Consider the following 144,179-nt stretch of genomic DNA (forward strand, 5'->3'; position numbering starts at 1 on the left):
AAAAAGATACAAAGATTAGTATGCTGGAACAAAGGTTAAGGGCTGTAAAAAGGATTAGATTTTATGGTTCTGTTGATGCTGTTAGGCTGTACTTAGTCTCGGATGTAGTCATTCCACCAAAATTCAAAGTACCAGAATTTGAAAAATATGATGGTACGAAGTGCCCCAAAACTCATATCACCATGAATTACCGAAAGATGGTAGCCCATACCCATAATGAAAAACTATTGATCCATGTTTTTCAAGATAGCCTTACAGGCTCTGTTGCCAAGTGGTATGTCCAGCTAGACAGAACCTGCATTCATTCTTAGAGCAATATGGCTTATGACTTCATCAATCAATATCGACATATTATCGATTTGGCTCCTGATCATTTGTCTTTACAGAACTTGAAGAAAAAGGTAAATGAGTCTTTTAAAGAATACACCCAGAGATAGAGGGATATAGCTTCTCAGGTACAACTTCTTCTGACTGAGAAAAAAACTACAGTGCTATTTGTTAGCACTTTGAAACCTTCTTATTATGAAAAGATGATAGAGAATACAACCAAAAATTTTATTGATTTGGTAATTTCGAGAGTGCCATCAAGAATGGCAAGTTGGAAGGAAGTGAAGCATCTAGCAAAAGTGTCCTAAAGAAAAAAAAGACTGAAGCTCAGGCTGTGAACTTTGATAGATAGTAATTTGGGGATTATCAACCCTATTCACCATAAAGATACCTTTCATATTACCCTACTGTAAATAACACTTCCTCTTACCCATACCAACCATTTGTACAGTCACCTTATCCCTAAACATATCAACCTCTTTTTAGGCCTCAAAATATCACATATAGTCCTAACACTCAGCCTACCCCAAGACCCTAAACTCGTTCAGCTAACCCAATAGGTGGTTCACGGGAGCAGTGAACTACTTACGAAAAACTTGTATTTGACCCAATCTCAATGACCTATACAGAATTATATCGTGAGCTTTATAATAATCATCTGATTGCTCCTAGTAAATTAGAGCCTTTCAAGCCACCTTATATTAAATGGTATGATCTCATAGCCTATTGTGACTATCATTATGGGATTGTTGGTCACTCCATCGAAAATTGAACCGTCTTGAAACACAAAGTGCAACGATTGATCAAAGATAGAATGATTAGCTTTGATATAGAAGGGCTGATTGCACCAAATTTTAGTGGCAATCCCTTGCCTAATCATAATCTGAATGCTCTAAATGAAGAACAAGAGTGTCATTTGAAGAAAAAAATGACAGATATTAAGACACCTCTTAGTCAGCTATTTGATATTTTATGGAAAGCTGACATGATACAACTAGTGAGTCCACACAGTTATCATAGAGTATATAACCAACACTAGTTGTAAATATCATAGTGGGGCAATAGGCCACTCTATCAAAACTTATGAGTAGTTTCACTAAAAGGTATAAAAGCTCTTGGATTCATACCAGATTGAGGTCTACGAAAAAAGAAAAGACTTAGAAGGTGTTGAAGTGTCCATGACTGATAAGCCTGCAAAATTATTTCCAAAGTCGGTGACAATTCATTATGGGAACAAATCAAAGTCAATCATAGATAAACTCATTCCCAGGCCGATAACTTTTAAAGTTTTGACTCCCTTCCCATATAATGATGATAAAGTTATACCCTAAAAATATAATTACGATACAGTAGTTCAGGGGCAAGAAGAGGATGTCTGTAAAGCTGACACCTCTAATATAACTGGTGTATGAGGCATTACTCGAAGTGAAAGATGCTACACTCCAGAAATGTTAGAGAAGGTTGGAAGAGAGAAAGTTAAAGAAGGAGAAAGATGAAATAACCCTAAAATAAAACCTAAGAAAGATCACCTGAAGTCGATGTCAAAAAAAGAGGCTTGTGAATTCCTAAAATTGGTAAAACATAGTGAGTATTCAGTGGTTGAACAGTTGAACAAAATGCCAGCATGAATCTCATTGCTATCATTGCTATTAAATTCAGAGCCACACAGAAATACCCTACTGAAAGTATTGAACCAAGCATATATGACACATAATGTATCTGTTGAATATGTGAACCATCTGGCTGAAAATCTAGTCATGCCGAATTACATTTTATTCAACGATGATAAGATTTCCTCGAAAGGAAGAAGAAATGCCAAGGCTTTGCATATCACGGTCAAGTGCAAGAGCCATATCATAGCCAAAGTCCTTATTAATAATGGTTTCGCTATGCCTATGTCAACTTTGGCAAAGTTACCCATTGACTACTCTCATATGAAAGGCAGTCAGACGATCGTGAAAGCTTTTGATGGGACCAGAAGGGAAGTCTTGGGGGATATCGAGATGCCTTTACAAATTGGGTCATGCACTTTTAATGTGAAGTTTTAAGTGATGGATATCTCTCCATCCTACAGCTATCTATTGGGAAGGTCATGGATTCACATGGTAGGAGTTGTGCCCTTTACCTTGCACTAAAAGATTAAGTTTAATGTAAAAGATTAATTGGTAGTGGTAGTTAGGGAAGAAGACATGCTAGTGACCTAAACGTTGAATGCTTCGTATGTAGAGGCTATCGAAAAAGCTGTAGAATACTCCTATTGATCTTTTGAGCTAGTTAATTCTATAGGTGAAAGACTTAAAAATCAACTTTTTTCAAGGATAGTGATAAGCCAAGTCATCATAAGGGCTGGTATCCAGGATTAGGGCTAGGCAAAAACTTGCAGGGAATAAAAGAACCATCGACAGTGATAGACAATAGTGAAAGGTTAGGCCTAGGCTATGAGGTAGCAGAATGGGAGATCAAGAGAAGGCCAGCAAAAAAATGATAAGACTAATGGTTATCCTACACCTGTACGAGACTTTCAGACCTATAGGATTCATGTACCCAAATATAAGAAAAAACATGAAAAGAGGTTTTGCCTAGTTAACCATTAATGCTATTGAAGATGAAGTGGGGCTTAATCAATAGGAGTGGGTCTGCTTTTGTCCACCAGATTATGAGTTAAGCAATTGGAGTGCGATTGAAATACCTATGACTTTTGAAACTAATACAATATAATTGTAACATCCCAATAACTACTGCCCAAGGCATTGGGGTGATTTTTTCTGTTTGGGCCATTTATCTTTTATTATTTTAATAAAAATTAAGAAGGATGCATTTTTATTCATTTCTTCTTGTGTCTTCATTACTGCCATTTTTTCAAACACATCTTGCCAACATATCTCATTTCATCCAATTTTCGGTCTTTAAATGAACATGAAGATAATCATGATAACAATCAAGATGTTAGTTTTAAAAATTCAATTAACACTGATGAACTTGACAATGAAGAGAATTCTGAGGAATATTATGCCTCCGAATCTAATGAGATTGACTGAACAAGAAAATAAGCCAATTGAGCCTCATCAAAAGATAGTTGACTTAATGAATCTAAGAGATGAAGAGAATAAGAAAGATGTCAGAATTGGCACTTCACTTTCATCAGGAGATAGACAACGTTTAGTAGATTTACTTTGAGAATACATAGATGTGTTTGCTTGGTCTTACCAGGATATGCCAAGACTGAGCACAGAGATAGTAGAGCACAGATTGCCCCTAAAGCCAGAATGTAAGCCAGTTCAATAGAAATTGAGATGAATGAAGCCTGAAATGCTACAAAGATCAAAGAAGAGGTAAAAAAATAATTTGATGTAGGTTTTCTACAAGTGACTAAGTATCCAGAATAGGTAGCCAATATAGTACCAGTTCTTAAGAAAGATAGAAAGGTATGAATGTGTGTAGACTATTGTGATTTGAATAAGGCTAGTCCAAAAGATAACTTTTCTTTAGTTCATATCGACACACTGGTAGATAACACGGCTAGGCATTCAATTTTCTCCTTTATGGATGGGTTCTCAGGGTATAATCAAATAAATATGGCTGTAGATAATATGGAAAAAACCACTTTCGTGACCATGTGAAGAACCTTTTGTTACAAAGTCATGCCTTTTTGGTTGAAGAATGCTAAGGTAACATATTAAAGGGCCATGGTAACACTCTTCCATAACATGATGCATAAAGAGATTGAGGTGTATATAGATGATCTGATTGTAAAATCTTATGAGAATGAAGATCATGTCACCAGCCTCAAAAAGTTATTTGAGAGATTAAGAAGGTTTCAGCTCAAGTTAAACCCAGCCAAGTGCACTTTTGGGGTAAAGTCAGGGAAGTTACTAGGCTTTGTGGTCAGTGAAAGGGGAATTGAAGTAGATCCAGACAAGATACGAGCCATTCAGAATTTATCACCTTCGAGAACACCAAAGGGAGTTCGAGGTTTTCTAAAAAGATTGAATTACATTTCTCGATTTATCTCTCAGCTTACCTATAAATGTGATCCTATATTTAAGCTTCTCCGTAAGAATAATCTTAAAAAATGGAATGAGGAATGTCAAGTGGCTTTTGATAAAATTAAGCAATACTTGTCAAACCCTCCAGTGTTGGTGCCACCTGTTTCAGGAAAACCTTTAATTCTATACTTGACAGTGTGTGAAAATTCAATGGGATGTGTGTAGGGGCAACAAGATGAGTCTAGCTGAAAGGAGAGAGCTATTTACTATCTAAGTAAAAAGTTCACAGAATATGAATCTAAGTATTCTTCATTGGAGAAAATATGTTGTGCATTAGCATGGACTGCCAAAAGACTTAGACAATATATGCTCTATCATACCACATGGCTCATAGCAAAACTAGATCCAATTAAATACATCTTCGAGAAGCTTTCTTTATCTGAAAGAATTGCTAGATGGCAAGTAATGCTCTTGGAATATATTATATATGTGAATCGAAAGGCAATAAAAATGGGTGCTATAGCAGAGTTTTTCACAGATCGTGTTACTGAAGAATATAAACCAATGAGGTTGAAATTCCCTAATGAAGATCTAATGACCATTTCCTAACTAGAAAAAGGGGAGCATGGAAAAAAGTGTTGGAGAATGTATTTTGATGGAGCTGCCAATGCCTTGGGACATGGAATTAGGATAATTTTGATCTCTCCAAAAGAATAATATTACCCTGTAATAGCAAGGTTAAATTTTAATTACACAAATAACATTGCGAAATATGATGCATGTGTCATGGGCTTGCAAGCTGCTATAGATAGAAGAGTGAAAGCATTAAAAGTGTTTGGAGACTCAGCTCTAGTTATATATCAGTTGAAAGAGGAATGGGAGACGGGAGATTCAAAACTCGTTCTATATCATAAGTTATTCTAGAGTTGGTAAAACAATTTGAAGATATCCAGTTTGACCATTTACCTCGAGAAGAGAATCTGATTATCGATGCATTGGCTACTCTGGCTGCAATGATTCGAATTAATGACAATACTGACATTCAACCCATCAGGCTAAATGTTAAAGATATGCTAGCTCATTGCTCCAATGTAAAAAAGGAGGAAGATGAGAAGCCCTGGTATTATGATATCTTACATATATTAAAGATCAGCAATACCCAGTTCAAGCAATAAAAAATGATAAAAGGGTCATCTGAAGATTGGCTATAAGCTTTTTCTTGGATGAGGATGTTCTATACAAAAGAAGTTGAGATAAAGTATTACTAAGATGTGTAAGTAAAGCTAAAGGGAGAAAAATCATTAAAGAGGTGCATGATGGAATATGTGGGGCACATACCAGTGGATATACGATGACAGAAAGATCATAAGAGTAGGATATTACTGGTTGACAATGAAGAGTGATTGCATTGACTATGCTCATAAATGCCATAAATGCCAGATATATGATGATAAGATCCATGCTCTACCATCTTCTTTATATGTTATGGCACCACTTTGGCCATTCTCAATGTGGGGCATGGATGTCATTGGTCCTATCACCCCAAAGGCTTCTAATGGGCATAGATTTATTTTTGTGATGATAGATTACTTCACAAAATGGGTGGAGGTAGCATCATATGCAAATGTAACACATTTTGTGATTTGTAAGTTCATAAAGAGAGAGATCATCTACAGATATGGACTTCTGGAGAAAATTATTTCAGATAATGCCAAGAATTTAAATAGTAAGATGATGCAAGAAATATGTGCTCAATACAAGATCAAGCATCATAACTCGGCACCATACCGTCTGAAAATAAATGGGGCAGTTGAGGCAGTCAACAAGAACATAAAAAGAATTCTTGAGAAGATGATTGAGACTTATAAAGATTGGCATGAGAAGTTACCATTTGCACTGCATACATATCGAACGTCAATGTGCACCTCTATTGGGACAACCTTATTTTCTTTGGTTTATGGGATGAAAGTTGTACTACCAGTGGAAGTGGAGATCCCATCCTTGAGGGTTCTAAAAGAAGTTGAGTTGAAAAAAGCTGAATGGATTCGAGAATGCTATGAATAGTTAAATTTCATAGAAAAAAAAAGATTGACTACATTGTGCCATGGTCAGCTATATCAAAGAAGAATGATGAGGGGTCATGATAAAAAGATTCAACCCTGTTACTTTCGAAAAGAAGAGTTGGTCTTGAAAAGAATCCTTTCAATCCAGCACCATAATAAAAGAAAATGGATTTCGAATTGGGAAGGGCCGTATGTGGTGAAACGGGCTTTCTTAGGTGGAGCACTGATACTGACTGAGATGAATGGAAATGATTTATCCCATCCTATAAATTCTGATGCTGTGAAAAAATATTATGCTTGAAAAAAAAATGAAAAATGAAACAAAAAAAATGAAAAAAAAAAAATGAAAAAAAGTGAATGAAAAAGGAGGACTTAAGGCAAAAACCTTAAAAGGGCGATTTCAATCATAAGGGGTTTATTTAAGTTGAAAACCTGGAAAGGCAGCTTATATAAGGAGAGTACAACATCAAATTTAAAAATCCATTAGCATAGACGCTAATAAATTCGGAGGAGCTCTAAGTTGTTAAGTACATCAGATGGTTGAGTTTTTAAGAAACCTTGAGATATGTTATCATGATTATCCGATTGTTAATTTTTGGGATTTGTCCCCCATACTTATCCTTGTAATTCTTCCTTGGCCAAAGTTTGCCAACATTTTGCTAATAAAAGACATTCTATTTCACTCTTCGTGTGCCTCTTCTGGTGACTATTTCTCAACCATTCTTATCTTTTTCTTCTTAATACCCTACAATGGAAGAAATGTGCAAATGCATTCTTACTTTTTGAGTTTGAAATAATGATTGATGAATGAATAATGGCATAAAAGACTTTCACATTACATTGAATAAGTGAAGAGTGATAAAGGCAGAATTGAGATGTTCAATTCCTAATAAGAACATTGAATTTGGAAAGAGATTTCTTACAAGAAGAATATGAGTGGAATGGATGATTGGGAGCTACACTGGCTCGATCTTAGAAGAGCAGCGTAATTTGGTCTTTGAAGAATAACAGGTGATGCCCAAGAAAAGAGCTTGAGAAACTTGAGAACCACAATTGAATAGGAATTAATTAGCCAATAGTTGCATAGCATGCATTGAATTTCACATGCATTGCATAGCATATACTACATTCAAGGAAATATAGTGCATAAATTCAAGAAGCAGGGGTATTCCAACATCCCACATAGAGAAGACAAATGTGAAGACATTTTTAAATTTGAGAAAAAGCTTGTCAGGTAAGTTTCTAATCCTTGAAATAGGATGTCTCTTGGAATCAAGGCTGATTTGTAAGACCTTTGCACATAATCTCCTGAAATTCCTTCGAACACGATTTTCAACTCCTTTGGACATGTTTGTCAAAGGGCAATCTATTTTTCAAAGTTATGATGCCTCTGATTAGAGGAGCAATTTACTTCCCAAAAGTTGTGATGCCTTTATTTAGAGGAACAATTTATTTTCAAAAGTTGTTGAGCCTCTGATTAGAGGAGCTTTGTTTATTTATTTTCAAAGTCGTTGAGCCTCTGATTAGAGAAACTTTGTTTATGTTTTCCAAAGTCGTTGAGCCTCTGCTTAGAAGAGTTTTGATCAAATTTTTAACACAAAAAAATGAAAAAAGAGGTCGAGTGAAGTCTTGAATGGGTGTCTACGTCTTTGCACAATTTCTGTCTCACAGAAAATGTGCAAAGAGGGGTAGCTGTAGACACCCAATTTGGTCCAAGCCTGGATTAATTGGGCTTGGTCCAAATGGGTAGGCCCATTTTATTTTTTATTTTGTATTTTATATATATTTCTTTTTTGTATCTTATGTATTTTTATTTATTTATTTATTATTCTTATTTATTAATATATATTTATTAATTTTTTTTTATTTATTTGTTAGTATATATATGTATTTATTATTATTTATCTATTTATATATTATTATTTATCTATTATTATTATTTATCTATTAGTATTTTTATTTATCAAATTATTTTCTTTTAATTATCTATTAACACTTTTTATTTTTTGATTTGATTTTCTTTTTCTTTTTATTCGGCTGAGATTGTGATGGAATTTGGGAATTCTACCATAGATTTGGGATTCAATCAGAGTCCATATTGGATTCAAGGATTGAATCCTAATCCAAGGAAGAGTTGGGATTGATCAAAAACTCTTTTGATCAATCCCTATAAATAGATCCACGAATCAAAGGACCAGAGGATAGAAACACAGACGCACAGAGAAGAAACAAAAGCTAAAAAAGAGTTTTGGTGTGTTAGAACAGCTCTAGAAATCGGTGGGAATTTTTTTTAATTTCTGGTGATTTTTTTTTTGAAATTTTTGAAAAATTTCCAGATTTCGGTTGAATTTTTCTCGAACTTTGAATTTTTTGGTGACTTTTCCAGCCAAGTTCGAATTTTTTGATTAGCTACCAAGTTTTCGCGATCATTTCCAGAAACCGACCAACTTTTCAGTGAACTTTCAACAAAAAACCCAGATTTTGGTGACATTTTTCAGAATCCGACGAGATTCAACCAAAGTTCTTCGCTGGTTTAGAGAAAGGGAGGAGAAAAGGAAGGGGAGAGAAAGAGAAGGGAGGAGATATCTACTGAAAAAATAGAATGGATAGCCTTTTATACTCACTGAAAACGACGTCATTTTGGTGTTACTGTTTTCAGAGGATCCGCGCATTTTGAAATTGGACGACCCGATCCGAGCACTGACCCGAGTGTGACCCGAGTGTTATCCGACCCTTGGAGCTAAACCGAGCCGAGCCGCTAAGTCGAGCAGTTCCCAAGGTTTTTTTTTCATTATTTATTTATTATTTATTATTATTATTATTTATTGATTAGATTAGAATTGTTTAACACTTTTTATTTTATTTTTTTAAATAAAATTAAAAAAAAACTATTTTTAAGGAAAAGTTGAAAGTATCAATTTTCCTTGAAAATAAGTTTTTCAAAAAATATATTTTTGAGAAAAAGTTGAAAGTATCAATTTTCCTTGAAAATATGCTTTCTAAAAAATAATTTTGAGGAAAAGTTGAAAGTATCAATTTTTCAATTTTCCTTGAAAATAAGCTTTCTAAAAAAATATTTTTGAGGAAAAGTTGAAAGTATCAATTTTCCTTGAAAATAAGCTTTCTAAAAAAATATTTTTGGCAAAAAGTTAAAAGTATCAATTTTCCTTAAAAATAAGTTTTTAAAAATGAATTTTTGAGGAAAAGTTGAAAGTATCAATTTTCTCTGTACAAAAGCAATCATTTTTTTTCTTTTTATTTTCTTGAATTTTCTTTAATGTTGAATAATCTGAAGATGGAGCCTCTGCAAGTGAGACAGTAGTTTTCTTGCATACTCTTGAGGTGAGGAGATTTTCTCAATTTTCTGCTAAAAGTATTAGAGTCAATTGAGAATAATTTTCAATAGTTAATTACTTAGTAAATTTATGAGGCTTATTGGATAACACAAAATTAAGCTGGTACTATCTTTTGATGGGCGTTATGAGGGTGCTATAACCTTTCTCACACGTAACTGAACTTCCGAACCTTGTTCTGATTAGTAGACCTGAACCTATTCTTTTAGGGACCTTTAAGCTTAGGTGTTCCTTAAAATGATAGATTCCTTAGGTGGTCAATCGCACCTAGATAAAAAGGATTGGTGGCAACTCCTTAAGTCAATGTCTAGTGATAGATCCTCGGATCTAGACGTTATGACAAAGAGTATTATTATGCGTGGAAAAGGGTTATAGAGCTCCCACGGTGCCCATCCAAAGAATGGTACCGGTTTGATTTCAAATTATCTAAGCTTTAAAAATGTTTATATTTTGCCAAAATATTTAGTATTGAAATTAGTCCTAAAATTGTCCCTAATAGTTTGGTAGCAATTTAAGATAATTCTCTCACCTTAAGAGTATTCATGGAGATTAATATCCCACTTTGAAGAGGCTTCGTCGTTAGATTTATTAGTATATTTTATTCAAAAAAATTAGTAAAGTCCTCCAATAGCTTGGTAAGATTTATTTTGAAATAGATCGCCCAATACTTTAGTTAGATTTTATTTAAAAATATTTTATTCTTTTAAAAAAGTTCATTAAATCTTTTAATATTTTGTTAAGACTTAATTTAGGAAGCAATCCTTTAATAATTTAGTAGGATAAAAATTATTTTCTATTTTTTGAAATTTATTCAATAAATTTCCCAATAGTTTGATGGATTTCATAAAATTTAAATTCATTAAAATTTTCTAATAATTTGGTAGGATTCATGAATTTTTTTGAAAAGATTTTTTTATTTTTTATTTTTTTAGAAAATAATTTTTATACAATATTTAGTAAATAATAAATTGTTCAATAAAAATAACAGAAGTTTAAAGATCACAATATTCCAAGTTTCGTAAAAAAAAAAAAATCACAAAGATTCAAAATTTGCAAAGATTTTTATATTCACAATTGTCATAACATATAGATTTGTGGACCTACCGCTAGACATGGATTAAAGGAGTTATCACCAATCTTTTTTGTTTATGTGTGATTAGCCACTTAATCAAATTTATCCCATTGAAAGAGTAGTCCCAAGATTGACTTAGATATCTTTAAATAGTATATTTTGAACTATGAAACCAGATTTTAGATGGTATATTTTTTAATTAACCTCGTTCTCTTCCTTCCATCCTTCAGCTTTTCAGTCCTTCAACAATGGCTACAATAGATCATCAAAATAAGCTTTCCCCATTCGATCAAAATCCAACACCCCAAGAGCTTGGCATTAGTTTTGTTTGCAAATCATTTCAAACATACTACCCTACTGATTTTGCAAGAAGGGTAAAAATAGTTTTGCATGTATCTCAACTTCCAACCCTATCAAAACAACATCTTACATAAAACTATAGCTTTTCCTTTCGTATAAACAACATTAGTTGTCTGATAAAATTTTATGTGTACATATGTAACAGGTGTTTGCAGAGATCATAGCAACCTACTTGCTAGTGTTTGTGACTTGTGGATCAGCCGCCATTAGTGCCATTAATGAAAACAAAATCTCAAGGCTTGGAGCTTCAATTGCTGGTGGGCTTATTGTAGCTGCAATGATCTGTGCAGTTGGCCTTGTCTCTGGTGCACACATGAACCCAACTCTTACTCAAGCATTTGCAGCTGTCAGACATTTTTCCATGGAAATTGGTACATTATTTTCTTTTTAGTTCCTAAAATCACCATGTTTTTGTTAGGCTTGGTGATTTGTGTATTCGTATTATGTAAAAATATTAAAATTCATTTATTCGTATCCTATTTTATATAAAAATTATGTTTCATAATTTGTGTCAACACAAAAATATAAAATATAATTTTTTTTGTTTTGTTAAATCAATATATAGTTATTACTACAATTTTAAGTCATGTTACCTTTGTGTTCTATTTTTCTATCGTATTAGTGTTGTATTACTGTATCGTATTTTAAATAGCCGGTCTAATTTTTGCTTAGGAAACAATGAAAATAAATAATATTAGGCAAAAAAAAATAGCAAAGTCTAATCCAATGATCTTGATCTTCCATTTTTTTTCTATTATTTTCTTTGGTGATGATTTCTTATTCTTTTGACAAAGATTCACTATCAAAAATTGACTATTGCTAACAAAATTTTTTGTCAATAATAATATGTTTTCCATTGATAATAACATTACTAATAGAATTTACTGACAAAAATTTTATAAACAAAAAATTTTATAAATAATAGATAAGTCGATAATATATTTTTAAGTTTCACCTAAAACAAATTGGATTGACATGATGACATGGCAAATAAATAAGTGGGGTCAAGCCCAGGTTACATTTTTTGGATTATTGGAACCATTTTAACTTTGACATTGAAAAAAAATTTTGTGTTCAAAAATTTATTTTAATTTAAACACAATATTAAACAAAAAATAATAATTTTTTAGTTTAAAAGTTTAATTTTCCAACTCAAATAAAAAAACTCTTAAAAAAATAATTTTATAGTAAAAAAAATACATTTAAGATAAAAACATTATTTTATTACCTTTAAAATTTTAAAATTTTGTTATTTTGTATATATTTTAAATATTTTAATTACTAATATCACTTTTTTATAATATTATCAAACATTTAAAATTTCTAATCACACTTTTTTTATCATATTTTATAAATATATTTTTTAATTCAAATCTTTTCACTGCAGCAGCAATGCTTAATTATCCATTAATAGTTTTGAACTCAAATAAAAGCTTCACTTAACCACAATTATTACATATAAATGAATAATGGAATAATTCATGGCCAAATAAACTATATTCAATATTTGTTTGTTATGCACTAAAAATTAAATACTCAACTAACTACATGATTGAATATATAAATCCATATTGAAAATATATAGAATTATTTGATTTTATATTTATATGCTCATTTCAAAAATATTAAAAGACTCTGGTCGGCAGTCCATACTTATCTTTTGAATAGCATAATTATATGTTAAATTAAAAAATAATGCAAATCGTAATGGTGAGTACTTCCTTTCTCAAACAAAATGCACTAAAAACAATGAAAAATAGAATAAAATGAAAGAAAATTGGATGAATAATAATATGTTATGAATGCATGTTCTTTCATCACTTTCAACCTCTATTTTTCTTTATTAAACAGTATTGTAAAATGCAACATGCATGAAGGTCAAGATTTTTCATGAGTTAAATAATTGCGAAGACAGTAACAATTATGGTTAATTATATTCAAATTGCCATAATTTTTAAGAACAAATAAATAAAAAACCAAACATTGTGGGGTTTTAATTTCTTGCAGGTCCCATTCTATGCTGCAGCTCAACTAATAGGAGCAATCTCTGCATCATTCACACTTCGTGTATTATTGCAGCCAATAAAACATGTTGGCACCATATCACCTTCGGGATCAAATTTTCAAGCTTTATTCATGGAAATAGTTGTCACATTTTCAATGATGTTTATTGCATCAGCTGTGACAATCTCAAAGGATTATCGAGACTTTAATTCATGACTTTTTATCATCAAGACAAATGAATTAATCAATTGATTCAATCAGTTATTGATACACACATATATTTGATGTCACAACACACTTATATTTTACTTAATGGTGCATGGCATTTTCTTCTCAAAGTTTTGTCCTTTTTGAGGTATAATTGGATCTTTCCAGTTTTTATATGTTTCCATATTGACAAGTAGGAGAGCTAGCAGGCATAGCTGTTGGTTCTGCTGTTTGCATAACTTCGATCTTGGCTGGGTAAGCAACTTTAGAAATCTTCATTTATGAGTCAACTCTTCCAATTCCTTTTTCTTAGTTGCCATTATATGCCCAATTAACCTTATATTAACGGACAGATTCATTTGTCCGAATTGTTTCTTGAAGATTCTCTTGATATTCATTCTTCAAGAAAAACCAGCATCTAGGCCACAACATACGTACATAAGGACGCATGCAAAAAAAAAAAATGTAATGCTAATTACAAGTTGTCTAAGCATATATATATATATATATATATATATATTTCAGACCCATATCAGGTGGATCAATGAACCCAAGAAGGACCATAGGACCAGCACTTGCTAGTGCTCAATACAAGGGAATTTGGGTGTATGTGGTTGGACCAGTGATAGGAACCTTGACGGGGCATGGTCTTACAATCTGATCCGAATGACAGACAAACCGTTGCATAAAATCTCTACGCGTTCATTTTCATTCAAACTTCATCGAATGAGAAGCCAAGATGGAGAGGTTCCAAACGAAGAACCTGCCAATGATCTTTATTTGAATTATCGATCTATTGTTCAATATCAAGGGCAAGGCAATCCTCTCGCCCTTTTTTTTCTCTACCCTGAAAACAAGATTATGAACAAATCTTGAAAAAAATGTTCTTGTATTATAACTGTAAAACATATATAGTTGTATGTAATAGTATATAGAAGTAGGATTGAAAAATAAAATTATGCCGAAGAATGAAGTATAGCTCGCTACAGCTACTGCAACATGAAGCCAAATTCCCTGTATGCCAAAATGCACTTTGGAAAAAATAAAGAAAGTAATCCATCATTGGATATGCCAAAAGTTCAACATTTAAAAAAAAAAAAGATAGAAAGAAAGCATAAACAAAGAATCAACAAATCAAAATCTGTTTTCAGAACGACAAACAAAAAGAGAAACAGAGAAAGATTATAGCTCCCATTAATTAAAAAAGCAAGTGTGGAATGGAGAAATAAATGTGTGCTTGAGGAAAATTATAGCTGGTCGAATCATTCTTCTACCATTATAGTGGCTAGTACGAGAGATTATTTGCATTTTAGGGAGACTAGACGGTTTACTTCTATCAGGCAAGTTCGGCTTATTGCTTGGCAACCTCCTCCTGCGGAGTTTATGAAGGTGAATGCTGATGACTCAACTTTATTTAATCCTGGGGAACTTGGTATAGGAGGCATTGCTCGGGACTGTGAGGGGTATTGGAAATATGGTTTAGGTTTTAAAATTGGTTGGGCACGAGGCATTTGGAGGTTGCTATTAGAATTGAATTCTCTCTTGGCAGTGAAGAAAGTTACAGGCCCTTGATAAGGATCCATTACACCATGTTATTTACCAATGTCACCAATTCATGCACACGGACTGGGATTGCAGGATTAAACACATTTACAAGTAGGGCTGGAGCTGAACATGCACGAATAAACATATATTCGTGGTTTGTTTGTTTATTTTTAGAGGTATTCGTATTTAGTTCATGTTTGTTAAGAAAATTGTTTTGTTCGTTCATGTTTGTTCATTTAAATATTATGTTGTTCACGTTCAGTTCATGTTCATTCAATTAACTTAAATGAACATGTTTGCGAGTATTAAAGAAACATGTTCACAAACATACATAAATGAACATATTTATGAATAATAAACAAATCATAACTAAACAAATTTAAACAAATAAACCTTAAACAAACATAAATTAATCCAAACAAATATAAATGAACCTTAAAATAAGATTATGTTAAAGGAAAAAAATATAATTTTATTAGTATTATTTTATATGAACAAAAAATGAATAATAAACGAATAAATTTTAAACGAACTTTAAGTGAATGAATTTTAATTGAACTTTAAACGAGTTAATTCACGAATATAAATGAACCAAACAAACTTTTGTTCGTGTTCAATTCGTTTAATAAACGAATATAAAAATATTGTTCAAAATTGTTTATTAAACTTAATAAATAAATATAAATGAACAAAAATCGAATATATTTATAAACAGTTCCTCAAAAATTCCGTTATCCCTATTTACAGGGAATCAAATTTCAGTACTGATTTCATAGCAAGTCGGGCTTTCAGTGGAGTTGCGGAGCATACATATGGAGATGCTCATAGTTCAAACATAGTATAATATATATTTTTAGGTTAGTATAACAAAATGATTATGGCAACGAACCAAACTTCAACCAGGATGATGCATATACGAATCATGCAGCTTTCTCACACACCACAAAACTGCCAGGGTTGATAGTAATGCTCTTAGTGCAATTATCAGTTTTGTAGATCCCAACAAGTCTATCAGCTAACTCAAACATGTTATTCGTGAGGCTGCAGTTTGAACAAGACAGAAAAAATGGACCGAGAAAGGATCCAAAGAGTCCACCAGTAAAAGTTCTGCATCCCCTCCAATCGTGATCATCTGTTCAGTTAAGTCAGTTAGCTAGAACAATTACTTTATGAAAGCTGGTAACAAAAGAAAGGGAGGGAAGGGAAGTAATCTATCACCAGCAAATATAAAGAAAAGGGGGAAATCATAAATAATCTATGTACTTGCAAATTAATGAGGTTACCACAAGTCCAAAAGAGAAACTAAAATAAAAATGATATCTAAATGGAAAACCACCATTGAAGGACCGCCATAAACCTAGAAAGAGTATTCTTGCTTTCGGCCTCTCACTAGTCCAAATCCACCAACCCCCAACCTGGTTACCCCAACGAGAAATAGTACTAATAAACAACGAATTAAGGGCCTTAGTTTCGTCAAATAGCAGTTCAATGCATGGTCTCAAGACAGACATGATACATTTCCTTTAACTTCAATGATATTGCATTGAACCCTGCCATGAACTCATCCAACCTAAATAACATATTTATAACAATTCAGTTTACTGAGATTTGATGACTTAAGGTGAAAGGATAACTTTGAAGTCACGACAGGCAAAAATGACATGAGAGGATATCCATGCCTTTTCTTTCTCCACTCATCATACTACTTTATATCATCATGCTGCCGAGTAACTGTGTTAAGATCCTCAACTCGCTCATTATATAGTGATACTTTTCTTCGATATCTATAACATCAAGTACTTGAGTGGACATTCATACAGGAAAATAGATCACATTTTGGAAACATGAAAAATAACAAAAGCAAAATTCATACTCTGAGATTGAATCAAGGTTTGGATTCATCTCTTTCAGCAGTATTTCCAGCAAAGTCGCCATTTCAAAGGCCCATTTCAGGTCACAGGCCTCAGTCAGAGTCTCATCTGCCAAGGTTGCTTGAAGCTTTTCAACGATTGAGATGATCATTTTCATGGATTAAAGATTTGATTAAGACATATACGGTTAAATAAAAAGAAAAAGTTGATAATACGACACGGTTAACTAATTGTTTTGCATCGGGAAAAAAAATCTAATTGACGAGATGACAAAAAAATAAATAAGTACAATCCTTGCCCACAATTCCAGTAGTCACATCATGGATAAAATTTTTTAGATAAAATTTGTAAAATTTTTTTTTAAAGAGTGATTTAATAAAATTTTAATAAAAATTTTAAATGGATAAATTAATAAAATTCAATGTGATAATCTATAATATGTAAAGAAATTATTTAAAATATTGTTTATAATTCAAATTTGATTGATACTTATTCAATAATAAAAATTCTATCTATTTTTACTGAAAATTTTTCTCTAAAAAAAATAAGAATTTATTAAATTTATTTAAAATTTTACATATTTAATATATATAATAATATCTTTCAATATATCTATTTTTATTTTTGATTCTAATTTTTATTTAATCATTTTTAATAAAAAATTTCAAGAGCTTTATCTAAAAAACTTTATCTAAATCTTTCCCTCATTTTCAATGTTGCATATGGTCCAATCTCAGGATAATAACTTCATTAATAAAACATTCTAGATTTCCCTAAATTTTATGACAATATTTACCATAAATAATCTGAATCTGAAACTTCGTGCTAGCAATCTAATGCTAGGCCCAATATTTATTGTTAGCCCTAAATTCAATCAATAGATTGATAAGTATCAAAAGGCTTTCTCTAGAGCCTTATTGAAAACTTATATTTATATATTTTCTTTTTCTTTTCTTTCTTCTTTGTATCTTTCCTTTTGAATTTTATTTTTCATTATAATAATACAATAAAAAGTCAATAGTCCTATGATTTATTTGTAGAATGTTAGACACTTAATTTAAGTGACAATAATAATAATGATGGAATTGATCATGGTTTTGAGCATGCTCTTTCCATGACTTCTCTTAACTAAGACAAGAAATCTAATGCTTAAAGTAGGAATCAATTTGATTGCACTTTATATATATATATTGAAGGAATTAGGTAATATTTAAAACGTATTCTGTTTTCCTTTCTTTTCAACTCATTTTATATATGTAGACATCTAATTTTATCTGAATCGATTCAACTTTTGTTGATTTTTACGTTTGATTTAAATAATTTAATTTTGAATAATTTAAGTGCGGTAATTGAATTAATGTGTTTTGGGCTTACCTCATATTAATTGTTTTTAAACCATTTCATATGAATTAAAATCTAGTTCAATTTAAAGTTTAAATTCTATAGTCCAATTCAGTTTAGTCTCGAATCAAAATTTAATCACTTTGACTTGAAGGCCCAATAAGAGCCCAAATCGATTTTTCTAGACTTAAGCTCCAATTTTAGGCCAAGATTAATTTTTAAATCTCAATTTCATTTTTATTTATTTAGAATTAATTAAATTAATTAAAAAGTGATAAAATAAAAAAATGAATGAAATGCAAAAAAACAAGACCACAAAAATGCTCTAAAAGATAGGGTCTGTACTTCACCAACCCCAACATCCTGCTCCACTACCTTGCACTTTGCCACATTGTGCCACTTGGCACCACCCTGCAAGTTTTATTCAGTATGGAAATGTATAGATTAAAAAGACTAAGGGGAGGTTCCAGGACCCGAAAGAGGACCTTTAGAGCACCAATACCCAAAAACAATAGCAAAAGAAAAAGAAAAAAAGGCCTTGCCCAAGTGCAAGTCCCAATCGTTTATTGCGAGACCTAAACTCGATCACCCTCACAGCCCCAATGTCACGGTTTGTGTATTCCTCATTCTGAAACCACGCATCCATGCAACACCAAGACTACTAGTAGTCAAGGTCAGCCTTCCCTCGAGTCCATTTTTTCTTGGACAACTTAATTTCGATCCTTCAAGCCGCTTACTCAGGAGTTTTTTCTGGCTTTGACCCCGTGGGGTTGCTCATTCTGAACTTTATAGGGAGGAACCCAACTCCCATCACTCTTCAACCCACGATTCTCATAGTGGCCATGAGCACCCATCTCTCCCCGCAAGACTTAAGGTCTCGAGCACTGACCCTCGAATACTAGTAAAGGTGCACAGCCCCGGTTCTCATGATATTATTGCTTCTTGTCATGGTGAGAACCCAACACCATGCCCGTCCGTATCGGACGCAAACTCTCGTATCAAGTTTACGCAAGCGCAACACTTATACTGGTCAACAGCCAACTCGGAGCCTTTAGGCTCATCTCATCCCACGAGACTCAGTTCTTAGGGCTTAGGCCCTTAGCTTCTATGTAGACTGCCTGCACGCATGATTGACACCCAACACCATGCTAGTCCCATAAGGGGGACTTGGGTGGGCTGCCCCCAACTGCAGCACACCTTTATCGATTGGCTAACTCAGGGCCCCATAACCTTCATCTTGGTCACCATTATTCCTTGATTCTACTCGTTGCTCCACCAACTCACTCGAAGGTGCTCGCACTTGGCTTCGACCTACAGTACCTGACTGGCTAGTTGGTCCCAGGGCACCGACGCACTGCTTCACACTTACCTGCGTATCTTGAGATCCAGGGCTCTCACTGCCCGCACAACGTATTAGTAACATGTTCCAATGCTCCAAATGCATGCTCGCATTTCTTGAAACCACTTTTCTGCCAACTTGGTCTTGATGGTTGCTCAGCTCAAGGTCAATCATGACAAGATCAAGACACACCAAGACCTGACCATGACACCCAACCTTTTACTCACCCTCGTTGGCCCCAACACCAGCACCAGGACAGTCCTTCCATTCAACCAAAATCTAGCAAGTCTGCCAAGGCCAACACTAGCCCCTCTATTCATCGATTGAAACCCATAGCCCCTGACCCATCAGTCTAAGCACTAGCACAGTCCCTCCATTCAATTGGAACCCAACAACTCCAAACCATCAGCCAGCCCTTAATTCTGCCAAAGCCAACACCAACCCCTCCCATCCTCAATTAGAACCCACAGCTCTTAACCCATCAGTCTAAGCACCATACAAGTCCTAGCCCCAATGCCTGCATGTATCCAGTCCCATCCTTACTCACAGTTCATTTGGTACCACCTTCACCAACTCAAACACACTAGTGCCTATCCTAGCACTAGCACCCACTTCCACCAATCACCAACCTTTCACCGGACCACCCACTTAAATAACAAGTAGCGCCACCTATCAACCTTTAACCAAAACTTGATAGCCTTCATTTTCATCATCAACCACCTGTTCCACCAGATTCAACCAAACCCTGCCCCTTGTCAAACTCCTGAAACACCAAAAAAACAAAAACAAACCCCAGCCGGCCATAACCAAAAATTAAAAAATAAAAATAATAAAATCATAGTCCTCATTGTAAGAAGGAACCATAGCATCAGACGATCCTATTCAATATAAAAATAGTCAGATTCAAAAAAAAAAAAGATTGCTTGCTTTGGTTGTGGAAAGGAGAAAGGAAAATGAGAAAAAAAAAAAGGGAAAGAGAAAAAAATAAAAGAAGCTTAGGTTCATGACAGAGATAGCCAGAAAACCACCAACGCTAGCAACATAGACTCACGATAGTTCACGATGGCTTTTTTTTTTACGATCAGAACTAGTGATAACGAAGATTAAAAGGAAAGGAATAACAAATTAAAACTATAAGAAGATCCAACGACAAAATAATGAGATTTAAATGTTTGATGTTTTGGGCTAAATCTTCAGATCTAGGCCATTATAAGGCAATTTGCAAAAAACAGAGCCTAGATCTGAGAATAAGACAAAAAGGGGAAGCTCATGGTGAAGTTTCGGAGCCAACCGACATCAGTGAATGGTGGCCAACGATGGAGTGGGTAGCGACGTAATGGTTAAAGCTGGGAATTGGGTTTGGTTTTCCTAAAGGAGAAAAGATAATTCTTTTTTAAATGAAAGAGGAGAAATGAATTAAAAAAAAAAACTTACGATTTTGTAGTTTACCAAAAAAAAAACCTAGCAGGTCAACCCAACCCTTGAATCAAATTCATCCAACTTGTGCCCACCAACTTGGTTGCTACAAACTTGACCTTTTTCTACAAACCCAACCCAACCCACTCACTTGGAAAAAACCCAACCCGGTCTGCTTCCCTCTTAACCCATAAAAAATTTAGCCCAAGTTCCAGTCCAACTATTAGGATCATGTCATTTTGACTAAGATCATGTCCCAACTTATGGTAAATTTTACTTTAGTTTTATTTATTTATTTATTTATTTTTATATATTTTGGTATTAAATATACGAAATTGTTTGTGATAATTAAGGTTGTAATTTAAAAAAAAAAGGGTTTTTCACACATGATTTACAATAATTTAGAATAATTTTTTAAAGAAAAGAGAAAGGACTTAAAAAAAGAAAAAAGAAAAAGAAAATTTAAAATTGAAAGTAAATGTAAATTTTTTATGATGGGAGTACTGGTAATTCAAGTAGTGATTCCTAATAATTTCCTAGGTGGGAAAAGGCTTTTAAAATTATAAAGTACTGGAATATTTAGAAGCTATTTTTAATACAAAAATTTTTATTTTTTTAATTTGAATAATTTTTTTAAAAGAAATAAAAATAAAAAAATATCTATAAACTTATACATTTTTAGGAAACAAATTTATTTGTGGATAATTGAATCATGGCATAACTTTTAGGGTAAAATAATTATTAAAAAATGATAATGATGAATTTTCGATGATAAGATTATAAGATATTTTAAGTATCGATGCCTAATAAATTTTTAGGTAAGAAAAATTTTTTAAATGCTATCAGCATATTAGAGTATTTATAAAAAAAAAATTTAATACTATACATATTTTATTTTTTAAAAATAATATAAGAAAGAGATTAATAAGTAATTTTAAAAAAAGAAAAATAAAATATGTGTATTAACATTTCATTACTTGCCTTTACATGTATGTCGTTTTTTTTTTAATAATAAAAGTAACCTCCGAGAATCAAATTTTAAAGAAGTCTGAATAGTAATTCTTTATAAATCTTTAGGCAAAAAAATTTATCTAAAATGTCGCAATGTATTGGAGCATGTAGAATAATTTTCGATAATGATTTCTCATTTTTTAAATAAATAGAATAAGAAATGTTTTTTTTAAAGTAAATCATAGGTATCATATTTTATTACATCCATTATATATATAAATATTGAAGATAAGAATGAACCACCGGGGATGAGATTTTTGAGAAGTTCGAGTAGTGATTCTTAAAATATCCTTAAGTAAGAAAGTTCCTTTTAATATTACCAAAGTGTTAGAATATTTTAGAGAATTTTTCAATAAACAAGGTTCTTATTTATTTTTTCAACCAAGATAAAAAATAAAAATAAAAATATGTTTTGTACAACAATAAAGAAAATTAATTTTAAATACCAAAATTAAGACCTGTTTTGTCAAAAGTTAAAGGATAACATATAACTAATTGACAACATTTTAAATAGGGGCTATGGGGATGCTAATCTTTCCTCACGCATAACCGACTCCCAAACTCAAACTATTTTCGTAAACAAAAAAAATTATCTTTTTAATAAGTTTTAATTTATTTTAAAATTTATTAAAAAGATAAATTTTAATAGGTGGCCAAACACACCTAGCCAAAAAAGATTGGCAGTAATCATCTTTTTGTTTTCAAATTCATCAGCAGCCTTCCAAAATTGTTATGACAGCTTGGTGACTTCATTGAAGATGTCATTTTTTAGAGAGTTAGGCCAAAAATTAATTATATGTTATCCTTAATTTTAATTTAATGGTCTAAATAGTTATTTAACCTTAATTTCCTCCATCTTGATTTTATTAAAACAACAATAATAATAAAAAAAAATTTGCATCTCATTTTTAATCACATCATTTATTTATCTACTCATTTTTTTTATGTTTCGTATGTATTACTATTGTTATTATAAGCCACCTAGAATAAAGATTATAATATTTTGTTCACTCATTCACACACGACACATTCATATCATGTATGAGCTTTATACGCAGGCTCAACTCTTTGAGTAAGGAGTGAAGTGCCTAAGTTCTCGTGAGGTGATAACCTCCACAATAGCAAACGAAATACTCCCACTCAAATTGAATCATTTTCGTTTGTAGCCTATAATGGGTAAGGATTAGAATGCCTTACTAATCCCAAATGGACGCCAATGAGGAAATTTAAGAGCCTTTTAGACATACTTAAATCCAAACCAAGCATACAATAAATCATACGGGCCAACCTTAGGTAGAACTATGCTAACCATTTTGAAGAAATTACCCAGATTATGGCACAAGAGGAACATCCCAATACAATCTTTATTTAAGTGTAGAATAATGCAAATAAAACTAAAATTTTGAAAAAAAAGGAAAGAAAAAGAGAAGAAATAAAAGAAGAACATTCTTTTAATAAATTTTATTTTTGACATATAGTTAGATTTGTTTAGTCCTTGTCCAAATTTTACATTTTGGAAAAATGTTTTAAAAAAAAGACTTTTTTTTTGTATTTTTCAACAAAGAAACAAACACAAATGAAATTAAAAAAAAAAAGGTATTTTATTAACCGAATAAAAAGTAAAAGCATAAAAAAAAGGGAAAATTTTCTTGAGTATTGGTAATCTTATGTGCTTGTTTTTCCATAGAAAATGTTTTCTTGAATTATTATTTCCTTTTTTTAAAAAAAAAGTAAAAAAGCAAAAAAAAAAAAAAAAACAAACACTTAAAAAAAAAAAAAAAGAAGCAAACATATTAATTTATTTGTTAGACAAATTAAAAGCAAAAGCATGAAGAAAATAGAGATTTTATCCCTTTTGTTCAAACCAAAATTTTCTTTTGAATTTATAATTAAGTTGTTATTATTCTTTTTTTTTATGTTCTTAGATTTTTAAAAAAATAAAAAAAAAAGTTTCAAAACTAGTCAAGTTGTCTAGTGGGCCTTACAAAAAATAATATGGTAAAAAGTGCAAAAAAAAACTAAAAAAAGGCAATAAAAAAGGATGAAAGAAAAGAAGAAAAACTTTAATTTACTCTTTTGCATTGCACTTAAAAGTCTTCCTTTACTAATGTTTTAGTTTTTAGTGTTCTTGGTTTTGTTGCATGCAACATTTTTTTTTTTTACATAAAGCATTATAGACATTCATTTAAGATAATCTATCAGTGAGATTTTTATGGAACTTTGAGAATTGTGAATAGGATCTTCTGTTAGTGAGTTATTTTGAAAAGTCAAGAAATGGTTTAAAAATAAGCAATAGATAGAAGAAGGAAAGAAAATGATGAAAATAAGAAAAAAAGGAAAAAGAGACAAGTAAAAAGACACATCCAATAAATCTTCTTTCAGGCATACTGTTTGATTGGTTAGTGTTTATTCAAGATTCGCATTTGTAGAAATTGGCAAAAAAGAGAGTTGTGATTTTGAATTTTATCCTTTGTAGTTCATTTAATCCTTTTTATGGTTATTTCATCATGTTTTGCATTTGAAAATAAAAAAGTAGTATATGTGTTTCATCTCATACCCAAATGTTGGTGTTAATTTCATTAGATATGCATTCTACATGCATTGTATCCCATGCATAAAATATGTTAATGCATCTCATATATGTATGTTTCATCAATCATATACATGCCTCTTGTTATTCATGTAGTATGTCATTGTATTTCATATATGAAGATTTATGAATGATATGATTCTATAAAATATGCATTGTACAAATAGCATTTCATGCAAGCACATCATCTCTCATAAAATAACACATTGCATTCCATGCATATACATTCACATGAATTCTATTATGCATATAGTGCATTTTCTATAAATGTGTTTCGTCTCTCATATACTAGCTCATTACATTATGCGCATTTGCTCATAAAATGATACGATTCCCACTGTACTCACATTATAGATACATTTTATCTCATATAAATACGTTATATTGCTTAGTGAACATATGTGGAAAAAATATAATTATCATCAAACTTTAATGGTGGATGCATTGCATCTCAATAAGGTATGCCTCATCTTTATTATAGATACATTCAAAAGTTTATCATGGAAACATCATGACCTTCATGTATTCTCATAACATCTCTTCATTCAATGAATAAAGAGCACTCCCTATGGGTTAAAAAAAATAAAGTGTCCTAAAGTTCTTGCAAGAAAAAATCATGATGAACGAAAGTTTGATAAGGCCTAGTTTTTTTCAAATTACTCTTTTTTTCATCTAAGCTTGGCAAGAGCATCAAAAAGTTGAATATAGGAGAGGATTGAGCATATCAAAGTGAATAAGCCTAAGATGAAAGATAATATTGTGACATGAAAAACATGGTTGATGACAACAAACAATCTTTGGCCTTCCTAGCTTTGTACAAATTCTTGAAAGTAGATTGTTGTTTTTTAAAAAAGAATGGCTTTTAATTTTTTATTTTCATAAATGATAACATATTGATTAATTTGATTTGATTTATAAATATTGCTTTTTTTCTATATTTTTCTAACTCTAGTTCGATATAAATTTAAAAAAAAAATTGATTCGCAATTGTTTGAGAATAAAGTCCCATATAAGTGGTTTTCAAGATCATCAAAAAAATTTTAGAAAAAATAAGCCTTTTTAAAGGGAAATATACATTTTTTTAATGACGAAAATCTTGAAATAATTAGTGATTACTATTAAAAAAAATAAACTCATCCAAAACCATCACATTTTTCCTTGATCGCTTATATGTTTCAATCCTCTTGAATAATTTCACTTACTAGTCATAATCCTTTAAAGAACATGAATTTTAAATTGAGAACTTTATCTTCATTTGATATATTGTGGTAATAATATTTTCTTGGGTAATAATAAAAAGAAGTTAATTTTAAAAGTTCATTTTGAACTTCAAAAATTAGGTCAAATACTCTTTCAAATTTTTAATTGGTAATTTAATGTGTGTCAAAATTTTACCAATGTGATTGAACCATCCAAATTCTTTCAATGACCATAGACACGAAAAATATCTAAACCTTCTTTCTCAAGTAGCCCTTGTCACGTTTTAAGGTACATTGAATAAAAGAAGCAAAATTTCTTCTTACCTAAGATACTTTGTTTTATGCCTTAATACCTTTTCCTTTCATTTTTCCAAAAAAATGCCAAATAATTTGCAACCAAAAGGAATTTTTTTGAACTGTGTGATCAAATTTAGAACATCCCATACAACCTGATTTTCACCGTCATAGGAATCTTGAGTGGAAAACAAGATGGGGCATCAATTATGCTAAAACAATTTATTATTATAGCACAAAAATAAAAATAAAAACAAAAAAAAAGCTTTTATCTCATTTTCCTTCTTTAATAATTTACTTTTCTAACTAAGTGATCATGTTTAAAATGATGAATAATCATCTTTCTCTATCCTTCCCATAAGGAAAAAATTATCCCCTTGCTCCCTATTTAAGCCTATTAAATTTCTCATTCCAAAATGAACCCCGACCAAGATCATCTTTTACATTGAGGGGCAAAATAAGGACTCCAAGGTAAAATGTGAATAAGATTTTAGTTAGAATCCTAAGTAAAAAGGAAAAAAAAATGAAATTCAAGAAAGTAGAATGCTAAAGATGAAGTCAAATATTTCCAAAAAAAGAAACACAAAGAAAGAAAGACATGTACCTTAAAAATGAAAGTCCAGGTCAAAAAGTCAATAAAGCTTCCGTTAGAATCCTAAGTAAAAAAAAAAAAAAAAGAGATAGAATTCAAGAAAGTAGAATACTAAAGTTGAAATCAAAGAAAGAAAGACATACATCTCAGATATGAGAGTCTGGGGCAAAATGCGAATAAAGCTTTAGTTAAAATTCTAAGTGAAAAAAGAAAATGGAATTTAAGAAAAAAAAATGTTAAAGTTGAAGAAAAGAGTAAAAGAAAAATGATATACACCTCGGTTATAAGAATCTAGGGCAAAAAGTGAATGAAGCTTTAGTTAGAATCCCAAGTAAAAAAAAAGATAAAATTCAAGAAAGTAGAATGCTAAAGTTGAAATCAAAGAAAGAAAGATATACACCTTGGAGATAAGAGTCTAAAACAAAAAATGAATAAAGGTTCAATAGAATTCCAAGTAAAAATAAAATAAAATAAAATTCAAGAAAGAAGAATGTTAAAGTTGAAGTCAAATGTTTCCAAAAAAGAAAGAGTAAGGAAAGAAATACATATGACTTTTCATCCAGAGGATGCTCCGTAAGATCCTTGGCCTAATTACCCTGAATAATGTATTTTGAGCCTATTTATTTGTTCTTTCAGAACCCAGAACCTTGGCCTACATTACATGCCTTGAAAAGTCCAATTTGATCAAATGTGGACATTTGAATTAAGGAGCTATGTCTTTAAAAATTTGCATATACTTCAAAGCATTTGGCAAGATTTGCCAAGTTCCTCATTGTTAGAAACTATAGCTTTGAAGTAAAAATCCAAACAGGACAATGTAGAGCTAGAGCCACTCTAAGGCCATAAAAGAATTTTAAAAGTTGCAAGGTTCTATCTAGAGTATGAAATCTCGATGCAAAACCTTTCAAAAGATCAATACCCATTAAAGAATTTGCATTTCATCAAATAGTGAAAATAATTAACCTAGTCTTTTTCTCTTTCAATTTTTTTTTCAACAAATAATTGCTAGTTTTGATGCACATTGAAGTATATCACGTTAAGCCATACTTGATTTTCAATAAACGAAAAGTGTTTTAGAAAAATTATCTCTTTCATGAGCCTAAGAGAAATATTTTCAACCCTCGTCGAACCTTCCTTGATATATGTCCACTAGTGAAACTAATTGAATTGTTGATTATCCCCATCCATAAGCATTTCAAATAGTAATCATTGATTTTTAAAAGATTCAAAAGTCATGAATTTTTAACTTTTCTCATTGATTAAGAAGAAACTTTATATATGGTAATTTTTTTATCACTTTTGAAAAGTTCAAAGATTATTTGAACATTTTGTACAAAACACAGTGATCATTTTTAGTGAAAAGTAAATATTGAAAATTTGAACAGAGATTTAAAAAAACAATCTTAGCATTTGCATAACTTGTATTCACATTCACATTTATATTATGAGAAAGACATTTGATCTGTATGCTACAAAAATAAAAAAGACATTCACTTTTGCATCACTTGCATTCACATTAATGTGTGCATCATAAGAAAGACATTTGATTTGCATGCTACAAAAATGAAAAAGGCATTCATGTTTGCATCACTTGCATTCATACTGACATGCGTATCATGACAAAGACATTTAATCTACATGCTGCGAAAACAAAAAAAACATTTACATTTGCATCACTTGTATTCGCACTTACTTATGCATCATAGGAAAAACATATGATTTACAAGCTGCAAAAACAAAAACGACATTTGCATTAGCATCACGTGCTTTCACACTTGCATGTGCATCATGAGAAAAACATTTGCATTCACATCTATATCATGAGAAAGACATTTGCATTTACATCATCTACATCATAACCAAGGCATTTGCATCTGCATCATAACCAAGGCATTTGTATATGCTTCATTACATCTGCATCATAGAAAAAGTATTTGTAGGGGCATTTACATGAAAGGAACATTGGCATTTATATTATGAAAAAAGTCACATGTATTTGCATCAAGCATTTGCATTCGCATAAACATTCGCATTAGCATTATTTGATGAAAATAGACATTTGTATCATGATTGTGTTGGTCAACTTTGTAAATATTAGAAAAAAGGAAAAGAAAGAAAATAGAGATATTTTAAGTAGTAAAATAAAAAAAAAACAAAAACAAAAAAAAAACAAAGAGAAAAATAATAGAAAAATAGCAAAAAAATAAGGCAAAAAGAAAGAAAAAAGCATGTCATGCAAAAGATGAGAAAGAAATAAGAAAAAAAGAAAATAGTTTGATAAGAGACCAAAATATAAAAAAGGTTTGAAAAGTTGAAAGAAAAATGATCTATAAAAAGCAAAAGGAATGTTGAAAAAATGAATGAAAAAAAATGAGATATGATACAAGATAAGACCCAATCTAGCTGGCACCTAGATCAAACTAAGCCTAAATTAGTTGACTCCCAAGCCTAGATTAGCTGGTACCCATGCCAAATTAGCTTGCACTTTATCTAAGACCAGTAGCCATGCGAGCCTAGTATAGTTAGCATCCTAATCAAACTAAGCTTAGATTAGCTAGCACAGTTGAGATTTTAAACATAGTTTAGCTAGTACTTTAAGTCCAGTTTATCTGGCACTTTAAGCCCAATTTAGCTGGCACCCAAATCAAACTAAGCCCAGATTAGTTAGCACTTTAAGCCCAGATTAACTAGCATCTTAAACCCAAATTAGGCTTGCACTAACAAAATTTAAGTCTACTTTAATTGGCACTTGGATTTTAAGCCCAATGAAATTGGCACCAGTTAAGAAAAATGCTATGATCAAATTTTTTACAAAATTACTTGGTGGTGATATCCAAAGTTAGAGAAATCTTAAATTTTAAATGTTTCCTTTTTTTACAAGAAACTTTTTAAAAAATAATTTGTAATTTCTCTAGGCAAAATCTTCAATTTCTTAATGATTTCCAAATACCTTAAAGCAAAATTTTAAATTTCTGAATGATTTTAAATACCTCTAAGCAAAGCCTCAGAATTTTTTTACATGATTTTTAAGACCGCCAGGCAAAGATTTGAATGATTCATAAGACCTATGGGTAAAATGTTTAAATTTTTTTAAAGTTTCAAAGCCTTTAATTAGAGGAGCTTTCATACATGACAATATCTTTAATACCTTCAGGCATAATTTTTAAAATTTTCAGGCATAATCTCTAATACCTCTAGGCATAATTTTTAAAATCTTTGAGCATAATCTTTAAGACCTCTGGATAAAACATTTTAAAATTTTAAAGTTTTAAGGCCTTTAATAAGAGGAGCCTTCATACATGACAAGTTCTTTAAGACTCTCAGGTAAAATATTTTAAATTTTTAAAGTTTCAAGATCTCTAATAAAAGAAGCCTTCATACATGACAAGATTTCTACGACCTCCAAGCATAATCTCTAGAACCTCAAAGCAAAATATTTTAAAATTTTAAAGTTTCAAGGCTTCTAATCAAAGGAACTTTCATATATAACAAGATCTCTGAGACCTCCGGACATAATCTCTAAGACCTTCGGGCATAATTTTTAAGACTTTCGGACATAATCTCTAAGACCTCTAAGCAAAACATTTTAAGTTTGTAAAGTTTCAAGGCCTCTAATTAAAAGAGATTTAAAAAATGTCGAGATTTGTAAGACCTTCGAACATAATCTCTAAAACCTTTAAGCATAATCTCTAGTCCTCTGAACAAAATTTGTAAGTCTTCCAAGTTGATTCTATTTTAGTTTTAAGATTTGTGAAACTTCTAGACATGATCTCTTGTTTTATTTTCAAAAGTTGTTGAGTTTTTTTGTATTCAAGCGATTAAATTTATTGATTAAAAAACTCAAAATCACAAAATCAAAAAACAAAAAGAAAAATCAAGAAAAAAAAACCAAATCAAGAAAAAACAAAAAAGGAAAACGAAAAAAGAAAAAAAAATTTTGAAAAATTTGGCATCATTACTCCGAATAAAATTGTTATTTATGTCTTTACCCTATTTTTAATTCTTAATAATGTGCAAAGAGGGGTAGTTGTAGACACCTAATTTTGTTTGAATCGATTAGACTTTTGTTTGATTTTTACGTTCGATTCAAATAATTTTAATTTGGACTAATTTGAGCAGGGTAATTGAATTAATGTTTTTTAGGCTTACCTTGGATTAATTGTTTTTGAATCATTTTATATGAATTAAAATCTAGTCCCATTTAAAGCACAAATCTTAAAGTCCAATTCAATTCAGTCTTAGGTTAAAATTCAATCACTTAGACTTAAAGGCCTAATAGGAGCCTAAATCAATTTTTTGAGCCTCAAGCTCCAATTTTAGGCCCAGATTAATTTTTAAGTCTCAATTTCATTTTTATTTTTTGGAATTAATTAAATTAATTATAAACTAAAATATCAAAAACTAATAATAAAAAAAAGAATGAAATGAAAACAAACAAAACAAAAATGCTTTAGAAGATAAGGTTTGCACTTCACCAGCCCCAACATCTTGCTCCTTTACCTTGCACTCTACCACCTTTTGCAACCCTACAAATTTTGTCCGGTATGGAAATGTAAAGATTAAAAAGACTAAAGAGAAGGTTTCAAGACCCGAAAGAGGACCCTTAGAGCACTAACACCTAAAAACATCGAGCAAAAAGGAAAAAAAAAAAGCTTTGGTTGAGTGTATGTCCTAACCCCCACTATGAGACCCATACTCGATCACACCCATAGCCCTAGCTTTCCACTTGGCCCTACCCTCGCCCACACAAACACCAACACTAGTATAGTCCTCCCATTCAACTAGAACCCAGCAATTTCGCCAAGGCCAACACTAGCCCCTCTATTCCTTAATCAAAACCTATAGCCCTTAACCTATTGGCCTAAGCATCAGCATAGTCCCTTTATTCAATCAAAACTAAACAACTCAAAGCCACTGGCTAGTCCCTCCATTCCACTGAAGCTAACACCAGTCCCTTCATTCTTCAACTAGAAATCATAGCTCCTAACCCATCAGCCTAAGCACTATGCAAGTCATGGCCTCAGTGCCTATACATATCTAGTCCCATCCTCACTCATGGTTCCCTAGTACCACCATTACCAACTTAATGCAAACACACCAGTACTTATCCCAGCACTGACACCCACTTTCACTAATCACTAACCTCTTATTTGGGCCACCTACTTGAACATCCAGCAGTGCCACTGGTCTATCCTCAACCAAAACTTGATAGCGCTTATTTTCATCATTGGCCACATGCTTTACCAGATTCAACTGAAACCTTTTATCTTATCAAACTCCCTAAAGACCAGAAAAAAAAAAAAACTATCCATAACCAAAAATACAAAAAAATCATTGTCCACCTTATAAGAAGGAATCACAAAGCCTAGCAATCCTATTCAATAATAAAAAAGAGAGCTAGATTTAAAAAAAATAAAGAAAAGAGATTGCTTGTTTTGGTTAGGGAATGAAGAAAGAAAAAAGAGAGGAAAAGAAAAGATAGACTAGAAAAGTGATGAGGAGGCTTGGGTTCGCGAAAGAGATAGTCAAAAACCACCAACACCAGTGACATGGACTCGTGGTAGCTCATGATGGCATTTTTTTTATTAGAACTGGAGACAACGAAGATTGAATAGAGAGAAATAACATATTAAAACTATAGGGGATCTAACGGTGGAAGAAAAAGATTTGAAGTTTGGGGCTAAATCTTCAGATCTAGGCCATTGTGAGGTGATTTACCAAAAACAAAAGCCTGGATCTAAAAGGAGGATGAGGAGGGGACGTTGATAAGCGATGATCAAAGGCAAAATGGGTAGTGGCACTATGGTTGAAGTTGGGAATTTGGTTTGGTTTTCTTGAAGGAGAGAAGAAAATTTTTTTTAATGAAAAAGGAGAAATGAATTAAAAAAATTATGATTTTATAGTTTAAAAAATAAAAACTTGGTAGGTCACCTGACCCATGAATCGGATTCATCCAACTTGTGCCCATTGACCCAGTTACTACAAGCCAGACCTTTCTTTACAGACCCAATTGAACCTACTCACTTAGAAACAGCTCGACCTAGTTTGCTTCTACCTCAGAAATTTGGCCTAAGTTATAGTCCAACTGAATCATGTCATTTTGACTTGGATCCTCGCCCAACTTATGGTAAATTTTACTTTATTTTTATTTTTAGTTGGTTTACTTTATATATATATTATGGTATTAAATATATGAAATTGTTTGTGAATGATTGATGTTGCAATTAAAAAAAAATTGTTTTTCACAAATGATTTACAATAATTTAGAATTTTTTTAAAGAAAAGAGAAATGATTTAAAAAAAAAAGAAAAAAAAAAAGAAAAGTTGAAATTGAGAGTAAAAGCAAATTGTGATGATTGGATTCTGGGTAGTCCAAGTAGTGATTCTAAAAAATTTTCTAAGTGAGAAAAAGCTTTCAAAAATTACCAAAGTATTGGACTATTTAGAAGCACTTTTCAATACAAAGATTCTTATTTTTTTAATTTGAATAATTTTTTAAAAGAAATAAACATACAAAATATCTATAAAAATATACATTTTTAGGAAACAAATTTATTTAAGGATAATTGAATCATATGGCATAACTTTAGGGTAAAATAATAATTACAAAAATGATAATGATGAATTTCTTATGATCAGATTCTAAAGGATTACGAGTAGCAATAGAAATCTTTAGGTGAAAAAATTCTTTTTAAATGTTATCAACATATTGGAGTATTTTTAAAAAAAAATTTTTTCTTATAAATAATATAAAAAAGAGATTAATAAGTAATTTAAAAAAAAAGGAAAAATAAAATGTGTGTATTTAACATTTTATTATTTGCCTTTGCATGTATGTTGTTTTTTTTAAATAATAAAAATAGCCTTTAAAAATGAGATCCTAAAAAAGTTTGAATAGTGATTCTTTAAGAATCTCTTGATGAGAACATATATCTAAAATGACGTCAATGTATTAGAGTATTTAGTATAGTTTTTTATAAATATTTTTCATTTTTTAAATAAATAGAATAAAAAATGTTTTTTTTTTAAAGTAAATAATGGGTATCATATTTTATTACATACATTACAAATATAAATATTAAAGATAAGTATGAACCACCAAAGATGGGACTTATGAGAAGTCTAAATAGTGATTCTTAAAAGATTCTTTTGTGAGAAAATTCCTTTTAATATTACCAAAGTATTGGAATAATTTCGAACATTTTTCAAGAAACAAGGAGATCATAGTACAAACTTTGATAAAAATGAAAGAGATTCATTTGATTAAACAAAAATTAAATATATTTTGTTCTTTAAAATTATATTAAAATTCTTTCTATGATTATCACTTTAAACAACCCTTATAACTACTTGTTAATATTACTTAGGAAACATATATAGTTTATCATCATAGTACAAACTTTGATAAAAATGAAAGAGATTCATTTGATTAATCAAAAATTAAATATATTTTGTTCTTTAAAATTATATTAAAATTCTTTCTATGATTAAACAACACTTATAACTACTTGTTAATATTGCTTAGGAAACATATATAGTTTATCATTTACAAATTTGGAAACATATAGTTTATCATTTACAAATTTATAGCTTATTGATTCGTTTTTTAGAATGGAAAAGATGTTATCATTTAGCACCCAATTTTTCTTACAAACATTTCTTTATTACTCTTGATAAATATCTTCACAATGAACCTGTCTACAGGAAGGCAAGAAAGATGAAAGAGAGATCCTTGCAGCCTTCTGATCAAACCTGTTAATAACTTAACATCATAGTACCATATAAATAAAAAAAAGTTAAAAGTGAAATCTGTGCGGTGGAAAGTGAAAAGTAGGCATTGTCCAGTTTGGCTATCTTACTTGTTTTAATGTAAATCTGGCTATAGTATGTTAATATGGACCCTTAACCATTAATAGAGCCATGGACAATAGGTATTTTTTTAATAAAGAAAGTCATAATCGAAAAGAATGAAAATAATTGTAGATATTAAAATTTGAATTTCAAATTTGTTGGATATTCATTCATAAAATTAATTGTATAAATCAATTGAATTAAGATCTGAATTTTATCTAGTGTTTTTAACCCAACAGGCATATTAGATATCATTGGCCACAAAAACTATAAAAGACCGCGATTTGATCAGTGAGATTGAGTTGGTATTTCTATTGAATTAACCTCACTCTCCCCCTTCCATTCTTCAATTTCTCAGTCCTTCAATAATGGCTACAATAGATCATCAAAATAAGCTTGCCCCGCTCGATCAAAATCCAACAGCCCAAGAGCCTGGCATTAGTTTTGTTTGCAAATTATTTCAAAAGTACTACCCTCCTGATTTTCCAAGAAAGGTAAAAACAGTTTTGCATGTATCTCAACTTCCAACCCTGTCAAAACAACATCTTACATAAAACTATAGCTTTTCCTTTTGTATAAACAACATTAATTGTCTAATAAAATTTTATATGTACATATGTAACAGGTGTTTGCAGAGATCATAGCAACCTACTAGCTAGTGTTTGTGACATGTGGATCAGCTGCCATTAGTTCCATTGATGAAAACAAAATCTCAAGGCTTGGAGCTTCAATTGCTGGTGGGCTTATTGTAGCTGAAATGATCTATGCGGTTGGCCATGTCTCTGGTGCACACATGAACGCAGCTGTTACTCTAGTATTTGCAGCTGTCAGACATTTTCCATGGAAACAGGTACATGTTTTTCTTTTTAGTTCCTGAAATCACCAAGTTTTTGCTTAGGAAACTATGAAAATAAATAATATTAGACAAAAAAAATTGCAGAGTCTGATCCAATGATCTTGTTCTTCGAATTTTTTCTGTTATTTTCTTTGTTGATGATTTTTTATTTTTTTGGCAAAAGTTCATTATCAGAAAATTGACTTTGTCAATGAATTTTTTGTCAATAATAACACTTTTTCCATTGAAAATAACATTATTAATAGAATTTACCGACAAATTTTTTTATAAGTGATAGATAAGTCGATAATATGTTGCTAGGTTTATTTATAGGAAATTGGATTGACATGATGACATGGGAAATAGAGAAGTGGGGTCAAGTTCAGGTTTCAGTTTTTCAATCATTGGAACCGTTTTAACTTTGATGTTGAAATAAATTTTTGCCTTCAAAATTTTATTTTAATTTAAACGCAATACTAAACCAAAAAATAGTTTTTCAATTTAAAGGTTTAGTTTTCCGACTCAAATAAAAAATCTCTTCAAAAAAAATGTTTTTATAGTAAAAAAGATACATTTAAGATAAAAAATTATTTTATTATCTTTAAAATTTTAAAATTTTATTATTTAATATATATTTTTAAATATTTCAATTTCTAATAGCACTTTTATGTAATATTATCAAACATATAAAATTTCTAATCACACTTTTTCGATCATATTTTTTAAATGTATCTTTTTAATTCAAATCTTTTTCACTGCAGCAGCAATGCTTAACAAACCATTAATAGTTTTGAACTCAAATAAAAGTTTCACTTAACCACAATTAGCAAATATACATGAATAATGGAATAATTCATGGGCGGTCCGTACTTATCTTTTGAGCAGCATAATTATATGCTAAATTAAAAAATAATGCAAATCGTAATTGTGAGTACTCCCTTCCCCCCCCCCCCCCCCCCCCCAAAAAAAAAAAAAGAGCACTACAAACGACGAAAAATAGAATATAATGAAAGAAATATGAATGAATAATAATATGTTATGAATGGATGTTCTTCCATCACTTTCAACGTTTATTTTTCTTTATTAAACAGTGCTGGAAAATGCAACATGCATTGAGATCAAAATATTGTATGAGTTAAATAATTGTGAAGACAGTAACAATTATGGTTAATTATATTCAAATTGCAATAACTTTTAAGAACAAATAAATCAAACCTTGTGGGGTTTTAATTTCTTGCAGGTCCCATTCTATGCTGCAGCTCAACTAATAGGAGCAATCTCTGCATCATTCACACTTCGTGTATTATTGCATCCAATAAAACATATTGGCACCACATCACCTTCGGGGTCATATTTTCAAGCTTTAGTCATGGAAATAGTTGTCACATTTTCAATGATGTTTATCGCGTCAGCTGTGACAATTTATACTAAAGTTGTAAGAATTATCTCAAAGGATTATCGATGCTCTAACTCATGACATTTTATCATCGAGACAAATGAATTAATCAATTGAATCAATCAGTTATTGATACACACATATGTTTAATGTCACAACACACTTATATTGTACATTCTACTCAAAGTTTTGTCCTTTTTGACGTATAATTAGATCTTTCCAGTTTTTATATGTTTCCATATTGACAGGTAGGTGAGCTAGCAGGCATAGCTGTTGGTTCTGCTGTTTGCATAACTTCTATCTTGGCTGGGTAAGCAACTTTAGAAATCTTCATTTATGAGTCAACTCTTCCAATTCCTTTTTCTTAGTTGACTTTATATGCCCATAACCTTACATTAATGGACAGATTCATTTGTCCAAATTGTTTCTTGAAGATTCTCTTGATAATGATTCTTCAATAGATGACAAAAAAAATAAAAACCAGCTTCTAGGCCACAACATATGTACATAAGCACACATACAACAAAAAAAAAAATGTAATGCTAATCACAAGTTGTCTAAGCATATATATATATATATATATGTATATTTCAGTCAAATATCAGGTGGATCAATGAACCCAGAAAGGACCATAGGACCAGCACTTGCTAGTGCTCAGTACAAGGGAATTTGGGTGTATGTGGTTGGACCAGTGATAGGAACCTTGACGGGGGCATGGTCTTACAATCTGATCCGAATGACAGACAAGCCGGTGCATGCAGTCACTCCTCGTTCATTTTCATTCAAACTTTGTCGAATGAGAAGCCAAGATGGAGAGGTTCCAAACGAAGAACCTGTCAATAATCTTTGAATTATCGATCCATTGTTCAATATCAAGGGCAAGGCAATCCTCAGACCCTCTTTATGTCTACCCTGAAAACTAGATTATGGACATATCTTGAAAAAATGTTCATGTATTATAACTGTAATACATATATAGTTGTATGTAATAGTATATAGAAGTAGGGTTGGAAAATAAAATTATGATGAAGAAAGAAGAATAGCCTGCTACAGCTACTGCAACATGAAACCAAATTCCCTGTATGCCAAAATGCACTTTGGAAAAAATAAGGAAAGTAATCCATCATTGGATATGCCAAAAGTTCAACATTAAGAAAAAAAAAAAAAAGAAAGAAAGCATAAACAAACAATCAGCAAATCAAAATCTGTTTTCAGAACGATAAATAAAAAGAGAAACAGAGAAAGATTATAGCTCCCATTAATTAAAGCAAGTGTGGAATGGAGAAATAAATGTGTGTTTGAGGAAAATTATAGCTGGTCGAATCATTCTTCTAACGTTATAGTGGCCAGTACTAGAGATTATTTGCATTTTAGGGAGACTAGACGGCTTACTTCTATCAGGCAAGTTCGGCTTATTACTTGGCAACCTCCTCCTGCGGAGTTTATGAAGGTGAATGCTGATGGCTCAACTTTATTTAATCCTGGGGAACTTGCTGTAGGAGACATTGCTCGGGACTGTGAGGGGTATTGGAACTATGGTTTGGGTTTGAAAATTGCTTGGGCACGAGGCATTCGGAGATTGCTATTAGAATTGAATTCTCTCTTGGCAGTGAAGAAAGTTACAGGCCCTTACGTGATTAGGATCCGTTATACCATGTTATTTACAGGGACTGGGATTGCATTAAACACATTTACAGGTAGGACTGGAACTGAGCATGAATGAATAAATGTATGTTTGTGGTTTGTTTATTTATTTTTAGAGGTATTCGAGTTCAATTCATGTTCATTAAAAAAATTATTTTATTCATTTATGTTTGTTCATTTAAATAATACGTTGTTCACATTCGGTTTGTATTTATTCAATTAAATTAAATGAACTCATTTGTGAACATTAAACAAACATATTCACAAATATAAATAAATGAATATATTTATAAATAATAAATAAATTATAATTAAACAAATTTAAACAAATAAACCCTACACGAACATAAATTAACCTAAACAAACATAAACGAACTTTAAAATAAGATTAAGCTAAAAGATAAAAATATAATTTTATTAGTATTATTATAAACGAACAATAAATTAACAATAAACGAATGAGCTTTAAACAAACTTTAAATTAATTTATTCATGAACATAAATGAACCAAACAAACTTTGGTTTGTGTTCAGTTTGTTTAATAAACGAACATAAAAATATTGCTCAAAATTGTTTGTTAAACTTAATAAATGAATATAAATGAACAGAAATTGAACATATTTATGAATAGTTCGATGAAAATTCTATTCGTTTATATCTCTATTTACAGGGAATCAAATTTCAGTATTGATTTCATGGCAAGTCGGGCTTTCAATGGAGTTGTGGGACAATACACATGGAGAGGCTCATAGTTCATACATAGTATAATATATATTTTTAGGTTAATATAACAAAATGATTATAGAAACAAACCAAACTTCAACCAGGATGATGCATATACGAATCATGCAGCTTTCTCACACACCATAAAACTGCCAGGGTTGATAGTAATGTTCTTAGTGCAATTATCAGTTTTGTAGATCCCAACGAGTCGATCAGCCAACTCAAACGTGTTATTCTTGAGGCTGCAGTTTTAAAAAGACAAAAAAATGGACTGAGTACATATAAAATTGATAAATTGTTTCATAGCAGAAGAACTTGGGGAAAGAAACATACCTTATGATAATGAACTGTGCATCCTTTATCCGATCCTTGACGTAATGTCTAACAATGGAAACATTCTAGAAGTCTGGAACACCATAAAAACCGTCAAAGTTAGGAGCCTCAAGAAGTGGAACCTCAGAAAAGAAAAGGAAAAAGGTTCAAGAATATGGTAAATATGTACCTAGAGCTGCATCAATTCATCCATTACATAAAGTGGCGTAGGCTTGTAATGATGAAGATCCAAAACGAGAGCTAATGAGCTGAGAGTCTGAAAGCAGTTATGAGAGAGATGTTAGAAAACCTAAATACTTACAGAGGAATGGGGTAAAAACGATCGTTTGCATGCATGTTAAGCATTCATAAATGGGTAGTCAACATGAAGATGCAACCTTTTCTCCTCCAGATAAATTTGCAATATTCTTCCCGCTCATTTTGGGTGGTCTAACACTGAAAACAACACCTTCAGAGAAAGGATCCAAAGAGTCCATCAGTTCAAGTTCTGCATCTCCTCCAAGCGTGATAATCTGTTCAGTTAAGTCAGTTAGCTAGAACTATTACTTTATGAAAGCAGGTAACAAAAGAAAGGGTGGGAAGGGAAGGAATCTATAACCTGCAAATATAGAGAAAAAGGGAAAATCATAAATAACCTGAGTACTTGCAAATTAATGAGGTTACCCCCATGTCCAAAAGAGATAAATATCTAAATGGAAAACCACCATTGAAGGCCAACCATAAACCTAGAAAATGTATTCTGGCTTTTGGCCTCTCACTAGTCCAAATCCACCAGCTCCCTACCCGGCTACCCCAACAAGAAATAGTACTAATAAACAATGAAATAAGGGCCTTAGTTTTGGCAAATAGCAGTTCAATGCATGGTCTCAAGACAAACCTGATATATTTCCTTTAACTTCAACGATATTGCATTGAATCCTGACATGAACTCATCCAACCTAAATATCATGATTATAACAATTCAGTTTACTGAGATTAGATAACTTAAGGTGAAAGGATAACTTTGATGTCACAATAGGGGAAAATAACATGAGAGGATATCCATGCCTTTTCTTTCTCCTTCCATCAAACTGCTTCTTTATATCATCAAGCTACTGGGTAACTGTGTTAAGATCCTCAAATCGCTCATTAAACAGTGATACTTTTCTTCGATATCTATAACATCAAGTACTTGAGTGAACATTCATACAGGAAAATAGATCACTTTTTGGAAACATGAAAAATAACAAAAGCAGAATTCATACTCTGAGATTGAATCAAGGTTTGGATTTATCTCTTTCAGCTATATTTCCAGCAAAGTCGCCATTTCAAGGGCCCTTTTCAGGTCACAGGCCTCAGTCAGAGTCTCATTAGCCAAGGTTTTTCTAAGCTTTTCAACTTCTAGATCTTTCTGTATCCTGCAATCAACAAGATAAAATGTTGTTTTAAAATCAAAGAGTGACATACTGTTCCATATGCTTTTGTAGAGCAATTTCCAAGTCATCAAGCCTTTTCTTGTAGCCCTTCCCCTTTATTTCTAACTCCTTATGCATCTTTTTCATGCCTTGGAATGTGAACTTAGCATCCACCTAGGAATTACCAAATTGATACAGTTAAATCAACGAGCATAAGCCCAACCTAGAGAAAAAAAAGAAGCATTAAATTGCATGGTACCTCTAATGCACGTAACACATCAACATTTTTTTGTCTTTCATACTCCGATTTTGATTAACCCAGCACTGCTCCATGTTCATCAATTAAATATTGTCATAATGTCTTGGGATAACTTACCTATTAGACACTAAAATCATAGAGTGACCATCAATTTTTTTTAACTAGATGTGATTGACAACTTATGTGAATCTTTTTTTTTTAAGGTTATTCTAAGCTTAAGTTGAAGGTCCCTAAAAAGAATAGGTTCTGCTTTACATTAATAGAACTAAGGTTAGAGAGTCGGTTATAAGCAAAGAAAGTATTAGCACCCTTTTACACCCCAAATTGATAGCAAGTTAATTATGTGTTATCTTACCTAAGTCTTATCAAAGATAGTTTTATCATGCAAATCAATCAATGGTAATCCTTTTATTTACAAAACATGATGATAAAAAAAAATTTATCAAAATATCAAGCAATCATATAATACATATTAAATCATACCATGCAAAAATTGTTATGTAAATATATTATAAATCATACCAAATATTATGTAATAATATCATGCCTAGATCATGCTAGAATATTCATGCAATAATGTCATACAAATATATTAATTATCATGCAATAATATAAAATACCATGCAAATATATTAATAACCATGCATGCAAATATGTAATCATGAAATCAAATATAATCGTACAAATATATTAGTAATTATGTATAATCATACAATAAATATAGAAACATGTAATTAAATATCATTCAAATATAATATTAATCATTCAATAATAATAAATAAATAAATAACTATGCAAATAAATATGTAATTAAATATATAAATCATGCAAATAAACATGCAATTAAATGTATAATCATTTAAATAATAATACATAAATCATGCAATCATGTGAATAACAATATATAAACCAAGCAAAATATGCAATTAAATATATAATCATGCAAAATAATAATACATAAATCATGCAATCATGTGAATAATAATATATAAACCATGCAAAACATGCAATTAAATATATAATCATACAAATAATAATACATAAATCATGCAATCATGTAAATAATAATATATAAATCATGCAAAATATGCAATTAAATATATAATCGTACAAATAAACATGCAATTAAATATATAATCATGCAAAAAAATATATTAATAATCAAGCAATTAAATATATTAATAATCATGCAATCAAATTAAATATAATCATAAAATAAATATATTAATAATCATGCAAATATGTTAATAACTATATTAATCATGCAAACAAATATATTAGGCAAATAAATTATTAAGCAAATATAATATTAGTTATTCAAATTCATGAAAAAATAAATACCATGCAATAAATATAAGAATTAGAGTAAGCAATTAATATTATAAAAGTTACGCAAAAATCACAAAAAAAAAAATGAAAGCAAACATTATCTTAATGGATCACGGGTTCTAACAAATTTCACCTTTTCAAAATTGATTCTTCTTACTATAAATCTTAGCCTTCTTTCCAAAAATTCCAATTGGATCTTCGTAGAAATTTTTTTTTCTTGATTGCTTCTTCCTTATTGATTCAAAAATTTGCCCAAAAATTTGATCTTTTCTATGACCTTTTGATCTTAAAGTCAACTGCTGTCAGGCCCTCCTTTTTGATCTTAGATTCAAGGTCTTTATATAGGGATTGAATCTCTTTCGATTTGAAAGAAATTGATTCAACCGAATCAAGATTTCTCTCCAAATTTTATTCTCTCTATAATCTTTCATTTTTCAATAGATTGAGCTCCAAGTCTTTCCAAAATTATTCAACCATTAAACTTAAAATCTGAGATAGAATCCTTGAGTCGGATTTAATCCAAAATTTTTCATGTAAAATCTTACATTTTTTTCTTTTTTCTTTTTATCCTTTTTTTACTAGTTGACTTTGACTCTTTTGACTATAAAAAATTAAACAAAAAATTAAACTAAAAAATTTAAAATAAAAATAAAATTTAGGGCTTAATCTTTGGGCCCAAAATTCACTTTACCCTTTAAAACCCAATTGCACAATCAAAATCAAAATTTCAAGCCCAATGAATTTCAAAAAATCTCTGGACAAAATGGAGTTTTTATAGTTGTGCCTTTTTTATGCATTTTCTATAAAATAGAAATTGTACAAAGACAAAAAACATTAGTTTTATTCAGGTTAAGAAAAGCCGAAAAAGAAAATTACACCTCAGAGGTTTGAAACTTTTTTTTTTTGAAAAATACTCTCTACAACTGAGGCTTCGAAACTTTTGAAAAATAAAATGCTCCCCCATAACAGAGGTTTTGAAACTTTTGAAAATAAAATTCTCCTTCATAATTGAGGCTTTTGAACTTTGGAAAATAAAATGCTCTCTTACAATTAAGGCTTTGACACTTGGAAAAATAAAATGCTCCCTCACAACTGAAGCTTTGGAAGTTTGAAAAGTAAAATGCTCCTCTATAATTGAAGCTTTGAAACTTGAAAAAATAAAATGCTCCCTTACAACTGAAGCTTTGAAACTTTGAAAAATAAAATACTCCTCCACCGAGTTGTTAGCTTTTTAGGTGAGTAGGTGATATAAGAGAGGGTGAATTGGATCTCTCTAAATTCTTTCCAAACAATGATTTTAATATAATTGAATAGAAAATTAAAATCAATATCAAAATATGATACAAATAACAATAAATTGATAATCTTAAAGCAAAAGCAAAGTAAAGAGATAGGGATAGAGAAACCAAACATAAGGATTTATAGAGATTCGGTCCTTCTCCACAGGGCACCTACATCCTCTCTTCATGGTTATCCACACTAATGTTTCAATCCACTAATCTTGAATTGAAAATACAACCCTATCATTTTTTCTCTAAGGCTTAAGATAGAAACCTTTACCTTTCATAATATTTTATCCAATCTCACTACAAAGCTCTCAAAAGGATACCTCACCTCTTGCTCTTTTTCTTTTTTGTAAATTAAAGGTAATTTTGCAAACAATAGAATAACCTCTCTAAGGCTAGGTATTTGCTAAGTTTAAGTATAAGAAAATGATGAATGAACAACAAATATGATTTGGATATAGTAAATACAAAGATATAGACTTAAAAGCTCTAAAACTATTGATTTCTTTGAGAGATATGAATATATAGCTTGTTGGTGCTTGCTTTCTTGATTCTTAGGCTTCTTGGTATATTGGAATGCCTAAATTATAAAGGAAAAAAGGGAAATAGCCATTGGGAATTCTTGGGAAATGAAAAACCATGATTGTTTCCTTTGAAACTAGCTGTTAGAGCTTGTTCGGGGCAAAAAGATTGATTGGTATTGATGGGGATTGATTGGTTCTTGAATTTCACTCAATATTTTACTGTTATAGCAAAGAGGATCGATTGATTTTGGTACCTAATCGATTGGGTTAGCCAGATTTTGGATATTGAATGATTCTAGATGAATAGTGCCACTAGTTGCTTCTTATTTTGCACTATACTCACTAATTTGATCATATATTGAGTTATACAACTCCAAATCAAAAACCGTTTGAAGATTTAAAAAGCTTTCTATCCATATAAAATTCACCATCTAATTCATCGCATTTAAATTATAGTGAATTTTCAAATTTACCCTTTGTGCAGTTTTTAGACAACTATATAGTGTCTAGTAAAAATTCCAAATCTTTTCTTAGAAAGTTTAGATTTTGATTTTGTTTTATCCATTAGAATTTAGACTAAAAAACATTTTCAGCCATATAAAATTCAAATATTAAAACTTTGTGAATTAATAAAGAAAAATAAAATAATTTTAATTTTGGAAGACTTTGTTATTGTAAAACAACTTTCTTAAGTTAAGCTAGTTTTCAAAACCAATATTATCAAAATTGTATTGAGTCCAAGATGAATAAGTTCACTTTAAAAATAACAATTGGACTTTCATTTAAGCTCAAATAAATAATGTTTAAAGATAGTTTTGATTTGAAAAATAAGAAAACATAAAGAAAATTTATCTAAATTTTGAAAATCATATTATTTATTTAGTACCAAAATAATAAAACTTAAGAACATGTTCTAAATAAATCTTTTTCAAAATCTTGATCAAGCTTATTTAGCTTAATGTTTTATCATTTCAAAATAAGGATCAATTCAAGGCTAACATGCGTCTTCAACTTTGAACAATAAATTTTCCTTCAAGGCTTCAACTTTTGGAAAAATAAAGAACTCCTCCACCGAAGCTTCAACTTTGAAAAAATAAAATCATGTCCAAGAAAGCTCCTCTTCAATAAAGGCTTGTAACTTTAAAATTCTCATTCAAAAAAGCTCATTCTCAACAAAAGCTTGAAACATAAAAACAAACATCAGAAATTTTCAAGATTATGTTTTAAGATCTTATAGATCATTCTTACCTTAAAAAAAGCTCCTCCTTAACAAAAGCATTGAAACTTAATGTCATAATGTATAGATCCATGGACCTACCGCTAGACATGGATAAAAGGAGTCACCACCAATTTTTTTGTTTAGGTGTGATTGGCCACCTGAGCAGATTTTGATCTATAAAATTAGAGTTTAGGTTTGAGAGTACGGTTACACATGAGAAAGGTTATAGCACCCCTATAGTGCCTATCCAAAGGATGGTACCAGTTTGATTTCAGATTATCTAAGGCTTAATCATATTTATAATTTACCAAATTGTTTAATATTGAAAATTAACCCTAAAATTGTTGCAATAGTTTGATACCAATTTAGGATAATTCTCTTACCTCAAGAGTATTCATGGAGACTAGTATCCCACTCTGAAAAGGCTCTGTCGTCGGATTTATTAATGTATTTTTATTTTAAAAAATTAGCAAAGTCTCCCAATTGTTTGGTAGGACTTACTTCAAGGTATATCTCCTAATAGTTTGGTGAGATTTTATTATAAAAATATTTGTAAAAATTTTGAGAATCTCATTAAGTCTCCCAATAGTTTGGTAAGACTTAATTTAAAAAGCAATCTTTCAATTGTTTGGAGGATGATAACATTGTTTGTTTTTGTTTTTTTTTTTTTAAATTAATTTTATGAAATTTTCCAATAGTTTGGTGGATTCCATAAAATTTAAATCTAATAAAATTTTCCAATAGTTTGGTAGGATTCATGAATTTATTTGAAAAGATTTTTTTTTATTTTTATATTGTTTTTTGAAAATGAAATAATAGAAGAAACTTTTACAAAATATTTAATAAGTAATAAATTATTCGATAAAACAACACAATGAGTAATAAAAAAATAAAAATAAACACAAAATAAAATATAAAAATTAAAATATAAAATGAAAAAAAAATAGAGTTATAAAACAAAAATTTACCAAGTGAACATCGGGTCAAACAGGTCAAGTATGGCTTTCATGCGGATCCTCCTTTCTTCACAGTAGAGGCAATTTTCAGCAGCCTTTGTTCATAAATTTACCGCCAACTCTATTTGATGCCTGGTCCATGTCATCGCAAGTCAAAACATCAAATATGCAAGGAACATGAACTTAAGCTAGCTGAAAGGACCCTAGACGCTGCAGAATTAGCCACGACATCATAGTGAGAAGTATCACCTCTTATCACTGCCTCACTACATAATTGCATGATACTTTTGAGATTTTCCCAGCCTTTCTACATAATACCAATTTCAAAAGAACCCGAGACCCTAAACAACATCAATGTCTTCTTCATTAACTGAATATTTGCTGAAAGTGTCCAGAACTCCCTCCAATAGCTACTTTGTCACAATCTCAATGAAACGGGCAACAACCACGGCAAGAATGAATGGTTTTGAACTGGGCAACATTGAGGTTCTTATTGATGAATCCCACTTGGAAATAAATGGAATCGGACGGTGGCAAATTCACATTGACCTCATCAAACCAAAAGAAGAAGCGTTACACCTGAATGCCTACCATTATTATGGAAGCTGTAGTTGGACAATGTGGTAGGTAGCAGACCAACTGGGAGGCCGCATTTGGGAAAGATATCCCAGACCGTGGGTGGGGCAGGCTTAAGCTCAGACTCCGACTCAAGATTAGAGAGTGATTTTGGGATTCAAAGGAGCCAGGATCAAATGGGAATTTAAGTATTTGGATACCATAGTTTTGGGAAAAGAGTGGACTTGGCGTCCTTTTTTTTGTGTTGGAGTTCTTTTCTGTCCCCCTCTTATGTGTTTTTTTTCATTTTTTCTTTAAAGGATTCAATCTATTTTTATTATGAATCAATTTCAGTAACATAATTGCATAAATCACGTGCCAAAACTTCCTGCAAAATCTTCAATGTAATTGCATGAATCAAGCACCAAAATTTATTGCAAAATCTTCAACGTTTTTTTTTTTTAAGAAAACTTCTTCCTTTTTTTGTTTTCAGACAAGTAGAATTAAACAAAATAAAATCAAATAAATAAAATCAAATTAAAATTAAAACTTTTCTTATTAGGCTCAATTGAGCTCAGATCAGAACTGAAAGCCTATTTCCAATCTTAAAAATTCCTAGACAAAATAGAGTGTCTACACTTTAAAAAAAATCTTGTCTTAAATCATTCTTTGTATCTCATTTGAATCATTATTGATGTCTTCTAATGTCTCTTTGCAAAAGTATTTCCTTATCTAGTTTTTCCTTCATGCATTCCAAACATATACAATTAATGCATGCAATGAATGAAATGATTCTCTATAATTCTCAAATTCAATTTCAAGGTTCAAACTTTAATTTTTCTTCCTTTCAAACATGCATGATGAATGGGATGAATATGATGAACATAATGTATGCATACAATGATTGCATGAGCCAAATATTTTTCAAAATTCCATCCTAATTTCACAACTTAAACTTTGATCTTTTTTTTTTTCAAACATGTAGTGCATGAGTGCAATAAATACGATGCTATATGCAACATGTAATGAATGCAATGAATACAATGCATGAATGCAATGAATGCAAAATTCCAACCCAATTTCAAACTTTAAATTTTTTCTTTTCCAAATATGCATGATGAATGCCATGAATGAGTGCAATATTCTCAGCATGATGCATGCATGTAATGCATGTGGTGAATGCAATGTATGTTATGCAATTCATTTATCTTTTCCATTGTGGTAACTTAGAGGGTTTTCAAAACTCTTGATTTATCTTCTCACTCCTTTTAACTTATCAATACTTGTGGTTTTCAACATGAGCTATCATGCATCATCAAGTAGTCTCAACCATTATATATAATCTAAATCCAAAGTTTGTTTCTTTCAATGGGATCTCAACACTCTTTTTCATGTCTTCTTTTTAGCTTCTCATCATGTTTTTCTTCAACTTCTTGGGAACTAGCCAGCAAATGTATCAACTGATTTATGATCCAAAATTCCTCTTCATTAGCTTCATCATTGGATCTAGACATTTTAAGTGTTTCTTGTCATTTGTAAGCTACGAGGATCAACATCATTTTAAACTTCTTTCTTCTTTCACATTTCATTTTTAATGTGCCCAGTCACTTTCAGCTTGTTCAAAATAATACAAGGATCATTCATAATAGTCATTTATTCATTCATCATCATTTCAATGCCAAATGTAATCCATGACATTTCTTTAATTCATCATGAGGAAAAATAAATGGTGAAGAACAAGAAAAATCAAAGAAAGGGTATTCATTATAAGAACAAGTTTGGTAAAGAACAAATAGGTAAAGAAATCATTTCAGGATGAATCAAGATAAATGCTAGGAAAGGTATGCAACATCTAAGATAAAGAATATTCAGACAATTCTAGACAAATTAATTTTGAATTCTTTTTCAAAAGCTTATTCCATTGATATTCTTGATCTTTCATCAATTCAAGCACTATCCCTATTTCTTCAGGATCCTTATCAAGGTTGTTTTTGTAAGTTTTCTTTTTGTTTACTTAAACCACTTTTTGGGGTTTTCAATTCAAGTCTTCATTTTTTTCTCTATTTTCTCTTTTTTTAACTTTTTTTATTTTTATTTTACTTTTATTTTGCTTTTTTGCATTTTTTTTTTTGCACATCTCTTTCACATCATTTCTTTCTCATTTTTTTTCCTTTAATTCACCAGTAACATTTTGATCAAAATTCTCAACATTCTCATTACAAGTTTGTCTTAGTTCAATTTATGATTCTCACTTCAAGCATTCATATTTAATCAAAATAAATTTTTAAAGGAAGTAACGTATGCTAGGGTGAGAGGTTATGAAAGAAATAAATAAAGTAGGCCCAAAATTAATTGAAAAGGTTATAAACCAAAAGATAATTTATTATTAAATGGAGCAGTTTGTTTTTTTGCCCTATTCTTCATCAATTCTATTTTTTTCTTTTTTCTTTCTTTTTTTTTTTACTTTTTATTTATTTACAATTTTCATCATTTTTTAGGAAAGATCTGAGCTCCAAAGAGTTTTTTTTTTTTTTTGCCCCTAAAGTCATTAAGAACCTTCACTTTTCCTTTTTTTTTTTTTATTTTTCTCTTTGTGATCAAGCCTTTTTCAAACTTTGCTCTCAATGTAAAGGTTGACCTTTGGTTAGGGTTTTTTCCAAAGAAAATTTAGTAGGCTCAAATGGGATAGCAAATGAATAATTTTACTCTTTGTATGAAGGGTAAAAGAAAGATGGTAATTTCTCATTTCAAATATGAATACTCTCAATGAAGAACATTTATTGACTAAAAGCAAACTTGTAAGTGATCATCATAAAAAACCAAACACTATATTACTTCTGTCTATGAATAAGCAAAATCCTATGCTAGTTTCATTTCATGAAACCTATCCTTTTTTACTTCAATGATCCCAACAGATTAAGAGTCTCAACTTATCAATTCCATCAATATGAATGATGCTTTCAAAATTGAACCTAAATTATTTTCATGATTGTTTGAACATTCATTATTTCGAACATGGGAATGGGTGAAATATGGAAGGCATGTATACAAAAGCAATGGAACAAATGAAAAAATGTAATGAAAATGCATTTGTCACTTTATTAAAATGATGAAAAATAAATAAAAGGCTGATATAAAAGACTCGAATGTTCCAAACTTGCATTATTTTTCAAAGTTCCTAAAATGACAGATATTTATAAAACCTCTTTTAAAATTATGACCTAGTGTGGTTAAGCAAAGGGTTCTTGATAACACATCTCTTGTTTCTTGATCAAAATTAATCAATCTATTTTTTACCAAACTTTGCACTGTATATTTCAATACTGTGCAATTTTATATAGAATAGCCAGTAATCTTAGGATGATAGTCATAAGTAGCATTAGCATTATACCACTTGAGGTAGGGAGACTTTATAAGTTTTGAATAAATTGATGCAACCAAATAGTTCTTAATGAGTTGAAGGAGTAGCATAGTGATATCATAAGAATTGGATCTATAAGACCTTTTTTTTTTTCACCCAATTCTTAGGTTGAGCAATTGGTTGAGAGTTAGCTAACTGTATAACTAGTTGATAAGCATAAAAACTTGAAAAGACATTGTTGATGGTTAGGTAGTAAGGTTGGTACATCAAGTAAGAATAATATGGGGTGAAACCTTTAACTTGTTGCTTCTAATGAATTACTGCTTGAGCATCTCTTTCTTTTTTTTTTAACACAGCTCCTTTATTTGCATCACCACTTCAAGCTTTCCATTTTTTATGGCATATTCAATGATTTCTTTAGAAATTACCATATTAGTAAAATTTTTAGTGGCATTGCCAATCATTTTCTATAGTAAGGAGTTTTGAAAGTATTGACAAACAAGATTGTGGTCTCCTTTTTAGTGAGTGGTGGTTGAACTTAGGTAACAATATGCCTCTATCTTTGGGCATATTCTTTGAAACTTTTAGTATCTTTCTTTCGCATGCTTTGTAGAAACATGCGATCTCATGCAAGAACTATAATGTGTTTGTATTGTGCAATGAAAGCCTTTGCAAGTTCCTCCATCCACAAATGCAAGATCCATTTAGTTACACATACCACCTCACTGCTAAACCAATAAGACTACCTTGAAAAACATAGATGAGCAACTTCTCATTATGAGCATATGTTGTCATTTTATGACAATACATTGTAACATGTGTAATAGGACATTTGGTCTTATCATATTTTTTAAACTCAAGCATTTTAAAATTTGGTAGAATCATGACATCAGGAACCAAGCATAATCCAGTATCAATCTATTGACCCATAAAAGTTTGTTCCTTAAATGGCTTTAAACGTCTTTTCTATGAGATCTATCCTTTGAGAACTAGAACTTTCTTCAGTTTTAATAAAGCCTATCTAAGCTTTTCTTATTCCTTGAAATCATTAAGATTTAAAACTTGTGTAGGATTTGATGTCTTGATGTCAAGGTAATAGGAGTAGGAGCGACAGTTGTCGACATGTCAGTCTGCACATAAGGATAGTTTACAGTGAATGGCATTTGGTGTTGGGTTTCTTAAGATATATGTGTTGAATATGGGCTAAAACTAAGGGGATACAATGGATCAATCTCATTTTGTATCACCACCTCCTTCACCACTTTCTTTCCCTTGTTCATGTTCTTTAGCAACTCAATAATAGTTTCTAACTGCCATTTCAATTATTTTTATGCTTTTTTTAGCTTTTGAAGGTAAATAGTATTTTCTTCTTCCATGATCCTTACTTGATATCTAGTATTGTAGCCCCTTAGATTGTTTAAAGATTAAGTTATCCTTAAACCTAGGTTTTTCATAATTTTTAAGAATTATGATGACTTATTATCATGCACTTTAGAAAGATATTTATGTATGAATGCATGAATGCATGAATGCATTAAAGAGGATTTACCACATAAGAATTGTTAACAAAAAAAATCTTTATTAAATTGAAAGCTATTTCTAACCAAATCCATATTATGTCCATGAAAAGTCTAAAACTTATTGTGAAAAGAAATATCTAATTTGTCGATATTGGCTTTGCATTTCATTAAGGAAAGCTAGCAGTTCTTAGCCATGTTTTCCCATTGATGGTACTTTTGTCTTCCATTCTTCAACTTTTTCTACCATGTCCTTAGCTTTATAAGTAGCCATAGTGATTTGGTCAAGTAGGCATTCTAATTGGTTATGCTTTCTCATATATGCTTTCTTGGTTTGTTCACATTCTTCATTCACAACACCTATTTGTGTTCTAATTTTGACCACTGCCCCATTAAACATTTTGATATGCTTTTGTGCTTCGATGAGTGCTTCATCTTTTTTTTTTGCATCTTTGCTTGCATCTATCCATTTTCTTTTAAATGGTTAGGATAAACTATTTATAGCCATATTGTCTTTGCACCATGATGGAAGAATAACTTACTACACCCTAAAGGCCTGAGAAAAGAACCCAAAGCTTATCTTCACAATTGTACAACATAGGTTCATAAGGCATCCAAAAAGCTTTCCATATCATATATTGGATAGTGAGCTTGCATAGAAATAAGATCCATGCTTCATTGGATTTTTGTGTAGTCCATTCATTTTCACAGAATTCTTTAATAGAAGTGCTTGTAGTGAAATATAGCTTGTGAAATTTACAACCATTATTTTCGATATGACTTTTCATCCAAATGGTTAACAATTGAGCACATCTAATAAAATGGTTCTCTTCATTTCTACAACAATGATTTAAAGATCTAATAGTCTCATCCAAAATTGTAGGAATAAGGTTGATTTGGCAACCAAGTTGATCAAAGAAATCCACGACTACAACATCAATATAACCCATTACTTTTAGAAATACCATCATCCCATATAAAGCCAATGCCATCAAATCCATTCCTCTTTTAGTGCCAAAACATTTATATATAAAGTCATGAACAATAGATCAAGGAATACCAACACTTTTATCTTTTTTGCTTACCCAATTATCAATAGTTTGGACATCTATGGGCATCATTTGAGTAAGCTTTTTTCAATAACCAATCTTTTTATTTTTTCAATATAACTTACTAGGATTAGAGTGATCCAAGCAAAAGAGAATTAAATATTCTTCAATAGTTGGCACCATATCAACCTCATTGAACATAAAGCAATGATATGAAGGGTCCCAAAACTAAACCATGGCCTTAATAAGCTGATCATCAATAGGGATTGAAAAAAATAATGCAAGGTCTCCAAACTTCTTTTAGAAAGTCTCATTGGTAGTGACACTTCATTGGCTCCAAATACTAACTAAATTGTTAAGATCATTTCATTTGAGATTGAGATGGATTTTTGCAGGCAAAGCAGTTATATAATTAGCTAGCAAACAATCACCTCTTTTAAGCTAACCTTCCTCAAATTTCATTCTCAAGCACATAGAAAACTTTGATAGGCTCTCCATTGATAAGATTTTTTTTGTTAAGATTATTTGTGGCAATCACTCCTTATGTAAATCTTAATAATGCATGCATGCATAATAAAGTAAAGAGAAAAAAAAGGTTAGTTAACATAATATAATATATAGAAGGAATAACAAAATATAAAAGGTTAGTATGCAAAAATATATACAAGGAATAACATAAATTTACAAGAATAATAACTGTCCCATCATATGTCCTATTTAGTTTTTCTTTCCTTTTTTCTAATTAAAGGAAGGGTAGGGCTCTAGCCTGGGTTTGGATCCTTAGGGTTTATGTATGCTGGGTTCAAAAGCTTGACAATCTAAAGGCTCTCAAATTGTTCCTTACATTGTCATCCATTATAGACTAGTAAGGCACTCCAATCTTCACCCACCATTATAGGCTCAAATGAAAAGGGTTCAATTTGAGTGGAAGTTTTTGTTAGCTTACACCAAGGTTATCACTTCACGAAAGTGTAGGTACTTGCTCTTTCTTAATAAAGGATAAAGCCTGGGTATAAAGCTTATGCATGAATGCAAGTGTGATGTGTGTAAAGGGACATGCCGAGTAATCGAATGTAAAACAAACAAATAAGTTAGTCTACATGAAAATAATAAATAATTACATAATAAAAACTATCAAAGCAAGGTTTATGATAACACATAAATAACTAATGGCTTGACTCTCTATAGTTCTTAGTGAAGTCACCAAACTGTCATAACGTCTAGGTTGGGAGAACTTATCCATTAGACACAAACATCATGAAGTTGCCATTAATCATTTTTAGCTAGGTGTGATTGGCCTCCTAAGTGAATCTATCCTTTTTAAAGTTATCTTAAGGCTAAGCTGATGGTCTCTAAAAAAAATAGGTTTGGTCTACATCAACAGAATTAAGGTTCGAGAATTTGTTAAGTGCAAAGAAGGCATTAGCACCCCTTTACGCTCAAAATTGGTAACAAGTTAATTATGCATTATCATACCTAAGCCTTATCAAAGATAGTTTTATCATGCAAATAAATCAATTCCAATATTTTTATTTATTTACAAAACATGGTGATACAAAAAAATTGTGTCAAAATATCAAGCAATCATGCAATAAATATTAAATCATACCATTCAAAAAATATCATGTAAATATATTATAAATCATATCAAATATGATGTAAAAATATCATGCCTAGATTATGCCAGAATATACATGTAAGAATGTAATGCAAATATATTAATTATCATGTAGTAATATAAAATATCGTGGAAATATATTAATAACCATTCATGCAAATATATAACCATGAAATCAAATATAATCATACAAATATATTAGTAATTATGTATAATCATACAACAAAAATAAAAACATGTAATTAAATATCACTCAAATAAAATATTAATCATGCAATAACATATAATATCATATCATGCAATCCATATAAAATAATGCAATAATAATAATAAATAAATAAATAAATAACTATGCAAATAAATATATTAATAATCATACAATCACACAAATAAATAAATGAATAATCATGCAATTAACAATGTCAATCATGCAAATAAACATGCTTTAAATATATAATCATGCAAATAAATATATGCGATTAAATATATAATCATACAAATAGTAATATATAAACTATGCAAACAAATATACCATTAAATATATAATCATAAAAATAATAATATATAAATTGTGCAAATAAATATGCAATTAAATATATAATCATGTAAATAATAATACATAAATCATGCAATTATGTGAATAATAATATATAAATCATACAAAATATGCAATTAAATATATAATCATGCAAATAATAATACATAAATCATGCAATCATGTAAATAATAATATATAAACCAAGCAAAATATGCAATTAAATATATAATCATACAAATAAACATGCAATTTAAATATATAATCATGCAAATAAATATATTAATAATCAAGCAATTAAATATATTAATAATCATGCAATAAAAGTAAATATAATCATACAAATAAATATATTAATAATCATGCAAATATATTAATAAATCACAAAAATAAATATATTAATCATGCAAATAAATATATTAGGCAAATAAATTATCATGCAAATATAATATTAGTCATGCAAATTCATGCTAAAATATACCATCCAAAAAATACAAAAATTAGAATAAGCAATTAAATATTATAAAAGTTATGCAAAAATCACAAAAAAAAAATGAAAGCAAACATTATCTTAATGGATCACGGATTCCAATAATTTTTTACTTTTTAAAAATTGATACTTTTTACTATAAATCTTAGTCTTCTTTCAAAAAACTCAAACTGAATCTTCTTGCAAAAAGTTTTTTGCTTGATTGCTTCTTCCTTGTTGATTCAAAATTTTATCTAAATTTTCTCTATTTTCAATGAACTCTGTTTGATTTTAAAGTCAATTGCTTTCAAGCCCCTCTTTTGATCTTAGATTGGAGGTCCTTATATAGGGATTAAATCTCTTTCTTTTTTAAAGAAATTAATTCAACCGAATCTAAGTTTTTTTTTTTTCAAATTTTATTCTCTGTGTAATTTTTTTTTTCAATACATTAAGCTCTAAGCCTTTCCAAAATTATTCAACCATTAAAGTTAAAATATAAAATAAAATCTAAGAATTGAATTGAATCTAAGATTTTTCATACAAAATCCCACATTTTTTCTTTTTTCTTTTAACCATTTTTTTACCAATTGATTAACTCTTTTGACTAAAAAAATAAAAATTAAACCAAAAATTAAATTAAAAAATTAAAATGCAAATAGAATTTGAGGTTTAATCTTTTGACCCAAAATTAACATTTTCAATTAAGACTCAATTGCACAATCAAATTAAAATTCGAATCTTAAAAACCTTTCATCTTTCTATAAAATTTGTACAGGAAGAATCTTAAAAACCTTCTGTATCTTCATAAAATTCTCTTAGAACTATAAACGCCTTCTGCTCTATTTCTTTAAAGATGCCATCCAACTTTTCCTTTCCCTCAGTGATTCGTTATTTCTCCTTCTTTGAATCCTCAATCCCCTTCGTTAATTTCTTCACCATTTTCTCACCTGTCTCTATTTGAAACTTGTGACGGTTGATCTCTGTGCTATTCTTGTCAATATCCTAACAAAGTAAGCAGCATGAATTACTAGTTTACCACGGATACTCCAGAATAGGAATTTGTAAATTTCATGTTATGCAGAACTTACAGACTGTATCTTTTCAACCTTATACTTCCGTGTTTTCAACCTTTCACCACCAGCATTTTCCATTTTATTCTGCAGATCTAAAGCCTAAAAATAAAGGAAAAGGTTAAGCAAATAATATGGCATCAATAGATAGAGCACTTTATGTCCTAAATTCTGTCAGTATTGCAAAAATATAGAGAATGTTCTAGTGGGGAGATGATAGATCAAGACAAAAACCACAAATGAGGGTTATAAAAGATTGTACTTTTGCACGTGGGTATCCAAACTGACCTCAAAGGTTTCTAATTTCAAAGAAATTAGCCAACGTTCAGACCCACCTTTTCCTTCAGCTTTTTAGACCCTTGGATGAGTCTATCAATCTCTTTTTCTTCTGTACAAATGATCTTCTTTAGCTCCTCCAGCCTATCAATTTCATCTTGCTTTGGCTGTGATGCAGCCTGTAGGGAATCAAGTTGTTTTTCAAGATATTTATATTCCGAATTCAAACTGTCAATCTGTTTTTGAATGGGAGGAAATGTTGTATGAAACTCCAATTAACAAATGATATCAGCTTCGGAAAATAGATTACTAAGAAAACCTCTTTTAGGCATTTAGCTATCTCCATCTCCAACCGTGCAACTACCTATTCTGAGGCTTGGTAAAGCCTCACTGCTTCAGCAATTCTTTGCCTGATGCTATTTAATGAATCAATTATGGTATCTAGCTCCTTCTCGGCAATAATAACAGCTTCTCTAGACACACTGGCTGCTCGAATAGATGTCCCCATCTTACCACTACGTGACTTGCTTCCTCCACCACTCATGGTACCAGATTTTTCAAAAAGAGCACAATCAAGTGTTACCACACGTCGAAATTCTTTGTGTCCACCATATACAATAAGTGTCGCCGAGAATACTTCACCTTCTAGTCATGTTGAAATGAGATTTGACGAAAGTAGGATGTCATGTTTCATTATATAATAACCAAATCAAAAGGATTGCGCTTTCTTATGAATTTAAATTTATCTTTTCAATTTAATTTAATATTATGATGATTATTTTAATTTTTATTAAACAATCACATACACATAAAACGCGTGTCAAGAAAATTAGTATAACTAAACGTTGATGCTTTTTTTACTAAGACAAAGCGATTAGTGCAGAAAGTTTACTTATATGATTTGATTAAGATATATACGGTGAAATAATAACAAAAATAATTTCGTTTAAAGATCAATGATTTGATTAAGACATATACGGCGAAATAATAACAAAAAGTTGATAATATGACGCAGTTAACTAATTGATTTGTATTGGAAAAAAAAATTAATTGGTTTGTGTCTCGTGTTGAAACAAGTGAATTAACATACTTAGATTTCAGACAAAATAAACTACTTCTGCTTTACCTTACGTTTTAACTACGGTGTCAAGTTAAAATTGACAAGATGACAAAAAAAAAAAAAAAAGAAAAAAAACAGGGTAAAACCCTTGCCCAAAATTCCGGTAGTCACATCCTCATAATTCAGGACAAAGGTTTTAGATAACTTTTGTGAAATTTTCTTAAAAAAATAATTTTAAAAAAAATTTTTAATAAAAAATTTAAATTGATAGATTAATAAAATTCAATGTGAAAATCTATAACATGTAAAGAAATTATTTAAAATATTGTTTGTAATTCAAATTTGATCGATAATTATTAAATGATAAAAATTTTATTTATTTTTACTCAAAATCTTTATCTAAAAATATATATAAGAATTTATTAAATTTTTTTTAAAAAATTTTAAACACTTGATCTATATAATAAAATCTTTCAATTTATTGATTTTAATTTTTATTTAATCGTTTATAATAGAAAAACTTCATCCACTTTACCTAAAAATCTTTATCTAAATCTTTCCTCATTTTCGGTGTTGCATATGGTTCAATCTCAGGATAATAACTTCGTTAATAAAACATTTGGATTTCCCTAAATTTCATGGCAATATTTACCATAAATAATCTTAATCCTAAACTTCGTGCTAACAACCCGGTGCCAAGCCCAATATTTATTGTTAGGCCCAAATTCAATCAATGGATCAATACGCATTAAAAGGCTTTCTCGAGCCCTATTCAAAACTTATATTTATGTATTTTCTTTTTCTTTTCTTTCTTCTTTGTATTTTTCTTTTTGAATTTAATTTTTTATTATAACAATATAATAAAAAGTCAACAGTCTTATGATCTATTTGTAAAATGTTAAACACTTAATTTAAGTGATCATAATAATAATAGTAGTGATGGAATTTATTGTGGTTTAGAACATGTTCTTTTTATGACTTCTCTTAACTGAGATAGGAAATTCAATGCTTGAAGTAGGAATTGATTTGATTATACTATATTTATTGAAGGAATCAAGTAATATTTAACAAGTTTTTTTTTTTCTTTTTTTTCAACTCATTTTATATCTAAAATATTTTTTTCTGACTCGACCATACCACTCAACCGAGCTATTACCTTTTATTAATATTAAGATTCTTAATTAAGAAGTCAAGAAAGAGCAATAAAAAAAAATCTATTGATCGAGCAAAAGGAGAGAGAAGGATTCGAACCCTCGATAGTTCTTTATTTCAAACTTAACTGGTTTTCAATACCAAAGCTATCTACCACTCAGTCATCTCTCCAAAAGCTAATTTCTATTTTATTCTTATTCCACCGAATTGAACAAGGCCATATGAGTTGATACCATCACGATGTATAAAAAAATATTGTATGTGAACTTATAGGTTGATCTATTTATCTGTATATATAGGTATATAAAATGCATGATCTAACATGTTTATTGTGAACGTGAAATAAAAAAATCACCCTTGACCCCATGTTCGAATAAAAGCTGTAAAGGATTGGAATAAGTCATATAGAATCAATCAATTCATGATAAAATCTCTCTACTCTATCTCACATTTTATTAATTTTTTTTTTTTGTTGATGTAATAGAGGGATCAAATGGTATAATTCTTTTGTTGGTCGCTTGGAGTATTAGAAACATGACTATTCCTTTCCAATTGGCTATTTTTGTATTAATTGCTAATTCATCAATCCTACTTATTAGTGTACATGTTGTATTTGCTTCTCTTGATGGTTAGTTGAGCAACAAAAATAATGTATTTTCCAGTACATCTTTATGGATTAGATTAGTTTTTCTAATGGGTATCCTTAATTTTCTTACTTTTTCAATCTATCCATTCTGGATCAAAAAATGACATTTTTCACGAATTCTTCAAATTTTGAGATACATTCAAATTCAATAAAATAATATAGAAGTACAAGTTGTCAAAATGAAAATAAAAAAAAAATAGAGGGGTTTAGCCAAACTTCTGTAATCTATAACTTGAATGAAATAAATAGAATTTCAATGACAAATGAAAAGAAAATGATAAAATAGAAATTATAATAAAAAATGAAATTATAAAAAATTATAAATTAATAAATTATTATACTTAAATTAAATTAAATTAAATTAAATATAATTTATTATACTTTTTTATTAAATATAAATAATAATAATAATAATAATAATGATATTTATAAACTTTGATATCCTCAAATATAAAAAAAAAAAATTAAGAACAAAATAAAAATTTTCACCTTAAAAATGAAAAAGATTCATTTGATTAATCAAAAGTTAAATTTATTTTGTTCTTTAAAATTATTTTAAAATTCCTTCTATGATTATCACTTTAAACAACGCTTATAACTAGTTAATATTACTTAGGAAACACATATAGTTTATCATTTACAAATTTATAGCTTATTGATTTTTTTTTTTTTTAGTATGGAAAAGATGTTATCATTTAGCCCCCAACTTTTCTTGCAAACATTTCTTTATTACTCTTGATAAATATCTTCACAATGAACCTTTCTGCAGGAAGGCAAGAAAGATGAAAGAGAGATCCTAGTAGCCTTCTGATCATACCTGTCAATAACTTAACATCATATTGCCATATAAATAAAAAATAGTTAAAAGTGAAATCTGTATAGTGGAAAGTAGGCATTGTCCAACTTGGCTATCTATGCTTATTTTAATGTAAATCTGGCTATATTATGCTAATATGGACCCTTAACCATTAATAGAACCACGGACAATAGGAAACTTTTTTTTTAAAAAAAGTTTGTAGCCGGGAAGAATGAAAGTAATTGTAGGTATTAAAATTAAAATTTTAATCTTATTAGATGTTTGCTTTTAAAAATAACTGCATAATTCGATTGAATTAATATCTGAATTTTATCTAATAATTTTAACCCAACAGAAAGATTAGATATCATTTGGCCACAAAAAATATAAAAGAATGTAATTTGAGCATTGAGTTTGAGTTGGTATTTCTCTTTAATTAACCTCACTCTCTCCGTTCCATCCTTCAACTTCTCAGTTCTTCAACAATGGCTACAAGAGATCATCAAATTAAGCTTGCCCCATTCGATCAAAATCCAACACCCCAAGAGCCTGGCATTAGTTTTGTTTGCAAATCATTTCAAAAATACTACCCTCCTGATATTCCAAGAAAGGTAAAAACAGTTTTGCATGTATCTCAACTTCCAACCCTGTCAAAACAACATCTTACATAAAACTATAGCTTTTCCTTTTTGTATAAACAACATTAGTTGTCCGATAAAATTTTATATGTACATATGTAACAGGTGTTTGCAGAGATCATAGCAACCTACTTGCTAGTGTTTGTGACATGTGGATCAGCAGCCATTAGTTCCATTGATGAAAACAAAATCTCAAGGCTTGGAGCTTCAATTGCTGGTGGGCTTATTGTAGCTGCAATGATCTATGCAGTTGGCCATGTCTCTGGTGCACACATGAACCCAGCTGTTACTCCAGCATTTGCAGCTGTCAGACATTTTCCACGGAAACAGGTACATTATTTTCTTTTTAGTTCCTGAAATCACCTTGTTTTTGCTAGGCTTGGCTATTCGTATCATATAAAATATTAAAATTTATTTATTTATTCGTATCGTGTTTTATATAAAAATTATATTTTGTAATTTGTATGGATACGAAAATATAAAATATAATTTTTTTGTTTTGCTAAATTCATATATAATTATTACTATAATTTTAAACCGTACTATTTTTGTGTTTTATTTTTGTATCATATTAATGTTATATTATTGTATCGTATTTTAAATTACCAACTCTAATTTTTGCTTTGGAAACAATGAAAATAAATAATATTAGACAAAAAAAAATCACAGTCTGATCCAATGATCTTGATCTTCAATTTTTTTCTGTTATTTTCTTTGGTGATGATTTCTTATTCTTTTGGCAAAGATTCACTACAGAAAATTGACTATTGCTAACAAAAATTTTTGTCAATAATAATATGTTTTCCATTGATAACAACATTACTAATAAAATTTACCGACAAAAAAATTTATAAGTAATAGATAAGTTGATAATATAATTTTAGGTTTCACCTAAAACAAATTGGATTGACATGATGACATGGCAAATAAATAAGTGGGGTCGGGCCCAAGTTATAGTTTTTGGATTATTGAAACCATTTTAACTTTGACATTAAAATAAATTTTGGTGTTCAAAAATTTATTTTAATTTAAACACAAAATTAAACAAAAAAAATAATTTTTTAGTTTAAAATTTTAATTTTTCAACTCAAAAAAAAAAAATGAACTCTTCAAAAAAATGATTTTATACTAAAAAAAATACATTTAGGATAAAAACATTATTTTATTATCTTTAAAATTTAAAAATTTTATTATTTTGTATATATTTTAAATATTTTAATTATTAATATCACTTTTTTATAATGTTATCAAACATTTAAAATCTCTAATCACACTTTTTTATCATATTTTCAAATGTATTTTTTTTAATTCAGATCTTTTTCACTGCAGCAGCAACGCTTAACTATCCATTAATAGTTTTGAACTCAAATAAAAGCTTCACTTAACCACAATTAATACATCTAAATGAATAATGGAATAATTCATGGGCAAATAAACTATATTCAACATTTATTTTTAATCCACTAAAAATTAAATACTCAACTAACCACATGATTGGAATATATGTATCCATATTGAAAACAAATAGAATTATTTGAATTTATTTTTATATGCTCATTTCAAAAATATTAAAATACTCTGGTCGGCAGTCCATACTTATCTTTTGAGTAGCATAATTATATGTTAAATTAAAAAATAATGCAAACCATAAATAGAATAAACAAAATGCACTAAAAACAATGAAAAATAGAATAAACTGAAAGAAAAATGGATGAATAATAATATGTTATGAATGGAAGTTCTTTCATCACTTTCATCACTTTCATCACTTTCAACCTTTATTTTTCTTTATTAAACAGTATTGGAAAATGCAACATGCATGAAGGTCAAAATATTGTATGAGTTAAATAATTGTGAAGACAGTAACAATTATGGTTAATTATATTCCAATTGCAATCATTTTTAAGAACAAATAAATCAAACCTTCTGGGGTTTTAATTTCTTGTAGGTCCCATTCTATGCTGCAGCTCAACTAATAGGAGCAATCTTTGCATCATTCGCACTTCGCGTATCATTGCAACCAATAAAACATATTGGCACCATATAACCTTCGGGGTCAAATTTTCAAGCTCTAGTCATGGAAATAGTTGTCACATTTTCAATGATGTTTATCGCATCAGCTGTGACGATTGATACTGAAGCGGTAAGAATCATCTCAAAGGATTATCAATGCTCTAACTCATGACTTCTTATCATCAAGACAAATGAATTAATCAATTGAATCAATCAGTTATTGATACACACAAATATTTAATGTCATAACATACTTATATTGTACTTATATAGTAGAATGGTACATGACATTTTCTTCTCAAAGTTTTGTCCTTTCTGAGGTATAATTGGATCTTTCCAGTTTTTATATGTTTCCATATTGACGGATAGGAGAGCTAGCAGGCATAGCTGTTGGTTCTGCTGTTTGCATAACTTCAATCTTGGCTGGGTAAGCAACTTTAGAAATCTTCATTTATGAGTCAACTCTTCCAATTCCTTTTTCTTAGCTGGCATTATATGCCCAATTAACCTTATTATATGGCCAATGAACCTTCATTAATGGACAGATTCATTTGTCCAAATTGTTTCTTGAAGATTCTCTTGAAATTGATTCTTCAAAAGATGACAAAAATAGAAAACCAGCATCTAGGCCACAACATATGTACATAAGCACACATAAAAAAAATGTAGTGCTAATTACAAGTTGTCTAAGCATTTATTTATACATATATATATATATATATTTTTCAGACCAATATCAGGTGGATCAATGAACCCAGCAAGGACCATAGGACCAGCACTTGCTAGTGCTCAGTACAAGGGAATTTGGGTGTATGTGGTTGGACCAGTGATAGGAACCTTGACGGGGGCATGGTCTTACAATCTGATCCGAATGACAGATAAGCCGGTGCATGCAATCTCTCCGCGTTCATTTTCTTTCAAACTTCTTCGAATGAGAAGCCAAGATGGAGAGGTTCCAAACGAAGAACCTGTCAATGATCTTTGAATTATCGATTCATGTTCAATATCAAGGGCAAGGCAATCCTCACACCCGTCTTATCGCTATCCTGAAATCTAGATTATGGACATATCTTGAAAAAATGTTCTTGTATTATAACTGTAATACATATATAGTTGTATGTAATAGTATATAGAAGTAGAATTGGAAAATAAAATTATGCTGAAGAAAGAAGAATAGCCTGCTACAGCTACAGCAACTTGAAACCAAATTCCCTGTATGCCAAAATGCACTTTGGAAAAAATAAAGAAAGTAATCCATCGTTGGATATGCCAAAAGTTCAACATTCAAAAAAAAAAAAAAGAGAAAGCATAAACAAAGAATCAGCAAATCAAAATCTGTTTTCAGAACGACAAACAAAAAGAGAAACAAAGAAAGATTATAGCTCCCTTTAATTAAAAAAGCAAGTGTGGAATGGAGAAATAAATGTGTTTGAGGAAAATTATAGCTGGTCGAATCGTTCTTCTAACATTATAGTGGCTAGTACTAGAGATTATTTGCATTTTAGGGACACTAGACGGCTTACTTCTATAATGCAAGTTCGGTTTATTGCTTGGCAACCTCCTCCTGCGGAGTTTATGAAGGTGAATGCTGATGACTCAACTTTATCTAATCCTGGGGAACTTGCTATAGGAGGCATTGCTCGGGACTGAGAGGGGTATTGGAACTATGGTTTGGGTTTGAAAATTGCTTGGGCACGAGGCATTCGGAGGTTGCTTTTAGAATTGAATTCTCTATTGGCAGTGAAGAAAGTTACAGGCCCTTACTTGATAAGGATCGATTATACCATGCTATTTACCAATGTCACTAACTCATGCACGGGGACTGCGATTGCAGGATTAAACACATTTAAAGGTAGGGTCGGAACCGAACATGAACGAATAAATGTTTGTGTGTGGTTTATTTGTTTATTTTTAAAGGTATTCATGTTCAGTTCATGTTAGCTAAGAAAATTGTTTTGTTCATCCATATTTGTTCGTTTAAATAATAAATTGTTCACGTTCGATTCATTTTCTTTCAATTATATTAAATAAACTTATTTGTGAACATTATGTCACAACGTATAAATCCGTTGACCTACTATTAAATATGAATTAAACGAATCATCACCAATCTTTTTCGTTTAGGTGTGATTGGTCACCTGATAGAATCTATTCTATTTAAAGAAGAGTCTAAGATTGACTTAAGTATCTTTAAATAGCAAATTTCAGTTCACAAAATCAGATTTTAGATCCGGGAATGCGGTTACACGTGAAGAAGGTTACAGTACCCTCACAGCGCCCATCCAAAGAATGGTATTATTTGATTTTAAATTATTCAAGCCTTAAAATATTCTTATAATTTTACCAAATTGTTTAATTATTGGAAACTAATTCTAAATTTTCTCTAATAGTTTGGTAGCAATTTAAGATAATTTCTTCACCCCAAGAATATTTAAGGAGACTAGTATCTCACTCTAAAGAGGCTCCGTCGTCAGGTTCATTAATATATTTTTATTCAAAAAAATAATTAGTAAAATCTTTTACTAGTTTGGTAAGATTTACTTTGATGTAGATCTCCCAATAGTTTCATGAGATTTCTATGTAAATTTATTTTTAGAAAATATATTAAATCTTTTAATAGTTTGGTAAGACTTAATTTAAAATGCAAATCCTCCAATAATTTGGTATGATCAAAAAAATATTTTATTAGTAATATTTTTTATAAAATTGATTTATGAGATTCTTCAATAGTTTAGTAGAATTCATAAAAAAATTTAAATTCATGAAAAATCCTCCAATAGTTTGGTAAGATTCATGAATTTATTTTAGAAATATTTTTTTATTATTATTTTTAAATAAATAAATTACTTAAATTTAATAAAATTCATAAAGGTATTTTAATAAAATAAATAATAAAAATTTCAATTTAAAGTAATGAGTAAAATAATAATTAAAGAAGAAAATAATAATAAGTAAAAATAAAAAATCTAAAAATAAAATGAAAATAAAATAGAAAAAGTAAAATAAAATAATAATTAAAGATGAAAATAATAATAATAAGTAAAAATAAAAAAATGAAAATAAAATAAAGAAGTAAAATAAAATAATAATTAAAGATGAAAATAATAATAATAATAATAATAAGTAAAAATAAAATAAATCTAAAAATAAAATAAAAATGGAAAAAGTAAAATAAAATCAAAATAGAAAATAGGATGAAAGAAAAAAAAAAAAAAAGAAAACTTGCGATCGAGTCAAGCTTAAAGCGTGGATCTTCATGTGGGTCATTGAGTTCAAGCAAAAATTTCACACTTCAATCGAAAAGTTCATCCTAAACCCAAAAAAGCTTTCAGATTCTTGAAAACCTAATAGAAAATCTCAAAATCAAACAGCAACAAAAAAACTTTAGCAAAAATCTCATAAACTCAATAAAATATGGTATCAAACTCAGAAATTAAAACCTAAATTCAAGAAATCCAAAAATCAAATCAAATTCAAAATGAAATAAAATCACAAAACAAAAAAAATCTTAAAATATGCTTAAATGATTCCTCCCAAAAACGAAAAACTAAGATCCCTAGAATTTTTCTTTTTTTTCCCCAAAAAAACTCTCAAAAGCCTAGAAAAACTTTTTTAACAATTTTGATTCATTAGCCCCCTTTATGTATGTGTGCTTGAATACTGTTTTATAAGGATTCAATCCTTATTTATTCTAGCAAGTAAATCGAATCTAGGATTGGGATTGCATGTGATTTGATTTGATTATAATTTTATTGTGATTTTGTAATCTACGACTTGATTTTAAGTTTCTCTTTTTATAGGATTTGCATGAATCAGGCTAAAATTACTCATTTTCTGATTTCTCTCTTTCTCTTTTGACTTTTTTTTTTTAAACAAGTAAAATCAAATCAAATCAGATTAAATTTAAAATTTTCATATTGGGCCCGAAGCTTAGTTTTTTGTCTTAAAAAAATCTCAAATAAAATGGGATGTCTACTGTTGCCCCTCTTTGCATAGTTTCTGTGAAATTGAAATTGTGCAAAAACAAAAGATATCTATTTTGTTCGAGTTTTAAAGTTGAAGTCAAAATAAAAATGTGAAAATGACTAAATTGAGTCGAAGTCGAAACTCATCGAAGAATAACAAAATAGGAAAATGATTGAGATTGAATTGCGAAACAAGAAATTAAAATGATTTAGATTGAGCTAAGATTAGAATGGATGACTGAAACTAAACTGCAAGTCAGAATAATAAAATGATTTGGATCGAGCTGAGATCAAAATTGAGCGACTGGAAATAAACTCTAGGTCTAAAAAATAAAATGATCTAGAATGAATCAAGATTAAAAAGGGTGATTGGAATTGAATCGTAGGTCCAAAAAATAAAATGATCTAGATTGAGTTAAGATCAAAACGAGTGACTAAGATTGAATCGTAGGTTAAAAAAATAAAATTATCTAGACTAACCCGAGATTGAAACCGAGCGATTGGGATTGAACCGTGGGTTTGAAAAATAAAATGATCTGGACTTAGCCAATATTGAAAATGATTGACCAAGATTGAATCATGAGTTAGAAAAATAAAATTCAAAATTTCATCTTGAAATCCAAAGATTTACAATTTGGAAATTCAAATATTTATAAGGTTCCATAACAAAAGTTTAAAGATCCCAATATTCCAAGTTTCACAAAAAAAAAAAAAAAATCACAAAGATTCAAGATTTGCAAAGGTTTTTATATTCACAAGTGTCATAACATATAGATTTGTGGACCTACTACTAGACATCGATTAAAAGAGTTACCACCAATCTTTTTTGTTTAGGTATGATTGACCACTTGATCGAATCTATCACATTTAAAGAGTAATCCTAAGATTGACTTAAGTATTTTTAAATAGTATATTCTGATCTATAAAACCAAAATTTAAATAGTATATTCTTGAATTAACCTCTCTCTCTTTTCCATCCTTCAATTTCTCAATCCTTCAACAATGGCTACAATAGATCATCAAAATAAGTTTGCCCCATTCGATCAAAACCCAACACCCTAAGAGCCAGGCATTAGTTTTGTTTGCAAATCATTTTAAACATGCTACCTGCCTGATTTTCCAAGAAAGGTAAAAAAGTTTTGCATGTATCTCAACTTCCAACCCTATTAAAACAACATCTTACATCAAACTATAGCTTATCCTTTGTATAAACAACATTAGTTGTCTGATAAAATTTTATATGTACATATGTAACAGGTGTTTGCAGAGATCATAGCAACCTACTTGCTAGTGTTTGTGACTTGTGGATCAGCTGCCATTAGTGCCATTGATGAAAACAAAATCTCAAGGCTTAGAGCTTCAATTGCCAGTGGGCTTATTGTAGCTGCAATGATCTATGCAATTGGCCATGTCTCTAGTGCACACATGAACCCCGCTGTTACTCTAGCATTTGCAGCTATCAAACATTTTCCATGGAAATAGGTAAATTTTTCTTTTTAGTTCCTAAAATCACCATGTTTTTGCTAGGCTCGACGATTCGTATATTTCTATCATGTAAAAATATTAAAATTCATTTATTCATATCGTATTTTATATGAAAATTATGTTTTGTAATTTATGTCAACACGAAAATATAAAATATAAATTTTTTTGTTTTATTAAATCAATATATAGTTATTACTACAATTTTAAGCCATGTTACCTCCATGTTCTATTTTTGTATCGTATTAGTGTTGTATTACTGTACCGTTTTTTAAATTGTCAGGTCTAATTTTTGCTTAGGAAACAATGAAAATAAATAATATTAGACAAAAAAATAGCAAAGTCTGATCCAATGATCTTGATCTTCCATTTTTTTTCTATTATTTTCTTTGGTGATGATTTCTTATTCTTTTGGCAAAAATTCACTATCGAAAATTGACTATTGCTAACAAAAGTTTTTGTTAATAGTAATATGTTTTCCATTGATAATAACATTACTAATAGAATTTACCGACAAAAAATTTTATAAGTAATAGATAAGTCAATAATATATTTTTAGGTTTCACCTAAAACAAATTGGATTGACATAATGAGATGGCAAATAAATAAGTGGGGTTGAGCCCAGGATACAGTTTTTGGATTATTGGAACTATTTTAATTTTGACATTAAAATAAATTTTTGTATTCAAAAATTTATTTTAATTTAAACACAATATTAAACAAAATAATAATAATTTTTTTAGTTTAAAAGTTTAATTTTCGAACTCAAATAAAAAACTCTTCAAAAAAATGATTTTATAGTAAAAAAAATACATTTAAGATAAAAATATTATTTTATTATCTTTAAAATTTTAAAATTTTGTTATTTTGTATATATTTTAAATATTTTAATTACTAATATCATTTTTTATAATATTATCAAACATTTAAAATTTCTAATCACACTTTTTTTATCATATTTTTTAAATGTATTGTTTAATTCAAATCTTTTTCACTGCAGCAACAACGCTTAACTATCCATTAATAGTTTTGAACTCAAATAAAAGCTTCACTTAACCACAATTAGTACATATAAATGAATAATGGAATAATTCATGGGCAAATAAACTACATTCAACATTTGTTTTTAATGCACTAAAAATTAATTACTCAAGTAACCACATGAGTGAAAATATATAGAATTATTTGAATTTATTTTTATATGCTCATTTCAAAAATATTAAAAGACTCTGGTCGGCAGTCCATACTTATCTTTTGAATAGCATAATTATATGTTAAATTAAAAAATAATGCAAATCGTAATGGTGAGTACTCCCTTTCTCAAACAAAATGCACTAAATACAATGAAAAATATAATAAAATGAAAGAAAATTGGATGAATAATAATGTGTTATGAATGCATGTTCTTTCATCACTTTCAACCTTTATTTTTCTTTATTAAACAGTATTGGAAAATGCAACATGCATGAAGGTCAAAATATTGTATGAGTTAAATAATTGTGAAGACAGTAACAATTATGGTTAATTGTATTCCAATTGCAATAATTTTTAAGAACAAATAAATCAAACCTTGTGGGGTTTTAATTTCTTGCAGGTCCCATTCTATGCTGCAGCTCAACTAATAGGAGCAATCTTTGCATCATTTGCACTTCGCGTATTATTGCATCCAATAAAACACGTTGGCACCACATCAGCTTCGGGGTCAAATTTTCAAGCTCTAGTCATGGAAATAGTTGTCACATTTTCAATGATGTTTATCGCATCAGCTGTGACAATTGATACTAAAGCTGTAAGAATAATCTCAAAGGATTATCGAGACTTTAATTCATGACTTTTTATCATCAAAACAATTAAATTAATTAATTGATTCAATCACTTATTGATACACACATATATTTGATGTCACAACACACTTATATTGTACTTATATGGTAGAATGGTGCATGGCATTTTCTTCTCAAAGTTTTGTCCTTTTTGAGGTATAATTGGATCTTTCCAGTTTTTATATGTTTCCATATTGACAGGTAGGAAAGCTAGCAGGCATAGCTGCTGGTTCTGTTGTTTGCATAACTTCGATCTTGGCTGGGTAAGCAACTTTTGAAATCTTCATGAGTCAACTCTTCCAATTCCTTTGTCTTAGTTGCCATTATATGCCCAATTAATCTTACATTAACGGACAGATTCATTTGTCCGAATTGTTTCTTGAAGATTCTCTTGATATTCATTCTTCAAGAAAAACCAGCATCTAGGCCACAACATATGTACATAAGCACACATACAAAAAAAAAAAATGTAATGCTAATTACAAGTTGTCTAAGCATATAAATAAATATATATATATATATATATATATATATATATATATACTTCAGACCCATATCAGGTGGATCAATGAACCCAGGAAGGACCATAAGACCAGCGCTTGCTAGTGCTCAAAACAAGGAAATTTGGGTGTATGTGGTTGGACCAGTGATTGGAACCTTGACGGGGGCATGGTCTTACAATCCGATCCGATGACAGACAAACCATTGCATAAAATCTCTCCATGTTCATTTTCATTCAAACTTTGTCGAATGAGAAGCCAAGATGGAGAGGTTCCAAACGAAGAACCTGTCAATGATATTTGAATTATCGATCTATTGTTCGATATCAAGGGCATGGCAATCCTCACACTATTTTTTTCTCTACCCTGAAAACTAAATTGTGGACAAATCTTGAAAAAAATGTTGTTGTATTATAACTGTAATACATATATAATTGTATGTAATAGTATAAAGAAGTAGGATTGGAAAATAAAAATTATACTGAAGTTGTATTATCACTTGCATTCACACTTGCATGTAATAGTTGTATTATCACTTGCATTCGCACTTCCATGTGCATCATGAGAAAAACATTTGCATTCACATTTGTATCATGAGAAAGACATTTGCATTTACATTATCTACATCATAACCAAGACATTCGTATATGCTTCATTGCATCATAGAAAAAGTATTTGTAAGGGCATTTACATGAAAGGAACATTGGCATCTGTATTATGAAAAAAGTCACATGTATTTGCATCAAGCATTTGCATTCTTGCATTTGCATAAACATTCACATTAGCATTATTTGATGAAAATAGACATTTGTATCATGATTGTGTTTGTCAACTTTCTAAATATTAGAAAAAAGGAAAAGAAAGGAAACAGAGACATTTTAAGTAGTAAAAAAAAAGTGAAAAACAAAAAAGAAAGAGAAAAATAATGGAAAATTAGCAAAAAAACAAGGCAAAAAGAAAAAAGAAAGTCTATCATGTAAGAGATGAGAAAGAAATAAGAAAAAAAGAAAATAGTTTGATAAAAGACCAAAAAGTAAAAAAGGTTTGAAAAGTTGAAAGAAAAATTATCTATAAAAAGCAAAGGGGTTGTTGAAAAAATGAATGAAAAAAGATGAGATATGACACAAAATAAGACTTAAGCCTAGTCTAGCTGCCACTCAGATCAAATTAAGCCCAAATTAGTTGGCACCCAAGCCTAGATTAGCTTGTACCCAAGCCAAATTAGCTTGCACTTTAGCTAAGAGCTAAGACCAATAGGCACACAAGCCTAGTTTAGTTAGCATCCTAATCAAACTAAACTCAGATTAGTTGGCACAGTTGACATTTTAAACATAGTTTAGCTGGCACTTTAAGCCCAGTTTAGCTGATACTCAAATCAAACTAAGCCTAGATTAGTTAGCAATTTAAGCCCAAATTGACTTGCACCTTAAACCCAGATTAGGTTGACATTGACAAAATTTAAGTCTACTTTAATTGGCACTCGAATTTTAATGAAATGGGCACCAGTTAAGAAAAATGTTGTGATCAAATTTTCTACAAAATTACTTGGTGGTGATATCCAAAGTTAGAGAAATCATAAATTTTGAATGTCTTCTTTTTTTACAAACAAATTTTTAGAAAATAATTTGTAAGTTTTCCAAGCAAAATCTATGATTTCTTAATGATTTCCAAATACCTTTAAGCAAAATTTTAAATTTTTGAATGATTTCAAAGACCTCTAAACAAAGCCTCAAAATTTTTTTCATAATTTCTAAGACCTCAAAGCAAACATTTAAATGATTCATAAGACCTTTGGGCAAAATGTTTAAATTTTTTTAAACTTTCAAAGCCTCTAATCAAAGGAGTTTTCATACATAACAAGATTTTTAAGACCTCCAAGCATAATCTCTAAGACTTTCGGGCATAATCTTTAAGATTTTTGAACATAATCTCTAATACTTATGGGCATAATCTTTAAGATCCTTAAGCATAATCTTTAAGACCTCTAGATAAAACATTTTAAATTTTTAAAGTTTCGAGGCCTTAAATTAGAGGAGCTTTCATACATGACAAGTTCTTTAAGACCTCCGAGCAAAACATTTTAAATCTTTAAAGTTTCAAGATCTCTAATAAAAGAAGCCTTCATACATGACAAGATCTCTAAGACCTCCAAGCAAAATATTTTAAAATTTTAAAGTTTCAAGGCTTCTAATCAAATGAGCTTTCATACACAACAAGATCTCTAAGACCTTTAGACATAATCTTTAAGACCTTCGGGCATAATCTTTAAGATCTTCGGACATAATCTCTAAGACCTTCAAGCAAAACATTTTAAATTTGTAAAGTTTCAAGGCCTCTGATCAAAAGAGATTTCAAAAATGTTAAGATTTGTAAGACCTCTAGGCATAATATCTAAAACCTTTGATCATAGTCTCTAAGTCCTCCAAATAGAATTCGTAAGTCTTCTGAGTTAAATCTATTTTAGTTTTGAGATTCGTGAAACCTCCAAACATGATCTCTTGTTTTATTTTCAAAAGTTGTTGAGTTTTTTTGTTTTCAAGTGATTAAATTAATTGATTAAAAAACTCAAAATCACAAAATCAAAAAATAAAAAATAAAAAAAACAAATCAAGAAAAACCAAAAAAGAAAAAAAAAACTTTTGAAAACTTTGGCATCATTACTCTGAATAAAATTGTTATCTATGTCTTTATCCTATTTTTAATTTTCAATAATGTGCAAAGAGAGGCAGCTATAGACACCTAATTTTATCTAGATTGATTCGACTTTCGTTTGATTTTTACGTTTGATTCAAATAATTTAATTTGGACTAATGTAAGCGCGATAATTGAATTAATGTGTTTCAGGCTTGCCTCTGATTAATTGTTTTTGAATTATTTTATATGAATTAAAATCTAGTCCCATTTAAAGCGCAAATCCTAAAGTCCATTTTGATTCAATCTTGGGTCAAAATTCAATCACTTAGACTTAAAGGCCCAACTGGAGCACAAATCAATTTTTTGAGCCTCAAGCTCCAATTTTAGGCCTAGATTAATTTTTAATTCTCAATTTCATTTTTATTTTTTGGAATTAATTAAATTAATTAAAAACTAAAAGATCAAAAAATAAAAAAAGACAAGATAACAAAAATGCTCCAAAAGACAGGGCTTGCACTTCACTAGCCCCAACAACCTGCTCCTTTACCTTTCACTTTACCACCCTCTGCCACCCTACACCACCTTACAAATTTTGCCAAGTATGGAAATGTAAAGATTAAAAAGACTAAGGAGAAGGTTCCAAGACCCATAAGATTTGTTTCTTAGAATGGAAAATATGTTATCATTTAGCCCCCAACTTTTCTTACAAACATTTCTTTATTACTCATGGTAAATATCTTCACAATGAACCTGTCTACAGGAAGGCAAGAAAGATTAAAGAGAGATCCTTGCAGCCTTCTGATCAAACCTGTTAATAACTTAACATCATAGTGCCATATAAATAAAAAAATAAAAGTTAAAAGTGAAATCTGTGCAGTGGAAAGTGGAAAGTAGGCATTGTCCAGTTTGGCTATCTTACTTGTTTTAATGTAAATCAGGCTATAGTATGTTAATATGGACCCTTAACCATTAATAGAGCCACGGACAATGGGTACTTTTTTAATAAAGAAAGTCACAATCTGAAAAGAATGAAAATAATTGTTGATATTAAAATTTGAATTTCAAACTTATTGGATGTTCACTCTTAAAGATAACTGCATGAATCAACTAAATTAAGATCTGAATTTTATCTAATTTTTTTAATCCAACAGGCATATTAGATATCATTGGCCACAACAACTATAAAAGAATGCAATTTGAACATTGAGATTGAGTTGGTATTTCTAGTGAATTAACCTCACTCTTCCGCTTCCATTCTTCAATTTCTCAGTCCTTCAATAATGGCTACAATAGATCTTCAAAATAAGCTTGCCCCACTCGATCAAAATCCAACACCCCAAGAGCCAGGCATTAGTTTTGTTTGCAAATCATTTCAAAAGTACTACCCTCCTGATTTTCCAAGAAAGGTAAAAACGGTTTTGCATGTATCTCAACTTCCAACCCTGTTAAAACAACATCTTACATCAAACTATAGCTTTTCCTTTTGTATAAACAACATTAATTGTCTGATAAAATTTTATATGTATATATGTAACAGGTGTTTGCAGAGATTATAGCAACCTACTTGCTAGTGTTTGTGACATGTGGATCAGCTGCCATTAGTTCCATTGATGAAAACAAAATCTCAAGGCTTGGAGCTTCAATTGCTGGTGGGCTTATTGTAGCTCAAATGATCTATGCAGTTGGCCATGTCTCTGGTGCACACATGAACCCAGCTGTTTCTCTTGCATTTGCAGCTGTCAGATATATTCCATGGAAACAGGTACATGTTTTTCTTTTTAGCTCCTGAAATCACCATGTTTTTGCTTAGGAAACTATGAAAATAAATAATATTAGACAAAAAAAAAATTGCAGAGTCTGATCCAATGATTTTGTTCTTCAATTTTTTTCTGTTATTTTCTTTGTTGATGAATTTTTATTTTTTTGGCAAAGGTTTATTATTAGAAAATTAACTTTTATTGATGAAATTTTTTTGTCAACAATAACAATTTTTCCATTGATAATAACATTACTAATAGAATTTACCGACAAAATTTTTTATAAGTGATAGACAAGTCCATAATATGTTGCTAGGTTTATTTATAGGAAATTGGATTAACATGATGACATGGCAAATAGAAAAGTGGGGTCAAGCTCAGGTTTCAGTTTTTGAATCATTGGAACCGTTTTAACTTTGATGTTGAAATAAATTTTTGCCCACAAAATTTTATTGTAATTTAAACGCAATATTAAACCAAAAAATAGTTTTTCAATTTAAAGGTTTAGTTTTCCGACTCAAATAAAAAATCTCTTAAAAAAATGTTTTTATAGTAAAAAAAATACATTTAAGATAAAAAAAATTATTATCTTTAAATTTTTAATATTTTATTATTTAGTATATATTTTTAAATATTTCAAATTCTAGTAACACTTTTTCGTAATATTATCAAACATATAAAATTTTTAATCACATTTTTCCAATCATATTTTTTAAATATATCTTTTTAATTCAAATCTTTTTCACTGCAGCAGCAATGCTTAACTAACCATTAATAGTTTTGAACTCAAATAAAAGCTTCACTTTACCACAATTAGTAAATATACATGAATAATGAAATAATTCATGGGCAAATAAACTATATTCAACATTTATTTTTAACGCACTAAAAATTAGATACTCAACTAACCACATGATTGGAATATATATATATATATATATATCCATATTGAAAATATATAGAATTATTTGAATTTATTTTTATATGCTCATTTCAAAAATAATAAAAGACTTTGGTCGGCAGTCCAAACTTATCTTTTGAGTAGCATAATTATATATTAAATTAAAAAATAATGCAAATCGTAATGGTGAGTACTCCCTTTCTAAAAAAAAAAATGAGCACTAAAAACAATGAAAAATGGAATATAATGAAAGAAATATGGATGAATAATAATATGTTATGAATGGATGTTCTTTCATCACTTTCAACCTTTATTAAACAGTGTTGGAAAATGCAACATGCATGAAGGTCAAAATATTGTATGAGTTAAATAATTGCGAAGACAGTAACAATTATGGTTAATTATAGTCAAATTGCAATAACTTTTAAGAACAAATAAATCAAACCTTGTGGGGTTTTAATTTCTTGCAGGTCCCATTCTATGCTGCAGCTCAACTAACAGGAGCAATCTCTGCATCATTCACACTTCGTGTATTATTGCATCCAATAAAACATATTGGCACCACAACACCTTCGGGGTCAAATTTTCAAGCTCTAGTCATGGAAATAGTTGTCACATTTTCAATGATGTTTATCGCTACAGCTGTAACAATTGATACTAAAGCTGTAAGAATCATCTCAAAGGATTATCGATACTTTAATTTATGACTTTTTATCATCAAAACAAATGAATTAATCAATTGATTTAATCAGTTATTGATAAACACATATATTTGATGTCACAACACATTTATATTTTACTTATATAGTAGAATGGTGCATGGCATTTTCTTCTCAAAGTTTGTCCTTTTTGAGGTTAATTGGATCTTTCCAATTTTTATATGTTTCCATATTGACAGGTAGGAGCGCTAGCAGGCGTAGCTGTTGGTTCTGCTGTTTGCATAACCTCAATCTTGGCTGGGTAAGCAACTTTAGATATCTTCATTTATGAGTCAACTCTTCCAATTCCTTTTTCTTAGCTGGCATTATATGCCCAATTAACCTTACATTAACGGACAGATTCATTTGTCCAAATTGTTTCTTGAAGATTCTCTTGATATTGATTCTTCAAGAAAAACCAGCATATAGGCCATAACATATGTACATAAGCGCACATACAAAAAAATAAATGTAATGCTAATTACAAGTTGGCTAAGCATATATATATATATATATATATACATGTATATTTCAGACCAATATCAGGTGGATCAATGAACCCAGCAAGGACAATAGGACCAGCACTTGCTAGTGCTCAGTACAAGGGAATTTGGGTGTATGTGGTTGGCCCAGTGATAGGAACCTTGACGGGGGCATGGTCTTACAATCTGATCCGAATGGCAGGCAAGCCGGTGCTCGCAATCTCTCCGCGTTCAGTTTCATCCCAACTTCGTCGAATGAGGAGCCAAGATGGAGAGGTTCCAAACAAAGAACCTGTCAATGATCTTTGAATTATCGATCCATTGTTCAATATCAAGTGAAAGGCAATCCTCACGCCCTTTTTATCTCTACCCTGAAAACTAGATTATGGACATATCTTGAAAAAATGTTCTTGTATTATAACTGTAATACATATATAGTTGTATGAAATGTTCTTGTATTATAACTATAATACGAGTGACCGAGATTGAATCGTAGGTCAAAAAAAATGATTTGAACTTACCCGAGATCGAAATTGAGTGATTCAGATTGAACCGTGGGCTCGAAAAATAAAATAATTTAGATTGAACCGATTTTAAAAACAAATTACCATTATTGAATCGCGAGTTAAAAAAATAAAATTCAAAATTTCAGCTTGAAATCCAAAGATTTACAATTTGAAAATTTAAACATTTGTAAAGTTATGTAACAGAAGTTTTAAAATCCCAATATTCCAAATTTTGCAAAAAAAAAAAAAAATCACAAAGATTCAATAGTTGCAAAGGTTTTTATATTCGCAAGTATTATAATATATAAATTTGTGGACTTACCACTAGACATGGATTAAAAGAGTTATCGTCAATTTTTTTTGTTTAGGTGTGATTGATCACTTGATCGAATCTGTCTCATTTACACAGTAGTTTCAAAATTGACTTAAATATCTTTAAATAGTATATTCTAATTCATGAAACCAGATTTTAAACAGCATATTCTTGAATTAACCTCAACCTCTCCCCTCCATCCTTCAACTTCTCAGTCCTTCAACAATGGCTACAACAGATCATCAAAATAAGCTTGCCCCATTCGATCAAAATCCAACACCCCAAGAGCCTGGCATTAGTTTTGTTTGCAAATCATTTCAAACATACTACCCTCCTGATTTTCCAAGAAAGGTAAAAACATTTTCGCATGTATCTCAACTTCCAACACTGTCAAAACAACATCTTACATAAAACTATAGCTTTTCCTTTTGTATAAACAACATTAGTTGTCTGATAAAATTTTATACGCACATATGTAACAGGTGTTTGCAGAGATCATAGCAAGCTACTTGCTAGTGTTTGTGACTTGTGGATCAGCTGCCATTAGTGCCTTTGATGAAAACAAAATCTCAAGGCTTGGAGCTTCAATTGCCGGTGGGCTTATTGTAGCTGCAATGATCTATGCAGTTGGCCATGTCTCTGGTGCACACATGAACCCAGGTCTTACTCTAGCATTTGCAGCTGTCAGACATATTCCATGGAAGCAGGTACATTATTTTCTTTTTAGTTCCTCAAATCACCATGTTTTTGCTAGGCTTGGCGATTTGTGTCTTCATATTGTGAAAAAATATTAAAATTCATTTATTCGTATCATATTTTATAAAAAAATTATGTTTTATAATTTATATCGAAATGAAAATATAAAATATCTTTTTTTTTTGTTTTGTTAAATCAATATATAGTTATTACTACAATTTTAAGTCATATTACCTTTGAATTCTATTTTTGTATCATTTTAGTATTGTATTATCGTGTCGTGTTTTAAATTACTAAGTCTAGTTTTTGCTTAGGAAACAATGAAAATAAATAATATTAGACAAACAAATAGCAACGTCTAATCCAATGGTCTTGATGATTTCTTTGGTGATGATTTCTTATTCTTTTGGCAAAGATTCACTATCGAAAATTGACTATTGCTAACAAAATTTTTTGTCAATAATAATATGTTTTTCATTGATAATAACATTACTAATAGAATTTACCGACGAAAAATTTTTTAAGTTATAGATAAGTCGATAATATATTTTTAGGTTTCACCTAAAACAAAATGAATTGACATGACGACATGGCAAATAAATAAGTGGGGTCGAGCCCAGGTTACAATTTTTGGATTATTGGAACCATTTTAACTTTGACATTAAAATAAATTTTTGTGTTCAAAATTTTATTTTAATTTAAAAACAATATTAAACAAAAAATAATAATTTTTTAATTTAAAAGTTTAATTTTCCAACTCAAATAAAAAACTCTTCAAAAAAATGATTTTATAGTTAAAAAAATACATTTATGATAAAAACATTATTTCATTATCTTCAAAATTTTTAAATTCTGCTATTTTGTATATATTTTAAATATTTTAATAACTAATATCACTTTTTTTATAATATAATCAAACAGTTAAGATTTCTAATCACACTTTTTTTACCATATTTTTTAAATGTATTTTTTAATTCAAATCTTTTTCACTGCAGCAGCAACGCTTAACTATCCATTAATAGTTTTGAACTCAAATAAAAGCTTCACTTAACCACAATTAGTACATATAAATGAATAATGGTATAAATCATGGGCAAATAAACTATATTCAGCATTTATTTTTAACGCACTAAAAATTAAATACTCAACTAACCACATGATTGGAATATATATATCCATATTGAAAATATATAGAATTATTTGAATTTATTTTTATATGCTTATTTCAAAAATATTAAAAGACTTTGGTCGGCAGTCCAAACTTATCTTTTGAGTAGCATAATTTTATATTAAATTACAAAATAATGCAAATCGTAATGGTGAGTACTCCCTTTCTAAAAAAAAAATGAGCACTAAAAACAATGAAAAATGGAATATAATGAAAGAAATATGGATGAATAATAATATGTTATGAATGCATGTTCTTTCATCACTTTCAACCTTTATTTTTCTTTATTAAACAGTGTTGGAAAATGCAACATGCATGAAGGTCAAAATATTGTATGAGTTAAATAATTGCGAAGACAGTAACAATTATGGTTAATTATATTCAAATTGCAATAACTTTTAAGAACAAATAATTCAAACCTTGTGGGGTTTTAATTTCTTGCAGGTCCCATTCTATGCTGCAGCTCAACTAATAGGAGCAATCTCTGCATCATTCACACTTCGTGTATTATTGCATGCAATAAAACATATTGGCACCACATCACCTTCGTGGTCAAATTTTCAATCTCTAGTCATGGAAATAGTTGTCACATTTTCAATGATGTTTATCGCGTCAGCTGTAACAATTGATACTAAAGCTGTAAGAATCATCTCAAAGGATTATCGATACTTTAATTTATGACTTTTTATCATCAAAACAAATGAATTAATCAATTGATTTAATCAGTTATTGATAAACACATATATTTGATGTCACAACACATTTATGTTTTACTTATATAGTAGAATGGTGCATGGCATTTTCTTCTCAAAGTTTGTCCTTTTTAAGGTTAATTGTGTTGGGAAATCACCGCAGCCTAATACCACTCGATAGGCCAAAAGGTCCCAATCCAATTATGTCAGCAGAAGTGAAATCAAATAATCAATTAAATACACAAGAGATAATAATTTAACATGGTTCGATCTAACTAACCTACGTCTACGGATGAGAATCAAGATCTACTAGTTGTAGAGAATTACAAACATACAAATCAAATCATCAATCTCACTCAACAATCAATACTCATAAAACACTCTCAATCTCCTATAGTCCTATGGAGTATTATCAACCTAAACAAACATATACCCATGTGCACAATTTCAACACAAACAAACACACACCCATATGTACCCATTTATCATAACTATATGGACCCTCTCAATCTTCTCTAGTCCACTCCCAAACATTCAAACATATACACCCATAAGACGTAAATCCCTAATACTCCTATGGGGTGTCTATCCCATAAAATTTTACAACTCTCTTATATTTTTTTCTTATGCCTAGCCCTGTGAAGACTTCACCTATTTATAACCACTTAAACTTGCCTGTTAAAAATCCATTTTCTTTTAGAATTCTTCTCCTGCAAGTCAAACTTGCTTATTAAGAATCCCTTTCTTCTTAAAATTCTTCTCTTGCAAGTCAAACTTTCCTATTAAGAATCCTCTTTCTCTTAGAATTCTTCTTTTGCAAGTCTTCTTATCCATCAAGCAATACCTAGCCAATCCCAAATAAATCTTTTGTGGGATTTGAGTCATTATTCCTAACAATCTCCACCTTAACTCAAATTCCATCAATTATCTGTCTTCATGCTAGACATGCTTAGCTCCACCTACGATGAAAGTCTCACAATCATTTTTTCTTATGTGCCTTTACGTTTCATGCAAATCAATTTTCAAAACACGAACTCAAATTTCTTTCTTGAATCAAGTTCTTCTAAGCATACCTCTTCTCATGTCTCGAACCATGCTCTTCCCATGTCTTAAACTTTCAGCCCTTCTCACATCTCGAACCTTCAGCCCTGATACCACTTGTTAGGAAATCACCATAGCCTGATACCACTTGTTAGGCCAAAAGATCCTAATCTAATCATGCTAGCAAAAGTGAAATCAAATAATCAATCAAACACACAAAAGATAATAATTTAACATGGTTCAATCTAATTGACCTACGTTTACGGATGAGAATTAAGATCCACTAGTTGTAGAGAATTACAAACATACAAACCAAATCATTAACCTCACTTAACAATCAATATTCATAAGACACTCTTAATCTCCTCTAGTTTTATGGAGTATTCTTAATTCAAACAAACATATACCTATGTGCACATTTTCAACACAAACAAACACATACTCATATGTACCTATTTATCATACCTATGTGGATCCTCTCAATCTTCTCTAGTCCACTCCCAAACATTCAAACATATACACTCATAAGATATAAATCCTTAATACTCCTATAGGGTGTCTATCTCATAAAATTCTACAATTCTCTTACATCTTTTTATTATGCCTAAGCTTGTAGAGACTTCACCTATTTATAACCATATAAACTTGTCTATCAAAAATCTCTTTCCTTTTAGAATTTTTCTCCTGCAAGTCAAATTGCCTATTAAGAATCCACTTTCTCTTAAAATTCTTCTTTTGCAAGTCTTCTTATCCATCAAGCAATATTTGGCCAATCCCAAATAAATCTCTTATGAGATTTGAGTCATCATTCATAACAAATTGGATCTTTCCAATTTTTATATGTTTCCATATTGACAGGTAGGAGAGCTAGCAGGCATAGCTGTTGGTTTTATTGTTTGTATAACCTCAATCTTGGTTGGGTAAGCAACTTTAAAAATCTTCATTTATGAGTCAACTCTTCCAATTCCTTTTTCTTACTTGGCATTATATGCCCAATTAACCTTATATTAACGGACAGATTCATTTGTCCGAATTGTTTCTTGAAAATTCTCTTGATATTGATTCTTCAAGAAAAACCAACATCTAGGCCATAACATATGTACATAAGCGCACATACAAAAAAATAAATGTAATGCTAATTATAAGTTGCCTAAGCATATATATATATATATATCATCTATATATAAAAGTGTAAACTCTAAAAGTATTAAAAGTGAATGACATAAATACCCTTATGAATTTTAAGAAATAACAAAGTTATCTTTAAATTTCTAGCATTTTTTATTTATTTAATAAAGATTATTTGTCATTAAATATATAACTTCTATTAGTTAGTTATTTAAATTTAAATCTAAAAATGTTAAAAATAAATAACATAAATACCCTTATAAATTTTAAAAAATAGCAAATTTATATTTCAATTTTTAGCATTATTTATTTATTTAATAATGATTATTTGACATTAACTTTATAACTTTTTATTCATTAGTTATTTAAATTTAAATCAATTAAAAATTTACAAATAAAATTTATATCAAATTAAACTACACTAAAAATTTATTTGTGGGATATAGTGGATCTGTTGTCCAAAATTAACTAAAATTAACTCTCATATTTATTTTTAGAATTTTTTTTCATTAATTTCTATAAGTAATAATTCAATCAAATTCATATAAAATACATTTCTCATCCTATGGCCTATGGCATACTATGAGTTCGTGATTTTGAACGAAATATAAACAAAATATTTTCTCTATTTCTCAATTACTAATTGTTTTAGTCTAAATTATTAGACCATAATGTGTATGCCATCAAAGCATTTAAACTTTATCTTAAGTAAAGCATATAATTTTTCATTTTTAAGATACAATCTAATTTACTCTTTGTTTTTTAATGGTATATATGATGAGTCCTTAAATATATTTATATTTTTTATTTATTTAATTTAGATTAACTAAAATTAAAGTTCATATAAAATTATAAATTAAATTATCAAAAATTATTGGAAAAGAGTAATACACTTATTACGGTAGGTTTACATGTTTTTTTATTTTTATGATAAATATACATTTATATGTGTCGGAACGGTTTTGAGACCGTCAGACGTAAAAGAGTTTTAAAATCGAAGTAAATGAGGGAGTCGCCACCAATCTTTGTTAGGGTGTGATTGGCCACCCAAAAGTTTATCTTTTTAATAAAACTATAAAAACGAATTTAAAGTTTATCAAAAAGATAAATTTTAATCTACGAAAAACCAGATTAGGCTCAGGAGTCGGTTACGTGTGGGGAAGGACTAGCACCCCCACAATGCCCATAAATTGGTACCATTTAATTATGCGTTATTTTCGGTGTTGGATAAAAATATTTTTGACTTGAAATTTAATAGTAATTCCCTTCATTTGAAAAAATAAAATTTTGCTAAAGCTCTTTCTTTAGGAATATCAAGAAAATTGTGAAGTTAAAGAATTATTTTAAAATTCTTCAACATCTGGCAGAATTTAAAATAACTCTTTTCACTTAAGATTTAATACGATAATCCTTAAAATGAAATAACAATCTTTATAGAAGATAAATGTTAGTGACTCTCCAACATCTAGGCAGAGTACCAAGAATTATTTCCTTCGGAATGTTATTTTTATTTTATCTTATAATATCATAATTTTTTTAAAAGTATTATTCTTTTTTTATTATAAAATATTTTATTTTCAAATAGTAAATGAAAATTAAAGACAGAATAATGCAAATAATTACCAATGATAACATGCTGATGGATGTATGCCAATGAATATTATGTAAAATGAAATGCAATTTAAAAGTTAGATTCTTAAGTATAATTAAACCACCCTGACTATCCAACATCTAGGCAGAGCTTAGGTGTGACTATTTATATTTAAGATCCAAATTTACTATTATACTTTTTATTTATTAATATTATTATTAATGCGAATTAAGAATTTGTGTAAAAAACTTAACGAAGTAAAGTTTCCTAAATACCCCATCATCTAGGTGGCATTCGGGAATAGATTACTTCAAATGAGATTTTCACATGTGCCCTTAAGATTTTCGGAATGTTTTGAATAAGGGCTCGAGTAGAGGTTTTAAGGTTAGGGTTTCAAGATTTTGAAGATTCGGATTTTAAGGTTTTGCTTTGAGTTTTGAGGGTTTTAGGGTTTGGTTTTAAGGTTTAGAGAGTCTTAAAGCTTTGATTTTAGGGTATGGAAGGTTTAGGGTTTTGATTTTAAAGGTTTGGATTGAAGGGATTTGGATTTAAGAGTTTAAAGGTTTGGGATTTCGAATTTTAAGGGGTTTCGGATTTTAGGGGTTTGGATTTAAGGGATTTTGGATTTTAGGATTTTGGATTTTAAGGGATTTTGAATTTTAGGGGTTTTAGAAACCTAGGATTTTGAAAATTAAGAATTAGTGTTTAAGGTTTCGTTTTTAAGAAAATACGAACAGCTCTAAAAATCTCCAACATCTATGCCAATTTTCGAAAGAAGTTCAATTTTAATGATTTTTGAAAATTAATGAAAAATTTCTTATATATTTCTTTTTATGAAAATTTATTAATAATAATTCTCCAACATCTAAGCGGAATTATTTCTTTAAGAAAATATTTTTTATTCTCTCCAACATCTAGGTAGGGAAAATAATAATAATTATTCTATTATTATTATTATTATCTTAAGCATTTTTAATATATATTTTTAATTATTATCTTACTTACTTTCATTTTTATTATTATTAATTTTAACATGCATGAATAATAAAAAAAAATACTCAAAATAACAAAAATGATAATATAAAAAAATTAGGAAATTCAAAAAAAAAAAAACTGAACCGGTCCGGTCAACGATCGGTTCGGCTGGACCTAAAAGGGGTTGGTTCGACTCGCGGTTCAGTCAAACCGGCTGAGGAATGGTTCAGTCCGGTTTGATCAAACCGACTCAGAGCTGTTGGAGGAACCGAGTCAACGGGTTGTTGCGCGGATCCCGGGTCAAGTCACTTGGTCCAGATGACGTCGTTTTGGCTCTTTGTTCCCCTATAAAAGACCCCCATTTTTTTCAGCTCATTCCTTCCCCCTTTCAAAAAAAAATTTTCGGCTTCTAGGAGAGTTCTTAAGTTTTGCTAGCATCTGGTGTCTAACCGTCGCTCCGACTGCCATCTAGGTCACCACCGGCGGTCATCGTCGGGGGTTGAAAACACCAAAAAACTTTTAAAAGCTCATTTCAATAAGATCTTTCCAGATCCGACGTCTGTTTTACTAGAAACAACCTCAATCGATGTAGATCGAGGGTTGAAGCTTTTGGTTTCCTTTCTTTCTTTTTTTTTTTTGAGAAACTGACTTTTTGTTTTTGGTTTATTTTGTGGTGCTTGCTCGGTGCTGATGGTTCTTCGCCGTGGCGAGGACTGTGTTGTTTTTTTTTTCTTATGTTTTGTTTTTGTTTTTTTATTTTTTTTTGTTCTAGGTATGGATTTGGGCTTTTTGAGAGAGCTAGGGTTTCTGGGTGTGTGGATTCTCGTAGTGGCCAAATGGGTGCTCAGTCCAAGAGCTTCCAAAGAGACTGAAAAGAAGGTGATCTAGTGCTTTATAGGGCTGAGATGGTGGTAGCAGGTTGAACGTGCGCCTGACAGGGTATGGGTGGTGGTTCTAGGCAATCAGAGTATGGTAGGGATAAAGGTATGGTGCTGGTAGTGCGGTGGGTGGCCAGTGGTGCCGTGCAAGGCACCATTGCCAACCCAAACCCTTTTTTTTGTTTTTTTTGTACTTTATATTTTATATTATTATTTTTTTAATAATTAAAAATTAATAAATTTTTAATTTTAATTAAACCAATATTATTATTATTAATAAACAAGAACTGAAAATAGTAGACCCGGATAAAATCGGTTTCTATAGCTGCCCCTCTTTGCACATTACTAAAAATCAAGAATAGGACAAAGATAAAGACAACGATTTTATCCGAAAGCAAATCATGGATTTTTCAAAAGTTTTTCTTCTCATTTTTTTAACCACAAGTCAAATGATAAAGAAAACGATCGGGACAACACCACAAGTTGAGACATAAACAAAAACGACCGGGACAACACCGCAAGTCGAGAAGTAAAGAATCGATCAAGATAACACTGCGAATCAAGAAATAAAGAATCAATTGAGACAACACCACGAATCAAAATCATGCCCGAAGGTCTTACAAAAATCATGGCTAGAGGTCTTATAGAATTGACTGGGACAACACTGTAAGTTAAGAATAATGAATCGATATGGATAACACTGTGAATCAAAATTATGCCTAGAGGTCTTACAGAATCGACTAGGACAACACCACAAGTTGAGAATAATGAATCAATCGGGATAACACCGCGAATCAAAATTATGTCCGGAGGTCTTAGAAATCATGCTCGAAAGTCTTACAGAATCGACTGGAATAACACCGCAAGTCAAAATTAAAGAATCGATCGGGATAACACCGCGAATCGAAATCATGCCCGGAGGTCTTATAGAATCGACTAGGACAACACCGCAAGTCGAGAATAATGAATCAATCGGGATAACACCGTGAATCGAAATTATGTTCGAAGGTCTTACAGAATCGACTGGGACAACACCGTAAGTCAAGAAGAATGAATCGATCGGGATAACATCGCGAATCGAAATTATACCTGAAGGTCTTGGAAATGAAGATCTTTAAATGCTCTTCTCAATCAGAGGCAATAGAACTTTGAAAATTTAAAATTTTTTGAAAATGGCTTTTCCCCAATCAGAGTTAATAAATGCAATCAATGATACAAATGTCTATCTTGATCAAATGATGCTAATGCAAATGTTGGTAAAAATACAAATCTCAATGCAAATGCAAAAATACGAATGCTTGATGCAACTATATTTGACAATGACAATGTTCTTTTTATGTAAATGCTTCTACAAATACCTTTTCTTAGGATGCAGATGCCATGGTAGTGAAAATGCAAATTTTCTTATGGTGCGAATGCAAATATCTTGTGCAAGTGCAAATGCAAGTGATGCAAATGCGAATGTCTTTCTTGTGGTACAGATGTAAGTGATGCAAATGCAAATATCCTTTTCATGATGCATAGATGAGTGATGCAAATTTGAGTATCTTTTTTTTGGTAGGTTAAATGTCTTTCTCATGATACAAGTAATGCAAATGCAAGATCTTTTAAAAGGTTTTGCATCGAGAATTTTTTTATTCTGGATAGAACCTTAAAACTCTAAAACTTCATTTAGAGCCAAATAAACTGGGCTTAAATTTTATTGAAGGCCAGCTAAACTGGGCTTAAAACCTCATTTGAGGTCGGATAAACTGGGCTTAAAACTTCATTGATGGCCAGATAAACTAGGCTTAAATGTCATTGATGGCCAGATAAACTTGGTTTAAAGTTTCATTGATGGCTAGATAAACTAGGCTTAAAACTTCATTTGAGGCCGGATAAACTAGGCTTAAATCTTCATTAATGGCCAGATAAACTGGGCTTAAATTTTATTGAAGGTCAGTTAAACTGGGCTTAAATTTTATTGAAGGTCAGCTAAACTGGGCTTAAAACTTCATTTCAGGCCAAATAAAACTGGGCTTAAAGCTTCATTTAAAGCTTCATTAATGGCCAGATAAATTGGGTTTAAAGTTTCATTAATGGCCAGATAAACTGGGCTTAAAACTTCATTTAAGGCTCGATAAACTAGGCTTAAAGCTTTATTGATGGACAGATAAACTAGGCTTAAAGCTTCATTAATGGCCAGATAAACTAGGCTTAAATTTTATTGAAGGCCAGCTAAACTGGGCTTAAAGTTTCATTGATGGCTAGATAAACTAGGCTTAAAGCTTTATTGATGGATAGATAAACTGAGCTTAAAACTTCATTTGAGGCCAGATAAACTGGGCTTAAAGTTTCATTGATGGCCAGATTAACTGGGCTTAAAGCTTCATTGATGGCCAGATTAACTGGGCTGAAAGCTTCATTAATGGCCAGATAAACTGGGCTTAAATTTTATTGAATGCCAGTTAAACTGGATTTAAAACCTCATTTGAGGCCAGATAAACTGGGCTTAAAGCTTCATTTAAAGCTTCATTAATGGTCAAATAAACTGGGCTTAAAGTTTCATTGATGGCCAAATAAACTGGGCTTAAAACTTCATGTGAGGCCAGATAAACTGGGTTTAAAAATTTTTTTTTTTTTAAAATTTGACGATCCTTATCAAAAATGAAAAATGTGAGGATTTTCTTTCCAAATGGATGTAATAGTTTTATAGATAGCGATATTTATTCAAAAGGTTCCAACCCTTGAAGGGAGTGAAAGAGGCATGCAACCTCATAAAAGAAACATAAGCTTTTCTAAAAGCATGAATTCCTTGAAAATCAAACATATTCAACATTTTTCTTAGTCTCCAAATATGACATTTTGATGTATGTCAAGATCAGTTGTAAGGGCTTGAGATTTTAAAGGGTTATTTGGGAATAATCAACCCATTTCAGACTTCTATGGCTTTGATATTTTAGATCTTTCAAAAAGGTTTAGCTTTACTTGTTTAGCATCCACCATACTTAGCACCAGGAGTGACCTTTCAAAGTTGGCTCTAGACTGCCCTTTTGAGGGTTTTCACCCTAAAGTCATTTTTATTTCTAATTTTTTTTATTTGATTTTTTTTACACACTATGCACTTGAGAATTCAAATCTAATCCAAAAGAGGAAAAAAAATTTTTCAAAAAGGTTTAACGGTTCAAACAAAAAATTAGGTAATAAAAGGGAAACTCAAAAGATTCATGTTCATTTTTTCAAGAGAAACTCTTCAAGTTTAAGCTTTCATACTTGATCCAATATGGACTTTTCAAAGGTTATAATGTAGGTTAAGGTTCATGGTTGCCAAAAAAAATGATAGAAAGGCCCAAAACAAGTATTTAAGTGTATTTGAAACTAAAGATCATTTTTCATTAGAAGGATACACTCTAAGGTATATTCTATTTTATGCTTTCCACCCATTCATTTCTTTCTTTTTTCTTTCTTTTATTCTTCATTTCCTTTCATTTTTTTTTTCATCCTTTCACTAAGTGGATTCAAAACTTTTATGAACTTTAATATTGGGTTTTTGCCCCTATCACATAAGATTCCATTAGACATTCTCATTCTTAACCTTCAAACGCATTTTTTTTTGCCCTCAACGTGGAAGGTGATCCTTAGTTAGGGTTTATTTTGAAAGAATTAGATCAGGCTCAAAGGGGTAATAGGAGATAAAATTTTTATTTTTGTGAAGAGATAATGAAAGATGGCCATTTGTCATTTCAAGCATAAACACTTAAATTGAAGACTACTCTTTAGGAAAATGAACATGCAAAAAGGTTTTTTATCTCAAAAATTTTTTGGTTTTTTTTTGTCTCTTTTTTTTTTTTAACTTTGACTTTGTCAAAACCTTCTTTGGATTTGCTCAAAATTTTTTTTTAGGTGCATGATGTCATAACAATTTTTTTTTTTGCCTTTTTTTTTCTTTTTCTCTTTTTGTTGTTGTTGTTGTTTTTTTTTTTTTTTGTCCCCATAGCTCACGCCTAGATTCATTTTGCCAGTAACACGTTTCATAGAAGATGCCTCATTTTAGCAAACGATCCATAATGAAAGTAATTATAAGATAAGGGTCATATGAAATGGATAAGAAAAGGATTATGTGGGGTAAACATGTTTAAGGTATCAAATGATCTAAGTTACTCTACAAAAAGAGAACAAAAGGGTTAATCATAGCTCAAGTTGCCTTAGAGGTAATGAGATATTTCTTTTTTGACAAATATACCTCAAGACAAAGGATTGGGCCAATTTTGGGATAAAAAGCTGAAAGGGTAGTATGCTTAAGTGCATTTTACAAAACATGGATTTGAAAAATTTGGAACTACAGCATAATCTTGTCATATCAAATTATCACATTTGAATTCTAAAAAAAGAAAGTCATATAGACTTGATTTTCTAGGAACCACACATTTTGTAATGGCTGTTTCATTTGTTCATTGCCTTAGAAAAGAATATTGCCAATAATATCAGGTGAAACTAAGGTTCACAAATTCGAATTCAAAGCTATCAAGGGGTCATGACTGATGAAATGGGGTCAACTAAATGAGCAAATTGGCATTTAGGTATTTGAAAAATTCCTAATAGTGATTGCCAATTCATCATAGACTTAAAACTTTTTTTTTTTACTTTTTTTTTGTTACCTTTTTTTCCAAGACATTTCTCTAGCATCTGTACTTAACCACATAGGGCTTTATTCACATCTAACATCTTTTCTCTTTTTTTTTTTTTTAAAAAAACAAACTATGCATAAAAATTTATACAAAGTAAAAGACCTCAAATGATAATATAATCATAAAATACTATGATGTACAACATTTACTCATGCAATGCAAACCTTAGGACTTGACCAAAAAATTACCATCTTAATCGTACTCTTGAGATGATATCCAAAGTTACACAAATAAAAATTTCCCCCTTGATGTTTCAACTTTAGCATCACTAACTTGTAACTCTATTACTATCAATCATCAAGACCACCAACTAGCTTTTTAAACTTTACAGCATTTACATCGATCAAAGCTTGAACTTTATCCTTGAAGGCAGTACAATCTTCTATGGAATGCCCCTTAACTCCATCATGAAATTCACATTTAGCATTAGGATCATACCACTTTGGGTACGGAGGCTTTCTAGGTCTTGTAGGAACAACAGAGATCATATGATTCTTGATCAGTAAAGTAAAGAGCTCAATATAAGGTATTAAAAGTGAATGATACACTTTGGCTCTTTTTCTCTTATGACTCTATGAATGGCTTAACTTGATCCTTGGTTCTGTTTGTGATGAAATAATTTGAGCACACAGATGAAGTGGTCGAGGAAAATCATCGATCAAAAATATTGGTTGGGGACAATATGATAGCCATTGTGAATAATCATCCGTTGGATCTTCTTGCATCATGGTGAGATTTCTCCAATTTTGCCCTTTAACAATTATTTCTTGGGCTTGTTTTGCAAAAATATCTCCTCTTTTTTTATCACCAGTATCTATAATTCTTCCTCTTCTTATCCCATCCTTAATTCTACCCACAACAAATAATAAAATAGCAAATTTTGATGAAGTATTACTGATCAACTTATCATAATAGGGAGAATGAGGGGTATCCACAAACAGGGAATTCAACTCTCTATTGGAAAAAAATGGTTGTACTTGTGATGCCATATTCTTTCATCTAACAGCATATTCTTTGTAGCTCTCATTGGGGTTTTTTCTCATATTTTCAAGGGTTAATCGATCTTGAGCCAACTCCAACATATATTGGTATTGCTTTAAGAATACCTGTGATAAATCTTTTCAAGTACGAATTTGACTGCTTTTCAGACTATAATACCAAATTAGCTGCTACCCTAGTTAAACTTTCTTGAAAGACATTAATAAGAAGCTTTTCATCACCGGCATACCCAACCATTTTGTGACAGTATTGAGCCAAATGTATTTTAGGACATCCAGTTTCATTATACTTTTCAAAATTTGGGGCTTTGAATCTTGATGGAATAGCAAGATCAGACACTAGACTGAGTTCATTGGCATCAACATTCCCGTACACATCATGGCCTTTATTTACCTTCAATCTCTCTTTCAACAGATCAAATTTATCTTTCATTATTGTATCTCTTGATGGATCTGGCACACTATTTAATTTTTTTTATTTTTTAGGATCATCCCTATTAGGCATAGCAGTGGAGTTGTTAATAGTGCACTTGAGATCAATATTTTTTTGAATTGATGGCATCTTGGCAGAAATGTCAGTATAAGATTGATAATTTGCTGAAAGTGCCTGCAGGATATGAAAATCTTGAATAAATGTGAACCCAGATGGATACAATGGTGTCTCAACAGTTGTTTCCTCCCTTGCCCTATGTGTTTCAACAATTTTTTTCCTTTTGTCAACTCTGTTAACATCTATTTTAATTCTGCCAACTGTCTGTTCATGTTTTGTTGCATTCTCGTAACTGTTTCATTGATCACTCTTTGGGCCTTTTCTACTCTGTCTATTAGACTAGCATCTTCATTTTTCATGATTCTGGTACTGACTCGAGTATAAATGTGCAAACTCAATTGACCTCATTTCCTAGAATAGCTATCCTTGAACCTTTTATTAATTACCAGAAGTCAAAAATGCATGGCATGAATTCTATTATATAAAAAAATGCTTTAAAGGTTTGACGAAAGTATATTTACAATTATCATTCCTTGTCCTTAGCTGGCATGAAAAGCAATGAATTCAAGTAAATGATGCATGATATGCAAGTCAAATTTTGTTACTTTGGTGAGGGGAAACTTGAATTCCATCCTATATTCAAAATGGGTCATTTAGATATATCCTTTCTATCTTAAAAGTTTGGTGAAAACATACTTGCAACCATCATTCTTTCTTACACTCTTTTAGGCACGCCAATAAAATAAACAGATGCATCAATTCATAGAAAATCTAGGTTAAAAGAAGTTTCCATTCATTTCCAAAAGCATCAAGCTTACACATCATGAACCATTCTAGGGCTAGGACTAAAAAGTGCTAAACCTACTCTCATTCCCCTTCATCTCACCTAAAAAATCTAAAAATAGTTGACTACGATTACTAGGGAGGACAACTTTTTGCTTAAAAAGCTTTTTATTCATCATCCTAACCAACTTTACTATTGCCTACAGCACTACCTACCATCTTGGCATGGATCAAAGAAGGGTTTTCATGAATAACTGGCTTCATCTTGGCATCAAAACTCAGATATCCAGCTTTCATCAATCCTTGCAACCTATGTTTCAAAGTGGTGCAGTTTTCCAAAGAATGGCCTGTGATGCCAAAATGGTATTCACATCGAGCATTGGGGTCATACCATTCGGGGAAAAGTGGTTTGCTAGGTTCAGCAGGGATAGGGGCAATGAGATAGTTTTTTAGAAGTAATGGGTACAACTTTGTGTAGGACATAGGTATTGGATCAACAAAGATTTTTCCTTTGGTGTTGCCGGAGTTTTTTTTATCCTATGGTTGATTTGCTTTGCTGAAAAAATGATAGCTTAGTTAGTCTTGAGGTGAATTGAAAAACTTTGGGTTGAAGATTGGATTCAAAAGGTAATGACGGGATAGCATGCTGAACAGACGATTGTGAAATATGAGATGGTGGATATGGATTTAGGTGTGAAATTGGTGGTTGCATGAAATTTGGGGGCCTAATCCTAGGTGCTTGGAAAAGAGGTTGAAAATGGTCATAACAAGGATTTGGGTGTGAGTTTGGACTAAGGATAGTTTGTGAAGGTTGTTTGAAGCCAGCTAGATTATTCTTGGAAATAAAACTTTTGAGCTCAGTCATTTGCATGGCTAGAACACCTATTCCTCTCTTGAGTTCACCTAAACCTTGGTCATTGTTCAAATCACCCAATGCTTTAGCATGCTCTGGTAGAGTGCTGGAGCTAACGAAAGCTGATTGACCTTGACTTGATGGAATAAAAAATGACAACGATCCTTGAAGAGGAACAAACTCAATTCCGTCACTACCTCTAACCATTTCTATCAATTGAGCCATCTGTTGTTTCATCTCTCGTAGCTCAAGCCATAATTCCTCTTGATTCAACTCTAAAGTACTAATCATTCCTTCCAATTGATCTCTCATTTTCGTCACTCTGATTCCCACCAAGACAGACATTTTATTCCAGGACTTAGATAAAAAATTCTATTTTACTACCCTTATTGAATGGATGTCACAAAAACAATGACACATGAAGTATGTTTATGAATACATGAATACGATGGCTAAAAAATGTTATGAAATGCATATATGCCTATGGCAATGGATTTTTGTATGTACAAGGACCCAAATAAAAATTTTCATCAACCATGAATGTGTATGCAAGGAATATAATGTTATATTGCAAGGATAATGGGATATGAAATGCAATGTATGTTCCATACGACCCTATTATTCATGAATCTATATACACGAAATGCAATGACGTATTTACATGAATGATGAGATGTATTCCTATGACTAATGGAATGCATGAACCTATAAAGTGTAAGTTATATTTTTACATAGAATGCAATGCTTGTATTATACCAACCTAGTGAAACTGACACTACCTTTTATAATGCATATGGGACGGAATACATGTATTAATTTTTATGATGTATGAAATGCAAAAGATGAAACAAAATATAAAAAAAAAATTTTAGAGGGAAAAACAAAATAACTAGGACATGAAAATTGATTTTTTGTTTGGGCCAATAAACAAAAAATTTAAGAAAAATCTTTAATTTTTCTAAAAACCTTTTTGTTTTTTTTTTTTTTTTTGGCTTGTTGGATAATGCTTAAAAAAAATCACTTTATTCTAAAATATTTTATGAAATTGTAAAATTTGAACAATTACCAAATGAATGAACTACATGTAAAGAGAAAACAAATTTTTTTTTTAGAAAATGCTTTTCTTTTATCATCCATTTTGGTTATTTCTATAAAAAGATTGGCAAGGCTCTACCTTAGGCTAGCTTCATATGGCTCATGATATGTTAGGTTACGATTTATGCGTCTAACGATTCCCAGACTATTCCTTACATAATCATCCATTATAGGCTAGTAAGGTTCCTCGATCCTCACCCATTATAGGCTACTAATGAAAATGGTTCAATCTGAGTGGAAGTGTTTCACCAGCAAATGAGGAGGTTATCACCTCACGAGAGCGTAGCTATTTCACTTCCTCCTAAAAGGGAAATAGCTCGGGTCTAGAGCTCATGCATGCAAGTAAATATGCAAAGTGTGTGCAAAGTAATGTATTAATCAAAATAACATGAATAAATCATAAATAAAAAATCAAAATAAAGTAATAGCTAACAAGCAATTTATTTTATTTATTAACTTGTATGTATATATTTTGAAAAATTAAAATAAAGAGAATTAAATTAAATATCAGATAAAACCAATTAAATCCAATAGCTATTAATAGTGCATAACTAAAATTTGGCCTGACTTTCAAAAATCTCCAGTGGAATCGCCAAGCTATCAAATGATTTTGGGACCGCCAGACATAAAAGAGTTTTAAAATCGAAGTAAATGGAGGAGTTACCACCAATCTTTGTTAGGGTGTGATTGGCCACCCAAAAGTTTATCTTTTTTATAAAATTATAAAAACGAGTTTAAAGTTTATTAAAAAGATAAATTTTGATCTACGAAAAATCAGGTTAGGCTCAGGAGTCGATTACGTGTGGGGAAGGATTAACACCCCCACAACGCCCATAAATTGGTACCATTTAATTATGTGTTATTTTCAGTATTGGATAAAAATGGTTTTGACTTGAAATTTAATAGTAATTCCCTTCATTTGGAAAAATAAAATTTTGCTAAAGCTCTTTATTTAGGAATATCGAGAAAATCTTGAAGTTAAAGAATTATTTTAAAATTCTCCAACATCTACGCAGAATTTAAAATAACTATTTTCGCTTAAGATTTAACACAATAATCCTTAAAATGAAATAACAATCTTTTATAAAAGATAAATGTTAGTGACTCTCCAACATCTAGGTAGAGTACCAAGAATTATTTCCTTCGGAATGTTATTTTTATTTTATTTTATAATATCATAATTTTTTTTAAAAGTATTATTCTTTTTTATTATAAAATATTTTATTATCAAATATTAAATGAAAATTAAAGACAGAATAATGCAAATAATTACCAATGATAACATGCTGACGGATGTATGCTAATAAATGTTACGTAAAATGAAATACAATTTAAAAGTTGGATTCTTAAGTATAATTAGACCACCCTGACTCTCCAACATCTAGGCAGAGCTTAGGTGTAACTGTTTATATTTAAGATCCAAATTTACTATTATACTTTTTATTTATTAATCTTATTATTAATGCGAATTAAGAATTCGTGTAAAAAACTTAACGAAGTAAAGTTTTCTAAATACCCCATCATCTAGGCGGCTTTCGGGAATAGATTACTGCAAATGAGATTTTCACATGTGCCCTTAAGATTTTCAGAATATTTTGAATAAGGGCTCGAGTAGAGGTTTTAAGGTTAGGGTTTCAAGATTTTGAAGATTCAGATTTTAGGGTTTTGGTTTGAGTTTTGAGGGTTTTAGGGTTTGGTTTTAAGGTTTAAAAAGTCTTAAGGCTTTGATTTTAGGGTATGGAAGGTTTAGGGTTTTGATTTTAGAGGTTTGGATTTCAGGAATTTTGGATTTAAGAGTTTAAAGGTTTCGGATTTCGGATTTTAAGGGGTTTTGGATTTTAGGGGTTTCGAATTTTAAAGGTTTGAATTTAAGGGATTTTGGATTTTAGGATTTTGTATTTTAGGGGATTTTGGATTTTAGGGATTTTAGAAACCTAGGATTTTAAAAATTAAGAATTAGTGTTCAAGGTTTCATTTTTAAGAAAATACGAACATCTCTAAAAATCTCCAATATCTAGGTGGATTTTCGAAACAAGTTCGATTTTAATGATTTTTGAAAATTAATTAAAATTTTTTTATATATTTCTTTTTATGAAAATTTATTAATAATAATTCTCCAACATCTTGACGGAATTATTTCTTTAAGAAAATATTTTTTATTCCCTCTAACATCTAGGCAGGAAAAATAATAATAATTATTCTATTATTATTATTATTATCTTAAGCATTTTTAATATATATTTTTAATTATTATCTTACTTACTTTCATTTTTAGTATTATTAATTTTAACATGCATGAATAATAAAAAAAATACTCAAAATAACAAAAATGATAATATAAAAAAATTCAAAAATTCAAAAAAAAAAATACCTGAACTAGACCGGTCAACGGTTCGGTCAATGATCGATTCGACTGGACTGAAAAGGGGTTGGTTCGGATCGCGATTCAGTCGAACTGACTAAGGAGCGGTTCAGTCCGGTTTGATCGAACCGACTCAGAGCTGTTGGAGGAACCGGGTCAGCGGGTCGTTGCACGGATCTCGGGTCGGGTCACGGACGCTCGCGCGGATTCTCTTTGGTCTAGACGACGTCTTTTTGGCTTTTTGTTCCCCTACAAAAGACCCCCATTTTTTTTCAACTCATTCCTTCCCCCTTTTAGAAAAATATTTTTTTGAGCTTTTGAGAGAGTTCTTTGGTTTCATCAGTGTTTGGCATCGGACCGTGGCTTCAACCGCCGTTTGGGTCGCCATCAACGGTTGAAAACACCAAAAAACTTTCAGAAGCTCCTTTCAATGAAATCTTTCCAGATCCGTCGTTCGTTTTACTAGAAACAGCCCCGATCGACATAGATCGAGGCTTGATGCTTTCAGTTTCCTTTCTTTCTTTTTTTTTTTTAGAAACTGACTTTTTTTTTAGTTTATTTTATAGGGCTTGCTCGGCGCTGGTGGTTCCTCGTCATAGGCGAAGACTGTGTTTGTTTTTTTTTCTCTTGTGTTTTATTTTTTTTTTGTTTTTTTTTTATTCTGGATATGGATTTAGGGTTTTTGAAAGAGCTGGGGTTTTTGGGTGTGTGGATTTTGGTAGTGGCCAAATGGGTGCTTGGTCCGAGAACTTCCAGAGAGACTAAAAGGAAGGTGATTTGGTGCTTTATAGGGCTAGGATGGTGGTAGCAAGTTGGGCATATGCCTGGCAGGGTATGGGTGGTGGTTCTGGGCAGTCAGAGTATGATAGGGATAAAGGTATGGTGCTGGTAGTGGGGTGGGTGGCCAGTGGTGCCGTGTAAGGCACCATTGCCAACCCATACCCTTTTTTTTGTTTTTTTGTATTTTATATTTTATATTATTTTTTTTAATAATTAAAAATTAATAAATTTTTAATTTTAATTAAACCAAATTATTATTATTAATAAACAAGAACTAAAAATAGTAGACCCGGACAAAATCGGTGTCTACAATATGTTAATGATTGTAATGGCTAATTATAATATTTCTAATCACTCTATGCAATCACACCTTAACATTACAATGCTTAAATGAATCTTTACCTTATGAACATAATCTCAAGTACTCTTGAATTATTACTAAACTTAGTTTTTATTTTATCTTTTATAGATTGATTCTATACTACACCCAAGTTAATTTCAGTCTATCCTTATTTTTTTATATGTAATTTCAAATATTTAGTACTTAAGATTTTTTATGAAACCAAATACAATATTGTTAAGAAACATTAATGTTGAAGAAAAAAATTATTTAATATACTGTTAGTTGAGTTTTTTTATTTCCATAAGTGCGTTAAGAAATTAACCCATCACTCAATTTTTTTTCAATTAATTTTTTTTAATATACTTTAAAGCCTAAAAAGTATATATCACACTGCTAACTTCATTTGTGAAATTTAAAAATAATATTATAAATATATTTTATGATTTTTTCTTGAAAAATATAAATTTATTTTTTTCAATTAATTATACTCTAACATATTTTTGTGCTTTGATAGTAAAAAATATTGATTAATTGTGTGTGTTTTGTTGGATGATCAAAGCATTGTTAGTTCTCTAACTAATTCTTATATTCTTTGAAACATTAATGTTATAGTTCACTTCATTTTATTTGTTTATATACTTAGGTCATATTTGATATAAAAAATTATGAGAACATAGGATAAGATAATATTATAAATAGGATTAGATTAAATAATATCATCAAATTTTGTGTTTGATGTATGCAAAGATTATGATAGGATAATTTATTTATTTGTCAAAATTATCTTCCGTCAAAATTTATATAATTTTTAAAGGTACAATTGGACATGTAAGTTTAATCCCATAGATTAAAAATAATCCTCTTCATTTTGGGAGGATTGAATAATCCCATGCCAATAGGATATTAATTCTCCTCGCAATCCCTATCCCTCTTTTTAGATACAAATCAAATATGATATAGGATGATTATCATCTTATCTTATTAATAATTCTATGCATCAAACATGGCCTTAAAGTATATAATTATTGATTTGAATTCTTATCATGAAAGTATCCATTTAATAATTATTTGTACTTTGATGAATGTGTTTATTATACATAAATACATATATCATCTATGATTTATACATAAAAAAAGTGAACTACAAACAATATTAAAATTGATTTTTTAATTTGGTAGACTCCTATTAATAATACACTACATGCCAATCATGCATATTTAACTAATTCTTCAATTCATAATGAATGAAAGACTTATAATTGAACTCATTAGTCACATTATAAAAAATTTCAAGTATGAGTTTGTGGAAAAAAACATATCTATTTATATAGTCTTACAATTAAGATAAAAAATTAACTCAATTGATAAAATAACATTATATATCTATATATACAAAAACAAGATAAATGAATCAATTAATATTTCATATAGATCCTCAAATTACTAAATTAGTTTTTTTATTACTCAATTGGCCAATATATTATAATATGTATGAAAATGATTAAAAAATGTATTAGATTATAGATGATATCATGACCTTAAATTTTTTTTAATTAATGTGCAAAAAGTGTCAGAATTGAGCCAACTTTACTATAAATAGTTATTTAAGTTTTAGCTAAAAATTTAGAAAATTGACAAACATGTGCATACTTTAGATTTTATAGCCTACTTTGAATGGGAGATTTTATAATTAAGAAGATGTTTGATATATATCCATATTATATATAATATGTGATAATTTACTAAATTATCTCTACTTATTTCTATTTAATTTTTTTAGCAAATTAAAATATTGTCTACTTTTTATTTATTTTCTTATTAAAATAGTTTTTCTTGGTTAAGTCATTCGTGCCCCACTTAAAGTAAGCAAAACGGCTAGAAGATTTAAAATAATTTTTCTACAGATGATTATTTAGTGTTTGTAATACATTATGTCTATTAATATGTTTTACACAATTAAATTAACTATAGAGGATTTAGTGTTAAACAAATTATAACATAATAGTAAATGTATAATATTCCCTCTATCCTATTTTCTTTGTCCATCTTTTTTTTTTTTTGAGATGTCCCAAAATTATGTCTTATTTTCTGTTTTAAATATCTAAACTTACATTTTATATTTTAAATTATTTTTTATGATTGTTTTCTTTTACTTTTTAACATTAAAAATCATAAAACTTTAATTTTATAAAAAAATTAATTTAATATTAAATATATTGAAGTTAAAAATTTTTTCTTAAACTATATAAAAATCACCACAAAACAAACAAATAAAGACAGAGAGAGTAATATAATATCAAATTAGTAATAATTTTGTTATAAATTAGTGATAATTTAGACAAAAATAGTAATAACTTTATATTAATCAATGATAACTATATATTAAATTATGGATAACTTATTAGTAAATTATTAATAACATAATAGTAAATAAATAATAATTTAATAGTAAATAATTGATAAGATAGATGTATGTCACTGAAACATAATAATAAATACACAATAATATAATAGTAAATAACAAATAACTTAATAGTAAATCATTTATGCATAATTGTAAATACATAAAAATATAGTAGTAAATTAAGGATAGTTTAATAAAAATAAGTGATAACTTAATAGTAAATCAATAATAACTTAGTAATAAATTAACAATAAGTTAAAAGTAAATGAGATTCAATTTAATACTTCATCCCAGTAAAATTATCATATTTTTTTTTTGTTGGTCAATTTTTTTAACTTTTAATCACTTATTTTTTTATTTTTATTATTGATAAAAATATGAAAAAATATATTTTTTAAAAACTTTAAATGAAGTGGTTTCTAAATATATGTTTTATAAAATTTAATTTATTAAAATATTTAAAATAATAGATGCCAAAATTAGAAAATTTTAACAAAAGAAAGTCAATTGGGACAAATAAAAGGAGTAATAGTTAACTGACAAATTTAACGGTAAATCATAAATAACTTAATAATAAGTTAATGATAATTTAGTAGTAAATAATTTAGAACTTAGTAGTCATTAATAATTGAAAATTAAAAATAAATCAATATAACTTAATAGTAATCATTGATAAATTAATAGTTAATCAGTGATAATTTAGTATAGTAAATTAGTGATAACTTAATAGTATATCAATAATAATTTAATACTAAATAATAATTGATAACTTGTTAGTAAATTAATAATAATATAATAATAAATGCATAATAATTTAATAGTTAATCAGTAATAATTTAATATAGTAAATTAGTGATAACTTAATAGTATATCAATAATAATTTAATACTAAATAATTGATAACTTGTTAGTAAATTAATAATAATATAATAATAAATGCATAATAATTTAATAGTAAATCAATTTAATAGTAAATGCATAATAATTTAATAGTTAATTATTGATAATTTAATAGTAAATCAATGAAAACTTAGTAATAAGTTACTGATAACTTAATAGTAAATCTATTTTAATTTAATAGTAATTAAATTATAAATTTAGCAGTAAATCATAAATAACTTAGTAATAAATCAATGATAATTTAGTAGTTAATCACTAAAATTCAATAGCAAATCAATGATAACATAGTAGCAAATGCATAATAGTATATAGTAAATTGTTGATAATTTAATAGTAAATTATTGATAATTTAGTAGTAAATGACTAATAACATCATAGTAAATCATTGATAACTTAGCTATAAATTAGTGATAATTTAGTTATAAATTAATGATAATTTAATTGTAAATTAGTTAATTATTAATAACTTCATAGTAAATCATCAAAAACTTCATAGTAAATTAGTAATAACTTTATAATAAATTATCTACAACTTAATAGTAAATTATCATTAATTTAGTAGTAAATTGTTTATAATTTAATAGTAAATTATCTATAACTTAGTAATAAATTAATGATAATTTAGTTGTAAATCAGTGATAAGATAGTAATATGTAATTGATAACTTATTTTTTAATTAGTGATAGCAATTTTTTATACATGAAGTTACCAGTGATTAAACCCTAGTTACTTGAAAGAGCAAAGCTAGAACTTTCATCATTAAGAACTATAATAAACCTACCATGAACTTATTTATTAAAAATATTTAGTAAAAAAATTCTAAATTTGAATGAAACAATGATGTTATTATATAAAATGAAAATTATCTCATATATTGTAATTTATTGATAAATTAATAGTAAATCATAAATAACTTAGTATTAATTCAATTGATAACTTAGTAGTAAATAATTAATAACTTAATAGCTAATTATTAAATTGTTAGTAATAGATCAATGGTAATTAGTAAATGCATAATAATATAATAGTAAATCATTGAATTTAATAGTAAATTACTAATAACATACTAATAAATTACTTATAATTTAGTTTTATATCAATTGTAGACACCCAATTGGGTCCGGGCCCAGATCAATTGGGCTTGGCCCAAACGGGTAAGGCCCAATTCAATCCTGTATTTTTCTTTTCTTCTTTCTTCTTTTTCTTCTTTTGTATTTTATGTATTTTATTATTATTATTATTATGTATATATTTATTTATTTTTTTATTAGATTAGATTTATATGTATATAGTTATATATTTATTATTATTATTATTATTATTTTTTTTTTTGTAATATATACTTGGGTTTATCTTATTTTATTATTATTTTTTTTAAAATTATCTGTTCTGATTTTTTCCTGATTATCAGATATTTTTTTTACTATAATATCTTTTTATTTATCTGTTCTAATTATCTATTATTTTTTATATTTATTTGATTTTTTTTGGAAGGTTGAGATTGAAGCTGAAGAATCCTACTGGGAGTGGGGATTCAATCTAAAGAGTCCAATTGGATTCAAAGACTGAATCCCCGTCCAAGGAGGAGTTGGGATTGATCAGAAACTCCTGATCAATCCCTATATAAAGCACCTCCTGGAACAGTTCAAACAGACAGAAAACAGTAAGCTAGAGCTACTGATTTGAGAAGCAAAGGCGTAGGAAAGAGTATAGAAGGCTAGGAAAAGGTTTAGGAGAGTTCCAGAAATTATCAGAAATTTTTTGGGGATTTTTCGAAATTTTTTTTCTTTCTGGGAATTTCTGGAAAATTCCAGTTTCCGGTTGAATTTTCCGGCCAATCTTGAAGTTTCCGGCCAAAATTCCGGCCAACATTGAAGTTTTCGGCGACCTGCCCAGTTTCCGGCGAAGAATCCCAGAAACCGGCGAAGAATCCCAGAAACCGTCAAATTTCCGGCCAACTTCCGGCGAAAAAACCCAGATTCCGGCGAAAATTTCCAGAATCCGGTGAATCTTCCACCGGAGTTCTTCGGTTTTTTAGAGAGAAGGGAGAGGAAAAAAGAAGAAGAGAGAGAGAGGGGGAGAGCGATCTGCCGAAAAACAGAGGTTAGTGCCTTTTATACCCTCCCAAAACGACGTCGTTTTGGCTTTAAGTTAATAAGAGGATCCGCGCGTTTTGCCGAACCCGACCCGACCCGAGCGTCGACCCGATTCTGACCCGCGCGTGCCCAGCCCCCCTCCGAGCCGAGCCGAGCCGAGCCGGTCTTCCCAAGCCGCTCCTCCGAGCCGTTTTTTCTTCCTTGAGCCGAGCCGAGCCGAGCCGCTCCAGGTTTTTTTTTTTTTTTTTTTTTGAATTTTTTTAGAATTTTTTTTGAATTTTTTTTGAATTTTTTTTTTGAATTTTTTTTATTTGACTTTGATTTTGATCTTGATTTTTCTTTAAATAATCCGACGACGGAGCCTCTGCAAGTGAAACAGTAGTTTTTCTTGCATACTCTTGAGGTGAGGGAATTTTCTCAATTTTCTGCTAAAAGTATTAGAGTCAATTGAGAATAATTTTCAACAACTAACTACTTGGTAAAATTTTAAGGCTTTTGGATAACACAAATTCAAGCTGGTACCATCTTTTGATGGGCGTTGTGAGGGTGCTATAACCTTCCTCACACGTAACCGAACTCCCGAACTCTGTTCTGGTTAAGCAGACCCGAACCTATTCTTTTAGGGACCCTTAAGCTTAGGTGTTCCCTAAAAGGGCAGATTCCATAGGTGGCCAATCGCACCTGGATAAAAAAAGATTGGTGGCGACTCCCTAAAGTCAATGTCTGGCGATAGATCCCCGGATCTAGACGTTATGACAGCTTGGCGACTCCGCTGGGGAATTTGAGAGTCAGGCCAGCAAATAATTTGTGTTATCCAAAAGCCTAATAAAATTGAACCATTTTTGTATATATGTGTATTATTCATTCATGTTTTATTTACCTTGTTAATTATGTCATTCATGTGCATGTGCATAACATGAGCTCTACACCCGAGCTCCGTCCCTCTAGGAGGGAGTAAAGTACCTATTGCTTTCGTGAGGTCTAATGCCTCCGCAGTGGCTAGCGAAATACTCCCACTCAAATTGAACCTTTTCCGCTTGTAGCCTGTAATGGGTGAGGATTAGGGTGCCTTACTAGTCTGTGATGGACAAGGATGTAAGGAACAATTTGAGGACCTTTAGACTCTGACTTTAAAACCACATGTAGTGAACCTTAAGAGTGCCTAACCCTAGGATAGAGCCCTTTCTACCCAATGATAGATATACCCTGAAATTAGGACACAAAAAAGGTGTTTATCTAATCATTTTGATTGCTTAACTTTGTGTATTATTTTTTGTAATGTTATGCATCAGCATCACTTTCATTTCATTCATGAAACTAACTATGTTGTTTGTCTGATTGTATGCATCCGCATTACTTTCATGATCATGTTGTAACACAATCATTTGCATCCATACCATATTAGATTTCATTTAGAAAAATGTACATTTCATTCATGCATCAAAGTATCATACATAAACCATAGCATGACATTTCTAATCATAAGTATGGTACTCAAGGATCAAGGATAGCTCCATCTAGTGAGAACCCTGCTCATCCATACAACACAAGATCCAGAGCAAGGCAAATGGAGGAAGAAAGTTCTCATAGATTTGAAAAGCTAGAAAAAGCACAAGAGAAGATTGAAAGTGAGCTAAGCAAGATTCTGGAGGCTCTAAATAGCATGAATAAGGGGAAAGGAGTTGAAGGAAATACAAGCCAGCAAATTCCCCCATTACAAGAAATGGCTGACCCTTTATACCCCTCAGGTTTTGGCCCACCTCAAGCCCAGTCTGCTCAAGAGGTCCCGCCACAACACTTTGCATATCCCGGAATGCCATCATCCTTCAACCCAGGGCAGTATAACAGCTATATAAATCCTGTCTTCACTGAAAAGGCAGCAGAACCAATTCCTGACCTAGATGCCTTAAAGGAGAAGGAAAAAGAAAAGATGAAAGTGGAAGCTGAGGAGAGTTCCAAGATTAGCATGCTAGAGCAGAGGCTACGGGCTATGGAAGGATTTAGCTTTTATGGGTCAGTAGATGCTGCTGGGCTCTGCCTAGTCCCTGATGTGGTTATCCCCTATAAGTTCAAAGTACCGAAATTTGAAAAATATGACGGTACAAAGTGCCCCAAAACCCACATCACCATGTATTGCAGAAAGATGGCAGCTCATGCACATGATGAAAAACTCTTGATGCATGTTTTTCAGGACAGTCTTACTGGCTCTGCTGCCAGATGGTATGTTCAGTTGGATAGGACTCGTATTCGCTCTTGGAGTGATATGGCACATGACTTCATCAGTCAATATCGACACATCATCGATTTGGCTCCTGATCGTTTGTCTTTGCAGAATCTGGAGAAAAAGTCAAACGAGTCTTTTAAAGAGTACGCCCAGAGATGGAGAGATATAGCTTCACAGGTACAACCTCCTCTGACAGAAAAAGAGACCACAGTGCTGTTTGTCAGCACTTTGAAACCTCCCTATTATGAAAAGATGATAGGGAATGCAACAAAGAATTTTGCTGACATGGTGATCTCTGGAGAAATTATTGAAAGTGCCATAAAAAATGGCAAATTGAAAGGAGGAGAAACCAAGAAGGTATCAGAAAAGAAAGAAGCTGAAGCTCAAGCTGTGAGCTTTGATAGACAACAATTCAGGGGTTATCAACCCTATCCATCCCAAGGCTACTCTCCATACTATCCTGCTGTGAACAATGCCTCATCCTACCCATACCAGCTAGCTCCTCAACCATCTTATTCATCCACTTATCGCCTTAACATTCAAGCTCCTGTAAGAACCCAAATCCGCCCTACTAACCTAACCAGTGGCTCGCGAGAACAACGGACTGCTCAAGAAAAACCTGTATTTGATCCAATCCCTATGACTTATACAGAGTTATATCGAGAGATTTATAATAGCCACTTGATTGCCCCCAGCCATGTGGAACCTCTTAAACCACCCTACCCAAAGTGGTATGATCCTACAGCCCACTGCGACTATCACTATGGAATTACTGGCCATTCTACTGAAAATTGCACTGCTTTAAAGTATAAGGTGCAACGGTTGATCAATGATGGAATGGTAAGTTTTGATCAAGAAAAAGCAACAACATCCAATGTCAGTGCCCGGAGTGAAAGTCAAGAACAGAAAGGGTCCGGAGAGTCACAATGAATTGAGGGGCAAGATGTCAATGGGGATTTCTTCACCTGATCATATAGGGGGCTAATTTTTAATGGAGATAAGGCGGGTTGAAGGTTTTTTTTGTCACTTTAAGATTTCTTTTCAAGTAATGTTGGATTTCTTTTTGCAATATGACTTTACTTGTTATCATTTTAATAAAGGCAAGTCAATGCATTTCATTACATTTTTTTCTTTCATTTGACCATTACTCCATGCCCTGTTACCTTTCATAACTTTACATTCCCATTCTTAAATTTCAGATGATGAATATTTAGACAATTATAACAATAATTCTGGGATTTAATTTTGAGAACTCATCCACATTTAATATGAGAAGATGATTTGAGCAAAAGTAAGCTATCACCAGAAGAGAAAGAGATATGTCCTGAAGGTGTGCAATCTTTTATACAAGTTCATGAGTTTTGTTCAATAGATGATGTTCAAGAAAGGTATTCACAATTGAGATGAAAAATGGCCATCTTTCTTTTACCATTTGAAAAACCATTTATTGTTACCCCTTTGAGCTTATCATTTTTTTTTTTTGGAAGAACCCTAACCAAGGATCACCCTCTACACTGGAGGGTAAATTTTGAAAAAAAAAAAAAAAAAAAAAAAAAAAAAAAAAAAAAACACCACAAAAGGTCTCAAAAATGAAAAGAGAAAGAAAAGCAAAAAAATGCCACACATGACTTGGGGCAAAGTAATGAGAATCCTTTGTGTGAGGAAAGAGAAAAGTAGTGAAACGATGTGGGGGCAAAATGCCAAGTTGTATCAAATGATCCTTTGGTTTTGAACCTTTTTAATACATATTTTGAGCCTATTCTATCCATTTTTTTTATGACCCTTCACCTTGGCCTACATTACAACCTTGAAAAGTCCATTTAGATCAAGTGTGAATACTCAACTTGAATGATCATATGTTGAATGAAGGTATGCTCACGAGAAAGCAATGAAATCATGCTCTAAAGTTGGACGTATGAAAGATATCAACAATGGATGAAAAAAAAGATGATGAAAAAAAAAATGAAAAAAAAAATAAAAAAATGAAAAAAAAAAAAGAAGGAAAAAATGAGAAAATGAAAAAAAGAGATCCAAATTGAAAACCTGAAAGGGTGATTTTGGTACCCAAAAAAAAAAAAAAAAAAAAAAAAAAAAAAAAGATTCAGGTCAAATGGCTCACATGAATGAAAGATCAAAGACATCTGAAGATCCCTTAAAGACTGGGGCAGAGTTCGCCAAGCCCAAGATGACTTCAACAGTAAATGAATGAGTTTTTGAAAAAGAATCCGAGATTAATGTTGAAAATTGTCTAAATATTCATCATTTGGACATACCATTTACCTCAATGACATCCAATTTATTTCCTTTCCCATTTATTTTCTACCAAAATAGATCTCCATTGATTATCTTTACCATAATTCACTTTCTGTCCTCTTATTGTTACACCCTTAGAATGAATTGAGAAAATGCTTGATTGCATTGTATTTGTCAAAATTTGAAATGATAATGAATGAATGAATATGTGCTTAAAAGAATCTTACATTCATTTGAAAAGAAATCTAAGATGATGAAGAAATGGTAGAAACCTAAAAGAGATGATGGGGCAAATCTTGAAAAGTGATGAATTGATCGATATGACTTGCAAGATATGATTGAATGATGAAGACAATCAGTAGACAAAGTCTGTTTTGGAATTATTGATGCTGAGACAAGGACCCAGTAATGGTGGATGAAATTTGTTTTGAAATTTGCTAGTGCTGAGAAATTCATTGAGTGATGGTCAAGGGATGATCGATTGATGAAGTTTATTCCAGAGTATTGAAAAACAGAACAAGGAAAGAATGTGAGTGGAAAGGACAATTAAGAGCTACACTGGTTCGATCTTAGAAGAGCAGTGCAATTGGATCCTTGATGAATCAAAGGGCTTGACACCCAAGAAATAAAAAAAGAGCTTGAGAAACTTGAGTACCATACATTGAACAGGAATTAATTGACCAACATTTGCACAGCATGCATTGAAATTCATATGCATTTGCATAGCATACACTACTTTCAGGAAAGTATAGTGTACAAATTCAAGAAGCAAGGGTGTTCCAACATCCCACATGAAAAAGACAGATATAAAAAGACTTTGCAAGTTTGAGAAGAAACTTGTCAGGTAAGTTCCTAATCCTCGAAATAAGATGTCTCTTGGTATCAGGGTTGATTTATAAGACCTTTGGGCATAATCTCCTGAAATCCCTTCAAACACAACTTTCAACTCCTTCGGACATGATTGTCTAGGAGTATTTACTTTTCAAAGTTCGTTGCCTCTGTTTAGAGGAGCAATTTACTTTTCAAAGTTCCGTTGCCTCTGTTTAGAGGAGCAATTTACTTTTCAAAGTTCGTTGCCTCTGTTTAGAGGAGCAATTTACTTTCCAAAGTCGTGGTGCCTCTGTTTAGAGGAGCAATTTACTTTTCAAAGTTCCGTTGCCTCTGTTTAGAGGAGCAATTTACTTTTCAAAAGTCGTGGTGCCTCTGTTTAGAGGAGCAATTTATTTTTCCAAAGTCGTGGTGCCTCTGTTTAGAGGAGCAATTTATTTTTCCAAAGTTCGTTGCCTCTGTTTAGAGGAGCAATTTACTTTTCAAAGTTCGTTGCCTCTGTTTAGAGGAGCAATTTATTTTTCCAAAGTCGTGGTGCCTCTGTTTAGAGGAGCAATTTATTTTTCCAAAGTCGTGGTGCCTCTGTTTAGAGGAGCAATTTACTTTTCAAAGTTCGTTGCCTCTGTTTAGAGGAGCAATTTACTTTTCAAAGTTCGTTGCCTCTGTTTAGAGGAGCAATTTACTTTTCAAAGTTCGTTGCCTCTGTTTAGAGGAGCAATTTACTTTTCCAAGTTCGTTGCCTCTGTTTAGAGGAGCAGTTTATTTTTCCAAAGTCGTGGTGCCTCTGTTGAGAGGAGCAATTTACTTTCCAAAGTCCGTTGCCTCTGTTTAGAGGAGCAATTTACTTTCAAAAGTCGTTGAGTCTCTGTTTAGAGGAGCTTCGGCCCAAAAAAAATAAAAAATAAAAAAACAAAAAAACAAAAATAAAAAAAACAAAAAAATCAAAACAAAAATAAAAAAAAAATCAAAAAAATAAAAAAAAATCAAAAAATGTTGAGTTGAGTCTTGATTGGGTGTCTACGTCTTTGCGCAATTTCTGTTTCACAGAAAATGTGCAAAGAGGGGCAGCTGTAGACACCCAATTGGGTCCGGGCCCAGATCAATTGGGCTTGGCCCAAACGGGTAAGGCCCAATTCAATCCTGTATTTTTTTTTCTTCTTTCTTCTTTTTCTTCTTTTGTATTTTATGTATTTTATTATTATTATTATTATGTATATATTTATTTATTTTTTTATTAGATTAGATTTATATGTATATAGTTATATATTTATTATTATTATTATTATTTTTTTTTTTTTTTGTAATATATACTTGGGTTTATCTTATTTTATTATTATTTTTTTTAAAATTATCTGTTCTGATTTTTTCCTGATTATCAGATATTTTTTTTACTATAATATCTTTTTATTTATCTGTTCTAATTATCTATTATTTTTTTATATTTATTTGATTTTTTTTGGAAGGTTGAGATTGAAGCTGAAGAATCCTACTGGGAGTGGGGATTCAATCTAAAGAGTCCAATTGGATTCAAAGACTGAATCTCCGTCCAAGGAGGAGTTGGGATTGATCAGAAACTCCTGATCAATCCCTATATAAAGCACCTCCTGGAACAGTTCAAACAGACAGAAAACAGTAAGCTAGAGCTACTGATTTGAGAAGCAAAGGCGTAGGAAAGAGTATAGAAGGCTAGGAAAAGGTTTAGGAGAGTTCCAGAAATTATCAGAAATTTTTTGGGGATTTTTCGAAATTTTTTTTCTTTCTGGGAATTTCTGGAAAATTCCAGTTTCCGGTTGAATTTTCCGGCCAATCTTGAAGTTTCCGGCCAAAATTCCGGCCAACATTGAAGTTTTCGGCGACCTGCCCAGTTTCCGGCGAAGAATCCCAGAAACCGGCGAAGAATCCCAGAAACCGTCAAATTTCCGGCCAACTTCCGGCGAAAAAACCCAGATTCCGGCGAAAATTTCCAGAATCCGGTGAATCTTCCACCGGAGTTCTTCGGTTTTTTAGAGAGAAGGGAGAGGAAAAAAGAAGAAGAGAGAGAGAGGGGGAGAGCGATCTGCCGAAAAACAGAGGTTAGTGCCTTTTATACCCTCCCAAAACGACGTCGTTTTGGCTTTAAGTTAATAAGAGGATCCGCGCGTTTTGCCGAACCCGACCCGACCCGAGCGTCGACCCGATTCTGACCCGCGCGTGCCCAGCCCCCCTCCGAGCCGAGCCGAGCCGAGCCGGTCTTCCCAAGCCGCTCCTCCGAGCCGTTTTTTCTTCCTTGAGCCGAGCCGAGCCGAGCCGAGCCGAGCCGCTCCAGGTTTTTTTTTTTTTTTTTTTTTTGAATTTTTTTAGAATTTTTTTTGAATTTTTTTTGAATTTTTTTTTTGAATTTTTTTTATTTGACTTTGATTTTGATCTTGATTTTTCTTTAAATAATCCGACGACGGAGCCTCTGCAAGTGAAACAGTAGTTTTTCTTGCATACTCTTGAGGTGAGGGAATTTTCTCAATTTTCTGCTAAAAGTATTAGAGTCAATTGAGAATAATTTTCAACAACTAACTACTTGGTAAAATTTTAAGGCTTTTGGATAACACAAATTCAAGCTGGTACCATCTTTTGATGGGCGTTGTGAGGGTGCTATAACCTTCCTCACACGTAACCGAACTCCCGAACTCTGTTCTGGTTAAGCAGACCCGAACCTATTCTTTTAGGGACCCTTAAGCTTAGGTGTTCCCTAAAAGGGCAGATTCCATAGGTGGCCAATCGCACCTGGATAAAAAAAGATTGGTGGCGACTCCCTAAAGTCAATGTCTGGCGATAGATCCCCGGATCTAGACGTTATGACATCAATGATAATTTAGTAGTAAATTAATTAATCATTGATAATTTTGTAGTAAATCTTTCATAACTTAATAGTAAATCTTTGATAATTTAATAATAAATTACTGATAACATACTAATAAATTTGTGATAACTTAGTTATCAATTGGTGATAAGTTTTTTTATACTCGAAGTTTTTAAGGATTAAACTCTAATTACTAGCAAGAGTGAAATCAAAACTTAGTAATAAATTAGTTATAATAAACTTAGTCGAATTTATTGATAACTTAATGATAAATCAGTTATAATTTAGTTATAAATTAGTGATAACAATAAATTAATGATAACTTATAATAAATCAATTTCAACTTAGTAGTAAAATATGAATCACTTAATACTAAATTATTCATATTTTAATAGTAAATTAGTGATATAACTTAGCAGTAAATCATTACTAACTTAGTAATTTTTTTGTTTTTGTTTTTGTTTTGGTTGAATATTGATATAGATCTATATATATTTTTTTAATTTGTGTAACATATTTGATTTATTTAAAAAATTATATTTATTGCCATTTAATACTAAGGCATTGAATTACAAACTTTGTGGATATTGTACACATATATAAATAATTAAAACAATATTCATGTACTAATTACTATAACAACATAATTTTATTGAATTGAAGTAAAAATTTGGAACGACTTTATCTAAATTTGTATGTGATTGATTGTCTACTTGATAATAAATTAATAGTAACCAGATTAATGCTATATTTTTCCTAAAAATAAATTGTTGTGTTATGTGGTAGGTTTTATAACACTAGCAGCAACTATAAAAAAAATTTTGGCTTTAAAGATATTTTTAAAATGAAAGAAAGAAATAATGAGTTTAAACTTATTAGACAATACTATAGAAAAAAAATCTATAAGTTATTTTATCAAGTACATAATATTTTAAATCAAAATATATGATTTAATAATACTAATAATAATATGAATTCTATAAATTATATTTTTATAACAATATTAGTTAAATGATGAATTTTTTGTATGACTTATATTAGATATATAATTAAACGTTTGTTGAATAAAGAAATTACTCCATTTTAGTTAAAAAAGAGTTCAAATATTAAAACTATATTCATTATCAATTTTAAAGTCTAAGATTTAAAACGTAATTTACCTTTAAAATATAATAATATCTTTTGATATTTATCTAAAATAGGTCATATCTTAGTAATTTTAGATTTATTATATATTTCATTATTTAACAAACAATAATAATATTGAACCAAAGTTAATTGAGAAAAATATTTCAATATTTAAAAAATAATATAAAAAAACTATTTGATTATGATAAAATATACCATTAAGTAAAATGTGTTATTTAAACTCTTATTATAACATATTTTAGTATGCATATTTAGTGGCTTTTTAAGAAATCAATAGTCGATATTAAAAGTAGTTTTAGTTAATATCTCTTGTAAATATATAAATAAGCATCATTGATTATTATATCGAGATATTAATAATTCTTTATTGCTTCAAATCCTTTCTTTTAGAATATGTTTATAAATTAATATTTTTTAATTAGTAAAATTCATGTAAGTATGCATTTTTTACTATAAAATGAAACTACAAAATGATTTATATTCCATAAATAAGTACATATAAAAAATAGAAGTAAGTGATCATGAAAAAAAAAAATTATATATTTACTTTATTTTAAGCAACAAAAACTTTATAACAATATGGTTTCAAATTAAAATAAATAATTTAAATTTTCAATAGCAAATAGAAGAAAAGTAAGAGTTTAAATGAGCTCATCAATGATCAATTACCTTAAAAATTTTTAAAATTGAAAATAAAATTCCACTACAACAAAAGTTAAAAGAAAAAGCTCGAGAAAAAGCATAAAATAAAGAAGAAAGAAAAGTAAAAAATCCAATTTGATAGTGATAGAAGACAATTCTCTAAAAAAATTTTAAAAAATAAAAGAAAAAAATACAAAAAATGAATGAAAATGATGACCTAAAACCAAAAGACTTAAAAGAAAAGTTCTAAAAAAAAGTCAAAATAGAGAAATATTAAATATTTATTCTTTATTAGAATTTTAATTTAAAATTTTTGCTATATTTATTTTTTTCAAACTTAATTTATATTTTCAATTTAATTTAGTATGATGACGGTTATTTCAATTTTATTACTATAAAAGTATTAAAACTATTTTAAAATATTAGATTATAATTTGGTTAATAATTATGTGTATAGCACGTGAAAGAAAACTAATATATATATATATATATATATATATATATTTCAGACCAATATCAGGTGGATCAATGAACCCAGCAAGGACCATAGGACCAGCACTTGCAAGTGCTCAGTACAAGGGAATTTGGGTGTATGTGGTTGGACCAGCGATAGGTACCTTGACGGGGACATGGTCTTACAATCTGATCCGCATGACAGACAAGCCAGTGGACGCAATCTCTCCGCGTTCAGTTTCATTCCAACTTCGTCGAATGAGGAGCCAAGATGGAGAGGTTCCAAACAAAGAACCTGTCAATGATCTTTGAATTATCGATCCATTGTTCAATATCAAGGGCAAGGCAATCCTCACGCCCTTTTTATCTCTACCCTGAAAACTAGATTATGGACATATCTTGAAAAAATGTTCTTTTAATATAACTGTAATACATATATAGTTGTATGTAATAGTATATAGAAGTAGGATTGGAATATAAAATTATGCTGAAGAAAGAAGAAAAGCCTGCTGCTGCTACTGCAACATGAAACCAAATTCCCTGTATGCCAAACAAAAAGAGAAACAAAGAAAGATTATAGCTCCCATTAATTAAAAAAGCGTGGAATGGAGAAATAAATGTGTTCTTGGAAATCGTTCTTCTAACATTATAATGGCTAGTGCTAGAGATTATTTGTATTTCAGTTAGAATAAACGGCTTACTTCTATTAGGCAAGTCGGGCTAATTGCTTGGCAACCTCCTCCTGCGGTGTTTATCAAGGTGAATGCTGATGCTCAATTGTGGAGATCCACCCAATCTAGAGAATATTATTCGTTTTAATCCAAAGATTTTATAATTTTGTCTCACCAAAGACGTTTCACAAGTTTGGTTTTAAACATCTACTTATACATTATAATAGATTCTTACAACATCCTCATTTGGGATTAGAGTATCACAAACTATCCAATTAAAGTTTGACATCCTCGCAAACCTAACACAGCACGCATAAAATCACATAATTCGGAATAAACCAGACATTAGGATTATAAAAGTAACTCTCACCATGTAATACTTAACTTCTACAAGATTCTAAAGGTAGCTCCTAAGATGTAACACTTAATTTCTATCCGACTAATGATCACTTTGATATTATTTGTAGAGACTCACATCCAACTTATTAAGTATTATCTACTTTTATCTGAAAATCTCATAGTTTTATTTCATATAATGCGCTTCACAAGTTTAAATTTAAACTTCTATTTATATATTATAATATATTCTTTGAATATCTCAATGTAAGATTAAAATGTCATATCAATTTTATCTAATCCTGGGGAACTTGCTATAGGAGGCATTGCTCTGGACAATGAGGGGTATTGGAACTTTGTTTTGGGTTTGAAAATTGCTTGGGCACGAGGCATTCGGGGGTTGCTATTAGAATTGAATTCTCTCTTGGCAGTGAAGAAAGTCACATGCCCTTTACTTGATAAGGATCCACTATACAATGTTATTTAGCAATGTCACCAATTCTTACACAGGGACTGGGATTGCAAGATTAAACACATTTACAGGGAATCAAATTTCAGAACTGATTTCATGGAAAGGTGGGCTTTCAGTGGAGTTGTGGAACAATACATATGGAGATGCTCATATTTCGTACATAGTATAATATATATTTTTAGGTTAGTATAACAAAATGAATATAGCAACAAACCAAACTTCACCCAGGATGATGCATATACGAATCATGCAGTTCTCTCAAACACCACAAAACTGCCAGGGTTGATAGTAATGCTCTTAGTGCAATTATCAGTTTTGTAGATCCCAACAAGTCGATCAGCTAACTCAAACATGTTATTCCTGATGCTGCAGTTTAAACTTAAGACAGAAAAAATGGACCGAGTACATATAAAATTGATAAATTGTTTCATAGCAGAAGAACTTGGGGAAAGAAACAAACCTTATGATAATGAGCTGTGCATCCTTTGTCCTATCCTTAACGTAATGTCCAACAATGGAAACATTCTTGAAGTCTGGAACACCATAAAAACCATCAAAGTTAGGAGTCTCAAGAAGTGGAACCTCAGAAAAGAAAAGGAAAAAGGTTCATGAATCTGGTAAATATGTACCTAGAGCTGCATCAATTTCATCCATTACATAAAGTGGCGTAGACTTTTAATGATGAAGAGCAAAAGCGAGAGCTAACGAGCTGAGGGTCTGAAAGCAGTTATGAGAGAAATGTTGGAAAACCTAAATATTAACAGAGGAATGGGGTAAAAACGATCGTTGGCATGCATGTTAAGCATTCATAAATGGGTAGTGAACATGCAGATGCAACTTTTCTCCACCAGATAAGTTTGCAATATTCTTCCACCTCTTCTTGGGCGGTCTAACACTGAAAACAACACCTTCAGAGAAAGGATCCAAAGAGTCCACCAGTAAAAGTTTTGCATCTCCTCCAAGCGTGATCATCTGTTCAGTTAAGTCAGTTAACTAGCACAATTATTTTATCGAAGCAGGTAACAAAAGACAGGGAGGGAAGGGACGTAATCTATCACCTGCAAATATAGAGAAAAGGGGGAAATCATAAATAACCTATGTACTTGCAAATTAATGAGGTTACCCCAAGTCCAAAAGAGACAAACTAAAATAAAAATGATATCTAAATGGAAAACCACCATTGACGGACAGCCATAGACCTAGAAAAAGTATTCTTGCTTTTGGCATCTCACTAGTCCAAATCCACCAACCCCCTACCTGGCTACCCCAACGAGAAATAGTACTAATAAACAATGAATTAAGGGCCTTAGTTTTGGCAAATAGCAGTTCAATGCATGGTCTCAAGACAACCTGATACATTTCCTTTAACTTCAAAGATATTGCATCGAACCCTGCCATGAACTCATCCTACCTAAATATCAAAATTATAACAATTCAGTGTACTGAGATTTGATGACTTAAGTTGAAAGGATAACTTTGAAGTCACAACAGGGAAAAATGACATGAGAGGATATCCATGCCTTTTCTTTCTCCACTCATCATACTGCTTCTTTATTCATCATGCTGCCGGGTAACTGTGTTAAGATCCTCAACTCGCTCATTATACAGTGATACTTTTGTTCGATATCTATAACATCAAGTACTTGAGTGGACATTCATACAGGAAAATAGATCACATTTTGGAAGTATGAAAAATAACAAAGGCAAAATTCATATGAAAAATAACAAAAGCAAAATTCATACTCTGAGATTGAATCAAGGTTTGGATTCATCTCTTTCAGCTGTATTTCCAGCAAAGTCACCATTTCAAGGGCCCTTTTCAGGTCACAGGCCTCAGCCAAGGTTGGTTGAAACTTTTCAACAATTGAGACGACCATTTTCAAGGATTAATGATTTGATTAAGACATATACGGTGAAATAATAACAAAAAGTTGATAATATGACACACTTAACTAATTGATTTGTACTGGGAAAAAAAAAAAAAAAAACCTAATTGGTTTGTGCCTCATGTTGAAAAAAGTGAACTAACATACTTAGTTTTCAGACAAAATAAAACGACAACTGCTGTACCTTACGTTTTAACTAAGGTGTCAAAGTTAAAATTGATGAGATGACAAAAAAAATAGTAAAGTCCTTGCCCACAATTCCAGTAGTCACATCCTCGGCACAAAGTTTTTTTGGATAAAATTTGGGAAATTTTTTTAAAAAAATGATTTAATAAAAATTTTATTAAAAAATTTAAATAGATTAATTGATAAAATTCAATGTGAAAATCTATAATATGTAAAAAAATTATTTAAAATATTATTTATAATTTAAATTTGATCGATACTTATTCAATAATAAAAGTTTTTTCTATCTTTAATAAAAATCTTTAACTAAAAAAATATATAAGAATTTATTAAATTTTTTTAAAATTTTACATATTTGAATTGTATAAAGATATCTTTCAATTTATCGATTTTGATTTTCGATTTTAATTTTTATTTAATCATTTTTAATAAAAAATTTTACGAACTTTACTTAAAAAACCTTATTTAAATCTTTTCCTTATTTTCAATATTTCATACGATCCAATCTCAGGATAATAACTTCATTAATAAATCATTCTGGATTTCCCTAAATTTCATGACAATATTTACCATAAATAATCTGAATCCTAAACTTCATGCTAACAATTCAATGCTAGGCCCAATATTTATTGTTAGGCCCAAATTCAATCAATGGATCAAATAAGTATCAAAGGGCTTTCCCTTAAGCCCTATTCAAAACTTATATTTATAAATTTTCTTTTTCTTTTCTTTCTTTTTTTTTTTAATTTTTTTATTATAATACTACAATAAAAAGTCAATGGTCTTATTATCAATTTGTAGAAGATTAAACACTTAATTTAAGTAAAAATAATAATAATAATGGAATTGATCATGGTTTTGAGCTTGTTCTTTCTATGACTTCCTTTTAACTAAGACAAGAAATCTAATGGTTAAAGTAGGAATCGCTTTGATTACACTATATATATATATATATATTGAAGGAATCAAGTGATATTTAAAAAGTATTTTGTTTTCCTTTCTTTTCAACTCATTTTATATCTGTAGACACATAATTTTATCTACATCGATCGATTTTTATTGATTTTTTACGTTCAAATCAAATAATTTAATTTGGACTAATTAGTGCGCGGTAATTGAATTAATGTATTTTAGGCTTACTTCGGATTAATTATTTTTAAATTATTTTACATAAATTAAAATCTAGTCTGATTTAAAGTTCAAATCCTAAAGTCCAATCTAGTTTAGTTTCGAATCAAAATTCAATCACTTGGGCTTGAAGGCTCAGTAGAAGCCCAAATCCATCTTTTAGGCCTCAAGCTCTAATTTTAGGCCCAGATTAATTTTTAGATCTCACTTTCATTTTTGTTTATGTGGAATTAATTAAATTAATTAAAAAGTGATAAAACAAACTACCTTCCTCTCTGCCACCTTGCATCACCCTACAAATTTTGTCTAGTATACACATTAAAAAGACTAAGGAAGAGGTTCCAAGACTTGAAATATAACCTTTAGAGCACCAATACCCAAAAACACCTAGCAAGAAGGAAAAAAAAAAGGCCTTGCCAAAGCACAAGTCCCAACCCTTCACTGTAAGACCCAAACTCGATCACCCTCATAGCCACAACCTCTTACTCACCCTCACCCGTACCAACACCAACACCAGCACAGTCCCTACATTTATTAGGAACCAACAATTACACCAAGGCCAGCACTAACCCCTCCATTCTTCAATCAGAACCCACAACCCTTGACCCATCAACCTAAGCACCAGCACAGTACACCCATTCAACTGAAACCTAATAACTCCAATCTATCAACTGGTCCCTCCATTCTATCAAGGCTAGCACAAGCTTCTCCCATCCTTAATTAAAACCCATAGCACTTGACCCATCAGTCTAAGTACCAAGCAAGTCCTAACCCTAGTGCTCACACATATCCAACCTCATCTTCACTCACGGTTCACCTTGTACCACCATCACCAACTCAACACAAACATACCAATACCCATCCTAGCACCAGCACCCACTTCCACCAATCACCAACCCTTATCAGACCACCTACTTGAATAACAAGCAGTGCTGCCTGTCCACCTTTAACCAAAACTTGATAGCCTTCATTTTCATCATTAGCCACCTGTTCCACCAAATTCAATCGAACCTTGCCTCTTGTCAAATTCTTGAAAGACCAATAAAAACAAATACACAAGCTGACTACAACCAAAAATCAAAACATAAAAATAAAAAAATCACAGTTTTCTTCGTAAAGAGGAAGCACAGCACCTGGCAATCCTGTTCAACAAAAAAAAAAAAGAAAAAGTTAGATTCAAAAAATATGTAAAAAAAGATTGCTTACTTCAGTTGAGGAAGAGCAAAAGGAAAATGAGAGAAAAAGAAAAGAAAGAGAAAAAAAAAGAAGAGGAGGCTCGGGTTCACAAAAGAGATAGCTAAAAACCACCAATGCTAATGGCATGGACTCACAGCAACTCATGATGGCTTTTGTTTATGATTAGAACCTATGGTAACGAAGATTGAAGGGAGAGGAATAACATATTAAAACTGTAAGAGGATCCAATAACGAAAAAATGAGATTTGACTATTTGAAAATTTTGGCTAAATCTTCGTATCTAGGCCATTGTGAGGCAATTTGCAAAAAATAGAGCATGGATCTGAGAATAGGACAAGAAGGGGAAGCTTATGGTGAAGTTTAGGAGCCAGTTGATGCAGGTAAATGATAGCCAATGGTGGAATGGGTGGTGCCACAGTAGCTAAAGTTGGGAACTAGGTTTGGTTTTCCTGAATGAGAAAAGAGAATTTTTTTATGAAAAAAGAGAAATAAATTAAAAGATCTTTTGGTTTTATAGTTTTTTTTTTTAAAAAAGAACCTTACAGGTCAACTCGACCCGTGAAACAAATTCATCTTACTCGTGCCCACCGACTCGGTTGTTATAAACCTTACCTTTTTTGTAGACCCAACTAGACCAATTCACTTGCAAATAGCCTAATCCAGTCCGTTTTCCCCTTAACCCATCAGAAATTTATCCCAAATTCCAGTCTAACCATTTGGATCATATCATTTTGACTAGGATCCTAACCTAACTTACGGTAAATTTTATTTTAGTTTTATTTGCTCATTTGTTTATTTATTTATTTATATATTTTTTGGTATTAAATATATGAAATTGTTTGTGAATGATTAAGATTAATAAGTAATTTTTAAAAAATAGGAAAAATAAGTTATGTATATTAACATTTCATTACTTGCCTCTGCATGTATATTTTTTTTAATACTAAAAATAGCCTCTAATGATGAGATCCTACAAAAGTTCAAGTAGTAATTCTTTAAAAATTTTTAGGTAAAAAAATTTGTCTAAAATACTACCAATATATTGGAGCATTTAGAATAATTTTCAATAAAAATTTCTCATTTTTTAAATAAATAGAATAAGAAATTATTTTTAAGTAAACCATAGGTATCATATTTTATTACATGCATTATAAATATAACTATTAAAAATAAGTATAAACCCTTGGAGACAAAATTTTTGAAAAGTCCGAGTAGTGATTCTTAAGAGATCCTTATGTAAGAAAGTTTATTTTAATATCACCACAATATTGAAATATTTTCGAGAATTTTTTAATAAACAAAGTTCTTATTTATTTTTTCAACCAAGATAAAAAAATAAAATTAAAAAATATATTTTTTACTACAATAAAGAAAATTAATTTTAAACACCAAAATTAAGACCCTTGTTGTCAAAATTAAAGGATAACATATAATTAATTGGTACTACTTTAAATAGAGGCTATAGGAGTGCTAATCATTCCCTATGCATAACCAACTTCCAAACTTAAACTATTTTCATAGACCAAAAAGAAAATTATCTTTTTAATAAGTTTTAATTTATTTTAAAATTTATTAAAGTGATAAGTTTTAATAGGTGGTCAATTACACCTAGCCAAAAAAGATAGGTGGCAACTTTTTTTTTTTATTTCCAAATTCATCAGTAACCCTCCAAAATTATTATGATAGCTTGACGACTCCACTTGAGACATCATTTTTTGGAAAGACAAGCCAAAAATTAATTATGTATTATCTTTAATTTTAATTTAATGGTCTAAATAGGTATTTAACCTTAATTTCCTCAATCCTTATTTTATTTAAACAATAAGAATAATAAATAAAAAAAGAAGAGAAAATTTACATCTCATTTTTAATCACATCATTTATTTATTATCTACTAATTTATTTTATGTTTCGTATGTATTACTATTATTATTATAAGACACCTAGAATAAATATTATAATATTATATTCACTCATTCACACATAACACATTCATATCATGTATGAGCTCTATACTCAGGCTACAACCATTTAAAAGGGAGTGAAGTACCTATCTTCTCATGAGGTGATAACCTTCAAAATAACAAGCGAAATACTCCCACTCAAATTAAATTATTTTCATTTAGAACCTATAATCAATGAGGATCGAAATGCCTTACTAGTCCTGAGTGGATGCTAATGGAGAACAATTTGGGAGCCTTTTAGACACAATTAAATCTAAACCAAGGATATAGTAAATCATAAGGGCCAACCCTAAGTAAAAACTATTCTGACCATTTCATAGAAATTACCTGGATTAGGGCATGAGAGGAACATCCCAATACAATATTTATATAAGTGTAGAATAGTGCAAATAAAACTAAAATTTTGAAAAAAAAAAAAAAGAGAGAAAAATAAGAGAAATAAAAGAAGAACATTCTTTTAATAAATTTTATTTTTGACATATAGTTCAATTCGCTTAGTACTTGTCCAAAATTTGCATTTTTGAAAAAATATTTTCTTAAAAAAAGCTTTTTTTTAGTATTTTACAATAAACAAACAATCATAAATTAAATTAAAAAAAAGTATTTTATTGACCGAATAAAAAGCAAAAGCATAAAAAAAGGAGAAATTTTTCTTAAGTATTGGTAATCTAATGTGCTTGTTTTTCCATAGAAAATGTTTTCTTGAATTATTATTTCTTTCTACCAAAAAAAAGCAAAAAAGAAAGAATACAAAAAAAAATTTAGAAAAAAAGGCTAAATGATCAATTTGGGATTAAACATTTGTATGGTTGCTTAATTCAGGACTAAACGTTAAAATTTATACAAATAAAGATTAAACATTATCGACTTATAATAATTTAGGACTTTTTAATGGGATTCACTTGCACGCACCATTAACTCTTTTAGTAAAAATAGATGGCAAAAAGGTGAAAATTTTGGTAAAAGAACAATGTTGACTCGTAAAAGATAAAAAATTTTTAAATTAAAAAATTAATATTAGTTTCATTCTTTCTTCATCTTCTCTATACCATCTTTCTATCTCTCTCCACTCTCTTCTAGTCTTCTATTTTTTCAAATACCCATAGCGTTTCATCATTTTTTATCAATTTTTCATCATTTATTTTAATTCTTAAAATGCCCATAGCCTTTCACCATTTTTTTATCAAATTTTCTTCATTTGTTCTTGTTCTTTAAATACCCATAGCTTTTCAATCTTTTAGTTTTTCAAATACCCATAGCTTTTTGCCAAAAACTCTTCACTATTTCACCATATTTTCAATCAATTTGAAACCCATTTTACCTTATGCGGGTTAGTGTAGCAAAAAAATGAAGATTTGTAAAAAGGTTGAAAATTTCAATTAACAAGAGTACTTGTGAAGGAATGCAAAAGGCTGAGCTCACCAAAGCTAAAAGGAAATAATGTTAGTTGATGCAACAAGATTTGAAGATGGAGTAAACCAAATAAGAAAATTGCCATGGAGTCTTGCGTTTATGAAAGGCATGAAAAAGGATTGATTTGAACTAAACTAATAGCATTTTTATATTCATATGTTTTGTTCACACAATGATTTCATAACAAATTTTGTTTTTACTTTATGTCTTTGTTATTCTCTATTTTTTATTATTTTGTAGTAGAGTTGTTATGTTGTTGAGAAAAAAATTTTAATTGAAACTGCCTTTAGATACTAATTCATTCATTTACAAGAAGAGTATAAACTTCACTTTCATATATGTTTGGGATTCATATCTAATACTTTTTAAAGGAATGTGATTTGAAAAATAAGGGAGAGTGGATGTGAGAGAAAGAGAATGAAATGATAGAGAGAAGACTGGGAAAAAAATGAAAATGAAAAACTATTTGTGCCAATTAGATAGCCAAATCAGCAAAAAAAAAGTCAAGTCAACTTGATATTTAGCCTTTGACACTATATTACAGTGCATGCATTTCCTACAAATTTTTTTGTCTTAAAAAATCTTAAATTGTTATAGGTCATTAATGTTTTATCATTATTTGTATAAATTAAAATGTTTAATCCTTAGTTGAACAACCATGCAAATGTTTAATCCTAAATTGATCATTTAGCCAAAAAAAAAGTGAACAAAAAGAGGTTTTTTAATTTCTTTGTTAAACAAATAAAAAGCACGAGCATAAAGAAAATAGAGATTTTATCTCTTTTCTTCCAACCCAAATTTTCTTTTGAATTTAGAATCAAGTTGTTATTATTCATTTTATTTTTGTGTTTTCATATTTTTTAAAAAATAAAAAAACAAGTTTTAAAATTGGTCAAGTTGTCTGGTGGGTCTTGCAAAAAATAATCTGATAAGAAATGTGAAAAAAATTAAAAAAAAAAAGAAAAAAGGCAATAAAAATGATGAAAGAAAAGAAGAAAAACATTAATTTACTTTTTCACATTGCATTTAAAAGTCTTCCTTTACTAATTTTTTAGTTTTCTTGGTTTTCTTGGTTTTGTTGCATTCATCATTTTTTTTTTACATAAAGCATTAGAGACACTCATCTTAGATAATATCTCAACGAGATTTTTACGAAACTTTAAGAATATTGAATAAGACCTTTTGTTAGCGAGTTATCTTGAGAAGTCAAGAAATAGTTTAAAAATAAGCAGCAAATAGAAGAAAAATGGAAAAAAATGATGAAAATAAGAAAATAAGGAAAAAGAGAGAAATAAAAAGACATATCCAATAAATTTTCTTTAGGGCATATTGTTCAATTGGTTTGGTGTTTATTCAAGATTTGCGTTTGTAGGAATTGGCAAAAAAGAGAGTTGTGATTTTGAATCTTATCCTTTGTAGTTCATTGAATCCTTTTTGTGGTTATTTCATCATATTTTGCATTTGAAAATAAAAAAATAGTACGTGCATTTCATCTCATACCCAAATGTTGGTGTCAATATCATTGGATTTGCATTCTACATGCATTGTATCCCATGCATAAAATATGTTAGTGCATCTCATATAAGTATCTTTCATCAATCATATACATGCCTTTCATTACTCATGGAGTATGTCATTGTATTTCATACATGAAGATTCATGAATGATATGATTCTATAAAATATGCATTATACAAATATAATTCCATGTAAGCACACCATCTCTCATAAAATAAGACATTGTAATGCATGCATATATATTCACATGATTTCTATTATGCATATAGTGCATTTCATATAAATGTGTATCGTCACTCACATAGTGGGTCATTACATTATGCACATATACTCATAAAATAATATGATTCCCATTGTTCTCACATTATAGATACACTTTGTTTCATGTGAATATGTTATGTTACATGGTGAACATATGTGAAAAAAAATGATTCTCATCAAACTTTAATGGTGTATGCATTGCATTTCAGTGAGGTATGCCTTATCTTTATTGTAGATACAATCACAAATTCATCATGGAAATGTGATGCCATTCATGTATTCTCATAACATCCCATCATTCAATGAATAAAAAACACTCCTTAAGGGTTAAAAAAATAAAAGGTCCTAAAGTTTTTGCAAGAAAAAATCATGACGAAGGAAAGTTTGATAGAGCTTTGTTTTTTTCATCTAAGTTTGGCAAGAGCATCCAAAAGTTGAATATAGGAAATAATTGAGCATATCGAAGTGAATAAACTCTAGTTTGATATAAATTTAAAAAAATTGATTCACAGTTATTTGAGAATAAAGCCTCATAAAAGTGGTATTCAAGATTCATCAAAAAAAATTTTGGAAAAAATAAGCCTTTTCAAAGGGAAATATACATTTTTTAAATTACAAGAATCTCGAAATAATTGATGATTATTGTTAAAAAAATAAACCCATCCAAAACCATCACACATTTTCTTAACTGCTTCTATGCTTCAATTATCTTGAATAATTTCACTCTCTAGTTATAATCCTTTGAGAGAGATGTACTTCAACTTATGAACCTTGTCATCATTTAATATATTGAGATAATAATATATTCTTGGGCAATAAACAAAAGAGGTCAATTTTGAAAATTCATTTTGAATTTCAAAAATTAGGTAATATACTATTTTAAATTTTTAATTAGTAATTCAATGTGTTAAAATTTTGCCAATATGATTGAACCATCCAAATTCTTTCAATGACCATAGACACAAAAAATGCCTACACCTTCTCTCTCAAGCAGCCCTTGTATCACATCTTAAGATACATTGAACAAAAGAAGCAAAATTCCTTTTTACCTAAGATAATTTGTTTTATGTCTTAATACCTTTTCACCTCATTTTACCAAAAAAACGCCAAACAATTTAGAACCAAAATGAGTTTTTTTGAACTGTGTGATCAAATTTAGAATATCTTATACAACCTGATTTTCACCTTCATAGGAATCTTATGAGGAAAACAAGATAGGGCATCAATTATGGAAAAACAATTGATTTTTATAACATAAAAATAAAAACAAAAACAAAGAAAAAGCCCTTTATCTTTTTTTCCTTCTTTAATAATTTGCTTTTCTAACTAAGTGATCATGTTTGAAATGATAAATGGTCATCTTTCTTCATCTTTCACATATAAAAACAATTATCCACTTGCTTCCCATTTGAGCCTATTAAATTTCTCATTCTAAAATGAACTTTGGCCAAGGATCATCTTTTACACTGGAAAGGCAAAATAAGGACTTCGGGGCAAAATGTGAAGGAAGCTTCCATTAGAATCCCAAGTAAAAAAAATAGAATTCAAAAAAGTAAAATGCTGAAGATGAAGTCAAATGCTTCCAAAAAAGAAAACATAAAGAAAAAAAGACATGTACATCAGAGATGAAAGTCCATATTAAAATATGAATGAAGCTTCAGCTAGAATCACAAGTAAAAAAAAAAAAAAGATAAACTTCAATAAAGTAGAATGCTAAAGTTGAAATCAAAGAAAGAAAAACATGCATCTCATTGATTAGAGTTTGGAATAAAAAGTGAATAAAGCTTTAGTTAGAATTTCAAGTAAAAGAAGAAGATAGAATTCAAGAAATAATAATGCCAAAGTTGAAGAAAAGAGCATAGAAAGAAAGATGTACACCTCGAATATGAGAATATGGGGCAAAAAGTGAATGAAGCTTTGATTAGAATCCCAAGTAAAAAAACAATATAGAATTCAAGAAAGTAGAATGCTAAAGTTGGAATCAAAGAAAGAAAAACATACACCTTGGATATGAGAGTCTGGAACAAAAAGCGAATAAAGCTTCAGTAAGAATTCGAAGTAACAAAAGAAAATAGAATTCAAGAAAAAAGAATGCCAAAGTAGAAGTCAAATATTTCCAAAAACAAAAAAGCAAGGAAAAATACACATGGCTTTTCATCTAGAGAATGCTCCATAAAATCCTTGGCCTAATTACCCTGAATAATGTGTTTTAAGCCTATTAACCCATTCTTTCAGAACTCGGAATCTTGGCCTACATTACATACCTTGAAAAATCCATTTTGATCAAATAGGAACACTTGAATTAAAGAGCTATGTCTTTAAAAATTTGCATATACATGTTAGTATTTGGCAAGATTTGCCAAGTTCTTCATTGGTAGAAAATAAAGCTTTAAGGTGAAAACCCAAAAAAAACAACAATTTAGAGCTAAAGCCACTCTTGAGGCTTTAAAAGAATTTTAGAAGTTCCAAGGTTCTATCCAAAATATAAAATCTTGATGCAAAACCCTTCAAAAAATCAATACCCCTTAAAGACATTACATTTCATCAAATAGTGAAAATAAAAAACCCAGCCTTTTTCTCTTTCCAATTTTTTTTTAAAAAAATAATGGCTAGTTTTGATGCACATTAAAGTATCATGTTAAGCCATGCTTGATTTTCAATAAAACAAAAGTGTTTTAAAAAAATTATCTCTTTCATAAGCTCAAGAGAAATCCTTACAACCCTCATCGAGCCTTCCTTAATATATGTCCACCAGTGAAAAAAATTGAATTCTGAAATCCCTATCCATAAGCATTCTGAAAAGTAATCATCGATTTTTAAAAGATTCAAAAGTCAAGAATTTTTAACTTTTCTCATTGATTACGAAGATATTTTATATGAGGTAAATTTTTTATCACTTTTGAAAAGTTCAAAGATTATTTTAGCATTTTGTACAGAATACTGTGATCATTTTTGGTGAAAAGTAAATATTGAAAATTTGGATAGAGTTCTTTAAAAAAACAAAAGGAATCTTCGCATTTGCATAACTTGCATTCACATTCACATTCACATTTACATCATGAAAAAGACATTTGATTTACATTCTGCAAAAATAAAAAAGATATTCATATTTGCATCACTTACATTCACATTAACATGTGCATCATGAGAAAGACGTTTAATTTGCATGCTATAAAAACAAAAAAAAAAATTGCATTTGCACCACATGCATTAGCACTTACATGTGCATCATAAGAAAAAAATCTAATCTACAAGCTACAAAAACAAAAATGACATTCGCATTTGCATCACTTGCATTCACACTTGCATGTGCATAATGAGCAAAACATTTGCATTCACATATGTATCATGAGAAAAGTATTCGCATTTACATTATCTACATCATAACTAAGGCATTTGCATTTGCATCATATGAAAGACATTTGCATTTGCATCATTGCATCTATATCATAGAAAAAGTATTTGTAGGGGCATTTACATGAAAAGAACATTGGCATTTGCATTATGAAAAAAGTCACATGTATTTGCATCAAGCATTCACATTCTTGCATTTACATACATATTCGCATTTGCATTATTTTTGAAAAGAAACATTTATATCATGATTGTGTTTGTCAACTTTGTAAATATTAGAAAAAAGGAAAAGAAAGAAAATAAAAACATTTTAAGCAGTGAAATAAAAAAGAAAAGAGAAAAAATAAAAAATAAACAAAGAAAGATAAATAGAAAGGAAAGACAACAAAAAATGGCAAAAAGAAAAAAAAAGTTTATCATGAAAAAGATGAGACAGAAATAAGAAAAAAAAAAGAAAATAGTTGACAAAAGGCTAAAATGTCAAAAAGATTTAAAGAGTTGAAAGAAAAATTATCTACAAAAAATGAAGGTGTTGTTGAAAAAATGAATGAAAAAAGATAAGATACGATACAAGATAATACTTAAGCCCAGTCTAGTTGGCACCTAGATCAAACTAAGTCCAAATTATTTGGCACCTAAGCCTAGATTAGCTGGCACCTAGGTCAAGATTAGCTTGCACCTAAACCAGCAGGCACCCAAGCTTAGTTTAGATAACACCGTAATCAAACTAAGCTTAGATTAGCAGACATAGTTGAGATTTAAGCCTAGTTTAACTAGTACTTTAAGCTTAGTTTATCTGATATTTTAAGCCCTTTTAGCTAGCATCCAGATCAAACTAAGCCCAGATTAGCTAATACTTTAAACCTAGATTAATTAACACCTTAAGCCTAGATTAGTTAGCATCGACAGAATTTAAGTCTACTTTAACTCACACCCAGATTTCAAGCCCAATGAAATTGGCATCAATTGAGAAAAATGTTGTGATCAAATTTGCTATAAAATTACTTAGTGGTGATATCCGAAGTTTAAGAATCTTAAATTTTGAATGTTTCCTTTTTCACAAGCAAGTTTTCATAAAATAATTTGTAAGTCCTCCGGACAAAATTTTAGATTTCTTAATGATTGCAAAAGACCTCTGAGCAAAATTTTAAATTTATGAATGATTTCCAAAGACCTCAAGGTAAAACCTTAGATTTTTTTTTACATGATTTCCAAGACCTCTAAGCAAAGATTTAAATGATTCATAAGACCTTTGGGCAGAATGTTTAAATTTTTTAAAGTTTCAAAACTTTTAATCAGAAAGCTTTCATACATGACAAGATCTTTAAGACTTCCAAGCATAATCTTTAAAACCTCCAAGCATAATCTTTAAGATCTCTAGGCATAATCTCTAATACCTCCAAACATAATCTTTAAGATTTTTGAGTATAATCTATAGATACTAAATTTTGTATGGATCTACTAGATGAAATCATTTTTTAAAAAATTTTGTTAAAATTAAAAATTAAATGTAATATTAAAAAAATTAAAAAATTAAAAATTAAAATTAAAAAAAAAAGTTAAAAAAAAAAAAGAGTTGGGACAAGGATAGGCATGGTGCTGTGCATAGCACCAACTTGTTAACTACCTCTACCACCACCATTCCTAGCCTTATCAGACCCTAATCTTACCCATCTACCCTTTCACCACTCCCCTACCCTGTAGCCACTAGAACCCATACCTAGAGCCCCTACATCTCACCTGCCCAAACTACCCAGAGGCACTGACCTTACCCTACCAGCACCTATACTGAGCCAGGTACCTACTCCACCCACCTCTTAGACAACCAGCCCCTTAAAGCACTTAGCTTTATCCCAGAAACCCCAAGCCTCCCATGCCTAGAAACCCCAAGTTTCTCATGCCCAGAGACCCCAAGTTTCCCACTCATACACTGATACCTAAGCTCCCACGTCCAAACGACCTAGCTTTTCACACACCCCAACCCTCAAAGTCTCAGCCTCCATATACCCCACGAGACCCCTCACCAAGCACCCTTGACCCTAGCCAAGCCTTAGACAACACAAACCCTATACACAAAGACCTTCAACACCCACCAAAGAAAAACATAGTCCTCCCCGTATAGAGGAACCATCAGCATTGAACTACTTGCAAAAACAAAAAAAAATAGTTTTGGCTTTCTAAAAAAGAAAAAGGGAACATAGAAACTTTAAACCCCAATCTATGCCATTCGAGGCTATTTTTCACAAAAATAAGGGTGATTTCGACTTAAAGGATTGAAAGTTTTTTTTTTTTAAAGTTTGACATTTTTTTATCACCAGCAACCACCAGGGGTGACTACCGACGAACAATGATCAGTGACACATAGCCATTTTTTAGGTTTTTGGCCAACAAGAGTTGAGAGAAAAAAAAAAATTTGAAGAAAAAAAATGGGTTAAAAAAAGATTTTTTATATAGAAGACTAAAGCCCAAAACGATGTCGTTTTAAGCTAAAGAAGGATCCACGCGTTCTCGTGACCCGAGCCGAGATCCCTACAAATCGACCCTCTGACCCGCCTTATTCAATAGCCCTAAACCAACTCAACTAGACCAAACTGAATAGCCAAACCATTGAACTAATTAAATCAACATTGACCGAACCCTTGACTAGTCTTATTCAAGTAAAAAAAAATTATTTTATTTTTTTATATATATCATTTATATCATTTTTAGCTTCATTATTGTTATTTATACATTTTTAAAAACTTTTACAATTTATGAGAATAAATATTTATTTTTTTATAATAATTAATAATAATAGTAATAATTAAATGATAATAATAACAATAACAAAAAATTATTTCAAAACTTTGAGGTATATATTTTTTTTAAGAATAATAACCTAAGTGTTAAATAAAATAATAAAATATATATAAAATGATTATAAAAATAATAAGAAAATTTTTTCTGCCTAGATGTTGAAGAGAATATAATCATGTTTTAAATAATGATAATTCTGCCTAGATGTTAGAGAATTATTGAAAAATCAGTAAATAAATTAACAATATTATTAATAATAAATTGTTGTAAAATAAAAATACTTGAAAAATTTTAAATTAATTTTCAAGAATTATAAGAACCGAACTTGCTTTGAAAATCCACCTAGAAGTTGAAGATTTTTAAAGATATTCGCATTTTCTTTAAAACCTTAAACCCTCCAAATCCAAAAATCAAAACTCTAAAACCTTCAAAACTTTAAAATAAAACCATAAACCCTAAAATTAAAACCTTAAACCCTAAAATTAAAACTCTAAAGCCTCCAAACCTCAAAATTGAAACCCTAAACCCTCTAAACCCTAAAATTAAAATCTTAAACCCTCCAAACTCTAAAATTGAAACCTTAAACCCTCTAAACCCTGAAACTAAGGTCCTAAACCCCAATCCTTAAAATCACACTAAACTCTTCAAACCCTAAAATCGAAACCCTAAACTCTCTAAACCTTAGAATCAAAATCTTTAAACCTTCAAAACCATAAAATTTCAAAACCATAAAATCCAAAACCTAAAACTCTAAATCTTAAAATTCAAAACCTAAAACCCTGAATTTGATATGCAATTTTGAATCATCAACCAAAAGTCACCAAACTTTAAACCCTCAACCCATACCTATGTTTAAAACTATTCCAAAACTCTAAAGATATGTGCAAAAATCTCAAATAGAGTAATTTGTTCTCGAATGCTACCTAGATGATAGGGTATTTTGAAAACTTTATTCCATTAAGTTTTTCATGTGAGTCCTTAATTTGTTTCAACAATGAGATGATAACTATTAAATAAAACATATAACAATAAAATAGGATCTTCAATATAGATAGTCTCACCTAAGCTCTGCCTAAATGTTAGAGAGTCAATGTAGTCTCATTATATTTAAGAATCAAATTTTAAATTGCATTTCATCACCTTGCATAACATCTATTAGCATACATATGTCATCATGTTATTGTTGGCATTAGTTTTGCATTTCTCTATCTTTAATTTTTATTTGCTACTTAATAATATCATCATTTACTTTCTCATATAAAATATTTTTTTACAGAAAAAGGGAAATACATATTTTAAAATTATTATAAAAAAATAAAAATAATAGTTCAAAAAAAATAATTCTTGATACTCTACTTAGATGTTTGAGAGTCACCAACAATTAGCTTTCACAAATAGTATTATTTTCATTTTAAGCAATATTGTATTAAATCTTAAACGAAAAAAGTTATTTTAAATTCTACCTAGTTGTTGAAGAATTTTAAGATAATTCTTTAACTTAAAGATTTCCTCGATATTTTTAAATAAAGAGTTTTAGCAAAAATTTCTTTTTTAAAAAAATGAAAATTATTATCAAATTTCAAATCAAATTCATTTCATCTAATATCGAAAATAATGTATGATTAATTAGTACCAATTTATAAGGCTATTGGGGTATTAATCATTTCCCACATGTAATCGACAGTTGAACCTAACCTAGTTCTTTGTAAACCAAAATCTATCTTTTTAATAAACTTTAAACCCCTTTTTTATAGTTTTATTAAAAAGATAAACTTTTTGGTGGCCAATCACACCTTAAAAAAGATTGGTGGTGACTTCTTCCATTTTTCATGATTTTAAAATTCTTTAAGTTTAGTAGTCCCAAAACCATTACAACATAATCTTTAAAATCTTTTAGTATAATCTTTAAGACCTCTGGGCAAAACATTTAAAATTTTTAAAGTTTCAAGGCCTTTAATCAAAAGAGCCTTCATACATGACGAGATCTTTAAGACCTCTAAGCATAATCTCTAAAACCTCTGGGCAAAACATTTTAAATTTTTAAAGTTTCAAGGCCTCTAATAAAAAGAGTTTCCATACCTAACAATATCTCTAAGACCTCTGAGCATAATCTTTAAGACCTTTAGGTAAAATATTTTAAAATTTAAAGTTTCATAGCCTCTATCAAAAGAGTTTTCATACATAACAAAATCTTTGAGAACTCCAGGCATAATCTTTAAGACCTCCGAGTATAATCTCTAAAATTTCTAATAAAATCTTTTAAATTTTTAAAATTTCAAGGCCTATTATCAGAGGAGCTTTCAAAGATGTCACGATTTGTAAGACCTCTGAGCATAATCTCTAAAACCTTCGAGCATAATCTCTAAGTCATCTGGACAAAATTTGTAAGTCTTCTGAATTGAATCTATTTTAGTTTTGAGATTTGTGAGATCTCCAAGCTAGATCTCGTATTTTCTTTTCAAAAGTTGTTAAGTTTTTTTGTTCTCAAGTGATTAAATTTATTGATTAAAAAACTCAAAATCACAAAATCAAAAAAATCATAAATAAAAACAAAACAAAAATCATGAAAAAAAAAACTAAAAAAAATCAAATCAAGAAAAAACCAAAAAAAAAAAAAACTTTTGAAAAATTTGGTATCATTGCTTCGAATAAAATCATTATCTATATCTTCGCCTTATTTTTTATTCTCAATAATATATAAAGAGTAGACACCTAATTTTATCCAAATCGATTTGACTTTTGTTTGATTTTTACGTTCAATTCAAATAATTTAATTTAGTCTAATTTGAGTGCGATATTTGAATTAATGTGTTTTGGGCTTACCTCAGATTAATTATTTTTAAATCATTTTACATGAATTAAAATTTAGTCCCATTTAAAGCTCAAATCCTCAAGTTTAATTCGACTTAGTCTTGATTCAAAAGTCAATCGCTTGGACTTAAAAGGCCCAATAGGAGCCTAAATCAATTTTTTGGGCCTTAAGCTTCAACTTTAGGCCCAGATTAATTTTTAATTCTAAATTTCATTTTATTTATTTGGAATTAATTAAATTAATTAAAACTAAAAAATCAAAAAATGAATGAAATAAAAAAAATAAGACAACAAAAATGCTCCAAAAAATCGAGCCTGCACCTCACCAACCTAAACATTCTACTCATTTACCTTACACTTTGCCACCCTCTGCCACCATGCACCACCCTACAAACTTTGTCCAGTATGGAATTGTAAAGATTAAAAAAACTAAGAAAGAGGTTCCAAGACCCAGAAGAGGACCCCTAGGCACCAACACCTAAAAATACCTAGCAAAAAGAAAAAAAAAAGGCCTTGCCAGAGCATACGTCCCAACTTTTACTACGAAACCTAGACTCAATCACCTTTACAACCCTAACCCCTTACTCCCCATCACCAGCACCAACACTAGTATAGTCCGTCCATTCAATTAGAACCTAACAATTTCATTAAGGCCAGCACCAGCCCCTCCATTCTTTGATCCCATAGCCCCTGACCCTTCCGCCTAAGCACCAGTACAATCCCTCTATTTAACCGAAACCTAGCAATTCCAAGCCACCAACTAGCCGTTCCATTCCACCAAGGCTAGCACCAGCCCCTCTATTCTTTGAACAAAACCTACAACTCCTAACCTATTAGCCTAAGCACTATGCAAGTCCTGAGCCCAGTGCTCGTACATATCCAGTCCTATCCTCACTCACAGTTCACCTGGTACTACCATTACCAACTCAACGCAAACACACCAGTATCCATCCCAACACCGACACCCACTTCCACCAATCATCAACCCATCAGTCGACCACCCACTTGAACAACAAGCAACACCACTTATCCACCTTTAAGCAAAACTTGACAACTCTCATTTTCATCATCAACCACTTGCTCCACTAGATTTAACTGAACCCCTTCCTTTGTCAAACTCCCCAAAGACTAATGAAAAAAATGAAACCCAAGCCAGCCATAACCAAAAATTTTAAAAAAAAATCATAGTCCTCCCCATGGGGAGGAACCACAAAGTCTTATGATCCTATTCAACAAAAAAAAAAGAGAAAGTTAGATTCAAAAAAATAAAATAAAAAAAACAAAGAGATTGCTTGCTTTGGTTAAGGAAAGGAGAAAGCAAAAGAAGGGAAAGAGAAGAAAAGGGAAGATGAGGCTTGGGTTCACAAAAAAGATAGCTAAAAACCACCAATGCCAGCGGCATAGACTCGTGGTATCTCACAATGGTTTTTTTTTCATGATTAGAACAGGTGACAACTAAGATTGAAGAGAAAAGAATAACATATTAAAACTATAGAAGGATCTAATGATGAAAGAAAAAGATTTGAAGGTTTGAAGTTTGGGGCCAAATCTTCAGATCTAGGCCATTGTGAGGCAATTTAAGAAAAACATAGCATAGATCTAAAAAAAGGATTAAGAGGGAAAGCTCACAATGAAGTTTAAGAGCCAGTTGACGTCAATGAATGATAGCTAACAGCGAAATAGGTAGCGACACGATGGCTAAAGTTAGGAATTGAGTTCGATTTTCTTAAAGGAGAAAAGAGATTTTTTTTTTAAAGAGGAGAAATGAATTTTTAAAAAAAACTTATGGTTTTATAGTTTGAAAAAAAACACCCTGCATGTCAACTTGACCCATAAACCGAAGTCATCTAACTCTTGCCTACCAACTCGATTACTACAAACTTGACCTTTTTCTGCAAACCCAATCAGACCCACTCACTTGGAAATAGCTCAACCCGGTCCACTTCTACCTTAACCCAATAGAAATTTAGCCCAAGTTACAGTCCAACTATTTTAATCATGTCATTTTGACTTGCATCCTGGCCCAACTTATAGAAAATTTTACTTTAGTTTTATTTGTTTATTTGTTTTCTTTATATTTATATATATATTGGTATTCAATATATGAAATTGTTTGTGAATGATTGACATTGCAATTAAAAAAATGAATTTTTCAATAATGATTTACATTAATTTAGAATTTTTTTTTTTAAAGAAAAGAGAAAGGATTTTAAAAGAAAAAAGAAAAGTTGAAATTAAGAGTGAATGCAAATTTCGATGATTGGACTCCAGGTAATCCAAATAGTGATTCTTGATAATTCTCTTGGTAAGAAAAAACTTCTAAAAATTACCAAAGTATTGAAATATTTAAAAGCACTTTTCAATATGAAGATTCTCATTTTCTTAATTTGAATAATTTTTTAAAAGAAATAAAAATACAAAATATCTATAAAAATATACATTTTTAGGAAACAAATTTATTTATGGATAATTGAATTATATGGCATAACTTTTAAGGTAAAATAATAATTAAAAATGATAATAATGAATTTTTTATGATGAGATTCAAAGGAATTTTGAGTAGCGATGCCTAAAAAATCTTTAAGTGAGAATATTTTTTAATGCTATTAGCATATTGGAGTATATAAAAAAATTTCAATACCATAAAAATTTTTCTTTTCTTCTAAATAATATAAAAAAGAGATTAATAAGTAATTTTAGAAAAAGGAAAAATAGAATGTGTGTATTTAACATTTCATTATTTGCTTTTGCACGTATGTTTTCTTTTAAAAAAAATAATAAAAATCCCTCCAAAAATGAGATCCTAAAAAGCTTGAGTAGTGATTCTTTAGGAATCTTTAAGTGAAAAATTTTATCTAAAATGTCATCAATGTATTGGAACTTTGAGAATAATTTTTTATAAAAATTTCTCATTTTTTAAATAAATAGAATAAGAAATATTTTTTTAAAGTAAATCATAGGTATCATATTTTGTTACATACATTATAAATATAAATATTGAAGATCAATATGAACCACCAAGGATGGGACTCTTGAGAAGTACGAGTAGTAGTTCTTAAAAGATTCTTATGTGAGAATGTTCCTTTTAATAATACCAAAGTATTGGAATATTTTCAAGATTTTTTCAATAAAGAAGGTTCTTATTTATTTTTCCAACCAAGATAAGAAAATTAAAAATAAAAAATAAAAAAATATATGTTTTTTTACTACAATAAAGAAAATTAATTTCAAATATCAAAATTAAGACCTTTTTTTCTCAAAATTAAAGGATAACACATAATTAATTGATACTATTTTAAATATGCATTGTAGGGGTGCTAATCATTTCCCACATATAATCGACTCTCGAACCCGAACTATTTTCATATACTAAAAAAAAATTATCTTTTCGATAAAATTTAATTTATTTTAAAATTTTATTAAAAAGATAATTTTAATAGGTGGTTAATCACACCTAATCAAAAAAAAAAAACTAGTGTTGACACCTCCTTTTATTTTCAAATTCATCTAGCAACCCTTCAAAACTATTACAACAATATCTAAAATATTTTTTTCTGACTTGACTATTCCACTTAGCCAAGCCATTACCTTTTTTTAATATTAAGATTCTTAATTAGGAAGCCAGAAAAAAGTAATAAAGAAATAAATCTATTCATCGAGCAAAAGGAGAAAGAGTGATTCGAACCTTTGATAGTTCTTTGTTTCGAACTATACTGATTTTCAAGACCAAAGCTATCAACCACTCAACCTTCACTCCAAAAACTAATTTCTATTTTATTTTTATTCCATCGAATCGAACATGAACATATGAGTTGATACCATCATTATGTATAGAAAGATATTGTCTGTGAAACTATAGGTCGATCTATTTATCTGTATATATAGATATATGAAATGCATGACCTAACATGTCTATTTAAGAACATGAAATAAAAAAAATAAAAAAAAAAACCCTCAACCCCATGTCTAAATAAAAATAGTAAAGGGTTGGAAATAAGTCATATAGAATCAATTGATTTATTGTAAAATCCCTCTACTCTACCCGACTTCTTTTTTTTTTTTTTTTTTGTCAATATGATAGAAGGATCAAATGGTATAGTTTTTTTGTTGGTAGGTTAGAGGATTACAGACATGAATATTGCTTTCCAATTGGCTGTTTTTGCATTAATTGCTACTTCATCAATCTTACTTATTCGTGTACCTATTGTATTTGCTTCTCCACATGGTTGGTTGAGTAACAAATTAATATTGTATTTTTTGATACATCTTTACGGTTTGCATTAGTTTTTCTAGTGGATATCCTTAATTCTCTTGTTTCTTGAATCTATCCATTCTGGATCCAAAAATGACCCCTCCCATGAATTTTTAAATTTTCAAACACATTCAAATTCAATAAACTAACATAGAAGTATAACTTGCCAAAATGAAAATTAAAAAAAAAAAATTAGAGGGGGGTCAAGTAAATTTTTGTAATCTGTAACTTGAATGAAATAAATAAAATTTGAATGATAACTGAAAAGAAAATAATAAAATAGAAATCATAACAAAAAATACAATTATAAAAAATTATAAATTATAAAATTGATAAATTATTGTTATTTTCTCTCTACAAAAAAAGTCGCAATCTAAAATTAATGAAAGTAATTGCAAGTATTAAAATTTGAATTTCAAACTCATTATATGTCAATTTGTAAAGATAATTGTATAAATTAACTGAATTAAGTTCTAAAGTTATATAATGCTTTTAACCCAACAAGGAGGTTTGATATCATTGGCCACAAAAATTATAAAAGAATGCAATCTGAGCATTGAGATTGAATTCGTATTTCTCTTGAATTAACCTCACTCTCTCCCTTCCATCCGTCAATTTCTCAGTCCTTGAACAATGGCTATAATACATCATCAAAATAATTCGATCAAAATCCAACACCCCAAAAGCCTGGCATTAGTTTTATTTGCAAATCATTTCAACAACATTACCCTCCTGATTTTCCAAGAAAGGTAAAAACAGTCTTTCATTTATCTCAACTTCCAACCCTGTCAAAACAACATCTTACATAAAACTATAGCTTTTCCTTTTGTATAAACAACTTTTATTGTCTGATAAAATTTTATATGTACATATGTAACAGGTGTTTGCAGAGATCATAGCAACCTACTTGCTAGTGTTTGTGACATGTGGATCAGCTGCCATTAGTTCCATTGATGAAAACAAAATCTCAAGGCTTGGAGCTTCAATTGCTGGTGGGCTTATTGTAACGGGAATGATCTATGCAGTTGGCCATGTCTCTGGTGCACACATGAACCCAGCTGTTACTCTAGCGTTTGCAGCGGCCAGACATTTTCCATGGAAACAGGTACATGTTTTTCTTTTTAGTTCCTGAAATCACCTTGTTTTTCCTTAGGAAACTATGAAAATAAATAATATTAAGCAAAAAAAATAGTAGAGTCTGATCCAATGATCTTGATCTTTCAATTTTTTTTTCAGTTATTTACTTTGTTGATGATTTCTTATTCTTTTGGCAAAGGTTCATTACTAGAAAATTGACTTTTATCAATGGAATTTTTTATCAATAATGTCATGTTTTCCATTGATAATAACATTACTAATAAAATTTATAGACGAAATTTTTATAAATGATAGACAAATCAATAATATGTTATTAGGTTTCACCTATACGTCAAGTTGACATAGCAAATAGAGAAGTGGGGTCGAGCCCAGATTTCAGTTTTTGGACCATTGAAACCATTTTAGCTTTGACATTGAAATCAATTTTTGCGTTCAAAATTTTATTTTAATTTAAGCACAATATTAAACAAAAAAAAATATAGCTTTTCATTTTAAATGTCTAGTTTTCTAACTCAAATAAAAAAATTCTTCAAAAAATATTTTTATAATAAAAAATTATGTTTGAGATAAAAAATTATTTTATAATCTTTAAATTTCTAATATTTTATTATTATATACTTTAAATATTTCAATTACTAATAGCATTTTTTTTACCATCATATCAAACATTTAAAATTTTTAATCTCACTTTTTTAATCATATTTCTAAATACACTTTTTTAATTCAAAATTTTTTTAACTGTAGCAACAATGCTTAACTAACACTTTCATAGTTTTGAACTCAAATAAAAGCTTCACTTAACCACAATTAATACATATGCATGAATAATGGAATAATTCATGGCCAAATAAACTATATTCAACATTTATTTTTAATGCACTAAAATTAAATACTCAACTAACCACATGATTGAATATATATATATATATATATATATCCATATCGAAATATATATAGAATTATTTGAATTTATTTTTATATGCTCATTACAGAAATATTAAAAGACTCTGGTTGGTGGTCCATACTTATCTTTTGAGTAGCATACGTATATGTTAAATTAAAAAAAATAATGCAATTTGTAATGGTGAGTACTCCCTTTCTCAAACAAAATGCACTAAAAACAATGAAAAATAGAATAAACTGAAAGAAAAATGGATGAACAATAATATGTTATGAATGGATGTTCTTTCATCACTTTCAACCTTTATTTTTCTTTATTAAACAGTATTGGAAAATGCAACATGCATGAAGGTCAAAATATTGTATGAGTTAAATAATTGTGAAGACAGTAACAATTATGGTTAATTATATTCCAATTGCAATAATTTTTAAGAACAAATAAATCAAACCTTGTGGGGTTTTAATTTCTTCCAGGTCCCATTCTATGCTGCAACTCAACTAATAGGAGCAATCTCTGCATCATTCACACTTCGTGTATCATTGCAACCAATAAAACATATTGGCACCACATCACCTTCGGGGTCAAATTTTCAAGCTCTAGTCATGGAAATAGTTGTCACATTTTCAATGATGTTTATCGCATCAGCTGTGACGATTGATACTGAAGCGGTAAGAATCATCTCAAAGGATTATCAATGCTCTAACTCATGACTTCTTATCATCAAGACAAATGAATTAATCAATTGAATCAATCAGCTATTGATAAACTCAAATATTTAATGTCATAACATACTTATATTGTACTTATATAGTAGAATGGTACATGACATTTTCTTCTCAAAGTTTTGTCCTTTCTGAGTTATAATTGGATCTTTCCAGTTTTTATATGTTTCCATATTGACGGGTAGGAGAGCTAGCAGGCATAGCTGTTGGTTCTGCTGTTTGCATATCTTCAATCTTGGTTGGGTAAGCAACTTTATAAATCTTCATTTATGAGTCAACTCTTCCAATTCCTTTTTCTTAGCTGGCATTATATGCCCAATTAACCTTATTATATGGCCAATGAACCTTACATTAATGGACAGATTCATTTGTCCAAATTGTTTCTTGAAGATTCTCTTGAAATTGATTCTTCAAAAGATGACAAAAATAGAAAACCAGCATCTAGGCCACAACATATGTACATAAGCACACATAAAAAAAATGTAGTGCTAATTACAAGTTGTCTAAGCATTTATTTATACATATATATATATATATATTTTTCAGACCAATATCAGGTGGATCAATGAACCCAGCAAGGACCATAGGACCAGCACTTGCTAGTGCTCAGTACAAGGGAATTTGGGTGTATGTGGTTGGACCAGTGATAGGAACCTTGACGGGGGCATGGTCTTACAATCTGATCCGAATGACAGACAAGCCGGTGCATGCAATCTCTCCGCGTTCATTTTCTTTCAAACTTCGTCGAATGAGAAGCCAAGATCGAGAGGTTCCAAATGAAGAACCTGTCAATGATCTTTGAATTATCGATTCATGTTCAATATCAAGGGCAAGGCAATCCTCACACGCCTTCTTATCGCTATCCTGAAATCTAGATTATGGACATATCTTGAAAAAATGTTCTTGTATTATAACTGTAATACTTATATAGTTGTATGCAATAGTATATAGAAGTAGGATTGGAAAATAAAATTATGCTGAAGAAAGAAGAATAGCCTGCTAAAGCTACAGCAACATGAAACCAAATTCCCTGTATGCCAAAATGCACTTTGGAAAAAATAAAGAAAGTAATCCATCATTGGATATGCCAAAAGTTCAACATTAAAAAAAAAAAAAAAAGAGAAAGCATAAACAAAGAATCAGCAAATCAAAATCTGTTTTCAGAACGACAAACAAAAAGAGAAACAAAGAAAGATTATAGCTCCCTTTAATTAAAAAAGCAAGTGTGGAATGGAGAAATAAATGTGTTTGAGGAAAATTATAGCTGGTCGAATCGTTCTTCTAAAATTATAGTGGCTAGTACTAGAGATTATTTGCATTTTAGGGACACTAGACGGCTTACTTCTATCATGCAAGTTCGGTTTATTGCTTGGCAACCTCCTCCTGCGGAGTTTATGAAGGTGAATGCTGATGACTCAACTTTATCTAATCCTGGGGAACTTGCTATAGGAGGCATTGCTCGGGACTGAGAAGGGTATTGAAACTATGGTTTGGGTTTGAAAATAGCTTGGGCATGAGGCATTCGGAGGTTGCTTTTAGAATTGAATTCTCTATTGGCAGTGAAGAAAGTTACAGGCCCTTACTTGATAAGGATCGATTATACCATGCTATTTACCAATGTCACTAACTCATGCACGGGGACTGCGATTGCAGGATTAAACACATTTAAAGGTAGGGTTGGAACCGAACATGAACGAATAAATGTGTGTGTGGTTTATTTGTTTATTTTTAAAGGAATTCATGTTTAGTTCATGTTAGCTAAGAAAATTGTTTTGTTCATTCATATTCGTTCGTTTAAATAATAAATTGTTCACATTCGATTCATGTTCTTTCAATTAAATTAAATAAACTCATTTGTGAACATTATGTCACAACATATAAATCTGTGGACCTACTATTAGATATGAATTAAAAGAATCACCACCAATCTTTTTCGTTTGGGTGTGATTGGCCACCTGATAGAATCTGTTATATTTAAAGAAGAGTCTAAGATTGACTTAAGTATCTTTAAATAACAAATTTCAGTTCACGAAATCAGATTTTAGATCCAGGAATGCGGTTACACGTGAAGAAGGTTACAGTACCCTCACAGTACCCATCTAAAGAATGGTATTAGTTTGATTTCAAATTATTCAAGCCTTAAAATATTCTTATAATTCTACCAAATTGTTTAATTATTGGAAACTAATTCTAAATTTGCTCCAATAGTTTGGTAGCAATTTAAGATAATTTCTTCACCCCAAGAATATTAAGAGAGATTAGTATCTCACTCTGAAGAGGCTCCGTCGTCAGGTTCATTAATATATTTTTATTCAAAAAAATAATTAGTAAAATCTTTTACTAGTTTGGTAAGATTTACTTTGATGCAGATCTCCCAATAGTTTGATGAGATTTCTATGTAAATTTATTTTTAGAAAATATATTAAATCTTCTAATAGTTTGTAAGACTTAATTTAAAATGCAAATCCTCCAATAATTTGGTATGATCAAAAAAATATTTTATTAGTAATATTTTTTTATAAAATTGATTTATGAGATTCTTCAATAGTTTAGTAGAATTCATAAAAAAATTTAAATTCTTGAAAAATCCTCCAATAGTTTGGTAAGATTTATGAATTTATTTTAGAAACCTTTTTTTGTTATTTTTTTTAAATAAATTAATTACTTAAGTTTAATAAAATACATAAAGGTATTTTAATAAAATAAATAATAAAAATTTCAATTTAAAGTAATGAGTAAAATAATAATTAAAGATGA

General features: G+C 30.1%; 4 protein-coding genes and 4 pseudogenes across 4 annotated transcripts; 7 read left to right on the top strand and 1 right to left on the bottom strand.

Moving 5' to 3' along the window:
- The first annotated feature begins 11,049 nt into the window (after nt 1-11,049).
- Nucleotides 11,050-14,725, top strand: LOC111293383 (aquaporin NIP2-2-like; annotated as a pseudogene).
- Nucleotides 14,726-36,610: 21,885 nt separating this feature from the next.
- Nucleotides 36,611-38,083, top strand: LOC111292818 (aquaporin NIP2-1-like). Its single transcript, XM_089767304.1, has 3 exons — nt 36,611-36,691; nt 36,901-36,962; nt 37,247-38,083. The coding sequence occupies exons 1-3, from the start codon at nt 36,626-36,628 to the stop codon at nt 37,500-37,502; spliced, it is 384 nt and encodes a 127-aa protein (XP_089623430.1). The 5' UTR covers nt 36,611-36,625; the 3' UTR covers nt 37,503-38,083.
- A 1,057-nt stretch (nt 38,084-39,140) lies between these two features.
- Nucleotides 39,141-58,578, bottom strand: LOC149516555 (structural maintenance of chromosomes protein 4-like; annotated as a pseudogene).
- Nucleotides 58,579-60,836: 2,258 nt separating this feature from the next.
- On the top strand, nt 60,837-64,059 carry LOC111292846 (aquaporin NIP2-1-like; annotated as a pseudogene).
- A 4,084-nt stretch (nt 64,060-68,143) lies between these two features.
- LOC111292981 (aquaporin NIP2-1-like) lies at nt 68,144-71,148 on the top strand (annotated as a pseudogene).
- Nucleotides 71,149-74,540: 3,392 nt separating this feature from the next.
- On the top strand, nt 74,541-77,866 carry LOC111292699 (aquaporin NIP2-1-like). Its single transcript, XM_022885208.2, has 5 exons — nt 74,541-74,884; nt 75,016-75,240; nt 76,607-76,801; nt 77,035-77,096; nt 77,370-77,866. Exons 1-5 carry the CDS (start codon nt 74,759-74,761, stop codon nt 77,623-77,625), a joined length of 864 nt encoding a protein of 287 aa, XP_022740943.1. The 5' UTR covers nt 74,541-74,758; the 3' UTR covers nt 77,626-77,866.
- A 324-nt stretch (nt 77,867-78,190) lies between these two features.
- LOC111292603 (aquaporin NIP2-1-like) lies at nt 78,191-114,919 on the top strand. Its single transcript, XM_022885046.2, has 5 exons — nt 78,191-78,486; nt 78,618-78,842; nt 80,444-80,638; nt 82,591-82,652; nt 114,514-114,919. The coding sequence occupies exons 1-5, from the start codon at nt 78,361-78,363 to the stop codon at nt 114,767-114,769; spliced, it is 864 nt and encodes a 287-aa protein (XP_022740781.1). The 5' UTR covers nt 78,191-78,360; the 3' UTR covers nt 114,770-114,919.
- Nucleotides 114,920-138,580: 23,661 nt separating this feature from the next.
- On the top strand, nt 138,581-143,322 carry LOC111292896 (aquaporin NIP2-1-like). Its single transcript, XM_022885523.2, has 6 exons — nt 138,581-138,655; nt 139,388-139,450; nt 139,582-139,806; nt 141,174-141,367; nt 141,603-141,665; nt 141,969-143,322. The coding sequence occupies exons 1-6, from the start codon at nt 138,581-138,583 to the stop codon at nt 142,222-142,224; spliced, it is 876 nt and encodes a 291-aa protein (XP_022741258.2). The 3' UTR covers nt 142,225-143,322.
- The last annotated feature ends 857 nt before the right edge of the window (nt 143,323-144,179 follow it).

Source organism: Durio zibethinus, chromosome 10 (assembly GCF_047325235.1).
Source record: "Durio zibethinus cultivar Kanyao isolate XHJ-2024 chromosome 10, ASM4732523v1, whole genome shotgun sequence".
Lineage (NCBI taxonomy): Eukaryota > Viridiplantae > Streptophyta > Magnoliopsida > Malvales > Malvaceae > Durio > Durio zibethinus.

Excerpts from the sequence above, each read along its gene's own strand:
- LOC111292603 (XM_022885046.2), top strand. The coding sequence starts at position 78,361 with ATGGCTACAACAGATCATCAAAATAAGCTTGCCCCATTCGATCAAAAT. Across the intron at positions 80,639-82,590 it reads TAACAATTGATACTAAAGCT|GTAGGAGAGCTAGCAGGCAT; the intron begins GTAAGAATCATC and ends CCATATTGACAG. Across the intron at positions 82,653-114,513 it reads ATAACCTCAATCTTGGTTGG|ACCAATATCAGGTGGATCAA; the intron begins GTAAGCAACTTT and ends TATATATTTCAG.
- LOC111292818 (XM_089767304.1), top strand. The coding sequence starts at position 36,626 with ATGGAAATAGTTGTCACATTTTCAATGATGTTTATCGCGTCAGCTGTG. Across the intron at positions 36,692-36,900 it reads TGACAATTTATACTAAAGTT|GTAGGTGAGCTAGCAGGCAT; the intron begins GTAAGAATTATC and ends CCATATTGACAG. Across the intron at positions 36,963-37,246 it reads ATAACTTCTATCTTGGCTGG|TCAAATATCAGGTGGATCAA; the intron begins GTAAGCAACTTT and ends TGTATATTTCAG.
- LOC111292896 (XM_022885523.2), top strand. The coding sequence starts at position 138,581 with ATGAATATTGCTTTCCAATTGGCTGTTTTTGCATTAATTGCTACTTCA. Across the intron at positions 139,807-141,173 it reads GACATTTTCCATGGAAACAG|GTCCCATTCTATGCTGCAAC; the intron begins GTACATGTTTTT and ends AATTTCTTCCAG. Across the intron at positions 141,666-141,968 it reads ATATCTTCAATCTTGGTTGG|ACCAATATCAGGTGGATCAA; the intron begins GTAAGCAACTTT and ends TATATTTTTCAG.
- LOC111292699 (XM_022885208.2), top strand. The coding sequence starts at position 74,759 with ATGGCTACAATAGATCTTCAAAATAAGCTTGCCCCACTCGATCAAAAT. Across the intron at positions 74,885-75,015 it reads CTCCTGATTTTCCAAGAAAG|GTGTTTGCAGAGATTATAGC; the intron begins GTAAAAACGGTT and ends TATATGTAACAG. Across the intron at positions 77,097-77,369 it reads ATAACCTCAATCTTGGCTGG|ACCAATATCAGGTGGATCAA; the intron begins GTAAGCAACTTT and ends TGTATATTTCAG.